This window comes from Arctopsyche grandis, chromosome 13, assembly GCF_051622035.1.
Source record: "Arctopsyche grandis isolate Sample6627 chromosome 13, ASM5162203v2, whole genome shotgun sequence".
Classification (NCBI taxonomy): Eukaryota; Metazoa; Arthropoda; class Insecta; order Trichoptera; family Hydropsychidae; genus Arctopsyche; species Arctopsyche grandis.
The window spans coordinates 3718271-3819605 of NC_135367.1; the positions used below are offsets into that span (position 1 = coordinate 3718271).

General features: G+C 38.6%; 12 protein-coding genes and 2 long non-coding RNA genes across 16 annotated transcripts in view; 2 read left to right on the forward strand and 12 right to left on the reverse strand.

Moving 5' to 3' along the window:
* The window catches only part of LOC143921450 (uncharacterized), a 4059-nt gene extending 1298 nt beyond the window's left edge, over window positions 1-2761 (reverse strand). The window contains exons 1-2 of the mRNA XM_077444766.1: window positions 2562-2761; window positions 1-1354 (exon numbers count right to left, since the gene is read on the reverse strand). The exon at window positions 1-1354 is cut by the window's left edge and continues 1298 nt beyond it. Coding sequence (XP_077300892.1) covers window positions 1-1354; window positions 2562-2684 — 1477 coding nt within the window. The 5' untranslated portion in view covers window positions 2685-2761. The remainder of the gene's footprint in view (window positions 1355-2561) is intronic.
* Window positions 2762-4625: 1864 nt separating this feature from the next.
* On the reverse strand, window positions 4626-9517 carry LOC143921080 (uncharacterized). Of its 2 annotated transcripts, none has more exons than XM_077444204.1 (2): window positions 9270-9517; window positions 4626-7477 (listed from the first exon to the last, which is right to left on the reverse strand). In XM_077444204.1, the coding sequence occupies exons 1-2, from the start codon at window positions 9390-9392 to the stop codon at window positions 5534-5536; spliced, it is 2067 nt and encodes a 688-aa protein (XP_077300330.1). In that variant the 5' UTR covers window positions 9393-9517; the 3' UTR covers window positions 4626-5533. The 2 variants fall into 2 exon arrangements, with proteins under 2 accessions (XP_077300330.1, XP_077300331.1); XM_077444205.1 differs by lacking the exon at window positions 9270-9517 and adding an exon at window positions 9004-9062 and having other exon boundaries at window positions 4632-7477.
* A 2602-nt stretch (window positions 9518-12119) lies between these two features.
* Window positions 12120-18237, reverse strand: LOC143921512 (uncharacterized). 2 transcript variants are annotated; one of them, XM_077444839.1, is made up of 2 exons: window positions 17992-18237; window positions 12120-14719 (listed from the first exon to the last, which is right to left on the reverse strand). In XM_077444839.1, exon 2 carries the CDS (start codon window positions 14483-14485, stop codon window positions 12734-12736), a length of 1752 nt encoding a protein of 583 aa, XP_077300965.1. In that variant the 5' UTR covers window positions 14486-14719; window positions 17992-18237; the 3' UTR covers window positions 12120-12733. The 2 variants fall into 2 exon arrangements, with proteins under 2 accessions (XP_077300965.1, XP_077300964.1); XM_077444838.1 differs by having other exon boundaries at window positions 17465-18201.
* A 393-nt stretch (window positions 18238-18630) lies between these two features.
* LOC143921232 (uncharacterized) lies at window positions 18631-22070 on the forward strand. The gene is made up of 2 exons (XM_077444441.1): window positions 18631-18836; window positions 20635-22070. Exons 1-2 carry the CDS (start codon window positions 18705-18707, stop codon window positions 22036-22038), a joined length of 1536 nt encoding a protein of 511 aa, XP_077300567.1. The 5' UTR covers window positions 18631-18704; the 3' UTR covers window positions 22039-22070.
* A 5931-nt stretch (window positions 22071-28001) lies between these two features.
* LOC143921528 (uncharacterized) lies at window positions 28002-93853 on the reverse strand. Its single transcript, XM_077444858.1, has 2 exons — window positions 93300-93853; window positions 28002-32128 (listed from the first exon to the last, which is right to left on the reverse strand). Exon 2 carries the CDS (start codon window positions 28436-28438, stop codon window positions 28097-28099), a length of 342 nt encoding a protein of 113 aa, XP_077300984.1. The 5' UTR covers window positions 28439-32128; window positions 93300-93853; the 3' UTR covers window positions 28002-28096.
* On the reverse strand, window positions 35479-38180 carry LOC143921530 (uncharacterized). The gene is made up of 2 exons (XR_013261444.1): window positions 37986-38180; window positions 35479-37325 (listed from the first exon to the last, which is right to left on the reverse strand). It is a non-coding gene; the product is annotated as an uncharacterized LOC143921530 (long non-coding RNA).
* Window positions 47374-51650, reverse strand: LOC143921516 (uncharacterized). Its single transcript, XM_077444843.1, has 4 exons — window positions 51458-51650; window positions 49134-51363; window positions 48007-48462; window positions 47374-47842 (listed from the first exon to the last, which is right to left on the reverse strand). The coding sequence occupies exons 1-3, from the start codon at window positions 51605-51607 to the stop codon at window positions 48458-48460; spliced, it is 2385 nt and encodes a 794-aa protein (XP_077300969.1). The 5' UTR covers window positions 51608-51650; the 3' UTR covers window positions 47374-47842; window positions 48007-48457.
* LOC143921529 (uncharacterized) lies at window positions 52316-55419 on the reverse strand. Its single transcript, XR_013261443.1, has 2 exons — window positions 55225-55419; window positions 52316-54564 (listed from the first exon to the last, which is right to left on the reverse strand). It is a non-coding gene; the product is annotated as an uncharacterized LOC143921529 (long non-coding RNA).
* On the reverse strand, window positions 58342-63540 carry LOC143921565 (uncharacterized). The gene has a single exon (XM_077444916.1). It carries the CDS (start codon window positions 63538-63540, stop codon window positions 58342-58344), a length of 5199 nt encoding a protein of 1732 aa, XP_077301042.1.
* On the reverse strand, window positions 68697-71920 carry LOC143921520 (uncharacterized). Its single transcript, XM_077444848.1, has 2 exons — window positions 71546-71920; window positions 68697-70395 (listed from the first exon to the last, which is right to left on the reverse strand). Exons 1-2 carry the CDS (start codon window positions 71666-71668, stop codon window positions 69145-69147), a joined length of 1374 nt encoding a protein of 457 aa, XP_077300974.1. The 5' UTR covers window positions 71669-71920; the 3' UTR covers window positions 68697-69144.
* On the reverse strand, window positions 73572-78415 carry LOC143921523 (uncharacterized). Its single transcript, XM_077444852.1, has 2 exons — window positions 78194-78415; window positions 73572-75050 (listed from the first exon to the last, which is right to left on the reverse strand). Exons 1-2 carry the CDS (start codon window positions 78302-78304, stop codon window positions 73983-73985), a joined length of 1179 nt encoding a protein of 392 aa, XP_077300978.1. The 5' UTR covers window positions 78305-78415; the 3' UTR covers window positions 73572-73982.
* On the forward strand, window positions 80915-82679 carry LOC143921566 (uncharacterized). The gene is made up of 2 exons (XM_077444917.1): window positions 80915-81115; window positions 81738-82679. Exons 1-2 carry the CDS (start codon window positions 80993-80995, stop codon window positions 82677-82679), a joined length of 1065 nt encoding a protein of 354 aa, XP_077301043.1. The 5' UTR covers window positions 80915-80992.
* On the reverse strand, window positions 87151-93936 carry LOC143921522 (uncharacterized). Its single transcript, XM_077444851.1, has 3 exons — window positions 93051-93936; window positions 91627-91956; window positions 87151-89189 (listed from the first exon to the last, which is right to left on the reverse strand). The coding sequence occupies exons 2-3, from the start codon at window positions 91747-91749 to the stop codon at window positions 88083-88085; spliced, it is 1230 nt and encodes a 409-aa protein (XP_077300977.1). The 5' UTR covers window positions 91750-91956; window positions 93051-93936; the 3' UTR covers window positions 87151-88082.
* A 2206-nt stretch (window positions 93937-96142) lies between these two features.
* On the reverse strand, window positions 96143-97825 carry LOC143921567 (uncharacterized). The gene is made up of 3 exons (XM_077444919.1): window positions 97610-97825; window positions 96261-97190; window positions 96143-96166 (listed from the first exon to the last, which is right to left on the reverse strand). Exons 1-3 carry the CDS (start codon window positions 97730-97732, stop codon window positions 96143-96145), a joined length of 1077 nt encoding a protein of 358 aa, XP_077301045.1. The 5' UTR covers window positions 97733-97825.
* Window positions 97826-101335: the final 3510 nt, after the last annotated feature.

The window sequence follows — 101335 nt, forward strand, 5'->3', positions numbered from 1 at the left end:
AATTTTGAGCAAATGATTTTGAACAAATGTCACATTTAAATGGTCTCATCCCAGTATGGGTTTTAATGTGTGTAAGGAGATAATCTTTTTTAACGAATGATTTTGAACACATGTCACATGGGTATGGTTTTTCCCCAGTATGAAATCTCATATGTATTGTAAAGTTGTATTGGTGGAAAAATGATTTTGAACAGATATTACATTTGTACGGTTTATCCACAGCGTGAGTTTTTTTATGTTTTGTAAGGCTGGATTTTTGAGTAAACGATTTTAAACAAATATCACATTTATTTGATTTTATCCCAGTGTGAATTAATTTGTGTTGGACAAAGTGGCATTTTTGAGCGAATGACTTGGAACAAATGACACATTGGTACCCGGTATGATACCTCATGTGTATTGTTAAGTTAGATTTGTCAGAAAATGATTCTGAACAGATCTTACATTGGTACCCGGTATGATACTTCATATGTATTGTTAAGTTAGATTTGTCAGAAAACGATTCTGAACAGATCTTACATTGGTACCCGGTATGATACTTCATATGTATTGTTAAATTAGATTTGTCAGAAAATGATTCTAAACAGATGGCACATTTGTGTGTTTTTTTCTCAGTATGAGATCTTTCGTGATTTATAAAAGCACTTTGTCGAACAAATGACCTTAAGCAAATGTCACAGTTGTATGGTTTTAATCCAGTATGCGTTGTTTTGTGTAATACAAGGTTAGATACTTGATCAAATGATTTTAAACAAATGTTACATTTGTATGTTTTGGGTTTAGTATGATTTGTTATGCGTTTTACAGGGGCAGATTTTTCAGAGAATGATTGTGAAGAAATGTCACATGGGTAAGGTTTATTCACAGCATGGTATTTTTTATGTTTTATAAGGTTGGACTTTTGGGCAAACGATTTTAAGCAAGTGTCACACGAGTATGGTTTTTCCACAGCATGAGTTATTTTATGTGTTATAAGGTTGTAGTTTAAAGCAAACGATTTTAAACAAATGTCACATTTGTATGGTTTTGATCCGGTATGAATATTATTGTGTCTAATAAGACTCTTTCTTTGAGCGAAAGTTTTGAAACAAATATCACATTTATACAACTTTTCCTTCGTCTGATCTTTAGCAGGGACGTTGTTAACGTTTGGTGGCGTATTAACATCGGACTCATTTTCCCATATTAAATCTTCCAGTATAACTTCTTCTGGCTTGATATTAAGACGCTTGTTTAGCTTCAGTTTCGAAATTTCATCATTTCGAACGCAAACTTTTCGAAAACTGATGAGTAATTCCAGATTGTTGTTACAAGAACGGCATATCGTATCTGGCAATTCGTCGTCTTCCTTGATCTGCGAATGCAAAAAGGTTTATATTAGAATGAATTCGGATGGCAATAGGAAAGGTTAAACCTTTCCTATCAAATTCCAAACCGGGTTATGATAAAGACGGGAACCACATTTAAAACTTTTCTAGACATACTTTTAATATAAATGATGTACAATAAATTATTACTTTGCAAGATTTAACCGTTTGCCCGCGGCCGTCTTCTATAGAAGCTTTGGGCGACAAGTCTGTAGCGCGGTTGTCTTCCATAGAATTTCTGAACTTTGCACGGGATTTTGAGCCTTATATGCGCCTATTTCAACTGTTTTAAGGTTCAAAATTGGTTGAATATATTACTGAGAGTTGAATGTCATCTATTCAATTTGCTTAAAATGAATATATACCAGTCAAAATTAGTTTTTTGTGAAACCATACTGAAACCTCGTTTATGTGACGTCATGTCTGTTGAACAATGGCGACGATACGTCTCAATTGTATGAAGAATGATTATGTGACAATTAAGCCAAAACTACGAGATATATTATGTATTTTATTGTTTAAAATAATACTTTAAGTGTTAATTAACATATCTGGTTACTTGAGTAAATATTAAAATCTGTATTTAAGGTCGAAAACTCGATTGCCAAATTCGCGAAAAAGGTGCCGCGTACAGGGCTTGTTCGCTATAGTTAAACATTTATTTCATTTTAGTATGTATGTAAGTATGTAAGTTGTTTCTTTTATCGAAGAATTGATCGATTATATTTTATTTTTAAAAATTATGTACATATGTATGTATATTAAATTTGGAATCTTTTTGAATTGCTAGTTTGCGTGTTTTATTAAAGAAAAATATTTTTACTTTACATGGAGCATTCAAAGAAAATGATTAAGTGCCCAAAAAAGAAAAAAAAACTCGATTAATGTGACTAACCGCGTGAAAATAATGAAATAATTGGGCAAAATACTCATAGTTCCAGCGAAGCAAATGTTATTGAGTAAATCATCGAAGGAGAAAGTGCCATTGAATTGTTATTGACAAAGAAATCGAGGCTCAATACATTGAAGAAATATCGAATGTCGTCGAATTCATAAAGACTGCCAAAATTGATCTTGGTAATTATCTACATTAAATTATTTCAAATGGAACTAAAAAAGTAGTCGATACATTTGTTTGGTTCTACCTTAAACATATTGATCAGATTTATGAGTAAAATTTAAAGGGTAAACGACCTGCAGCTGACAGCAGGACGAAATGCGTTCCGCCAAATGTGGCTGAGGATTTCCATGGATGGAGACGAAAGCCTCGGCTGGACCCGAAGACAAGCAAAGTCTGCACTGCATTGGAAACTCCATTCAGTCAATTGCGCGAAAAGATGAGTGACAAAATATCAAATGTCAAATCGGCGTCCGTGAGATTTGGTCTAAAGAACACACACTTTACATGTCATGTTTCGGTGATTATTCCGCACAAAGTGATCTCGAACACTTAAAATATCGATCACGGCACATCTGGTACCCGAAAATCGAGAGCTATATATATATATATATATATATATGGGTCTACCTCACGGGACCGAAAGTGAAATGGTCGAAAAAGCAAATATCGGAAGTGAAAGATCGAAAACCGAAAGATCTTACGTCGAAAGATCAATAAAAAAGGGTGCATGGTAAACGGTACTATGTATATATAATATATATGAGTGACATGCGGTGAAATTATCTCTCTGTTTGTCATACAGCCTTGTTTAATGTGCGCGCGCAGAATACGGGAGGAAAAGCCTGTTGCTTTTGTTCCTGTTGTATCCTGCTCGCGCAAATTAAGTGAGGATGTACGACGGGGGGAGAGAGTGTTTTACCGCACGCCACTGATATATATACTAACCGTTTTTCATATGTATGCATGATAAACGAATATTTTCGACTTTTTCACGGTCATCCATGAATACGGGTGTTATGAAACTAAGTGCAAAGCCTTAAAGGATTGATATATCGTATCATTTAGAACATTTTGAGCCATACATAGTCTCCGTTCTTGGAATTATTTTTGTTGCTCAGTGTAATTAGCATTGCTTTAAGAACTGTGTAGCGGCTCGCTATATGACATGGTCGAGTTCGGTCACCTTCCTGCGAGTTGGGACCAACTCGTCCGTGTTCAGAGTCGCTACCACACTCCGTCTCTGGCTTCCATAATAAAAGCACGTGCATCAACATGCCAGTCGTCTCATTCGTTCATCCCCTATACTGCCAATTGCAACTTTGTTTCACTTGTCCACAACTTATTCGTAAGAAAAAATACCCTTTCTACGGGTGCATTAGTGTCGGGCAGGCATTAAAATTGTAACCGTGGGTTGTTCCCTTTTTCTCATGTCTTTTGGATTTTAATTTGTACTCCTTATGAATAGGACCCCACAGACGCTTTTTTTCTTTGTTACAAATCGATCAATAAAATTAGGTCTTCGTTTGTCCATTCTCTATTTTTATTTTGACATTTTTTCATGTCCTATCTGTACGGACGCCAGGGGTTCTCAATCGAGACGCCACCTGATGTCGTGAAGTTTGTATAGCTTGTGGTAAGCATCGGCGCTGGCTTTCCTCACGGTGTCTTCCTTCGTCGTCTGTGGTCTGGTCTCTGCTGATGGCTGCTCTGCTCTCTGTCTCCCTCTCTCATACCGTTTGCGTGTGTAAGCTCGATGTGTAAAGTAGGAAAAAGGGCGGGAGATTATATGTTATCAAAAACAGGTCGTAAAGCTGTATATGATAAACTGTATTTTAAGTTGAATGTACAGAGAACAAGCAGGGGGGAAGGGGGGGAGTTCGAATACAAATAGTAGCACGTGTTGTGCGGCTGAGGTTATGCACCAAGCACGCGTGTCCGAGTTGTCTGCCTTCGGGACGAAGGCAGACCAGGCTACCTTAATAGGCGTTAATTGGAGCTGGTCTCCAAGTATCGTCAAACATCACCAGTTTCCAACTGGTGATTCGGGATCGAGGAAACGAGCCGCGAGTAATGTTGGCGCGGAAATGTGTGCGCTGACCAGGGCGGCCAGCACCAAAAAACATCGGCCAGATCGTGGGTCGTAAGGCCACGAAAGCCGACCATCAGACAATTGGTCTGAACACTATCTTCCACATACTTAAGTATATGTATGTACACCACAAATAACTAACACTATTATATAACGGCTGAAGACATGATATCATATGTACTAAATCTCGCTAGTACGCCATTTTCTCAAAGAACAGTAGGTGTAAGTGATGGCAGCATATAAATATTAATAAAAAAAAAACACTTTTGGTTGGTCAAAACTTTATTAAAATTATTCCAGTAGTTATAGATTTTGAAATGATTAAGTACTTATTTGTAACAAAATTTCTGTAAAAAGATTCATATATTCGGAGTTACTTTTTATAAACTACTCTACAGCCGTTTTTAACATGGTATGAGATTTAATGTGTCTAATGAGAGAAACATTTCGATGGATGATTTAAAACAAATGCCACATTTATATGGTTTGTCCCGGAGCAGGTAAACTCAGTAGCGCTAACTCGGGAATGATAAACTGAAAGATGGTATATTCAGAAACGACCAAACTCATAATAATTAAAAATACGTATGTTACGAAAAAATCTGCTCTGAATACACGCGCTTGTCACTTCTTCGCTGATCAAAAGCATAATCGAGAGTATACTGTACTTGCTTTGAAATCTCACACATCGTACACAAAATTTATCTAACGTGTGAATAACGTACACAAATTAAGAAAGAAAATCATTATTTAAAAGTATTCATCACATTCTACATTCTTAAGGGAAGGTAAATAAAAAGTAAAAAAAAATTAAATTCATTTGAACTTATGTATTTCCATTGACGAAGACATAATAAAGTAGCTGATCGCAAAATATTAAAGAAGGTTAATTAAAATTCGGTTAAATATTATAAATAATTTGGTGGTACATCCTGCAGTTAAAATATATATTAAAAAATAAACGAACTCTATTTTAAAAATAAAATATTTATGTATGTATACTATATTTATTTGATACATTAATTTTCTTCTAATTAACTACAATGTAAAATAACTCTAAACGAAACATGTCAATAATTTTCGTTTCAAAATCATTTATGTTGCCATCATTCACTTTGCCGTATTTGAATATGCCATCGCTGAGTATGGGTTTACCGTTTCGGACTTTGTCGTCATCTAGTCTTTGTCGGCAACGCCGAGTTTACTTGTACCCGGTTTTTCCCCAGTATGAGTATGAGTTCTTTTGTGTTCCATTAGGCGGGGTTTTTGAGGAAACGATTTTAAGCAAATGTCACAATTATATGATTTCAACTGAGTATGAGTTTTTATGTGTTCAACGAGATAATCTTTTTGAGCGAATGATTTAAAACAAATTCCACATTGATAAGGTTTTTCCTCAGAATGAGTCCTTTCGTGTATCGTGAGGGTGGATTTTTGAACGAACGATTTTGAACAAATTTTACAATTATATGGTTTCAACCCAGTATGAGTTTTAATGTGTTCAACAAGATAACCTTTTAGTCCAAATGATTTCAAACAAATTCCACATTGATATGGTTTTTCCTCAGAATGCGTTCTTTTATGTTTTGTAAGGATGGCATTTTGAGAAAACGATTTCGAACAAATGTCACATTTGTATGGTTTTATTCCTGTATGATTTATAATGTGTGTTACAAGGACAGATTTTTTGGAGAATGATTTTGAACAAATATCACATGTGTATAGTTTTTCCCCAGTATGAATTTTTTTGTGTATCGTAAGTATTGACTTTTGAGAAAAAGATTTTGAATACATGTCACATATGTACGGTTTTATTCCAGTGTGATTTGTTATATGTATTAAAAAGGCAGATTTTTCAGAGAATGACTTTGAACAAAATTCACATGGGTATTGCTTTTCCACAGCATGAGTTTTTTTATGTTTTATAAGGCTGGATTTTCGAGTAAACGATTTTAAACAAATGTCGCATTTATTTGATTTTATCCCACTGTGAATTAATTTGTGTTCTACAAAATGGACTTTTCGAGCGAATGATTTTGAACAAATTTCACATTTGTACGGTTTTAATCCATTATGAATAATAATGTGTCTAATAAGACTATTTCTTTGAGCAAAAGATTTACAGCAAATATCACATTGATACAGTTTTTCCCCGGTATGAGTTGTTTTATGTATCTTAAGTTTTGATTTTTTAATAAACGATTTCGAACAAATGTCACATTTGTATGGTTTTATTCCTGTATGATTTATAATGTGTGTTACAAGGGCAGATTTTTTGGAGAATGTTTTTGAACAAATGTCACATGGGTATAGATTTACCCTAGTGTGAATTCTTTTATGCTTCGTAAGTATTGACTTTTGAGAAAAAGATTTTGAACAAATGTCACATTTGTATGGTTTTATTTTAGTATGATTTGTTATATGTATTAAAAAGGCAGATTTTTCAGAGAACGACTTTGAACAAATTTCACATGGGTATTGCTTTTCCACGGCATGAGTTTTTTTATGTTTTATAAGGGTGGATTTTCGAGTAAACGATTTTAAGCAAATGTCACATTTATTTAATTTTATCCCACTGTGAATAAATTTGTGTTCCATTAAATGGAATTTTCGAGCGAATGATTTTGAACATATCTCACAAATATATGGTTTCAATCCAGTATGAGTTTTAACGTCTTCAACGAGATAATCTTTTTGAGCGAATGATTTAAAACAAATTTCACGTTTCATGTGCCTCATAAGACTATTTCTTTGACCAAAAGATTTACAACAAATATCACATTGATACAGTTTTTCGCCGGTATGAGTTATTTCATGTATCTTAAGTTTTGATTTTTGAGTAAACGATTTTGAACAAATGTCACATTTATATAACTTTTCTTTCATCAGATCTTTAGCAGGGATGTTGTTAACGTTTGGTGGCGAATTAAAATCAGGCTCATTTTCCCATATTAAATCTTCCAATAGAACTTCTTCTGTCTTGATATTTAGATGCCTGTTTAGCTTCAGTTTCGAAATTTCATCATTTCGAAGACAAACTTTTCGAAAACTGATGAGCAATTCCAGATTGTTGTTACAAGAACGGCAAATCGTATCTGGCAATTCGTCGTCTTCCTTGATCTGCGAATGCAAAAAGGTTTATATTAGAATGAATTCGGATGGCAATAGGTTGAGGTGAGAATTTTTTTCAAATTCCAAGCCGTGTTATTTAACCTGACTGTTCAAATAAACTTAAAAATTCTAGTTTTAATAAGGACAGGAGCCATGATTAAAACTTTTCTAGAAACGCATTAAATATAAAATTCATAACAAAATATGTACAGTAAATTTCTCCATTGCAAGCTGCTTTAAAAACTTATTTCACTTCAGTATGTAAACTTAATCGGAAACAAACAGTGCTTTGCGATCTTACGTGAAACTGCACGAAATTAAAAGGTTTTTTCATGCAGTGTTTTCTTAAACCACGCGAAATAATTTTCAAGAATTGATCGATTTTATTTTATTTAAAAAAATTATGTACATACATACATATATTCAATTTGGATCCTTTTCGAATTGCTAGTTTGATTGTTCTATTAAATAAACAATATTGTTACTATATGATTAAAAGCACACCAAAAGTGATTTTACCCATGAAAATAATGAAATAATTGGGCAAATTACTAATAGCTACGACGAAGCAAATGATGTTATTGAGGAAAGCATCGAAGGAGAAATTTCATATACGTACATTTTATTTTATTTTACATATGTAGATATATATACCAGGAAGACTCCAATGCGCCTACCTGGACAATTAATTACAAACAATGCAGCATTTTATTATACATTTAATCACTATATTTCCAGAAGCTGAAGAACACGAAATAACAATTAATTAATTAATTACGGAATTAATCCATTGAGACATCCATGTATTTAGATTTATTAATATACACACAATAAATACAGAAGATTTGTGACAACAGGAAACATTTCAGAGGAACCGTTTCAACAATGATCAGATAAAATTGGCAAATTCCGATAAGAAACGATCGATTTGGAGTCACAAATACCCCCAAATCTAACCAGCAGTATGGCGATTAGATAACTTGGTGCTAAACATTCACGCTACCACTAAGCCATGTTTTAAAATATGTTACAAAAATGACTTTTAACGTATTCATCTTTTTCATGTGCCTTGACCTTCCCAAAAGTCGGCAACTAGATTTAAATATAAACTTATCTAATAACATATATGTTTACTTTAATAATTTTATTTTACATGTTTGTCATTAATTGTATATTTGTATTTTTTTGTTTGTTTAATGTTAAATTTGATTGATGTCTAAAATATAAAATAATAATAATAAATTTTGCTTAATTTCATATGCGCTTCGCGGCATATGAAAAGCTGCTTTTAAATTTCATTTAAATTTTATTTCGATATACTGTAATATAATATATAATTTGGGTTAAACCGGAGACTTTTGAGTTATGTGTGTTCGTGTAAAGAAGTATTGCCAGTGCAGAGGAATATTTATTGGTTGACAGTGCGCAATTATTTAACGTACCTTTACAATATTTAGAATTTTAAACAATCGTATTCAGTACACATTATTAAAATTTAAAAGACATTTATCGATAGAATTATTACGTCTACCAACCACTTTTTTGAGTTGCTCCGCTCCGACACTTAGGCCTATTGCTCACTGTCGACAAGTGCGCAATATGCCTAAGTAACTCAAAAAAGTGAAACTCAAGTATTATTATTATAAAAATATGGTCTGACTCCACGTTTGTGGCTTTGTTATTCTAATATTATCGATTCCTTGTATATTGTCAAATTGAGGAGATCGTTAACATACATTTGTTTGGCTTTATCTTAAGCATATTAATCAGATTCACGAGTAAAGTGTAAAGGGTGAACGACCTGCAGCTGACAGCAGGAGGAAATGCGTCGCGCCAAATGTAGACGAGGATTTCCGTGGATGGAGACGAAAGCCTCGGCTGGACCAGAAGACAAGCAAAGTCTGCACTGCATTGGAAACTCCATTGAGGCAATTGCGCGAAAGATCAGTGACAAACTATCAAATATCAAATTGGCGTTCGTTAGAATTCAGCCTCTAGTGATATTTGGTCGAAAGCACACCCATTTTCAAGCTATAGCTCAAAAAGACTAACACACAAGTCGTCATGGTTCGGTGATTATTCCGCACTCTTTACTTAGGGCTTCAGCTAGGGCTGCCAGATGGTATCCAAAAGGAGGACATGTCCTCCTTACCTCCTAGATATTACAAACATCGTATTAATACTGTTACGTACGCCGCGGATTGAGCGAATTGTACTTAGACCAACGGATATCTGTTATCGGTTAACTAAATGCATGCACTTACTTCCAAAGATTATATCTGGACTCTAAGTGCATTTAGGCTAAACAATGACCGTTATTAGTTATTTCTCAGAATCGGTACGGGAAGACCCAATTTCTTGGAAATACATATCCGAATACGTGACTATACAACAGGTAAACAGATTAGGCGTCCTGAGAGATCTACCCTTTTATAAGGCGGTACGTAGGCGATATAATTCATTCTGGACTTAGCCGTGACACTGCGTGTATCTCCTGAATCATCAATAAATGCTGTGATACGACTGTTGGTCTTTTACTTGGATCCTCCACCCACCCCTACGCAACAATACTATGGGGGATGAACGAATGAGACGTATATAAAAACCAATTGTTGCTAAATATGTATTTTTTTATTTTTTCTGCACACACATACCAGGAAGACCTTACAGACAACCCCAATGCGCCTTCTTGGCCAATTACAAATATTGCAGCATTTTTTATTAATTATACAAGTCACTGAAAAACTCGCAAATCAATGAGACATCTATGAAATTGTACACAAACTTATTTATTGCACATTAATCAAACACAAATATTGGTGACATATTGTATATAGAAAGGATTTTTAGCCAATTTTTACCGGGGACCGTTTCAACAATGAAATCAGAGAAAATTGGCAAACTCTGATAGGAAACGATCAACCTGGAGTCACAAATCCAGGTCTGACCAGCAGCATACTCTGAAAAATTCATTTTTCACTCGAGAAATGCTATGAATTCTAATCAAATATATTATTTGATTAGAATTTATAGCATTTCAAATGACATGCATGTTCCTAATTGCCAAATTTCCCCTTGTGAAGCTTCAAATGATAACCCTGTCGTAAGTGAACGGTGTTGTGTCGTTCCAATATTTTTTTTGGAACGCGTAGCCTAAAAATTCTTATTTTAAATACACACATTACATTATTCGATTTACATTACTGTTTGAATTTAAGGTGCCCATCTGCCTTGTGACCTTCTTTGCACCCTTTTATGTTTTCTCAGGTATTATTCGTGCACTTGTTTGTGGCAATAGTATATTACTAGTGGTGTGCCCGACGAAATATCTTGTTTTCGAGGGCTATAATGGAGACCCTCGGATTAGACCGAGTAGTAGCATCTCTGACATTTCTCAGAATCGTAGCGCCTTAGGGAATTGTTACTAATCAGCGGGAGACTGTAATCTCCGTTTTTTACCGATGCTTTCCAACTGCGATTTCCGTGGCAGGAGTAGGTAACTGAGCTTTTTTATACAATAACATTTTTAAAAAATGAAAAAAAAATTCCATCAATACACCCCGGACGAATATGGGAGCTGGTCTCCAAGTATCGTCAAACGTCAACAGTCTCTAACTGGTGATTCGGGATCGAGGAAACGAGCCGCGAGTTATGTCTACGCGGCGACGGTTGGCGCGGAAATGTGTGCGCCGACCAGGGCGGCCAGCACCAAAAAACATCGGCCAGATCTATTTTAAGTTGAATGTACAGAGAACAAGCAGGGGGGAAGGGGGGGAGTTCGAATACAAATAGTAGCACGTGTTGTGCGGCTGAGGTTATGCACCAAGCACGCGTCTCTGAGTTGTCTGCCTTCGGGACGAAGGCAGACCAGGCTACCTCAATAGGCGTTAATTGGAGCTGGTCTCCAAGTATCGTCAAACATCACCAGTTTCCAACTGGTGATTCGGGATCGAGGAAACGAGCCGCGAGTAATGTTGGCGCGGAAATGTGTGCGCTGACCAGGGCGGCCAGCACCAAAAAACATCGGCCAGATCATGGGTCGTAAGGTCACGAAAGCCGACCATCAGACAATTGGTCTGAACATTATCTTCCACGTACCAAAGTATATGTATGTACACCACAAATAACTAACACTATTATATAACGGCTGAAGGTATGATATTGTTGCGTAGGGGGTGGGTGGAGGATCCAAGTAAAAGGCCAACAGTCGTTTCACAGCATTTATTGATGATTAAGGAGATACACGCACTGACAGTGCTCAGTCCAGAATGACCTGATATCGCCTACGTACCGCCTTATAAGGGGTAGATCTCTCAGGACGTCTAATCTGTTTACCTACTGTATAGTCACGTATTCCCACGGTATGAGAAGTGCAATCATTGTTTAGCTTTCTTGCACTTAGCTTGTCGCTAATTCTTAAAACCACTTATACCAGTCGCACGGTATGCATTTAGTTAATCCGTTAACAGATATCCGTTACAGATAATCCTTGAACGGTCACACAGTCTCTGGGATTGTATTCGCTTAATCCGCGGCGTACGTAACAATATCATATGTACTAAATCTCGCTAGTACGCCATTTTCTCAAAGAACAGTAGGTGTAAGTGATGGCAGCATATAAATAATAATAATAAAAAAAAACTTTTGGTTGGTCAAAACAACTTTATTAAAATTATTCCAGTAGTTGTAGATTTTGAAATGATACATTAAGTACTTATTTGTAACATAATTTCTGTAAAAAAAATCAGATATGCGGAGTTACTTTTTATATACTACGGCCCTGTTTTTAACATGGCATGAGATTTAATGTGTCTAATGAGAGAAACATTTCGATGGATGATTTAAAACAAATGCCACATTTATATGGAATAAAGCACACAAATTAAAAAAGAAAATCTTTATTTAAAGGTATTCATCACATTTTACATTCTTAAGGGTAGGTCATTAAAAAGTGAAAAAAAATCTGATCGCAAAATATTAAATGAGGTTAATTAAAAATCGGTTAAATATTATAGATAATCGTCATGGTAGATCCTGCAGTTAAAACATATTTAAAAAAATAAACGAATTATATTTTAAAATTAAAAAACATATGTAAAAAATATTTTCTTCTAACTAACTACAATGTTCTTAAAAAACCATATTTCCATTATTAAATCTAAAATAACTCTAAACGAAACATGTCAATTATTTTTGGTTCAAAATCATTTATGTTGCCATCTTTCACTTTGCCGTATTTGAATATGCCATCGCTGAGTATGCCATTTATGGGTTTACCGTCTCGGACTTTGTCGTCATCGAGTATGCATCACCGAGTTTACTCGTACCCGGTTTTTCCCCAGTATGAGTTCTTTTGTGTTCCATTAGACGGGGTTTCTGAGCAAACGATTTTAAGCAAACGTCACAATTAAATGGTTTTTCCCCAGTATGAGTTCGTTTGTGTACCATTAGGTGGGGTTTTTGAGCAAACGATTTTAAACAAATGTCACAATTAAATGGTTTTTCCCCAGTATGAGTTCGTTTGTGTACTATAAGGCGGGGTTTTTGAGCAAACGATTTAAAGCAAATGTCACAATTATATGGTTTTTCCCCAGTATGAGTTCTTTTATGTATCGTGAGGGTGGATTTTTGAACAAACGATTTTAAACAAATGTTACAATTATATGGTTTCAACCCAGTATGAGTTTTAATGTGTTCAACGAGATAACCTTTTAAACCAAATGATTTCAAACAAATTCCACATTGATACGGTTTTTCCCCAGTATGTGCTCTTTTGTGTACCATGAGGCGGGAATTTTGAGCAAATGATTTTGAACAAATGTCACATTTATATGGTTTTTCCTCAGAATGAGTTGTTTTATGTTTTGTAAGGTTGGAATTTTGAGAAAACGATTTTGAACAAATATCACATTTGTATGGTTTTATTCCAGTATGATTTGTTATATGTATTACAAGAGCAGATTTTTCAGAGAATGATTTTGAACAAATGTCACATTTGTATGGTTTTATTCCAGTATGATTTGTCATGTGTGTTGCAAGGGCAGATTTTCTAGAGAATGATTTTGAACAAATCTCACATGGGTATGGTTTTTCCCCAGTATGAATTCTTTTATGTATAGTAAGTTTTGATTTTTGAGAAAAAGATTTTGAACAAATGTCACATTTGTATGGTTTTATTCCAGTATGATTTGATATATGTATTAAAAAGGCAGATTTTTCAGAGAACGATTTTGAACAAAATTCACATGGGTATTGCTTTTCCACAGCATGAGTTTTTTTATGTTTTATAAGGCTGGATTTTTGAGTAAACGATTTTAAACAAATGTCACATTTATTTGATTTTATCCCACTGTGAATTAATTTGTGTTCTACAAAATAGACTTTTCGAGCGAATGATTTTGAACATATATCACAATTATATGGTTTCAACCCACTATGAGTTTTAACGTGTTCAACGAGATAATCTTTTTGAGCGAATGATTTGAAACAAATTTCACATTGATATGGTTTTTCCCCAGTATGAGTAATTTTATGATCCGTGAGGTGGGAATTTCGAGCAAATGATTTAAAACAAATTTCACATTTGTATGGTTTTAATCCAGTATGGATATTAATGTGTCTAATAAGACTATTTCTTTGAGAAAAAGATTTACAGCAAATATCACATTGGTACAGTTTTTCCCCGGTATGAGTTGTTTTATGTATCTTAAGTTTTGATTTTTGAGTAAACGATTTTGAACAAATGTCACATTTGTATGGTTTTATTCCAGTATGGTTTGTAATGTGTATTGTCAGGGCAGACTTTTCAGAGAACGATTTTGAACAAATGTCACATGGGTATGGTTTAGCATGAGTTTTTTTATGTTTTATGAGGCTGGATTTTTGAGTAAAAGATTTTAAGCAAATGTCACATTTGAATTGTTTTAATCCAGTATGAATATTAACGTGTCTCAAAAAATTATTTCTTTGAGCGAAAGTTTTGAAACAAACATCACATTTATACAACTTTTTTTTCATCTGATCATTAGCAGGGATTTTCTTAACGTTTGGTGGCGTATTAACATTAGACTCATTTTCCCATATTAAATCTTCCAGTATAACTTCTTCTGGCTTGATATTTAGACGCTTATTTAGCTTCAGTTTCGAAATTTCATCATTTCGAAGACAAACTTTTCGAAAACTGATGAGCAATTCCAGATTGTTGTTACAAGGACGACATATCGTATCTGGCAATTTGTCGTCTTTCTTGATCTGTAAATGCGAAAGGTTTATATTAGAATTGATTCGGATGGCAATAGGTTAAGGTGAGCATTTTTTTCAAATTCAAAACCGTGTTATTTAACCTGACTGTTCAAATAAACTAAAAAATTCTGGTTATAATAAGGACAGGAGCCACAATTAAAACTTTTCTAGAAACACATTAAATACAAAATTTACAACGAAATATGTATAGTAAATTATTCCATTGCAAGCTGCTTTAAAAATTTATTTCACTTCAGTATGTCAACTTAATCGGAAACAAAGTGTTTTGCGATCTTTCGTGAAACTGCACGAAATTAAAAAGTGATGCAGTTTTTTATTTAACCCCGCGAAATAATTATCAAGAATTGATCGATTTTATTTTATTTAAAAAAATTATGTACATACATATATTCAATTTGGATCCTTTTCAAATTGCTAGTTTGATTGTTTTATTAAATAAACAATATTGTTTCTATATGATTAAAAACACACCGAAAGTGATTTTACCCGTGAAAATAATGAAATAATTGGGCAAATTACTAATAGCTACGACGAAGCAAATGATATTATTGAGGAAAGCATCGAAGGAAAAAATTCAAATACATATATTTTATTTTATTTTACATATGTAGATATATATGTATACCAGGAAGACCCCAATGCGCCTTCCTGGACAATTAATTACAAACAATGCAGCATTTTATTATACATTTAATCACTATATTTCCAGAAGCTGAAGAACACGAAATAACAATTAATTAATTAATTACGAAATTAATCCATTGAGACATCTATGGATTTAGATTTTGTACATAATTTTTACAAATTATACACACAATAAATACAGAAGATTTGTGACAACAGGAAAGATGTTTTTTTGCCAATTTTGAGTAACCATTTCAACAATGATCAGATAAAATTAGCAAACTCTGATAAGAAACGATCGATTTGAGGTCACAAATACCCCCAAATCTAACCAGCAGCATGGAGGACCGAACCAACTGATCACTTAAATAAATAATTTTAAACGTATTCTTCTTTTTCATGTGCCTTGACCACCCAGAAAGTCGGCAACTATATTTCCTAGAAATTTGGAAATCTCTATAAACTTGTTGAATTATTTGATATTTTTATAATTTTATTTTACATGTAGTCATTAGTTGTTTACTTGTATTTTTTGTATGTTAAATTTTAGATTTGACAATTTTAATTAAATTAAAAAAAAATAATGATAAATTGTGTTTAATTTTTTATGCCCTTCAAGGCATATGAAAAACTGCTTTTAAAATTCATTTAAATTTTATTTCGATATAATGTATATAATATCATTTGGGTTAAACCGGAGACTTTTGAGTAATGTGTGTTAGTGTAAAGAAGTATTGCCAGTGCAGAAGAAAACGTCTTGGTAGACAGTGTGTAATTATTTTACGTACCTTTACATTATTAAAATTTAAAAGACATTTATCGATAGAACTATTACGTCTACCAATCACTTTTTTGAGTTGGACCGGACCCTGCAACATGTCGGTCTCTCGGGTAATAAAGCCCGACGATGGTTGATGTCAGTTGACGCCGTTGGGTCTGGTCGCATGGATTTAATGACCTGAACGATCGACATGACGGACCCATCAAAAAAACTCCATACAAAAAAAACATCAACAACCGCACGAGCAATCTACGACATGCCTCTATTGTATGAATGATCAAACTATGAGATAATTTCTCAATGAATTGCTCAATACGAGGTAATTGAACTAAAATTAGATTCAGGTATCATTTATTGCACGTAATAAGTTTGTTAAATCTATCGAGTACAATAAACATTAATTTGAAATAACAACAACATAATAATGGAATTTGCCGGAGATCGAGGAAGGAGAGACGAAATACAATTAGTTGGAGAAAATTAAAAAAAAATGTGGTCTACAAATTATGTGGATAATGTAAATAACAGTGTCCTTGTGTATTTAACAATAGACAGCGGTTTCTTTCGACATGTGCAACACTTGCATAGAGCTGCTGAAATAAATCTTCTGAACAATGATTTCTTAACGGGTCCTGTACTGTATCGTCTTTACACATTGTATCATATTGAAATCTCTAATATATATTATTTTAAATGAACAGGATGTGCCTGTGTCGTGTAAAATTAATATTTGAAATAATAGAGATGTTAAACACCCTAATAAATTACAATAGATAATACTGAACGGTAAGTAAGACTTTTTCGACTTGCTTACGACGACAATAAAGCATGAGTATGTATATTATTTTAAATGGACAGGGTGTGTGGCAGTGTCGTGTAAAATTAACAATTGAAATAATAGAGATGTTGAAAATCCTAATAAATTACAATAGATGCGTATTGTACGTATTACGGTATTGTACGTCTGTATTGTATTATAGTCTCTATAGTGAAAAAACTAGTAGCACTTGCGGCCGTCCCCGAGTTGAAAGGAAGACCGCACCCTCAGATTTTTCAACAACAAAACTCGCCAACAAAGTTGTTCGCGAGTCGAGCGGTGCGACCCGGCCCTAAGTGTCGGAGCGGAGCAACTCAAAAAAGTGAAACTCAAGTATTATTATTATAAAAATATAAAAATATGGTCCGACTCCACATTTGTGGCTTTATTATTCTAATATTATCGATTCCGTGTATATTGTCAAATTGAGGAAATCGCTAACATACATTTGTTTGGCTTTATCTTAAGCATATTAATCAGATTCACGAGTAAAGTGTAAAGGGTGAACGACCTGCAGCTGACAGCAGGACGAAATGCGTTCCGCCAAATGTGGCTGAGGATTTCCATGGATGGAGACGAAAGCCTCGGCTGGACCAGAAGACAAGCAGAGTCTGCACTGCATTGGAAACTCCATTGAGGCAATTGCGATGAGTGACAAACTATGTATGTAATGTCAAATTGGCGTTGGTTGCAATTCACCCTCTAGTGATATTTGGTCTAAATAACAGCCATTTTACAGCTACAGCTATATCTCAAAACGGTAAAGGGACTACTAGTCAAATGTGAGCCTGTCACAGGACAACTGGTCGCTCTAGATCGGTCACTCGTGTTCATCCGTCACGCTAAAACTGACGAGTAATTTGTGACCAGTAATCACCGAACCTTCGTAAATATGTTCGCGACGCGCTCTCTGAAATATCGACGACATCCTCCCAAAGCAATCCGATGGGTACTGCGGGAATTATGGAGGGGCGTGTGGCTTGCCAAAGATTGGAATACGCTGTATTTGCTAGCTCCATCAAATACCGTGGTGGATACCTCTAGTGTAACGCTGAGATTAAAGATGAAGACGATGGCAACGTCCCATTGGCTCCGAAGCTGAGAAACGAAAACGACCTTCTTTTTTACATATAATTACTATTGTAACAAGTGAACATAAATAAAGGATCCTCTTAATGCTAGTACACAATCAGTGTTTTCATAGACCTCCCCGCGGTACATTTACCACCGCGGTGAATTAAGATTTGTGATTTGACATACGAACTGTCAAAATGAAATGAACGCAAAAGCGATTGCCAACCTTGTCGGCGTGGCTAGAGGCTAGAGGCTAGAGGCTAGAGAGCGTCAGATGAGCTGACTCTGATGAGATGCCCGCGAACTCTTCGCGAAGACCACAAACAACGGCCACGAGGGCCTTTGGCTCGAGCATATGTCTAGTCGATAATAATAAAAATTTCGTAAATAAAAAGTATTTGAGAATATTTTTGTTTGTGTGACCAATTTTAAATTTTTGGGTGTGACCAGTTTTAGCGTGACGGATGATCACGAGTGACCGATCCAGAGCGACCAGTTGTCCCGTGACAGGTTCACATTTGACTAGTAATCACCGAACCATTTTGTAATAATAAAAACCATATTGAGCTATAGCTGTTAACTCTGTTCTTTAGACTTAATCTCAGGAAGAGAAGAACTGGAGCAGTTGTCAGTTTGACATTTGGCAGTTAGACATCGGTTTCACGTGGTTTTGCGTAATGGACTTAATGGAGTTTCCAATGCAGTGCAGACTTTGCTTGAGCTCTGATTCAGCCGAGTCTTTCGTCTCCATCTATGAAAACCCTCATCCACATTTGGCGCAACTTATTTCGACCTGCTGTCGGCTGCAGGTCATTTACCGTTTACATTTTCCCCCTGAATCTGATCACGTGTTTAATATACATTTATACAAGCGTATGATATCGCTTTCATGATTTTTTACCGTAACTGTAATGAAGAATTTCTAACATGCCATAAAACGAGTTATGGGAATCCGTACTCTGTGACTTAATATAAATATTGTATTTCGTCAACAATCTTGATAATTATTTCGAACTTTCAAATGACGTTTACGCAAATTTGTAATTGGCTATATGCAGATAAATGTTATATTAATAGAAGTGGCTTTAGGCGTCATATTGTTGTCAAGTGACGATTGTCCACAGACAATCCTAAATAATTTTAGCATCAGTCGTATTTAACGCTTGGTGCTCGACGTATTTTATTTATTTATATATATTTTAGCTATCAAGCTAATTTAAAAATACATCTTAATTATTATACTGTAACGTTACATAGAGAGACGCCCCGTAGACCGGTGACGTCATGGTGACGCCGACCAATGGTGGAGTCGGGCGTTGCGGCCAATGGCTGCACCCGACTCCTTGACCAATGACTATACATGGTTACGTGTCATAACGTGTATGCGCTGAGCGCTGAATATTTATAAGTATGGTGCGCTCTCGAACGGTGGCATTCGGATCCTGACCTCCACCGGACGAGCAGCAATAAAGACTTGGAACCTGCCTGCGTGTTTTCTTGTACCTCGACCTGACTCCACTTACCTCTGAATACTCTTCAATACTTAACTCTAAAATTTATAATTAACTTATATGTACTGTCCCTCACAGAGGTGTCTCTTCGCACCTCGCAGGAATGCATCCATGTTTTTAGCAGACCTGACGCACTCAGGGAGGGCATTATACATGAGCACACCCCTATGAAAAACACCCCCAGCCGTCTTATTCTTTCTTACTCTACTTACAACTAGTTTGTCCTTATTTCTAGTATAAAAACTATGTTTATCTCTATTCCTTATTATATAATCATCAAAATATATGAGTACAATACATAAGTAATAACTTATGATCTAACTTATAAACAAAAGACAATGTACTAATATTTAGACTAATTCTAATACTCATCCATCCTAATTCATCTAACATACTTCCAATACTCTTAAATCTACTCACATTCAAAATAGCTCTCATAGCTTTATTCTGTATTTTTTGCATTTTTTCTAAATCTTGGCCACTAAACAAATTAAGCACAGTGGCACAATAAACCACATGTGGCAAGACAATTGAATTAAACACTAAAATTTTACTTTTTTTACTTAAAATATTTCTTAATCTAAATAATACACCAACTTTTCTAGCCATTTTTTTATTATATAGTCAGCGTGCATTTTAAAATTTAGTATTTTATATTTTCAACTTTTTCAATTAACTTACCATCAATTCTAATTTCATTCAATATATTTTTATTTTTACCATTCAACCACATCATTTTTGTTTTATTCACATTCAACTTTAATTTATTTTCACACAACACTGTATGTCCGATAAAAACTTCTCTGTTTGTTTATATTACTCGCAAGATGAGCAACCATTGGTAAAAATTACACAATGCATTCAAAAACACACAATAAACAACATGGGATACATTTTTATCAGTAAATTGATCCAATTGTATTCTGTGCGTTGTAGCATATTTATAGAGACGTACCGCGTTATATTGAAAATAATTATTTATTCGTAAGGGCCCTTCTATTATTATTACATTTCTCTGGCTATATGTATGTACGGTTGTATGTGTGTACCTGTTTCCATCTGAACTCATTCTCATTTAAACCTTTCTCATTTGCAGTTCAACAAAGGTGACGGATTGCCGGATACGATATGTCGTTCTTGTGACAACAATCTGGAATTGTTCATCAGTTTTCGAAAAGTTTGTGTTCAAAGTGAGAAAATTTCGAAACTGAAACTAAGCGAGCGTGTAGTTATCAAACCGGAAGAAGTTCTACTGGAAGATTTAATATGGGAAAATGAGTCTGATGTTAATACGCCACCAAACGTTAACAACATCCCTGTTAAAGATCGGATGAAGGAAAAGTTATATAAATGTGATATTTGTTTCAAAACTTTCACTCTAAAAGGCAGTCTTATACGACACATTAATAGTCACACTGGATTAAAATCATTCCAATGTGAAATTTGTTTGAAATCGTTTACTCAAAAATCAACACTTACGTTACACAATAGAACTCATACTGGGGAAAAACCATTCCAATGTGATATTTGTTTAAAATCTTTCTCAGTTAAATCTTATCTCACTACGCACACATTAAGTCATTCTGGAATAAAACCACACGAATGTGAAATTTGTTCAAAATCGTTTGCAAAAAAATCTAACCTTGCAAAGCACATATTAACTCATACAGATGAACAACTGTACGAATCTAAAATTTGTTTAAAATCGTTTAGTCAGTCATCCAGTCTTACGAAACACAAAAGAACTCATATTGGGGAAAAACCATTCCAATGTGATGTCTGTTTGAAATCTTTCTCAGAGAAATCTTATCTCACTCAGCACACAATGACTCATACTGGAATAAAACCACACGAATGTGAAATTTGTTCAAAATCGTTTGCAAAAAAATCTAACCTTGCAAAGCACATATTAACTCATACGGGTGAAAAGCCGTACGAATGTAAAATTTGTTTAAAATTGTTTAGTCAGTCATCCAGTCTTACGAAACACAAAAGAACTCATACTGGGGAAAAACCATTCCAATGTGATGTCTGTTTGAAATCTTTCTCAGAGAAATCTTATCTCACTCAGCACACAATGACTCATACTGGAATAAAACCACACGAATGTGAAATTTGTTTAAAATCGTTTAATCAAAAATGTAACCTTGCAAAGCACATATTAACTCATACGGGTGAAAAACCGTACGAATGTAAAATTTGTTTAAAATCGTTTAGTCAGTCATCCAGTCTTACGTTACACAAAAGAACTCATACTGGGGAAAAACCATTCCAATGTGATATTTGTTTAAAATCTTTCTCAGTTAAATATCATCTCACTCAGCACATAATAACTCATATTGGAATAAAATCACACGAATGTGAAATTTGTTCAAAATCGTTTATTCAAAAATATAATCTTGCAAAGCACATATTAACTCATACGGGTGAAAAAACCGTACGAATGAAAAATTTGTTTAAAATCGTTTACTCAAAATTCAAAACTTACGTTACACAATAGAACTCATACTTCAATAAAACCATTCGAATCTTATGTTTGTTTGAAATCTTTCACACGTAAATCTCATCTCACTAAGCACCCAATTTTTTTTTTTTTTTTTGGTGCCATCTTATCGATTTCCGATAAATCATCACCAGCGATATCGTTGCTCTTCAGATCATGTACGGGCACTACGGAATCATCACTCCGTCCCCAAAATTGTGAATTGGGCTTCTGAATCTCTCACATTCAGAACACCAATTCGTGAGGCTTTTTTCGCTTTAAACGCCTCTGCTGGTGAGTTGTGTCTAATAGCTGCAACGCTTCTATGTTAGGGTGACGATGCAGTCTCAACTCGTGCCTCCCGGCGCATTCTCGGATGACTTCTTTTACTTTTTTGATTTTAAGGTCCTTGTGGATCTCTTCATTTGTGACGAAGCGATATGCATCGGTGATAATCCTCAAAAACTGGTTTTGACATCTTTGCATTTTTTCGATATTGGATGGCTTACTGCATCCCCACAGTTGTATGCCATATGTCCATATTGGCTTCACGATTGCCTGGTATATCAGTTTTTTGCATTGTAGGTCTAATTTGGAGTGTCTTCCTATTAGCCAATGCATTTCTCTTTGTTTAATTCGAATCTGTTCTATTTTTTTTTAATGTGATGCCTCCACGTAAGCCTTGAGTCAAGATGCAGTCCTAAATATTTAGCTGACAAAGCTTGTGGAACTTGGATTCCGTTTATGAAAGCCTGAGTGCTGACACTATTTCGTCGCAGTGCAAATGTGACCTGCATTGATTTTAGCTCGTTGAGTTTCATTTTCCAGTCCTTGGTCCATTTGCTGATCTTGTCCAGTGCACGCTGCAGGCGTTCAAATGCTTCCTCCTGTGACTCGCTCGATGACATAATGACTGTGTCATCTGCAAATGTTCCAATGAATGTCTCTTCGCTTGTCGGGATGTCAGCAGTGTATATCAGGTACAGTATAGGCCCTATTACGCTTCCCTGTGGTACTCCTGCAGAGGCTGTGAAAAAGTTAGAGAATGCCTCCTCATGAGCAACTCTGAATTTGCGTCCGGATAAGTATGATTCCAGTAATTTGACATAATTTCCAGGTAATGACTTGCTGATTTTGTGGATAAGTCCTTCGTGCCATACCCTGTCGAAGGCCTGTGAGACATCAAGAAATACAGCCGGACAATACTTTTTTTCCTCTAGCGATTGCTCTATTTTTGAAATAACACGGTGCACTTGATCGATGTTAGAATGTTTCGACCTAAATCCAAATTGGAAGTCGGGAACATCGATTAAGGGCTTGAGTCTTTTTAATAATAGTTTTTCGAATAGCTTAGAGATCGCAGGCAACAAGGATATTGGTCTGTATGATGTTACTTGTTCGGGTGACTTTTCTGGTTTCTTCAACATTATGATTTGAGTAGTTTTGAAGCACTCTGGCACATGCTTGAGCCGGAAACATGCATTGTATAAGTATGTTAGCATGATAATAGCCTTTTTCGAAAGTTCCTTGAATAGTCCCGGTGAGATTTCGTCAATTCCAGGTGCCTTTTTAGGATTTATGTTGTCATCTATTTCTTTAGCTACTTCCATAGGGGTGACAGTTTTGATTAGTTGCTGTGGTTGATACATTGGTGTATAATCAGCATCAGATTGAATATTGTGTGGTTGGAATACTGTCTCTAAGTGTTGTGCAAACAGCTCAGCTTTTTCTTTGTTGCTTCTTATCCACTCTCCTTGCGCATTTTTCAGAGGTGGTATTTGTAGAATTGGTCGTTTGAATTTCCTAGTTGCTTTCCATAGTGAATGATTTTTATCAGCTGCAGGGCCCAAACCTTCCAAATATTTTTCAAAACAATTTTGTTTGTGCTCTTTAATAAGTCGGTTAACTTTGTTACTTATGTGGCTAAATTCTCTTTTGTCTGCAATATTTCGGGTTCTATGCCATATACGTCTTGTTCTACGTCTTTCTTTAATCAATTGTCTAATTTCCATGGGGTAATTAATGATTTGGTCTGGTTTTTCTTTTGGTACAGGTGTAGCTTCTTTCGCAGCCTCTCGTACAGAGTCAATAAAATTTTGAGTGTGTAGTTCGAGATCTTCTATAGTTTTAAGTTTCACTATTAAATTTATTGATTGGTCTAGTTTTTTTCTGAACATATCCCAGTTAGTGCGTTTATTTGTCAGGTTCTGTCTCCTTATTCTTTTAATTACCAGTGTGCTCAGTGTCATCAGCACTGGTGTGTGATCAGAAGTAAGGTCCTCTATTCCTTCGACCTCAATGTGGTTTGGGGCTATTCCTTTGGATATAAAAAAGTCAATTAAATCTGGTACCTTTTTACTGTCGGTCGGCCAGAAGGTTGGTTTTTGTGAGGAATGATACTCGCACGAAGAGCTCTGAATCGCGTATAGAAGGTTGTTTCCTTTACCAGGAGTTATAAGTCGTGATCCCCAAGCTGTATGTTTAACGTTGTAGTCTCCTCCAATAATAAATCTTGGCCCAAGGGAATTAAAGATGTTTATAAATTGGTATTTTGTGATAGTATGCTTTGGAGGACAATATGCTGCAGCAATATTTAAGTCAGCATTGCCATATTTAATTGTGATGATAGTAGCTTGCATGAATGGTTCTCTGATATCTTTTTGTTCGAAGTGCTGGATATTTTTTTTGATTAAAATAGCAGTACCACCGCGAGCTCGTTCACTAGGATGTGTTGTCCAATAAGCTGAGTATCCATTTATCTTTATGTAACTTCTTTGTGAAAAGTGTGTTTCTGATATTAGTGCTAGATCGATGTTGTTTGTCTTTAAAAACACTTCAAGTTCATGGACTCTCTGATTGAGTCCGTTTGCATTCCATGTTAATATGCGTAGGGAATTATCTGTCATTTTTATTATGTTTACTTGGTGATTTCCAATGATTTTCAATTTTTTCCACTCTGGTTATGAGCCAGTTGAATTGTTGTTTTATTTCAGTTTGAAAGTCACATAGCAACTGCATCATGCCACCGATGGTAGGTTCAGTTGATTTATTTTTCTTCCCGATATCTTGTTTGCTTTTGTCTGCTTGGGACTTAGCTGCTTCACTATATGTTTTGTCCGCAGTTGTTTGTTTATCAACAACTTCAATTTTATTTTGTTGTACGCGTTGCGTTACTGTTACCTTTTTGGGTTGTGATGATTTTATCTTTTTTTTATAGACCTCACACCCCCTGTAGCTAGCTGGATGTCCTTGCTGGCCACACAGGGCACAAGTTGGGGGAACATTTTTCTGCTTGTTGCATTTTGTTGTGTGATGGTCTGCGGCACATTTGACGCATTTAGGTTGTCGATTGCAAAAATTTTTTGTATGCCCAAGTTGTTGACAGTTTGTACACTGAGGGATGTCTTTTACTTTCATTGGTGGTTCAATTGTTACTCTGCAATGTAGAAGTTCTTTAATACCATATACTTCTTTGCAGTTTTCTTTTGGCACCAGGTCTACAAAAAATAGTGGGAAATCTTTTATTTTTCTTTCACCATCGGTTGTAAATTTCTTTATAATATTTGCCACATTGGCCACTTCATATCCTTTATCTTTGAAAGAATCTTTTATTTCATTAACGTCTGTTGATGGCGGTAAACCTCTAACAACCACTCTATAGCACCTTTCATTCTTGAGTTGATAGGTGTGATACTCTAGATTGTGAAGGGGGTTTTCGTTGTCTTTACATTCACGTTGTTTTAAATCATTTAGTGTTTTTTTGATTTTGCGATAATCTTCTTCGGTTTGTGTAGTGATTTTGATACTATTATTTGAAATTAATTTAAATTGACATTGAATGGGTGGTGTTTCTGTTGTTGATAATAGATGAGCTCTAAACTTATTGAAGTCAATAACATTGCTCACATAAATAGGCGGTGGAAGTGGTTGTTTGTTAGGTTTATTGGTTTGCTGTTTTTGTGTTTCTTTCAGGTTATTTTGCGGGGAAGATAATACTTTATCTATTTTTCTTTTTTTACTTCTTTTCTCTGCATTTTGGCTAAGTTCATTTTCAAGTTCTTCTTCATCCGTGTGGTAGTCTTTATTCATATTGTCAAGACTTTTGCTCCTATTTAGAATAGATGTAGAAGGCCTGGATTTTTTTTCCATTATTTCAATTCTTTTCTTTAAATCGGTTATAGTTATCTCATATTGTTTGCATCTGATTTCATATTGTTGGCATAGATGTGTAAGTTGATCATACGGATCGTACTGCTGCGCCAGTGGCACTGGATTATCTGTGTTCATTTTTCAGAATGGGTGCAAAACTGCGCCGCGCCGGTAACAGCGCGGCAGCAGTTTGATTTTGTTGTTGTATATTCACTTATTATATTATATTATTGCAACTTTAAATTTTATTATAATAATTATTATATATTTATAAAATTTATAAATGTTATATCGAATGCGATAAGGCGATAACGCACATCGACCGATTGCAACCGTGTACGGCGACGAAAAAAACACCCAAAAGCACCCAATAACTCATACAAAACGAAATGAATGTGAAGTTTGTTTAAAATTGTTTGTTCGAAAATCCAGCCTACTAAAACATAAAAAAAACCCATGTGACATTTTTTCCAAATCATTTTCGGCAAATTCTGCCCAAATACACTTAACAAATCATACTGAATTAAAACTATAAATGTGAAATTGGTTTACAATGTTCTACCCAAAAATCCCGCTTTACTTTATACCACAGAACTCACACCGGGGAAGAACCATTGATTTCAAGTTTCTCTTGTGGCAACCCCAAAGGCTGGCCGTAAACGGAGGTGTTTTCGCCCCGAGGGCGGTCAGCGCGTCACGGGAAGCCATCTCTTCCCTTCGGACCTCGAAACCGACAACACCTCTCTCGTCTCCCACACTCGCTGTACCTGAACCAATAAACATTGTTTCCCGAAGCCGAACACCGCGTTTCAATCAATCGCCTGCTCTCCATAACTGGTGACCCCTACAAAACAAGAACACGCATCTGTCAAAACACGCAGCTGTCAAAACACGCAGCTGTCAAAAACGTACGGTACAAGCATGGCGCCCATCATCACAGGCCTTCTCGACGAGGCCCCCGCCGCCACCCCCGCCTCTACCCCCGCGGCAGAAGCCTATTCAGGAGCAGAGATAGAAGTGGCGAGGATAGCCGTGCGCGTTCCGCCCTTCTGGGACGAAGCGCCCGAGCTGTGGTTCGCACGACTCGAAACACAGTTTCCGTGCGCGCTCATCAAGTCGGACGAGGCGAAATTCGCCACGGTCGTGGGACTCCTCGACAACAAGTTCCTCCCGCTCATCCGAGACATCCTTTTGGAGCAGGCCAAGGGAAACCGTTATGAAACTACCAAAAGAAGATTGGTAGAGGCGTTCTCGGACAGCCACGACAATCGCATCAACAGACTGATGGCGAATCTTCAGATCAGCGACAGCCGACCATCAGACTTGTGGTTCCATATGAAGGCGACCGCGGGCAACACGTGCTCGACAGATTTCTTGAGAGTCATGTGGACGCGAAGACTTCCAGTTCCCGTGCAGTCGGCGCTCGCAACGATGACGACGACCAACATAAAAGAGCTGACGGCGGTCGCAGACCGCGTTTTCGAGACACAGCGGCCGGTCGACGTTTTCCAGCTAAGCGCTGCCCCCTCAGCCTCCGCCCTCGCCCCGGCCCCCGCTACCGCCCCCGCCCCCGCCCCCGCTCCCGCGGAATACCCCAGCACCGCACCGTGCCCGCACGTGGACGCCTTTTCACGCACCCACGCACCTCCAGCACCACACCGTTCCAGCGTAGAAGCTAGGTTGCGGAACTGCGAAGACTGGATAGCCTCGGCGGACCAGAGCATGCAGGAGATTAAACAAATGCTGCGCGCGCAAGAGCGAAGAGGACCGAAGAATTCAAACCGCGGCCCCCATAACAAGACAACGTTCGACACGTGTCGATTCCATCAGAGGTACGGTAACCGCTCGCACAGATGCGAACCACCGTGCAGTTTCAAGAAAGCGGGAAACGAGTAAGCCCGTCGGTCAACTCAACAACCGGCGGGCCTCACAACTCTCGTCTCTTCGTTCGAGACCAGAGAACCGGGATGAGCTTTCTCATCGACACAGGTGCCGACGTCTCCGTTCTCCCCGCCCCCCCAGAGAACCGCAATCGACCCGCGCAATTGGAACTTCGTGCCGCCAATGGATCGCGAATCGCCACATACGGAACACAAGAGATGGTGGTGAACATCGGTCTCCGACGCCAATATCCATGGTCGTTCATAGTGGCGGCAGTTCCACGAGCGATAATCGGAGCTGACTTCCTCGCCAAGTACGGCATCATCGTCGACTTGAAAAGGCGCCGACTGACCGATGCACAGACAACGCAGTCACGCCAAGTCGGCATCGAAACGGGTCATTCACTAGGGTTGCGGGTCGTATCTCGCCCCACAGAGTATGAGGAGCTGTTGGCTCAGTTCGACGATATCACTCGCCCCGAAAAGTCGACCACCACCAAGAAGCATTCCGTGACACACCACATCGAAACCCGAGGGCCACCAACAGTTGCCAAACCCAGAAGGCTAGCTCCGGACAAACTAAAGATTGCCAAAGCAGAGTTCGCCCAGATGCAGAGAGACGGGACATGCCGGCCATCCAGCAGCAGTTGGGCCAGCCCACTCCATCTGGTGCAGAAAAAAACTGGCGAGTGGCGCCCATGCGGAGACTTCAGGCAGTTGAACGCATGCACGGTACCAGACAGGTACCCAATCCCAAACATGGCGGACTTTAATCATAATCTGATGAACACCTGTTTGTACTCGGTTATAGACCTGGTGAAGGCGTTCCACCAGATTCCAGTGGAGCCACGAGACGTCATAAAAACTGCGATAACCACACCATTTGGCCTATTCGAATTCCCGTGCATGACGTTTGGCCTAAGGAACGCAGCGCAAACATTTCAACGATTCATGGACGAAGTTCTCAGAGGGCTGGATTTCTGTTTTATTTACATCGACGACATACTCGTGGCATCACAGAATCCAGCCCAGCACAAAGACCACTTGAGGCAAGTCTTCGGAAGACTCCAGGCTTATGGAGTAAGAATTAATGCCAACAAATGCGAGCTGGGCAAACCAGAGGTGAAATTCCTGGGCCATCAGATTACGAAGAATGGAATTAAACCATCTCCGGAGAAGGTAGAAGCCATCAGAAGCTACCCCAAACCTCGGACAGTCCAGGACCTCAGGAGGTTCTTAGCCATGGTCAACTTTTATAGGAAGTTCATTCCCCACGCGACGGAGAACCAAAGGCTGATGAACGACCTCCTGAAAAATTCGAAGAAAAACGACAAAACCCCGGTAGCTTGGACTTCCCTCACTGATGAAGCATTCCAAAAAACCAAGACCCAGCTGGCAGACGCTACATTGCTGGTACACCCGGACCCGGAAGCGCCACTCTCAATCGCAGTCGATGCTTCAGATAGCACTGTCGGAGCAGTACTCCAACAACGCCAAGACGGCGTCTGGAAACCACTCGCCTTTTACTCAAAAAAGTTGACAGACGCCCAAACCAAATACAGCACGTACGACAGGGAGCTAACAGCCATATTCCAGGGCATCAAACATTTTAAAGTAATGCTCGAAGGCCGCAAGTTTGTGGTATTTACTGACCATAAGCCACTGCAGTTTATTTTCAAAAAGAAAGCCGACCAAGGTACCATGCGTCAAATTCGGCAGGCTTACTTCATCAGCCAGTTCACCACGGATATACAGCACGTGGCTGGAGAAGAGAACGTAGTGGCAGATGCCTTGTCTCGCCTGGAGGCGATCGCCTGTCCCAATAGCATCAATTACGAAGAACTGGCAAAAGCTCAGCTCGACGACGCCAACCTAGAGAAGCTGAGGAAGAACACCGCAAGCGGCTTACAGTGGCGCAGGATACCTGAACCGGAGAGCAATATGGAGATCTGGTGCGATATATCAACGGGCAGACCTCGCCCTTACATCCCAGAACGCTTCAGGCGTCAAGTATTCGACGGAATACACGGATTGGCCCATCCAGGAACCCGCGCATCAGTCGACATGGTACGGAGAAGGTTTTTATGGCCCAGTATTTCAAAAGACGTTAGGCATTGGGCAAAAACGTGCATTACATGCCAACGCACTAAAGTCAGCCGTCACACTCGGGCAGGGATCACCGAGTACGACCTGCCGAGCGACCGTTTCGCATTTGTCCATATGGACATAGTGGGGCCACTCCCGCTGTCGCAAGGGTTCTCATATTGCCTAACCGTAATAGACCGTTTCACCCGTTGGCCGGAAGCAATACCAATCGCCGACATACGGGCAGAGACAGTCGGCAAAGCCTTCTACGGAGGCTGGATCGCCAGATTCGGAGTCCCCCAGGAAGTCAAAACCGATCAAGGGCGCCAATTCGAATCGGAGTTATTCGCCGAGCTGACGAAAATCCTAGGCACCCGGCGACAAAGAACCACACCGTATAGACCTCAAGCCAACGGGATGATTGAGAGATGGCACCGTTCATTGAAATCCGCTATCATGGCTCAGGCAACCGACAATTGGGTCGATGCGCTCCCGACAACACTACTGGGACTCCGAGCCGCACTGAAGGAAGACGTTAAGGCCTCGGCAGCAGAGATGGTGTACGGGACACCCCTGGTGTTACCGGGAGAGATGTTCTCCACAAATAGGGCAATAACCGAACACCAATTCGTGAATAGAATCCGCCGGCAAATGGAAGAACTTCGACCGTCCCCGGTAAAAAGGCACGGGACAGAAAGGACCTTCGTACCGCAAAAGCTGCAGTCGTGCACGCACATATTCCTGCGCCACGACGCAGCACGAACAGGTTTCCAGCCCCCGTACCAAGGACCTTTTGAAGTTGTAAAAAGAAACGGCAACATTTGGACTATCAGGAAGAAGGGAAAGGAAGTGAACGTGGCAATGGACCGAGTTAAGCCAGCATACTTAGAACTGGCGCTATCACCTGGACCACCCCCGACCTCGTCGGAGCAATCACCATCACCTCCAGAGCAATCTCTACCACCGTCAGTACCAATGCCTACATCATCGACGACCCGCACTGGAAGAACCACGCAAATTCCTGCTCGATTTAGGGACTAGTAATTAAGCACTCGCATATGTATTAGTATCTACCCCAATTATGATGACATGTTAGCTTCTCATGAAATGCCCATAGCCACACGGAAGTTTCAGGAATGCATTTCTACCTAGAATAATCAGTTATTCAAATATTGTTATAGTTTAATGCTTTAATTGCAATAGCCTTAGATGATTGTGTTCTTGTCTATCTATGTATTCCGATTTTTTTTCCTTACCATATGTAATGGGTATATTATTTTTGTGTGCCTAGCGTGGAGTCGCTGCTATTAGATCTCATTCCGTGTGTACATTAGACTGTCAGTCTTTATAACTAATAGTGTTATGAATTGTACGATCCTCCACATACGCTGTAGCTCCGGGAAGCGAAATTCCAAAACTTTTATTCCTTACTGTTCTATGTTTACCTTTCCGTGGAAAGTACGGGTATTCGATTTACTTATGTTGTACTGATGTGTATTTTAGTTTACTTATGTTGTACTGATGTGTATTCGATTTACTTATGTTGTACTGATGTGTATTTTAGTTTACTTATGTGTGTACATTCGTGGTCCACATGCATTTTTTTTTTTAAATACTTGTATGATACCAAGAGAAAGGACACGAGAGAGGTCGGAAGTAACTGTAATATTATTTTGCTTCTGTAACTGTAAGACATTATTTCGTCTGTAACGCTGGGGTACCAGCTAAGTGGTATCGCCAAGGCTAAGGGGGGAGTATTGTGGCAACCCCAAAGGCTGGCCGTAAACGGAGGTGTTTTCGCCCCGAGGGCGGTCAGCGCGTCACGGGAAGCCATCTCTTCCCTTCGGACCTCGAAACCGACAACACCTCTCTCGTCTCCCACACTCGCTGTACCTGAACCAATAAACATTGTTTCCCGAAGCCGAACACCGCGTTTCAATCAATCGCCTGCTCTCCATACTCTCATTAGACACATACATACATACATATATAATCTTATTCCATATTAAACACAATGCAAATCCTTATATATGAACTTATTTACAGAAATTATGTTACAGATACTTGATTTATCATTTCAAAATCAAGAGACTTTGTATAATTGTACTGGAAATTATTTGAATAAAGTTCATTACCTTCCAAAAAAGTGATTTTTACTTTATCTATGTATGTAGTAACAGGGTCTAATGTTAAATTACAGAAAACACAAATATCAGAAGGCAAAGATCGAAAATCGAAAGATCAAAAAAAAGGGTGCATGGTAAACGGTACATACTCACTTAATTTGCGCGAGCAGGGTACAACTACCCTGTCAAATGTGAACCATTCACAGGACAACCGGTCGCTCTAGATCGGTCACTCGTGATCATCCGTCACGCTAAAACTGGTCACACCTGAAATCGGTCACGAGAAAACTGGTCACACCTAAAATCGGTCACGAGAAAACTGGTCACACCCAAAAATTAAAAATTGGTCACACTCAAAAATATTCGCAAATACTTTTTATTTACGAATTTTTTATTATTATCGACGAGACATATGTTCATATATTAGACATATGTGGCCGTTGGTTGTGGTCTTCGCGAGGAATTCGCGGGCATCTCATTAGAGTCAGTTCATCTGACGCTCTCTAGTCTCTAGAGAAGGTTGGCAATCGCTTTTGCGTTCATTTCACTTTGACAGTTCGAATGTCAAACCATAGTTTAATAATCTTAATTCGCCGCGGCGGTAAATGTAGCGCGGGAAGGTCTATGAAAACACCGATTGTGTTAGTAAGAGGATCCTTTATTTATGTTCACTTGTTACAATAGTAATTATATGTACAAAGAAGCTCGTTTTCGTTTCTCAGCTTCGGAGCGATGAATTCTTTCTTCTGGAAGCATATCTAAGTTTCCCATCCGATTTGACGTAATTACTACTAGTCGCCACCGGTGTCACACGATGTCGATAGCTCACACACACACTAACAGACATTTGTCTACGTTTTTACATTTGACATTTGACGTGTGTGCATTCATACCTACCGCGACATATATAATCCATTCATGAGTCAGTCAGTCAGTCAGTCACTTTTCTTCGAAGCCGCTGATATAGCTGAACGCATATCTAACATCTACTGCCCCTCCTCTATCATGTCCAACTTTTCTAAAGAATACAAACATAACCCCGTGGGTTCCACATCAGATGACGGCTTATCCATAAAGCTTTTTGCCGGGATGGATTTCATTGTATGCTGGTCTAACAAATTCAAGGTGGATCGTTTCCAAGTGACTTCAATGCTATTTTCATAGTATAGTGGATGTGGTGGAGGCAGTTCAACAGCATGCTGCATTTTTATATGAATGAGGTGGAAAAATGACTAGTATGATCAAGGTAATGAATATTATGACAATAAACATTTTATAAAGCTACATATGTACATAATAAATTTAAAATTCTTTTCTTACAGAAAATATACATTCAATGTATTGTTACGGGGTCGAGAAGGAGATGGTGTACAAATATTATAGTCACAGTTTTTTTTATAAGATCTTCTTTAATAGTAGTAAGTATACACGAGATTAATAACAAGTTTTTATTACACGTTACTAGTTAGTAGTTACTAGTTAAGTCGTCTAATCGCGAGTCACTAGTTAGACGGTTCAATTGTAAATCAGTGATTAGTAAGAGACGGATCGATCGCAAGTGACGGTTCAATCGCAAGTGACCTTCCATATGTTTAACATCAGTATATATTTAATAGACGTAACAATTTGGACCAATCATAGTTCGTGATAAAATAGGGGGGAACTCGAGTTAAGTAAAACAATATCTTAAGACTTTAATACTTTGACCCTTGAGTGTATCGAGAAATGGTTTTCACACAATTAGTTACGCAGCTTTAAAAGGGTCTTTGAGGGAATACGATTCGAGTCGAGTCGTGTGAAAAATGCTGGTAAACTAATTAAAGACAATATTTTTAGTGTTTGCAAATGTATCCCTTGAGGGTAGATTTCTCGCAATTCGTCGTGCGGATTAAGAAGGGTTTTGATATTTGAGGGAAACATAATTTGTCACGCTGGTGGCGTGAGAATAAGAAATAAAGTTATTTAAAAACGATATTTTTAGTGTTAACATATGTGTTTTGAATGTGTCGAGAAATGGTTGGTTGAGCACAGAATTCGTCACGCAGATAGCATTGAGTCGTGAGAAAAATGCAACTAAAACAATAAAGATTTTGGAAGTCTCATAAATAACATTAAAGGAAAATATCAATTAAGCGTACGGTCAAAGAATCAAGATAACAAGCGGGAATAAAGAGTAATATAAGTACATACATAGGTTGTAAGATATTCACAACATAACAGTATAGGGAGAATAGGAGGCGCCAAAATTAAATTTATAGAAAATCCCTTTACTGTAATAATCACGACTCCGCTAATGAAGAGAGACCAAACCATAATAACATTATATTTACTGACTCAACGTCATCCTGTGATTTGCAACAACACACCATAACTTTTGTTCTGACAGAAAGTATAGCCAGCGCTGTTCCATTAGCAGTTATCACCACTTAAGTCTAACAACTTTTGAGAATTTTTCAGCATTTGCTCTTTTGAAAGATTTCTGGGGAACATAAATCCAAAATATATAGTGACTGCCGATTCTCATGCCGAACGCTTAGCTCTCACTAATGTTGTTAAGGATTTGGAGATGGATCTATGATTGGAGTTTTAATAGTGGATAGACAGATATTATATAGATTATTTAAAAATATAATTATTTCCAACTCATCCCATCTCATGAAGCTGAAATAAACTTTATTATATTTAATAGTTCAGAGGTATGCAGAAAATACTTAGACTGGTTTAAACTTTTGTTTTCCATAAAAATATTGTTTATTTATAGTTCCAAACTGACTAAAATATCACGATTATATTATAACCTTGTTTTCACATTGTTCTACCAGAACTTAAAATTGATACATATTTTTTTTTGTATATATGTATGTATCTTCATATTTTTTAAATTAGGTATATATGTTTTTACCTTTTCTAAATAATTAATGTTTTACATATATTGTTTGTTTATAATGTTTTACCTTTATTACTTATTTATATTGTTAAAAGCAATTTTTCTTAAGATGTGTAATTCTCTGTTTTTCTCATAATTACATATATGACTTAAATATTAATCAGCTAATCACTCACCATATAAAGTTTATCTCTTTTAATTCAAATAATTTAATAGTTCTAATCATTGTCTTTTACCTATTCTCTTCCGAAAAGTCCATTATCGATATTGTGTCTTAAAACTCATGAAAAGAATTCACTGAAGAACGGAGACATCTGATTTTTTTTTATTTGGTGATTCTTCAATGATTCAATGTTGAAATCACTTATTTTGTCTTTTACCTATTCTCTTCCGAAAAGTCCATTATCGATATTGTGTCTTAAAACTCATGAAAAGAATTCACCGAAGAACGGAGACATCTGATTTTTTTTTATTTTGTGATTCTTCAATGATTCAATGTTGAAATCACTTATTTCATGTGTCTTTTTTGTGTTTTACATTAATGAATATATATTTTTTGTTACGATTGTTTTAAATGTTATTAAAATTATATTTTAATGCTTTTATATGAATAAATGCTATTCTGTTGCTTGAGTGGCCCGTATTTAAACCCAATTACCTGACTCTTATTTCAATTTAAAACCGAAAAATCAAGGTGGACGAGAAATGCTCAAGCATCAAAAAAAAAAAAAAAATAGCCAATGTTTGGGAATTCCGAGTCATATTATATTTACACGATCAATCATAAATTGGGATTTATTTCAGTGAATTAAGATTTCGAAACATACTTAAGTAATTATAACTCTATAAAATTGCATTATGATACAGTTATTTTCTTTCTTAAATATAACATGTAAATTAAAAAGCAGAAATAGTAGATTGTAAGCAGAATATACTACGATGACAATTCATATGTGTGTAGCGGCTGGCGAGCTTTTCTGAAATAAAATTTTCGTGTGGAGCGAATAGCTTGTTACAGGGACGAGGAAGAGATGATAAAAATTATAACCATTATTCTCAAATGCTTATATTATATTTTCCAAATAGCAGTTTTGTGTAAACAAGATTTAGGTAGACAAGTTTTGAAAGGAGTATCTATACAATCAGAATGATATTTGACAGTTTAGATTTGAATAGGATGTGTGATTGTAGAGTGTTGAAACAATAAAGGTTTTATTTGTTTATTACAGCTACCATAAGTTTATCAGTATATTTGTAATTTCATCTGGTAGCTTATTATAAGTAACAACACTTCCATACATACACGTTTTTCCTACTCTTATTTAATTTTAAATTCTGTGATTTATTGCTACCTCTAATGCTATATTTATGTAAATGTAACCCTCTGTGGTGACCGCCGGGGTTCTGGCAGTACCAATGCGATCAGTCACACGGTCAGTCACCGTTTTGCGGGAAGCATTCTCTTCGTCAGAATAAACAACACCGTCACTGTTGCACTCGCCTTCCCCCATACCTCTAACATTTTAAAAAAAATAAATTTAAAAGAAATACCTAGGTAACATTTTCTTATCTAACTTATAAATAAAAACCGACATATATAGCATCAAATTTATAAAATACTTTAACATGGATCTTATACTAATATACCTATTTATGTGCATCTAAGATAGGCTCATCTTCGTGGCTCTATTCTGTAATTTTTGTAGCCTATCTTAGCCTAGCCTACAGAAAAGATCCACAACACATAAAATGTGGTCGGACAATTGCATTATATATGATAACTGCCTCCACCACATCCACTATACTATGAAAATAGCATTGAAATCACTTGGAAACGATCCACCTTGAATTTGTTAGACCAGCATACAATGAAATCCATCCCGGCAAAAAGCTTTATGGATAAGCCGTCATCTGATGTGGAACCCACGGGGTTATGTTTGTATTCTTTAGAAAAGTTGGACATGATAGAGGAGGGGCAGTAGATGTTAGATATGCGTTCAGCTATATCAGCGGCTTCGAAGAAAAGTGACTGACTGACTGACTGACTCATGAATGGATTATATATGTCGCGGTAGGTATGAATGCACACACGTCATGACACGACACACACATGAGTAATTCCAGATTGTTGTTACAAGGACGACATATCGTATTTGGCAATTTGTTGTCTTTCTTGACCTGCAAATACGAAAGGTTTATAATAAAATTAATTCAGATGGCAATAGGTTAAGGTGAGAATTTTTTTCAAATTCCAAACCGGGTAATTTAACCTAACTGTTCAAATAAACCGAAAAATCCTGGTTAAAATAAGGACTGAAGCCACAATTAAAACTTTTCTAGAAACACATTAAATATAAAATCCACAACGGAATATCTACAGTAAATTATTCCATTGCAAACTGCTTTAAATATTTATTTGACTTCAGTATGTAAACGTAATCGGGAAAAAAACAAGAGTGCTAAGCGATCTTGCGTGAATATTTAAATCTCGAGATTGTGTAATTGATAGTTAGACTTATTATACCTACTTGTAAACCAGCTGTTTATTAAACGCATTCTATAGAAACTGCACGGAATTAAAAAGTGGTGCCGTTTTTTCTTTAATCAAGTTTAATAAATTTCAAGAATTAATCGATTTTATTTTATTTAAAAAAATTATGTACATACATACATACATATATTCAATTTGGATTCTTTTCGAATTGCTAGTTTGATTTGCTATTCTAATATTATGGATTCCGTTTATTGTGAAATTGACGAGATCGTTAACATACATTTGTTTGGCTTTATCTTTAACATATTGATCAGATTCACGAGGTAAATGTGAGGGTAAACGACCTGCAGCTGACGGCAGGACGAAATGCTTTCGGCCAAATGTGGCTGAGGATTTCCATGGATGGAGACGAAAGCCTCGGCTGGACCAGAAGACAAGCAGAGTCTGCACTGCATTGGGAATTGACGTTCGTCACAATTCATCCTCTAGTGAGATTGGTCTAAAGAACACCCATTTGACAGCTATAGCTGAAAAGGACTAGCACAAGTCGTCATTAGTCACCGGAGCCTGAGGGGGCCGTGTATTGTTCAATGGTTGTAAATGCATTGTTAAAGGTTTGCCGAACAATGGATAGCACTGGGACTATCCTACCTCTAGTCGTCATGGTTCGGTGATTATTCCGCACACTTCACTAAAACCCCGATCACGGAATATCTGGCACCCGAAAATTCCATACATCGAGAGCTACCCATACGAAATATCAAACTAACGAGAGCTGGAGTGCCAGATATTCAATATCAATATATATATTACTAGCTGTATTACCCGGCTTCGCTCGGTATTTGTAATATAATTTTTTTAAATATATATATATATATACAGTGGCGGACTGGGACTGAAATCAGTGCATGCCAGTAGTCAAAGGGGGGCCCCCCAGGGTTAAAAAAATTTGTCCCCCCCCCCCCCCATATAACAAAATTTTCTTCTTTCCACCACGTCAGGGACGTCATTTCAGCTTTTTCTTGGGGGGGGCAGGCAAAGATTGGTCAAATTGAATTTTTTTTCAAAAAATCTTTTTTATATCGGAATAAAAATGGAAAATATTCTTTGAATACACCTAATTGAGTTATAAAATATGAAAAAAATAAGCTTATTTTTGAAAAAGTAATTATAAAAAAATATTATGTAAAGAGAAAAAAGCGCCGCAGGCGAAAATTTTTTTCCACAAATCTTCACATGGTCAACATTAATCGACCATCAAACTGAGTCATCAAAAAACTATCAATTAACTTAATTTCTACCAACTGTCTTTTCACTTTATCTATGTACATGTGCGTAATAACAATAGATAAAGTTTTGTTTTGTTTCTCTTCAAAGCACATAGCAGCGATTATTTTATTAGTTACCCAAAAGTAACATACATAAGAAATAAACGTAGCATTCATAGATCCGTAGTATCTCATTAATCATTAAATTCATAATATTTTCTAAATTCACACTATTCCTTAGTTTAGAGGGGCGAGTGCCCCCCTATGGCCACCCCAAATTACGTCCCTGAAAAAAAATGCATAATATTTTCAATGAATGTTAACCGAAAATCGGGATTTTGGGGAGGGGGCCCCTATCCTATATTTCTATTTACATGGATGTGTCTAAATTAGGAATAGATTTTATATTCGGAAACTGTTTAAAATTGTGTATTTAAATCTTACTATATCATCGAAGTATAATCAAATGTTATTTTGAAAGTATGAAGTAAATTTAAATCGCTGGTTGATGATGAATCGTCCTATCAAAATTGTTTTATGCAATTATGTTTATATTTTTCACGAAAATTTGTTTATTCCCATTTTTATTTCAGTAGTTAGTTGTTACATAGGTATTGGTATATACATAATATTGAGGTTGGAAATGGGCCCGGCAAAAGGGCCCACGCAAATGTTGAAACTTACATTTCGAGCCTAATAAAAAAAGTTAACCGATCCTTGGGCTGTTAAAGCAGGTATTAGTTGTTTGTGTATATCGTAAGAAATTTGTTTTGTTGAAATACCCAAACTTTAGGTCCCAAAGTTGCAATATCCTATAAATAGTTAAAAAGTTATTTAATTTTACTGAGGGCCCATATTTTCTAACAGATAGTGGGGCCCACATGCCATCGGGCATGTTCGCTTGTATGGCCAGTCCGCCACTGTATATATATATATATATATATATATATATATATATATATATATATATATATATATATATATATATATATATATATATATATTTATTCTTCTTCTTCTAATGCCGAATCCGTATTCGGACGTAGGCGACTACCATGGGCAGACATCGTTTATGGCCCGTGCGAATTCTTTCCTATCATGGGCAAGCCGAAATAACTTTTCGAGACCGAGTTCCATCCACGACCTGATGTTCCGGAGCCAAGAGAGCTTCTTTCTCCCAAGCCACCGTTTGCCTTATATTTTCCCTTCTATGATTGTTTGTAGAAGGCGATATTTGGGGCGGCGAATAATGTGGCCAAAGTATTCCATCTTACGGCGCTTCACCGTGTCAAGAAGCTCTCTCTTTTTATGAAGAAGCTGGAGGACTGTTTCGTTTCTTACTTGCTCCTTCCACGAGATCTTTAGCATCCTCCGGTAACACCACATTTCAAAGGACTCTATCCTGTTCATGGATGCCACTAACACCGACCAAACATAGAAGTGCAGGACTCTTAAGCGCAATTTTATAGACAACCTTCGACAACACAAAACATTTTTCATGCTGCCGAAGGCATTTCTTGCTATTTTGATCCTTCTTTTTATCTCCATTTCGGAACTGACGTCCGTATTGATCCGTATTGACTAGGTATTTGTATTGTTCGACCTGTTCAATCATTTGTCCGCGCACACTCAGGTTTAATGGATCCGTCTTTTCTTTACATATGACCATTTATTTTGTCTTGTTGATATTAATAGACAGACCCCATTTTTGACATGAATAATCAATTGTGATCAATAACGATTGCAGGTCTTCGGCACTCTCAGTCAATATTGCCGTATCATCAGCGAAACGGATATTATTTATAATTTCGCCGCCTATTTTTATTCCTATTTGACTATCGACTGCCTGGTTGAACACCATTTCCGAATACAGATTGAAGAGCATGGGCGACAATACACATCCCTGCCGTACCCCTCGACTTATTTCTACTTTTCGGTTTCCAAGTCTTCAACCCTCACGACAGCAGATTGGTTCCAATATAGGTTCTTCAAAAGGGCGATATCCTTTGCATCTATCCTAGTTTGGTTTAGTGCATGGATTAATTTGTCATGTTCCACTCTATCAAATGCCTTTTCAAGGTCGATGAAACAGACGTATATCCTCTTTTTGAAATCCCTACACTTTTGTAGGAGTACGTTCATGCAGAACAACGCTTCTCCTGTTTACGCCTTATTCTGTCTTGGATGATTTTGAGAAGTATTTTAAGGATGTGGCTCATTAAACCATGTTTTAGGTGATATCACGAGAAAAATTTTAATTATATGTAAGTTTTTTTTATTTTATACATTTTTTATTAAAAATATATATTTGTAAAAACATTTTTAAATATCGTTTTATGTGAAGAGTATTCAAAGGTAAGTGGAGTCAGGTCGAGGTACAAGAAAACACGCAGGCAGGTTCCAGGTCTTTATTGCTGCTCGTCCGGTGGAGGTCAGGTTCCGAATGCCACCGTTCGAGAGCGCACCATACTTATAAATATTCAGCGCTCAGCGCATGCACGTTATGACCCGTATAGTCATTGGTCAAGGAGTCGGGTGTAGCCATTGGCCGCAACGCCCGACTCCACCATTGGTCGGCGTCACCATGACGTCACCGGTCTACGGGGCGTCTCTCTATGTAACGTTACATAACCCCCTTCTTAAGAGAGATCGTCCCGATCGACCCATTAATTTACACTTAAACAATTACAAAATAGTTACATACAATTACAGTCAATATTCGACGGCCTTATACCTTGCGAGTCTATCCAGGTGCACCACCATTTGGTTTGAGCCGTCGAATTCCCTGCGTATCCTATAAACTACGTCACTAAGTTTGGTCACTATGGTGTACGGTCCTTCCCACAGCGATTGCAGCTTTGGTGAAAGCCCTGGAGTCTTGGCAGGGTTGTACAGCCATACTCGGTCACCTGTTTCGTACGCCGGTTCGGTTCTGCGGACGTCGTATCGCGTCTTCATACGGCTATTCTGCATCCGGAGGTGGGCTCTGGCGAACCGATGTACCTTGGCCATGCCTTCGGTCAACTTCGTGGTATATCGGTGTGGATCCTGAGGTTCGCTGTCTGGTGGAGGGCCCCCATATAGTAGGTCCGCCGGCATGCGCAGTTCTCGTCCGTACATCATGGCTGCTGGTGATGCTCCTGTCGCATCGTGTTGGGCCGCTCTATATGCCATGAGGAAGTGCGGAACCAGCGTGTCCCAGTCGTCCTGCTCGTCGTTGACGAACTTCGTCAAGTGCGCCCGCATGGTTCGATTGAGTCGCTCGACCATTCCATCGGACTGAGGTCGGTATGGTGTTGTTCTCGTTTTGTGTACGCCCAGCCGGTCCAGTGCCTGACGGAACAACTTCGACTCGAAGTTTCGTCCCTGGTCAGAGTGCAGCTCGTTCGGGACGCCTAGCCGCGTGAACACTTGTTCTACCAGGGCGTCTGCTACGGTCTCTGCCTCCTGGTTCGGTAGTGGAATCGCTTCCGGCCACTTCGTGAAGTAGTCCATGGCCACCAGTATGTATCGGTTTCCTCGTTCGGTGGCCGGGAGTGGACCCAGAATGTCGACTGCCATTCGTTGTAGTGGCGTCCCCGAAAGGTACGGTTGAAGTGCCCCGCGATTCCTTCGGTGTGGTCCGTTGTGGGCCCCGCACTGTGCGCATCGTTCGCACCACTGGGTGACGTCGATTCGACACGTCGGCCAGTAATATTTTTGGCGCACGTTTCGGTACGTTTTATTGATACCGAAGTGGCCCCCCGTGGGCGCATTGTGCATCTCCCACATGATTTCGGGTATCTTCTCAGTCGGCACCACCAGCTGCTTTGTGTGACGTGTTCCCGCGGTGTTCTCCCATCTCCGGTACAGCTTACCGCCTTCCACCTCCAATGCGTCCCATTGGGTCCACAGTATTTTAAGTTCCTGCTCCTCAGCAGATACTGTTTCCCACGGTGGTCTCGTTCCGGCGTTCTTCCACTCGACGATTTTGTCGATCGTCGAGTTTGTCATCTCGTTGGGCAAGATCCCTACGAGGGCTACTCGTGCTTCCGGTTCTGCGGGTTCTACTGGTTCCGTTCGGGCCGAGTCGTTTTCTTGATCGGTTGTCTCTGCGCGTGAGCATTTGGGACACTCTTCCGTACACGGCCTTCGCGATAGTGCGTCCGCGTTCCCGTGCTTTATCCCCGGTCGATGAATGATGGTCACGTTGTACTGGCCCAGAATTTCCAGCCACCTCGCCAACTGGCCCTCCGGTCTTTTGAAGTTCTTCAGCCACGTTAACGCTGAGTGGTCGGTTCGTAACGTGAACTTCGAGCCCGATAGGTAGTGGTGGAAGTGTTGAATGGTTTTAATTGCCGCCAATAGTTCTTTTCGGGTCACGCAATAGTTTTGTTCGGGTTTGTTCATTGTCCGGCTGAAATACCCGATCACTTTCTCCACCCCCCCTTGAACTTGAGACAAAACTGCACCGATGCTATGTTGACTGGCGTCGGTGTCCAACACATATCGCTCTCCCGGCTGGGGATACGACATAATTGGCGTGGTAGTCAGCGCTTCTTTCAACTTTTCGAACGCTTGTTCGCACGTCGGTGTCCACTTGAACTCGCGCCCTTTTTCCGTTAGCTGATGGAGTGGTTTCGCGATCTCGGCGAAATTGCGCACAAATTTTCGGTAGTACGTGGCCAGTCCCAGGAAGCTGCGCATTTGGGTTTGTGTTTTCAGAGTCGTCCAGTCCCGCACGGTTTGGACTTTCTTCGGATCTGTCGAAATTCCTTCGGCTGACACTCGGTGTCCCAGAAATTCGACCTCGCGGCAGCACAATCGACACTTGTCTGCATTCAATTTAAGGCCGGCTGCCTGTATCCGTTCGAACACATTGTTTAAATGCACCAAGTGTTCGTCGTAAGTTTTGCTGTGCACGATAATGTCGTCTAGATACACGAGGACATTGCTTATGTCACCGACCACTTTTGTCATTAACCGTACGAACGTCGCTGGCGCGTTACACAACCCGAATGGCATCACTTTGAACTGAAACAGACCGAACTCTGTTACGAACGCTGTCTTCTCGCGGTCTTCCGGGGCGACCGGTACCTGCCAGAATCCGCTCTGCAGATCCAGTGTGCTGAAGTAGCTCGCTCCGTTCAACTGGTCGAAAGTGTCGTCGATCCTCGGGATGGGGTGTGAATCTATTTTGGTGACGGTGTTCAGTTTCCGGTAGTCCACGCACATCCTTAGCGACCCGTCCTTTTTGGCGACCGGAACTACCGGTGACGCCCACGGCCCGTGCCCCGGTTCTATCGCGCCCTGCTTCAGTAAGTCGTCGATCATAGAGCGTACTTCCTCTTTCCGTGCTAGCGGTATCCTTCTCGGCGGCTGTTTCATCGGCTTCGTGTCTCCCACGTTGATGGTGTGGACCGCCTTGGTGGTCCTTCCTTGGTCCTTCTCGTCGCGGGCGAACGCTTTCTGATTTTCCCGAATCATGGTCTCGAGGCGCTGTTTCTCTTCTGGCAGAATATCGGCCCTCTCGAGTAACGCCGTGATCTTCGGGTGGGGTACTTCCCCGCGGATGCTCTTGACAGCAGGTGCGTTTTTCTTCCCTTTCTCGCGTTGCACGCCCCTGATGATACACTTCTCCTCTCCGCCCAACTCGAACGTAGCTCGGACATGTCTCAGTGCGTCCAGTCCCAACAATATGGGATCCTGGATATCCGCCACCGCTACGTTCCACGGAAACTTTTCGCCCTGCAGATTAAGGGTCACCCGTATCCATCGGTGGATCTTGATGGTTTGGCCCGCCGCTTGCCGTGCTCTGCTGTAATGGCCCTTCACGACGGTGTAATCTTTAGGAGAGATCTTCGCGAACAGTTCCGGGTTGATCACCGTGATGCACGCCCCGGTGTCCCCCACCATTCGACACGGCACGCCTCCGATCTCTCCTTTCACGACAAACGAGCCGGCCGTGCCGCTGGCGTCCAGTTTGTTCACTCCGGGTGTTTTGCGTGCACCGGTGATCGGTCTGACCCGTAACAGGCCGATCACTGCTCGTTTCCCGAAGCCGCCTCCTCCTCGTCGTCTTCATCCTCGTCGTTCGTTGGCTCCAGCTTCCGGACCCTCTTCTTGCGGCACAACCGGCTAATGTGTCCCGTTTGTCCGCAGTTCCAACACGTTGGAGTAGTAGTGGCTGGTCGCGCTGTCTGGTCCGATGACACCCATCGTGGGGGTCGCACGGCCGGTCGAGATGGTCTGAACGCTCCCGCGTCGGGACGTACTGTTCTCGACGTTGGTTGTGCCGACCGTTGTTCCTTCGCTTCGAAGATGACGGCTTATCGTGTTGCGTCGGCTCTGGTTATCACGTCCGCTGTAGTCGGGGTGATCCGGAGCGCGCCAAGTTTGGCCCGTAGACTGGGGTACGTGAAGGAGTTCGCCGCTATGCACACGGTCATGCGTTCGACTGCTTCGGCGTTCGTGTGGACGCCCTCCAGCATGTCTTCGCAGAGGGCTCGTATCGCGTCTACGTGGTCCGCGGCTGGTTCTTCCGCACTCCATCTTCTCTGTTCCGCTGCCGCATGGCATGCAATCGGTGTGCCCTGTCGTCTGAAACGTTGTGCCAGCTCTTCCGTCAATTCGTCGTAGCTCAGCGTCGATGGCAGCTGACTGGCGAAAATGGCGGCCGCACCTCGGAGTTGGCAGCACAGTCGGTCCTCCAGGTTCGTCGTCTCCTTGTTCAGCCGTGCAGCAAGCTCGAAGTGGTTGAGGAAGTCCTTCCACCGTTCAGTACCGTCGAACGTGGTGTAGTCGTACCGGTGGGAATGTTGCCGCACCCCGTACGTGTCTCGCTGTGTGGTCCGCCTGTCCTCGTAACATACCTCTGATCTCCTCGGTGGTTCTGGATGTACGTCGGCTTTCGGCTGCGTTGGTGTCGCAGACTTCTCCCAGGACTGCAAAAACGTGGCGAAGGTGTTTTGCAGGGACTGGACCTGCTCTTGGCAGCTCGCCATTCCCTGGCTTAGCTCCTTGTAGCTCGGCTCCGGTGTCCTTGGCACCCGGCTCCTCGACACCCGGCTCCTCGACACCCGGCTCCTCTGCTCCTCCCGTCTCCGTCCTCCGTTGCTCAGCTCCCCAGGGCTTTGTTCTCGATTCGGCTCCATTTCTTCCGGCAGCGATGAAGACCCCGAATCCGCACCTTTGTGGCTCCTTGTCTCAACCATGTAGATCCCACTTCTGACACCAGTGAAGAGTATTCAAAGGTAAGTGGAGTCAGGTCGAGGTACAAGAAAACACGCAGGCAGGTTCCAGGTCTTTATTGCTGCTCGTCCGGTGGAGGTCAGGTTCCGAATGCCACCGTTCGAGAGCGCACCATACTTATAAATATTCAGCGCTCAGCGCATGCACGTTATGACCCGTATAGTCATTGGTCAAGGAGTCGGGTGTAGCCATTGGCCGCAACGCCCGACTCCACCATTGGTCGGCGTCACCATGACGTCACCGGTCTACGGGGCGTCTCTCTATGTAACGTTACATATGATTTGATAATTATATGTAACGTTACATAAGCCAGCAGCATAGCTCGGACGTTAAGCTTCTGCTTACCGTCAAGAAGGTGCCGGGTTCTATCCCTGAATGAAAATGAATTTTTCAGAGTATGCTGTTGGTCAGACCTGGATTTGTGACTCCAGGTTGATCGTTTCCTATCAGAGTTTGCCAATTTTCTCTGATTTCATTGTTGAAACGGTTCCCGGAAAAAAAAAATTGGCTAAAAATCCTTCCTACCTACTATGTCACCACTATTTGAAATTTGATGGATGTACAATAAAATTTATGTACAATTCATAGATGTCTCGTTAATTTGCGAGTTTTTTCAGTGTCTCGCAATTCAACGACTTATAATAAAAAAAAAATGCTGCATTTGTATTTGTAATTGGCCAGGAAGGCGCATTGGGATTTACCTGTAAGGCCTTCCTGGTATATATGTAAAATAAAAAAAAATAAAAAAAAAAATACGAACAAAAAATTTTCCGAAGATCACCTGCAACAATTTTTTTTTACGTAAATAATGAATAAATGGTTCGGTGATTACTAGTCAAATGTGAACCGGTCACAGGACAACCGGACGCTCTAGATCGGTCACACGTGATCACCCATCAGACTAAAACTGGTCACACCCAAAAATTAAAAATTGGTCGAATTTTTGACCAATTGAAGAGATTGAAATAGCAATGGGCGGGGCATGTGGCTAGAAGAATGGACGAAAGGTGGACAAAAGTACTAGAATGGTAAAAGGAAGACCACATGGAAGATGGGTGGACGAAATTAGGAAGATGTGTGGGGTGAGATGGATGAGAGCTGTGCAAAATAGAGACAAGTGGGAGTATGTAGGAGAGGCCTTCGTCCAGCAGTGGATGGCGAATGGCTTAGGATGATAATGAAGTATGTTTAGCAAAATTATCTTAATTTCATCCAATAAATAAAACGCAAGCCAAACAATAGATTTGTGTATTTAATTTTCAATTACCTTTTCTCTTAAAATTATTTAAATAAACTGCAATGAGAAAAATGTCGTGAGGGGGGGGGGGGGCACCAGAAACACCATGGCACGCATGCAGCCACAATGTAAAAATTTTAGCAGTATTTATATAATAACAATTTTTTTTATATTTATTCCAGTATGCAATTTTTTATGTTTATCGAGGTTAGATTTTTGAGAAAATGATTTTAGACAAATTTGACACTTGTATGGCTTTTCCCCCGTGTGACATCTCAAATGTGACACAAGTGTACTTCTGTGAATAAATGATTTTAAACAAATGTCACATTTGTGTGGTTTAATCCCAGAATGCATTTTTTTATGTTCCTCGAGGTGAGATTTTTCAGAAAATGATTTTAAACAAATTTCACACTGGTAAGGCTTTTCCCCCGTGTGAGATCTCAAATGTGACACAAGTGTACTTCTGTGAATAAATGATTTTAAACAAATGTCACATTTGTGTGGTTTAATCCCAGAATGCATTTTTTTATGTGTCTCGAGGATAGATTTTTGAGTAAATGATTTTAGACAAACTTCACACTTGTATGGCTTTTCTCCCATGTGAGATCTCAAATGTGATACAAGTACAGTTTTTCGAATAAATGATTTTAAACAAATGTCACATTTGTGTGGTTTTTCCACAGCATGCAATTTTTTATGTGTCTCGAGGATAGATTTTTGAGTAAATGATTTTAGACAAACTTCACACTTGTATGGCTTTTCTCCCGTGTGAGATCTCAAATGTGATACAAGTACAGTTTTTCGAATAAATGATTTTAAACAAATGTTACATTTGTGTGGTTTAATCCCAGAATGCATTTTTTTATGTTCCTCGAGGTGAGATTTTTCAGAAAATGATTTTAAACAAATTTCACACTGGTAAGGCTTTTCCCCCGTGTGAGATCTCAAATGTGACACAAGTTTATTTTTATAAACATATGATTTTAAACAAATGTCACATTTGTGTGGTTTTTCCACAGCATGCAATTTTTTATGTGTCTCGAGGATAGATTTTTGAGTAAATGATTTTAGACAAACTTCACACTTGTATGGCTTTTCTCCCGTGTGAGATCTCAAATGTGATACAAGTACAGTTTTTCGAATAAATGATTTTAAACAAATGTCACATTTGTGTGGTTTTTCCACAGCATGCAATTTTTTATGTGTCTCGAGGATAGATTTTTGAGTAAATGATTTTAGACAAACTTCACACTTGTATGGCTTTTCTCCCGTGTGAGATCTCAAATGTGATACAAGTACAGTTTTTCGAATAAATGATTTTAAACAAATGTCACATTTGTGTGGTTTAATCCCAGAATGCATTTTTTTATGTTCCTCGAGGTGAGATTTTTCAGAAAATGATTTTAAACAAATTTCACACTGGTAAGGCTTTTCCCCCGTGTGAGATCTCAAATGTGACACAAGTTTATTTTTATAAACATATGATTTTAAACAAATGTCACATTTGTGTGGTTTTTCCACAGCATGCAATTTTTTATGTGTCTCGAGGATAGATTTTTGAGTAAATGATTTTAGACAAACTTCACACTTGTATGGCTTTTCTCCCGTGTGAGATCTCAAATGTGATACAAGTACAGTTTTTCGAATAAATGATTTTAAACAAATGTCACATTTGTGTGGTTTTTCCACAGCATGCAATTTTTTATGTGTCTCGAGGATAGATTTTTGAGTAAATGATTTTAGACAAACTTCACACTTGTATGGCTTTTCTCCCGTGTGAGATCTCAAATGTGATACAAGTACAGTTTTTCGAATAAATGATTTTAAACAAATGTCACATTTGTGTGGTTTAATCCCAGAATGCATTTTTTTATGTTCCTCGAGGTGAGATTTTTCAGAAAATGATTTTAAACAAATTTCACACTGGTAAGGCTTTTCCCCCGTGTGAGATCTCAAATGTGACACAAGTTTATTTTTATAAACATATGATTTTAAACAAATGTCACATTTGTGTGGTTTTTCCACAGCATGCAATTTTTTATGTGTCTCGAGGATAGATTTTTGAGTAAATGATTTTAGACAAACTTCACACTTGTATGGCTTTTCTCCCGTGTGAGATCTCAAATGTGATACAAGTACAGTTTTTCGAATAAATGATTTTAAACAAATGTCACATTTGTGTGGTTTTTCCACAGCATGCAATTTTTTATGTGTCTCGAGGATAGATTTTTGAGTAAATGATTTTAGACAAACTTCACACTTGTATGGCTTTTCTCCCGTGTGAGATCTCAAATGTGATACAAGTACAGTTTTTCGAATAAATGATTTTAAACAAATGTCACATTTGTGTGGTTTAATCCCAGAATGCATTTTTTTATGTTCCTCGAGGTGAGATTTTTCAGAAAATGATTTTAAACAAATTTCACACTGGTAAGGCTTTTCCCCCGTGTGAGATCTCAAATGTGACACAAGTTTATTTTTATAAACATATGATTTTAAACAAATGTCACATTTGTGTGGTTTTTCCACAGCATGCAATTTTTTATGTGTCTCGAGGATAGATTTTTGAGTAAATGATTTTAGACAAACTTCACACTTGTATGGCTTTTCTCCCGTGTGAGATCTCAAATGTGATACAAGTACAGTTTTTCGAATAAATGATTTTAAACAAATGTTACATTTGTGTGGTTTAATCCCAGAATGCATTTTTTTATGTTCCTCGAGGTGAGATTTTTTAGAAAATGATTTTAAACAAATTTCACACTGGTAAGGCTTTTCCCCCGTGTGAGATCTCAAATGTGACACAAGTTCATTTATATAAACATATGATTTTAAACAAATGTCACATTTGTGTGGTTTTACCACAGCATGCAATTTTTTATGTGTCTCTAGGATAGATTTTTGAGTAAATGATTTTAGACAAATTTCACACTTGTATGGCTTTTCTCCCGTGTGAGATCTCAAATGTGACACAAGTACAGTTTTTCGAATAAATGATTTTAAACAAATGTCACATTTGTGTGGTTTAATCCCAGAATGCATTTTTTTATGTTCCTCGAGGTGAGATTTTTCAGAAAATGATTTTAAACAAATTTCGCACTGGTAAGGCTTTTCCCCCGTGTGAGATCTCAAATGTGACACAAGTTTATTTTTATAAACATATGATTTTAAACAAATGTCACATTTGTGTGGTTTTACCACAGCATGCAATTTTTTATGTGTCTCGAGGATAGATTTTTGAGTAAATGATTTTAGACAAATTTCACACTTGTATGGCTTTTCCCCCGTGTGAGATCTCAAATGTGACACAAGTACAGTTTTTCGAATAAATGATTTTAAACAAATGTCACATTTGTGTGGTTTAATCCCAGAATGCATTTTTTTATGTTCCTCGAGGTGACATTTTTTAGAAAATGATTTTAAACAAATTTCACACTGGTAAGGCTTTTCCCCCGTGTGAGATCTCAAATGTGACACAAGTACAGTTTTTCGAATAAATGATTTTAAGCAAATGTCACATTTGTGTGGTTTAATCCCAGAATGCATTTTTTTATGTTCCTCGAGGTGACATTTTTTAGAAAATGATTTTAAACAAATTTCACACTGGTAAGGCTTTTCCCCCGTGTGAGATCTCAAATGTCTGACAAGTGTATATTTATGAATAAATGATTTTAAACAAATATTACATTTGAACAGCTTCTCTCCAGTGTGTGATCTTTTTTGTAACACGAGTTCGGATTTATTGGGAAATGGCTTTAAACAAATTTCACTATTCTTTCGGTGGATTGTTGGTAGTGAAGGCTCATCGTCCCATATTACATCTTCCAATAAAACTTCTTCAGTCTTGATCTTCAAGCAATCGTCTAGCCTCAGTTGAGACGTTTCGTAGCTTCGAAAACAAGCGTTTCGAAAGGCGATCAACAATTCCAGATTGGTTTTACACGAAAGACACACCGCGTCTGGCAACCCATCGCCTCTTTTAACCTGCAGATGAAATGAAAAAAAATAAGTAGGATTGAGCGGTGAGAAGAGTTTGGTCCACAATAGTTGTAACCTGTAACCTGTAACCAGCACCGACCTGAATTTGACAGCAGGTCCGAATGCGTTGCTCCAGACGCTCTGGATGAGGATCTGGTCTCTGGAATATGGAGACGGAAGACTCGGCCGGAGCTGGTCCAAGACAAAGCCTGCACTCCATTGTCTCTGCACTCCTCGTCATCGTCTCCATCGTGACAGCGACCAGACGACTCGACTTCGCCTCGCTATTTTTTTGGTCTAAATTTGGCACTAGTTATACCAGAGAAATTTTAGGCAACAAATTATTTGGTTGTTTTATAATTCCAAAAGTGGTCTGTAAAACGGTTCGGTGATTACTAGTCAAATGTGAACCAGTCACAGGACAACCGGTCGCTCTAGATCGGTCACACGTGATCACCCGTCACACTAAAACTGGTCACACCCTAAAATCGGTTAACCAGTTTTCTCGTGACCGATTTTAGGGTGTGACCAGTTTAAGTGTGACCGATCTAGAGCGACCGGTTGTCCTGTGACTGGTTCACATATGACTAGCATATACTGCATATACGGAAACGCATATACTGCATATGAGTAACAATTCTCGTATTACTTATGGAAATATGCATGACTAGTAGTCGTTTACCCTGTAAAAAATGAAAATTTTTTCTGTAATTAATTATAAACTTGATCAGTAATTTATTCTAAATGATCAGTAGAATATAATAAACGATCAGTAATGTATTCATTTTTGTTCAGTAAATAATTATTTAATTATTTAATAATAAAATATCAAGTATCAAGTATAGATATGTATATACTCGATACTTTATAATATATACTTGATAATTGTAATATATACTTGATACTTTATATTGTAATATTTGTATAGAAAAGAAATAAAATAAAAACACAAGCTAATAGCTTTTTCATTTCTTTATTGAAATAATGCAGTAAAACAAACAAAAAAACAATTTCGTTATTGCAATTGAAGATTTACACAATAAAACATAAGCGAAGCGAATTTGAAAGTCGAGTTAAACTGCTGAGCACATAGCGAGTGACGTGCGCGTCCTGGTGCGTACGCACCAAGCCAACGAACGGCCCACAGGCCAACTTTTAAAACCAGTAGCGTACAAAATATCTAAATAAAAACTAAATTAAATATCAAAATTAAGCTAAAGAGCGAGATTGAGCTGAAATTAGATCATCGTTGATGTTTTGAATTACGACGATACGCATTTACAACTAGAGAAATATTATAATTTCTCTGCTTACGAGCGAAAAAAAATCTTGTTATTATTTCTTAAAAGGGATCTCAATCATCAATTTCTTCTAGTATCTTTGCAGTAGTAAAATTGCATTCTCTGGAAAAAAATATGTGTCATTATCCCAAAGGGTCATATACGACTCCGTCGACTTTGATTTTTTTTCCCGGAATATGAGATATGTAAACGCGATTTCTCTTATTCATATTATACAATAAGTCCTACTTTATTAGAAACATAAAGATAAATAAAAAATATGTAAAAATAAAAACTTACGTATGTTTTCTCTTCGACATATCTGCAACTCGAAAAGCGTTCGATGTTGTTCCCTCAAAACTCCTAAAAGGAACTGATTTATTTTCGTGTGACTTTCTTAAAATTCATCACCAACATCCAACCAAGCGTAACGAAAGGTTTTACGACCGGTCTGAGTGATCCCTTTATTTTAAGACGCAAAAATGTAAAATGCCGTGAACGACCGCTTTGGCATATATCGTGTAAGTTCATAACCGACCGTTTGGGTTTAAATGGGTTAATGAATAAATCCATATGTGGCGGCTCGCTTAAACGACATGGTCGAGTTTGGTTGCCTTCCTGCGAGTGGGGACCAACCCGGCTGGGTTCGGAGAGCCGCTACTCACTCTGTCTTCAGCTGTCATATAATAAACACGTGCATTAACATGCCAGTCGTCTCATTCGTTCATCCTCCATACATATAAATAAGTCTATATGCTATGGATTTAGACTTGTACATAAATTTTTCCATATTGTAAATCAAATTTAGATATTTGTGACATAGCGGGTAGGGTGGTTTTTGCTGGAGGAACCGTTTTAACAATTAAATCAGATTGGTAAACTCGGATAGGAAACGATCGACTTGCAGTCACAAATATCCAACAGTATTGAAATTAGAACGGGATCGAACCCGGTAACATCTCGGTGCTAAAAAATAAACGCAAACAGCGAACCATACTGCTGGCTATAGATATAGATATTTCAGAACTCTGTTTTTGTTGTAAAACATAATATTGTATGAAAATCATCCCTCTCACAAATACTCTGTAAAAGGAAGTCAATTTAATGGAAAGTGTTTAACTTTTGAACAAATCATTGAATGGCATTTCCTTGTATTTTTTTTTGTTTTATGTTGAAATTACTAATTAAATCGATTAAGTTTTCATAATTACTAGCTCTGAAATCTGATACACAAACGTGTGAATAAAGGAGACAAATTAAGAAAGAAAATCATTTAAAACTATTCATCACATTCAACGTTCTGAAAGGAAAGTTATTAAAAAGTGAAAAAAAAATCAATTAATTTTAACATATGTATTTCCATTGACAAAGACATTATGAAGAAGCTGGTCGCAGAATATTACATAAGCTTAATGATAAAATCGGTTAAATATTAAAGATAATCTTCGTGGTACATCTTACAACTATATTTTAAAATTAAAAGATTCATGTATGATGTATATTATATTTATCTGATATATAAATGTTCTTCTAATTAACTATAATGTTCTTAAAAACCCATATTTCCACTATTAAATTTATAACAACTGTAAACGAAACATGTCGATAATTTTCTTTTCAAAATCATTGTCAGTTGTGATTTGTGAGTACACGATTCTGAACAAATATCACATCTATATAAATTTTCCTTCATCTGATCATTGACACGGGTGTTGTTAACGTTTGGTGGCGAATTAACATCATACTCATTTTCCCATATTAAATCTTCCAATAGAACTTATTCTGGCTTGATATTTAGACGCTTGTTTAGCTTCAGTTTCGAAATTTCATCATTTCGAAGACAAATTTTTCGAAAACTATTAAGCGATTCCAGTTTGTCGTTACAAGGACGACATATCGGATCTGGCAATTTTTCGTCTTTCTTGACCTGCAAATACGAAAGGTTTATATTAAAATTAATTCAGATGGCAATAGGTTAAGGTGAGAATTTTTTTCAAATTCCAAACCGGGTAATTTAACCTAACTGTTCAAATAAACCGAAAAATCCTGGTTAAAATAAGGACTGAAGCCACAATTAAAACTTTTCTAGAAACACATTAAATATAAAATCCACAACGGAATATCTACAGTAAATTATTCCATTGCAAACTGCTTTAAATATTTATTTGACTTCAGTATGTAAACGTAATCGGGAAAAAAACAAGAGTGCTAAGCGATCTTGCGTGAATATTTAAATCTCGAGATTGTGTAATTGATAGTTAGACTTATTATACCTACTTGTAAACCAGCTGTTTATTAAACGCATTCTATAGAAACTGCACGGAATTAAAAAGTGGTGCCGTTTTTTCTTTAATCAAGTTTAATAAATTTCAAGAATTAATCGATTTTATTTTATTTAAAAAAATTATGTACATACATACATACATATATTCAATTTGGATTCTTTTCGAATTGCTAGTTTGATTTGCTATTCTAATATTATGGATTCCGTTTATTGTGAAATTGACGAGATCGTTAACATACATTTGTTTGGCTTTATCTTTAACATATTGATCAGATTCACGAGGTAAATGTGAGGGTAAACGACCTGCAGCTGACGGCAGGACGAAATGCTTTCGGCCAAATGTGGCTGAGGATTTCCATGGATGGAGACGAAAGCCTCGGCTGGACCAGAAGACAAGCAGAGTCTGCACTGCATTGGGAATTGACGTTCGTCACAATTCATCCTCTAGTGAGATTGGTCTAAAGAACACCCATTTGACAGCTATAGCTGAAAAGGACTAGCACAAGTCGTCATTAGTCACCGGAGCCTGAGGGGGCCGTGTATTGTTCAATGGTTGTAAATGCATTGTTAAAGGTTTGCCGAACAATGGATAGCACTGGGACTATCCTACCTCTAGTCGTCATGGTTCGGTGATTATTCCGCACACTTCACTAAAACCCCGATCACGGAATATCTGGCACCCGAAAATTCCATCCATCGAAATATCATACTAACAAGAGTTCGAGTGCCAGATATACAATATCCGCGATTTTCGTGGCAACGTTTGTCGTGTGCGCGATCGCAATGTAGTATTGGCCAGAGTAGGAAATTTCAACTTTTTTTTGGGGGGAGCTAAATTTAGCTATTTAAATATTTCTTTTATATTTAGGCTTTTCCTCCCGTATTAATGTGCGCGCGCAGAATACGGGAGGAAAAGCCTGTTCCTCTTGTATCCCGCTCGCGCAAATTAAGTGAGTATGTACCGTTTACCATGCACCCTTTTTTTTGATCTTTCGACTTAAGATCTTTCGATTTTCGATCTTTGCCTTCCGATATTTGTGTTTTCTGTAATTTAACATTCTGGCTCGTCACGTAGACCCATTTTACAGCTATATCTCAATACGGCTAAGGCTAGAGATGGGCAAAAGTGGGAATTTAAAACGAACGGAAAAAAACCAGTGAAAAAACCGGGAGCTTTAGGAAAATTGAATATTTTTTTCATAAAACTGTATTTTTTTTAATTATGATTGACCAAAATAATACAACACATAAGGCCACATTAATTTAAGCATAAGAGTTTTTATAAAATTATTTGGATGTCAAATATAACATTTATTCAAAATTTCTTCATACAATACAAAATCCTCTTTAACATAGAACATTTTATTTATTTATACTTCAATAGATAACAGTTTGATGCATATATTGCTTTAATGGATACCGATATTATTGACTTATGTAGATGTAGTTACAACAGATCAGCCCACTACTTTAGATCTTCATGCATTGCAACTACTGTGCATTTACGAATATAATCATATTTTGACAATATTACTGATTCTGAATGTCCTCAACTTGATAGAGCATTTGTTAAAAGTGATGTCTCAACTACTTGATTTTTTTTCTTTATTTTCTTGATATAAAGCTCACGCAGATATATGATTTGTCATTTTTGTAGCATTTGGAAAGTTATATTTCGTTTCACAATATATCTACATACAGCTGCAAACTTCTTACTTGTTTCGGATTCTTTTAAAGTGATTCCAAATTGTTGATTTTGGTCGTACCATTTTTTAATGGGATGAAAATATGAATAAATAATCTTTTTCTAATCTATAATTTGGAAAGAGACTTTGTATGTATCCTTGGTCGTCGTCGTCGTCGTCCGTAGATCGGTGACGTCATCGAACACGTGATTCGTTTTTTTTTTTTTTCGATCCATGGGCGCCGATTTGTTTTTTTCGATTCAATGGATTCACCCCCGCGGGGGCGCAAGTAGCTTCATGGGGCCCCGCCAGGGGCGCCACAAGGGGCGCAGCCCCGTGGGGCCCCGAAGGGGGCCCGGAGGGCGCAGCCTCATGGGGCGCAGCCCCATGGGGCTCAAAAGGGGGCGCAGCTTTATGGGGCACAGCCTTATCGGCCGCAGCCTTATGGGGCGCAACCTTATGGGGCGCAGCCTTATGGGGCGCTGTCTTATGGGGCGCAGCCTTAGGGGCGCAGCCTTATGGGGCGCCGCCTTATGGGGCGCCGCCTTATGGGGCGCCGCCTTATGGAGCTTAGCCACATGGGGCCCCGAAGGGGGCGCAAGGGGGCGCAGCCTCATGGGGCGCAGCTGTACAGACTCCAGGGATGTTCAACTCGAGAGCACCCCGGAAGTCGGTTTCTTAGAAGCTCGTGGTAAGCGTGGGCGGGACTGGTCTCCTCCAAGGGATCTACAGGTCGTCGTCTGCGGTCTGGTCTCTGCTGCTGTCGGCTTGGCTCGATGTATATCTCTCTCTCTCTCGTACAGTGTGCGTAAGTGAGGGTGATACGGGACAAAGGCGGGAAAGTGAATAGTAATGAAAACAGGTTATAATTCTGTTTGTATGGTGACTGTATTTTATATATATATGTATATACAGAGATCAAGCAGGGGGGACAGAAAAGGGGGGGGGGGGAGTCCGACTTGAAATTAGCGCGCACGTGTTCAAGAGGTTATGGTAACCTCACTCAACCACGTGGCTACGTGATCTGACTTCGACGAAGAGAGACCAGGAATTCCTCACTTCTCACCGGACGTATACTGAAGCTGTACTTCCAGTATCGTCTGCCGATCAAGGCTGAGCTGATCGGGACTCGGTGGTGGGAACCAACTCGGTAGCGAACAGAGATGTTCACTCGACCGACGCGGAAAACGAATAGAAGGCGGGGACGCGCGCTCGGCGCCGAACTCCCTCCAAAACGGCTCCTTTGGTCGTAACGCCACGAAAGCTGACCATGAAGACTTGGTCGGAACATACTCCCCCCGTTGGAAGTCAGAGGATCGAATTCCAAAACAAACAAGAATTAATGGTGCACAAGCGACTAATGAAATACACAAAAACCAAGCAAATAAGCAAAAAAATAACAACAAAATAAAAAACAACACAACAAAATAACCCAGTCAGCAAACAAAATAACATTAGTCCACCGTCAGTTTCCCATCCTACATAAGCAGCTGACTAAGCCGGCAAGAAACAAACAAAAAATAGACAAACAAACAACCAAAACACCAACAAATAACCAACACCAATGCTAGGTAACAATATTGTTCAACCGTTATATGTCCCAATCTATCCTGATAGCTCCATTACAAAGCACCAATCAAACCAACAAGAGAAGCATAAAAGAAAAGCAACTCAAAAACTTAAGTTAAAACACATAAACTGAATCCACAACACAGATACAAATAACGCGCCAACTTTAATGTGGGACGTTATGAACGCTCGCCACTCCGTTGCACAAATTAACCGAATGTTGCTCAACAGGCAGTCGAGCAACTCGCCGAGCTGCTCTTTTGATAACTCCCTTTACTGTGCGAATGGTGATGACTCGCACCACTCCGTCGTGGCCAGGATGAACGGCTAGGATCCGTCCCATGGGCCATTCCAAGGGAGGTGCGTTTTCTTCGGCGACTATCACCATATCCCCCGGCTGCAAGTTGGGTGACTCCCTGGAGCCACTCTTGTGGCGCTGCTGCAGTAGCGTGACGTACTCTCGGGCCCATCTCTTCCAGAAATGCTGCAACATCTGCTGCAGGTGCTTGTAAGTTGATACCCTCGCTAAGGGTTGATCGACCAGATCTTCCTGAGGTAGCGCAATCAGTGGCCCACCAACTAGGAAATGACCAGGAGTGAGGGGAATTAGGTCGGAAGGGTCAGATGACAACGGGGTCAAAGGTCGCGAGTTCAATACGGCTTCTATTTGTGTTATTAGAGTATTCAAAGACTCGTACGTTACGGTTGTACTACCCATGACGCGTTTTAAGTGGCGCTTCATTGACTTTACGGCGGCCTCCCACAGCCCACCAAAGTGCGGAGCCCGTGGTGGAATGAAGCGCCAGTTCATTCCCTTTTCAGAACAAAATGAATGTAGCGATTGCTTATGAGCGGTTGATGCTAGCAGTTTAGTGAGCATTCTATCGGTTCCTATAAAGTTAGTGGCGTTATCGGACCAGATCTCAGCCACGAGCCCCCTCCGAGATATGAATCTCTTCAGTGCGTCGATAAATGCCCTGGACGTTAAACTCTGCACTACCTCTAAATGAACAGCCTTGGTAGCAAGGCAAACGAATATGCAGATGTAGGCTTTCAGGAAAGACCGATTTCGGGACGCTTTCTCCTTGATGAGGATCGGGCCGGCGTAATCTACGCCACAATTAAGGAACGGACGTGCCGGGGCAGTGCGTAATGCTGGCAAATCTCCCATTATGGGTTGTTGAAGTCTCGGTATGACCCGGGAGCACCGTACGCACCTTCGAATTTCGCGACTAACGGTGTTTCTCCCCCCGATTAGCCAATACCTTTCTCGAAGGTGGGCGGACACCAATTGTGTGCCTGCATGGAGTAATTGTTCATGAGCGGCTCTAACTAGCAACTCCGTAATATGGGCTTTAGCTGGAACAATCAGAGGGTGCTTGCGCTCAAACTGCCAATGAGTGTGGCTCAATCGCCCTCCCACCCGTAGGGCACCTTCTGGATCCAAAAAAGGTCTTAAGGCCTTCAGGCGATTGTTAGGAATTGGCAACGCTGATTCGAGTAGGGCAATTTCCCTTTTGTAAAATCGCGACTGAACGTGCTTGATGATTTTAGTTTCCGCGGCGATTAGTTCGGTACGCGATAGTGGACCACTAATGGACCCCCTTCTTCTCAACGCCGCGATAAATCGTAGGCAATAGGCAGTAATTCTGGTCAACGTGTGCCACGAAGAGTATCGGGATAATAACTCCCAGTCACTAGTACTAGCGACTAGGGCTACACGCGTCCCTTTAGCCTCTATTTGAGGCTCTTCAATGGGAACCTGGCTCTTTGGCCATGTGTTCCTGTCCTGGAGGATCCATTTGGGTCCATTCCACCACAATGACATGGTTTGTAATTCAGAGGGCATGAATCCTCGAGACAAAGAATCAGCGGGATTGTCCTGGGAACTTATATGGTTCCAGGAATGCTTTCCACTCATTGACTGGATTTTGGCTACCCTATGGGACACAAAGGTCGTCCAACGTGAAGATTCACCCTTGAGCCAAGCTAACACGATGGTAGAATCAGTCCATAAAATCACCTCGTCAATCGGAACGGCGATTGCGACTCTAACTCGCTCTACCAATGTGTGAAGTAAATGGGCGCCGCACAGTTCCAATCTGGGAATAGTCAAAGTCTTTAAGGGGGCGACTCGAGATTTTGCGCAAAACAATCTACAGACGCGATGTCCCAATCGGTCGGTGGACAGCGCATAAATGCATGCGCCGTATGCCTTTTGCGATGCATCGCAAAACCCGAGTAGCGTAATGCTCACCGGGTTAGGTAATAAAACATGTCTGGGAATCATTATGTCCCTCAATTTGGGCAATTGTGATATAAAAATCTCCCATTGGGACGCTAATCTCTCGGGAATAGCCTCGTCCCAATTGAGGCCCCCGCGGAATAGTTCTTGCATTAACTGTTTTGCAAGAACGATGGTAGGGCCCAATAAGCCCAGTGGGTCAAACAACCGCGCTATTTGGGCTAGTATATTCCGTTTCGTGAATTGCGCATTTGTATTCAGATTGATGGGGAAAGCGAACGTGTCACATTTGGTGTGCCAGTTCAATCCGAGAGTGGATGTCTCGTCCTTGCTGATCACATGGCAGTGATCGGTGCCCTGATCGGAAGCGGGTATTATGGAGATGGGTTCAGTGGTGTTGGAAGCCCATTTTCGAAGAGGGAGACCAGCCCGAGCCAGAATATAGTTAATTTGCTCGGCCAGTTTTGTGAGTTCCTGGACGCTACTGGCACCCGAGAGCAAGTCATCGACGTAAAAGTCTCTGCTTAACACTGTGGAAGCTTCGGGAAATTCCGCCCTATGTTCATCGGCTAAGGCCCTCAAACAACGGGTTGCCAAGAATGAAGCACAGGCAGTGCCGTACGTCACAGTGTTTAGCTGATACGTTCGCGCTCCTTTACCCAAACCCCAGATAATGCGTTGAAATGGTTGGTCATCTGGATGTACCCTGATTTGTCGGTACATCTTTTCGATGTCCGCAGTCACTGCAACTGAGTGCTGCCGAAAACGTAATAAAATGTCGAATATGTCGTCCTGAACTCGTGGACCGACATGGAGAACGTCATTTAGAGATGTTCCCGAAGATGACTTTGCCGACCCGTCAAACACTACGCGTAGCTTTGTAGTGAGGCTGCTTTCTTTGGAGACGGCGTGGTGAGGGAGATAGAAATTTGGGACGGATTCTGAATTGCACTCCGACATATGCCCCAGATCGATAAATTCCTGCAGAAATGCCTCGTAACGATTGCGAAATTGTTCGTTACGAGCAAATCTGCCCTTAAGCGCACGGAATCTTTTTTCCGCCGCAGTGCGTGAATCGCCTAATAAGTGACTGTCTGCCTTGAATGGCAGTCTGACCATAAACCGACCCGAAGAATCGCGAGTAGTCCCATGTATGAATGACTGCTCGGCGGGATGACCCTCATCTAACCCTACCTTGGAGGTGTTCGGTTCTTCTAGTTCCCAGAATGCTCTGATGGAGCGCATGAGTGAGAGATTGCAACTACGTGCATTGTTCGATGATGCGGGAGCGGCAATCGAACCACCTAAAATCCAACCGTACGCGGTGTTTAGCATGGTTATGCTTCCTTGTCTGTCACCGCGTGAAGGAATGGAAATGGTGCGCCTTCCGTTGCGCAATATGGCATGATAGATGTCGCTACCCATCACCATATCAACCGTACCGGGAGAGTCAAATGACGGATCAGCAAGGGGAAGATGGAGCGGCAAATGGCTCCGTATCTCAGACACATTGCGCGATGGCAGTTGATGCGTGATGTCGGACATGATTGCGCAATCAATGTCCATGCCGGCGCTTAGGTTGGGGAGACGCGGTAGTATGCGCACTACCGCGCCATAGGAGATGGACGTCCTATTTAAACCTACTCCCAGCAGGTTGACGTCCATCTTTTTTGACTTCAAGGCGAGTCGCCTTCTTAAGTCCTCGGACATTATGTTGACCTCGGAGCCATTATCAAGTAACGCCCGCACTTTATGCAACTGCCCATCACGGCCGCGTGCTTGTACTTCTACGGTACATAACAAAACGGTGCGGGAATGTGAAGGCGTCGCGTGTCTCACCGAATGTAAAACCGCCGCCGGTTCTACGGGTTTGACGTACTTCGAATTCTGGGGGCTCTGGGAAGTTTTGACCTTGTTTGAATGTGGAGCCTGGTATGCCGTTGCGTCATGCAAAAGCGTGTGGTGGGCCTGACCGCAACGCACGCATCTTTGTTTGGTTCGGCACGCTCGAACCATGTGCCCCGGTCTCAGACAGTTCAGGCATACCCTATGTTTTATAGCGGCCGCCCTACGTTCATCACCGCTCATACTGCGGAAAGATGTGCATACTGGCAGCGAGTGACTTCCGTTGCAGTGGATGCAGGAGGGGCTTTCCCCTCCCACATGTAAAGCGGCCGCCCTTTGGCCAGTAGCGGTTCTTGGTCGAAGATTTGACTCGCCTTTTAAGACGTAGTCGGCATTTGCCATCGACTGGCAATGGAGCGTCAAAAATTCGATGAGTTTGTGGTAAGTGCAATCCTCATATTTTGGCGCTTGAAGCTCCCATTGTCGAACCGTGTATCGATCGAGCTTCCTCGTGATGCACATGACCAAAATGTCGTCCCACGTTTCGACCGGGACGCCTAAGTTGGCCAGTGCACGGACATGCATGTTCGCATCGTCTATGCAACGATGCAAACTTGCGTAACTATTAGACGCAACTTGTTCCGCGTCTAATATTGCTCTAATATGGGACTGAACAACAATTTTTTTATTGTTGTAGCGCTGCTCCAGAATGGACCAAGCGCGGGAAAAGGAATCATCAGCTAACTCTAAGCCACTGACTACACGATTGGGTTCTCCCTTTAGGACTGCCAACAAGTATTGGAAACGGGCGATTTGAGATGTTTCGCCGGCCATCGCGACCAAGAAGCGTTGCGAAAAAAGGGGCCAATTTTGGATGTTGCCCTCAAACGTGGGCAACTCCAACCGGGGCAATTTGATTGCTATATTTGATTGCGGTATGGGTGATTGCGGCACAGGTGTAATGGCGGATGCAGCGACATCTACCGGCGGAATGCCCAATTGCGGCTCCCGCACTCTGAGCATCTCCATACATCGCTCGAGGGCGATAAAATAGTCCGTTTCAAATTTGTCGATGACGGACTCAGAGGCCCGAGCCTCCGCTTCGTCCAGCTCGTCAAGCTGAGCTTGGACCGATTCGAACTCGGACAACAACGGTTTAATTAACTCAAGTCTGATTTTGAGCATGGAAATGCTCAGATCTCCCTCCAATTTGTTTGCATTTTTTGTTAAGCGTGAGCGAATACCTTTACGCGTTTTCCGATGCTCATCAGCCATCTTGTACGCGGTGAAAAGGGTAAACAAAGGACAATGGACACGGAAAACACAAAATGGACGCTGGCGACCAAAAATCACAGCAACAACAGAAAAATGCTAATTACGACCAACCTGGCTTAGACGACGTTGACAGACCAGCTCTGGAAGAAATCCGGCTCTTTCGAAGGACCAAATGTACAGACTCCAGGGATGTTCAACTCGAGAGCACCCCGGAAGTCGGTTTCTTAGAAGCTCGTGGTAAGCGTGGGCGGGACTGGTCTCCTCCAAGGGATCTACAGGTCGTCGTCTGCGGTCTGGTCTCTGCTGCTGTCGGCTCGGCTCGATGTATATCTCTCTCTCTCTCGTACAGTGTGCGTAAGTGAGGGTGATACGGGACAAAGGCGGGAAAGTGAATAGTAATGAAAACAGGTTATAATTCTGTTTGTATGGTGACTGTATTTTATATATATATGTATATACAGAGATCAAGCAGGGTGGAAAGAAAAGGGGGGGGGGGGAGTCCGACTTGAAATTAGCGCGCACGTGTTCAAGAGGTTATGATAACCTCACTCAACCACGTGGCTACGTGATCTGACTTCGACGAAGAGAGACCAGGAATTCCTCACTTCTCACCGGACGTATACTGAAGCTGTACTTCCAGTATCGTCTGCCGATCAAGGCTGAGCTGATCGGGACTCGGTGGTGGGAACCAACTCGGTAGCGAACAGAGATGTTCACTCGACCGACGCGGAAAACGAATAGAAGGCGGGGACGCGCGCTCGGCGCCGAACTCCCTCCAAAACGGCTCCTTTGGTCGTAACGCCACGAAAGCTGACCATGAAGACTTGGTCGGAACAGCAGCCTTAGGGGCGCAGCCTTATGGGGCGCCGCCTTATGGGGCGCCGCCTTATGGGGCGCTGCCTTATGGGGCGCCGCCTTATGGAGCTTAGCCACATAAGGCCCCGAAGGGGGCGCAGGGGGCGCAGCCTCATGGGGCGTAGCCTTATGGGGCGCTGTCTTATGGGGCGCAGTCTTATGGGGCGCCGCCTTATGGAGCTTAGCCGCATGCGGCCCCGAAGGGGGCGCAGCCTCATGGTGCCCCGAAGGGGGTGCAGCCTCATTGGGCCCCAAAGGGGGCGCAGCCTCATGGGGCGCAGCCCCATGAGGCCCCGAAGGGGGCGCAGGGGGGCGCAGCCTCATGGGGCGCCGCCTTATGGGGCGCTGCCTTATGGGGCGCCGCCTTATGGGGCGCAGCCTTATGGGGCGCTGTCTTATGGGGCGCAGCCTTATGGGGCGCCGCCATATGGGGCGCCGCCTTATGGGGCGCTGCCTTATGGGGCGCCGCCTTATGGGGCGCCGCCTTATGGGGCGCCGCCTTATGGGGCGCCGCCTTATGGAGCTTAGCCGCATGGGGCCCCGAAGGGGGCGCAGCCTCATGGGGCGAAGCCCCATGGGGCGCAGCCTTATGAGGCGAAGCCCTAAACGGCAACTGATCATGGGGGCGAAGCCCTTGACGGCATTTAATCATGGGGGCGCGGAGGGGCGAAGCCCTAATAGGCATTAACTAAGGGGGGCGAAGCCCTAGGCGGCATTTAATCATGAGGGTGCGGAGGGGCGAAGCCCCAAAAGGCATTAATTATGGGGGGCGAAGCCCTAAACGGCATTTAATAATGGGGGCGCGGAGGGGCGAAGCCCTAAAAGGCATTAACTAAGGGGGGCGAAGCCCTAAACGGCATTTAATAATGGGGGCGCGGAGGGGCGAAGCCCTAAAAGGCAACTGATAATGGGGGCGAAGCCCTAGACGGCAATTAACCATGGGGACGTGGAGGGGCGAAGCCCTTATCGGCAACTGATCATGGGGGCGAAGCCCTAGACGGCATTTAATCATGAGGGTGCGGAGGGGCGAAGCCCCAAAAGGCATTAGTTAAGGGCGGCGAAGCCCTAAACGGCAGTTAATCATGGGGGCGCGGAGGGGCGAAGCCCTAAAAGGCAACTGATCATGGGGGCGAAGCCCTAGACGGCATTTAACCATGGGGACGTGGAGGGGCGAAGCCCTTATCGGCAATTGATCATGGGGGCGAAGCCCTAGACGGCAATTAACCATGGGGACGTGGAGGGGCGAAGCCCTAAAAGGCAACTGATCATGGGGGCGAAGCCCTAGACGGCATTTAACCATGGGGACGTGGAGGGGCGAAGCCCTTATCGGCAACTGATCATGGGGGCGAAGCCCTAGACGGCATTTAATCATGAGGGTGCGGAGGGGCGAAGCCCCAAAAGGCATTAGTTAAGGGGGGCGAAGCCCTAAACGGCAGTTAATCATGGGGGCGCGGAGGGGCGAAGCCCTAAAAGGCATTAACTAAGGGGGGCGAAGCCCTAGACGGCTTTGAATCATGGGGGCGCGGAGGGGCGAAGCCCTAAAAGGCAACTGATCATGGGGGCGAAGCCCTAAACGGCAATTGCTCATGGGGCGTGGAGGGGCGAAGCCTTAGAAGGCAAAGGCTCAGGGGGGTGCCGAGGGCGAAGCCCTAGAAGGCAAAAAAAAAAATTTGATTTTTTTTTTGATCTTTTAAAATTTTTTTTTTGATTTTTTTTTTTGATTTTTTTTTTATTTTTTTTTAAATTTTTTTTTAAATTTTTTTTTTAAAATTTTAAAATTTAAATTAGCTTAGTCATGTTTAAGCGGTTTATATTATAAACACTGAGCGAAGCCGGGTAATACAGCTAGTCTAATCTATAATTTGGAAAGAGACTTTGTATGTATCCTTGGTCGTCGTCGTCCGTAGATCGGTGACGTCATCGAACACGTAATTCGATTTTTTTTTTTCGATCCATGGGCGCCGATTTGTTTTTTTCGTTTCAATGGATTCACCCCCGCGGGGGCGCAAGGCGAGTAGCTTCATGGGGCCCCGCCAGGGGCGCCACAAGGGGCGCAGCCCCGTGGGGTCCCGAAGGGGGCCCGGAGGGCGCAGCCTTATGGGGCGCAGCCCCATGGGGCTCAAAAGGGGGCGCAGCTTTATCGGCCGCAGCCTTATGGGGCGCAACCTGATGGGGCGCAGTCTTATGGGGCGCAGCCTTATGGGGCGCTGTCTTATGGGGCGCAGCCTTAGGGGCGCAGCCTTATGGGGCGCCGCCTTATGGGGCACCGCCTTATGGGGCGCCGCCTTATGGGGCGCCGCCTTATGGGGCGCCGCCTTATGGGGCGCCGCCTTATGGAGCTTAGCCACATGGGGCCCCGAAGGGGGCGCAGCCTCATGGGGCGCAGCCCCATGGGGCCCCAAAGGGGGCGCAGCCCCATGGGGCCCCGAAGGGGGCGCAGTCTTATGGGGCGCCGCCTTATGGAGCTTAGCCGCATGGGGCCCCAAAGGGGGCGCAGCCTCATGGGGCGTAGCCCCATGGGGCCCCGAAGGGGGCGCAGCCTCATGGTGCGCAGCCCCATGGGGCCCCGAAGGGGGCGCTGTCTTATGGGGCGCAGCCTCATGGGGCGCCGCCTTATGGGGCGCTGCCTCATGGGGCTCTGCCTTATGGGGCGCTGCCTTATGGGGCTCTGCCTTATGGGGCGCCGCCTTATGGGGCGCTGTCTTATGGGGCGCAGCCTTATGGGGCGCCGCCTTATGGGGCGCCGCCTTATGGAGCTTAGCCGCATGGGGCCTCATGGGGCGCAGCCCCATGGGTCCCCAAAAGGGGCGTAGCCCCATGGGGCCCCGAAGGGGGCGCAGCCTCATTGGGCCCCAAAGGGGGCGCAGCCTCATGGGGCGTAGCCTTTTGGGGCGCAGTCTTATGGGGCGCAGCCTTATGGGGCGCCGCCTTATGGAGCTTAGCCACATGGGGCCCCGAAGGGGGCGCAAGGGGACGCAGCCTCATGGGGCGCAGGGGGGCGCAGCCTCATGGGGCGAAGCCCCATGGGGCGCAGCCTTATGAGGCGAAGCCCTAAACGGCAACTGATCATGGGGGCGAAGCCCTTGACGGCATTTAATCATGGGGGCGCGGAGGGGCGAAGCCCTAATAGGCATTAACTAAGGGGGGCAAAGCCCTAGACGGCAATAAATCATGGGGGCGCGGAGGGGCGAAGCCCTAAAAGGCAACTGATCATGGGGGCGAAGCCTTAGACGGCATTTAATCATGGGGGCGCGGAGGGGCGAAGCCCTAAACGGCATTTAATAATGGGGGCGCGGAGGGGCGAAGCCCTAAAAGGCATTAGCTAAGGGGGGCGAAGCCCTAAACGGCATTCAATAATGGGGGCGCGGAGGGGCGAAGCCCTAAAAGGCAACTGATCATGGGGGCGAAGCCTTAGACGGCATTTAATCATGGGGGCGCGGAGGGGCGAAGCCCTAAAAGGCATAAACTAAGGGGGGCGAAGCCCTTGACGGCATTTAATCATGGGGGCGCGGAGGGGCGAAGCCCTAAAAGGCATTAACTTAGGGGGGCGAAGCCCTAGACGGCTTTTAATCATGGGGGCGCGGAGGGGCGAAGCCCTAAAAGGCAACTGATCATGGGGGCGAAGCCCTAAACGGCAATTGCTCATAGGGCGTGGAGGGGCGAAGCCCTAGAAGGCAAAGGCTCAGGGGGGCGCCGAGGGCGAAGCCCTAGAAGGCAAAAAAAAAATTTGAATTTTTTTTTTGATTTTTTTAAATTTTTTTTTTGATTTTTTTTTTTTTTTTTTTATTTCTTTTTTTATTTTATTTTTTAATTTTTAAATTTTTTTTTTTTTTAATTAAATTAGCTTAGTCGTGTTTAAGCGGTTTATATTATAAACACTGAGCGAAGCCGGGTAATACAGCTAGTAGAATTATATTTTTGAACGAATGAAATCAAATGGGGTTTGGTGCAAACGATCGACAAGCGCCAGACAGACTGAACCACATATTATCTGGATGGATTTGGCAAAGGAATTGACTCAATGTGAGTATCTAAAATGTGTCGATTTTAAAATCTGATTGATATACATTTTTTACAATTTACCCAAAATTTCTGTGGACCAATTTTCCCAGGGAAAAAACCCGAATTATTCCCGGGAATTAACCGGTTTTTTTCCCCGCCGGAACATCTTTCCCGGCTGTCGAAATAAATTGTTGTGCATTACCAACACAGTCCTTTCATTCGCGGCACCCCCATAGGGCATTTCAAATATCTTACATTCTTAAAAATAACATTGATCGGAAATACAAAAATTCACATTTATGGGTGGTCATCAATTTTATTCAAATTATTTCCATTACAGTTATTGATTTTGAAATGATACATCAAGTATTTATTTGTAACGAAATTTCAGTAAAAAAACATACATTTGGAATTTCGTTTTTTTTAAGAAAACTACAGCCCTGGTTTTAGCATGGTATGAGATCTAATACTTCTAATGAGCAGATAAACTCAGAGACCTAAACTTGGTATTGGTAAACTAAACGATGGTATATTCAGAAATGGTCATACTCATAAACGATACAGTCAATGACGGTGTACTCAGATACGCTAATAAAAATGATTTTGAAAAATTGCTGACAATACGATTGCTAATACGGGAGATTTTTCACTTTTTTGTGTTTGCTGCTCATTAGAATAACTGCAATGACAAAACAAATCGGGTAAATATAATTTCTTTATTAAATATGCCATCACTGAGTGTGCCGTTTATAATATTGCCATCGTGGATTTTGGCGTCTTCGAGTTTCCATCACCGAGTTTACGGTTGCCTGGTTTATCCACAGTATGCTTTTTTTGGTGTATCGTGAGGGTGAATTTATAAGCAAACGATTTTAAACAAATGTCACAATTATATGGTTTTTCCCCAGTATGAATTCTTGTGTGTCTCGTGAGGCGGAATTTTTGAGCAAACGATTTAAAGCAAATGTCACATTTGAATGATTTTAATCCATTATGACTAGCTCTTGTGTGAATTCTCGCATGTCTCGTAAGTTTTGAATTTCGAGAGAACGATTTCGAACAAATGTCACATTTGTATGGTTTTTCTCCAGTATGAATTCTTGTATGTCTCATAAGGTTTGAATTTTGTAAAAATGATTTTAAACAAATGTCACATTTATATGGTTTTTCCTCAGAATGAATTGTTTTATGTTTTGTAAGGTTGGAATTTTGAGAAAACGATTTTGAACAGATGTCACATTTGAATGGTTTTATTCCGGTATGATCTGCTATGTGTGTTATAAGGGCATATTTTGAAGTGTATGATTTTGAACAAATGTCACATGGGTATGGTTTTTCCCCAGTATGAATTCTTGTATGTTTCGTAAGTTGTGATATTTGGAAAAATGATTTTGAACAAATGTCACATTTGTATGGTTTAACTCTAGTATGATTTTTTATGTGTGCTGCAAGGGTATATTTCGAAGAGAATGATTTTGAACAAATGTCACATTTGAATGATTTTAATCGATTATGACTTGCTATATGTTTTACGAGGGTATATTTTAAAGAGAATGATTTTGAACAAATGTCACATGGGTATGGTTTTTCCCCAGTATGAATTCTTGTATGTATCTTAAATTTTGATTCATGTAAAAACGATTTAGAACAAATGTCACATTTGTATGGTTTTAATCCATTATGAACATTAATGTGTGCTATAAAACTATTTCTTTGGGCGAAAGTTTTGAAACAAATATCACATTTATATAACTTTTCCTTCATCTCATCCCTAACAGGGGTGTTGTTAACGTTTGGTGGCGTATTAACATCAGATTCATTTTCCCATATTAAATCTTCCAATAGAACTTCTTCTGTTTTGATATTTAGATGCCTGTTTAGCTTCAGTTTCGAAATTTCATCATTTCGAAGACAAACTTTTCGAAAACTATTAAGCAATTCCAGATTGTTGTTACAAGGACGACATATCGTATTTGGCAATTTGTCGTTTTTCGTGATCTGCAAATACGAAAGGTTTATATTAAAATTGATTCAGATGGCAATAGGTTAAGATGAGTATTTTTCGACAAAGAAAAAAAATCAAAAAAGTACAAAATAATGATAATTTTGATTAAAAAAGCACACCGAAGCTGATTTAACGCGTGAAAATAATGAAATAATTGGATAAAATTGGCCTGGATGACACAGATGTCAGATTGCTACGAAATATTTATTGGAATCAGACTGAAAGCATCAAGAAAGCAATCGAAGAGGTCTAGGACTGATGCCGATATCTTCAAATATACGAGGTGGTTGCCAACGTCCGGATGCGGAAAGGGCATTAAGAAGAAGAATTTCTTTCAGAATTTAAAAAATAAATGAATGCTTTTTTTATTTGTTTTTCAATTTATGATAAATTCAATATTTGGTTAATTATCTTGGAATCATTTGACATGTGTCGCTTTATGTAGTTTGTATATATTATTTGTAATTGATATGTATGTATTTTTGCAACTAAATATTTAGTTTTATGTACTTTTTTTCACTTATTTTTGTTTTGTAAAAATGAATTTGTGCGCTTTCTTTTTTATTTTTACATCGTGATCAAATTATATTCTTGATTATTTTCTCTATTCTTGTTACTATGGTAGTATGGTATTTAATATGTATGTATTTTCATGATATATATTAAATATTTTAATAATAAATAAATTGTTTATTAATAAACTTTTATAAATTTTTATTATATGTATATGATTAAAAATAATATTAATAAATTAAATAAATAAAGATGATAAATAATATGATTCCTATTAAAATTATTCAGAGCAAGTACTTAGGTGTCGAAGCGGAGCAACTCCAAAAAGTGGTTGCTGATTTTTTTGTAATATAAATTAAAAATTAAGTAGCGAGCCAAAATCTTGGGGAGAAGAAAAAATTCATTGGTCTAATATTGTTGATTTTTCTGGGTTGGGGGGGTCCCGGATTGATTTGGAAGAAATTTGGCAAATCGAGGTTCGACACATTGAAGAAATATCTAATGTTGTCGAATCTATTCAGGCCTTGGTAATCATCTGTATCAAAGTACTTCAGATGGAACTAAAAAGATAATCGATACACCTTAAACACATTGATCAGATTCACGAGTAAAGTGTAAAGGGTGAACGACCTGTAGCTGACAGCAGGACGAAATGCGTTCCGCCAAATGTGGCTGAGGATTTCCATGGATGGAGACGAAAGCCTCGGCTGGACTAGAAGACAAGCAAAGTCTGCACTGCATTGGAAACTCCATTGAGGCAATTGCGCGAAAAGATCAGTGACAAACTATCTATGTAATATCAAATTGGCGTTCGTTGCAATTCACCTCTAGTGAGATTTGGTCAAAAGAACACACATTTTACAGCTATATTTCAATACGACTAAGGCCAGCTACACGATTCGTTGATTACATCCCAAATGTGAATCGCTACAAGGATGACTGCTGCTATAAAAATCGTTCACGCGGTCTCCTGTCACACAGGAAAATCGTCGTACAGAAGACTGCGCAAATATTGCTCTTTGCTATTGTTTTCTGTACGTCAATTTTGCTGTGCGAGCGATTTTCGTAGCGGCGGTTATTCTTGTAACGATTCACATTTGGGATGTAACCCGTTTACCAGTTACACACGGGCAATATCGTAGTTTCCGTTTGTATTAGTGACGTAGGAGGTGGACCAACCAGTTCAATTTCAATTCGCCAAGTAATCTAATGGGAAATCCTACGCGAAACACGGTAAACGGACTACTAGTCAAATGTGAACCGGTCACAGGATAACCGGTCGCTTTAGATCGGTCACACGTGATCACCCGTCACACTAAAACTGGTGACGAGAAAACTGGTCACACCCTAAAATCGGTCACGAGAAAACTGGTAACAACCAAAAATAAAAAAATTGGTCGTATGATAACTGGTCACACAAAAAAAATATTCGCAAATACTTTTTATTTACGAAATTTTTATTACTATCGACTATGTTAGAGCCAAAAGCCTTCGTGGTCGTGGCCGTTGGTTGTGGTCTTCAGGAGCTCGCGGGCATCTCATCAGTTTTACCGATTTTAGGGTGTGACCAGTTTTAGGGTGTGACTAGTTTTCTCGTGACCAGTATTAGTGTGACCGATCTAGAGCGACCGGTTCACATTTGACTAGTAATCACCGAACCGTGAAACATATTATACTGTTACGTAGGGGTGGGGGGAGGATCCAAGTAAAAGGCCAACAGTCTTTTTACAGCATTTATTGATGATTCAGGAGATATACGTACTGACAGTGCTCAGTCCAGAATGACATGATATCGCCTACTTACCGCCTTATAAAGGGTAGATGTCTCAGGACGCCTAATCTGTTTACCTGTTGTATAGTCACGTATTCGGATATGTATTTCCACGACATTGGGTCTCCCCTTACCGATTCTGAGAAATAACTAATAACGGCCATTGTTTAGCCTAAATGCACTTAGAGTCCAGATATAATCTTTGGAAGTAAGTGCATGCACCTAGTTAATCCGATAACAGATATCCGTTGGTTTAAGTGCAATTCGCTCAATCCGCGGCGTACATAACAATACTTTAAGTTTCCGTAAAAATAATAAAAAAACAGTATAACATTTTTTTTTAGTAGGAAACTTATGTACATCCATAAGAAATGTGACTCTTTCATAAATTACACATAACCATAGGCATAGCAATGGTTTTAGCGCCGTTGGCAAATATCAAATTAGACGTCCCTTTATTTGTTTGCTGTAATAAATAAAAAAAAATATATGTTTATGAGAATAAAATTATAAGAACTAAAAAATAAAACTTTATTATTATATATTGTTATATTAGTGTGTTATTTTCATAATGCAAATATGTATATACATAGTATTTGTATGAAGAAAGGAAACAGGCGGCCAGACAAATTTTTTCAAATAAATACAATTAATTTATCAGTGTTTGAGTTTTGAGGACTAAGACAACGCCAAGAATTAAAAAGTGTTTCGAAAAGTGATGAATAAAAATGTTCAATGAACGCTTTGAATTAATGCTGAAAGTCCATGAAATATTTTTTCTTATTCAAGCCAATTATGCAGGAATCATTTCACAACATTTGTGAGTGATTTTGTTGATTTAGGGAAGAAACACCCCCCATAAGGAAATAAAAAAAATCACTTTTTTGGGTGGTCATCAACTTTATTCAAATTATTTCCAGTACAGTTATTGATTTTGAAATGATACATCATGTGCTTATTTGTAACGTAATTTCAGTAAAAAATTAATACATTTAGAGTTTCGTTTTTTAAGAACTCTACAGCCCTGGTTTTAACATGGTATGAGATCTAATGTGTCTAATATGAGAAACTTTACATTGATATGATTTTTCCCAGAGCAGGTAAACTCAGAGACGTAAACCCAGGATTGGTAAACTAAACGATGGTATATTCAGAAACGGTCAAACTCATAAACGATACAGTCAATGACGGTGTGCTCAGATACGCTAATAAAAATGATTTTGAAAAATTGCTCACAATACGATTGCTAATACGGGAGTATTTCTTTATTAAATAGGCCATCACTGAGTGTGCCGTTTATAATATTGCCATCGTGGATTTTGGCGTCTTCGAGTTTCCATCACCGAGTTTACGGTTGCCTGGTTTATCCACAGTATGCTTTTTTTGGTGTGTCGTGAGGGTGAATTTATAAGCAAACGATTTTAAACAAATTTCACAATTATATGGTTTTTCCCCAGTATGAATTCTAGTGTGCCTCGTGAGGCGGAATTTATGAGCAAACGATTGTAAACAAATGTCACATTGATATGGTTCTTCCATAGTATGAGTTGTTTTATGCTTCGTAAGGAAGTAATTTTGAGAAAATGATTTCGAACAAATGTCACATTTATAAGGTTTTTCCTTAGCATGAGTTGTTTTATGTTTCGTAAGGGAGTAACTTTGAGAAAATGATTTTGAACAAATGTCACATTGGTATGGTTTTTCCCCAGTATGAATTCTTATATGCTTCGTAAGTTCTGCTTTAAGAGAAAACGATTTTGAACAAATTTTACATTTGTATGGTTTTTCCCCAGTATGAATTTTTGTATGTTTCGTAAGACCTGATTTATGAGAATAATATTTTGAACAAATTTTACATTTGTATGGTTTTTCCCCAGTATGAATTGTTGCATGTTCCGTAAGATCTGTTTTTCGAGTAAACGATTTTGAACAAATGTCACATTTGTATGGTTTTTCCCCAATATGAATTCTTGTATGCATCGTAAGATCTGATTTTTGAGAAAACGATTTTGAACAAATGCCACATTTGTGTGGTTTTAATCCAGTGTGAACATTAATGTGTGTAATAAAACTACTTGTGAGAGTGAAAGTTTTAAAACAAATATCACATTTATATAATTTTTCAATCATGTCATCCTTAACAGGGATGTTGTAAACGTTTGGTGGCGTATTAACATCTGACTCATTTTCCCATATTAAATCTTCCAGTAGAACTTCTTCTGGTTTAATATCTACAAGCTGGTTTGTCTTCAGTTTTGAAATTTCGTCACTTCGATGGCAAACTTTTCGAAAATTAACGAGCAATTCCAGATTGTTGTTACAAGGACGACATATGGTATCTGGCAATTCGTCGTCTTTCTTGATCTGCAAATGCGAAAGTTTTAGATTATAATGAATTCGAATGGCTAGATATTTAAATAACAGTTAACTACGAAAAATATTATAACAAAGGACACATATTTGTTCAATCAATTTGTTGCATTAAAAATATATATTAAAAGGACAATTACAATCTCCACATTGGAATGGAAAAATAGCAGCAGAAATATGGTTGGTTATATTTTCGCAAATAAAAATGGAATTTCCCGAACAATATAAAGATTGACAGAAGAATAATGTGGATAATATTCTCGTTGACGGATATTCAATGTACTAATGCAATGGTTCTTAACCTTTACGAATTCACGATGCACTTTTGATCATGAGAAAAAATTGCAGTGCACCAGAATTAAACAATCAAAAAAAAAAAAATGTAAATGCCTACATAATTTTTATTACAAATTAAACAAATTACATTAACGTCTTGAACTCTGAAAGCCACTATAGTGGCTTTCGGATATTCGGCTGCCAGCTCGGAAAGCCAGTATAGTGGCTTTGTTAAGCGGCTACTTTGGAGCTTTATTTTTAATATTCATCGGCAAATTTTTGAAGGTTTTATTTTACAATAGTGTACTTAAAGGATACGAGATGCTAGAAAATGTATAAATAGGATAATTACAGTAAAGGGTTAGCGTCTATATTGTTTCTAAGAATATTTGCATTCTTTACCTGCTTCTACATTTGAGTGCGCCGTTTTATTTGGGCAGTCGGTATCGATACATTGTGCTCTAAGAAGCTATTTTCGGTGGGGTGACCATAATTTTACATAATGATAAAAACGCGAAATATATTTTGCACCATGAATCAATTTAATAAAAGTTCTACGGAATATACATATGATGTGATAACGACGTGCTCGGTAATATTAGTGCATATGGTGAAATAATAAATACAAGTGTTGGCAACATTGAAATTTCAGTTTTCACTTTTTGTTTTTTTTATACCTATCTCTGTACATCCTGTCTGTTGATTTTTCAATTAATAAAATAAAATAAAAATAAAAATAAAATAAACTGTGAGTTAAAATCACATTTTCTATTCGTTACCTACTAGAAAACTTCCAAAACCTAGAAGACTTCCAAAATGATTATAATAGTGATGATAACTATTTTGTATTTGATAATGTAAAAAAAGCGCTATGTTGATACCGTTGAGCGATAGTGAAGATGATATCAGAGATACAAACAGAGATAATTGGTCGATTTTAAGTAATCATATTTTCAACCAAAAAATAATTATTTTTCGGTTGAAAATATGTTTTTTAGGAGTGTCTTCAAAAGAGATCGTTTTCTACAAATATTTCGGATATTACAACTCAAAAATAATAATGTAGAACACAATGGCTTTTTGAATCATTTAGATGCTAAATGCAGACAATTAATTATACCGTGCAGAAACATAGTGGTCGATGAGTCCGTCGTGAACTTCAAAGTCACTATGTATCTGTTAAATCTAATCTTTTCGTCTTTGCCCGCCTTCTGGGATGATCCAGCTTTTTTTTTCGATATGTCCTACAAGTAGGTAACGAATAGAAAATATGATTTTAACTAACAGTTTAAAAACTAACCAATAGACACTTTATGAGGGTGGGTACGCATTAGAATACAATGAGTAAACAGACAATAGCTTTGCATCCTTGGACCCAAACTGCCTAACGAACTATAGGGTAGGTATGAAAACATTTCTATAGGCATATTTTAAAAGTTTCTAGTAATAAAACTCATTTATTATACAAAACTGCTGTCATAAATAATACAAGAAATGTAAAACTCATCATTTAGTTCGATTTGGTAATTATGATGGTTTGAAATAATTGAATTTAGTGACTATATTCGAAAAATGCTATCCCAATTCAACATCATGTTATTACGGTCACAATTGGAGACGAACAGATAGTCCCAAAATAACTGAGCATAAAATTTAGTTTTTAACTTAAAAAAAAATTGCGTATTTTTTGTTAAAAGGAATTCACCAATTTGATCTTCGACATAATTTAATAATATGAATAAATAAAATTAAAAAAAAAAAAAAATTTTCCATCCTAGAGTAGACTAGTGGTGAAGAGAAATTCCAATAAGAGTGCAAAGTGTTAAAGAAAATATATATACATATGGAAAAACTGTAACTAAAAATACCCTTAACAAAATGGAATTTATTTGATATAAAATTAATTAATATGATACCTGAGCTTGTCGGATTTTGCAGATCTCAGAATACTAGGTCGAAAATTTGATAAAGCTACCCTCAATTCTTCCCCTAAATTCGTCAGTCTTTCTTGTTTTTTATTAGTTTTTATATTAGTAGTTATAATTGAGAAACCGAGTGCACACAAATATGATGTTGAAAACTGCAACAAAATTGTCAGTGCCCTCATGTAGAGAACTGGACATTCCACTTGGTCAGAAATCCAAAATTCCTCTAAAAAAACTGCGTGTTTGAAAAGATCTTGATTTGATGAAATTCACAATTTTCTCCAGTACAGGTGATGCTGGTAAATTTTTCGAAACTAGAGATTCCCTATGTAAAAAATATAGTGAAAAACGTCTTATCCGGTATGGTAAGTTCTTTGCAACATATATATATTGATTCACTGTTTTGTTTTCATTTATGAAACGAACGAATACTAGGTGCTACTTTAGTATGCGGTCTACCTTCATATATACTTTAGTATGCGATCTACCTTCACGTTTTTACTTTAATATGCGGTCTCACTGTCTCGGTTCTCGCGTGTGACACTGAGACTGAATAATACCGACCCTAACAACCTAATCTTAAATGAATAGGGCCAACTTTAACTTAACCTAACCTATCCTGACCCTTAACCGTTTGCCCGCAGCCGTCTTCTATGGAAGCTTTGGGCGACAAGTCTATAGCCCGGCTGTCTTCCATAGAATTTTGCACGGGATTTTGAGCCTTATATGCGCCTATTTCAAGTGTTTTAAGGTTCAAAATTGGTTGAATATATTACTGAGTTGAATGCCATCTATTGAATTTGCTTAAAATGAATGTATACCAGTCAAAAATTATTTTTTTTTGGAACCATACTGAAACCTCGATTAATAACAAAAATTCTATTGATAACTGGCTTACCTCGATAAATCACGAGGTAAATGTAAAGGGTAAAAGACCTGTATCTGACAGCAGGACGAAATGCGTTCCGCCAAATATGGCTGAGGATTTCCATGGATGGAGACGAAAGCCTCGGCGGGACCAGAAGACAGGCAAAGTCTGCACTGCATTGGAAACTCTGTGAGTGAATGCACGAAAATGCAATATTGGCAACTGTTCGCAGATCTATCAAACGTCAAATTGCCGTCCACTGCAATTTATTCCCTCGTGAGATTTAGTCCAAAGAACGCATATTTTACAGCTATAGCTCAATACGGCTAAAGCCAAACTGATCAGTTTATATGTTAAAATATTGTTACGTACGCCGCGGATTGAGCGAATTGTACTTAGACCAACGGATATCTGTTATCGGTTAACTAAATGCATGCACTTACTTCCAAAGATTATATCTGGACTCTAAGTGCATTTAGGCTAAACAATGACCATTATTAGTTATTTCTCAGAATCGGTACGGGAAGACCCAATGTCTTGGAAATACATATCCGAATACGTGACTATACAACAGGTAAACAGATTAGGCGTCCTGAGAGATCTACCCTTTATAAGGCGGTACGTAGGCGATATAATTCATTCTGGACTGAGCACTGTCAGTACGTATATCTCCTGAATCATCAATAAATGCTGTGAAACGACTGTTGGCCTTTTACTTGGATCCTCCACCCACCCCTACGTAACAGTATAATATGTTTCACGGTTCGGTGATTACTAGTCAAATGTGAACCGGTCGCTCTAGATCGGTCACACTAAAACTGGTCACGAGAAAACTATTCACACCCTAAAACTGGTCACGAGAAAACTGGTCACACCCTAAAATCGGTAAAACTCTGATGAGATGCCCGCGAGCTCCTGAAGACCACAACCAACGGCCACGACCACGAAGGCTTTTGGCTCTAACATAGTCGATAGTAATAAAAATTTCGTAAATAAAAAGTATTTGCGAATATTTTTTTTTGTGTGACCAGTTATCATACGACCAAATTTTTTATTTTTGGTTGTGACCAGTTTGTGCCCATACACTGCGTGTATCTCCTAAATTATCAATAAATGCTGTGAAACGACTGTTGGCCTTTTACTTGGATCCTCCACCCACCCCTACGCAACAATATATATCTTTCTTCTATATATATATATATATATATATATATATATATATATATATATATATATATATATATATATATATATATATATATATATATATATATATATATATATATATAAATATATATATATATAAAATTAATGTTTGTGTGTGTGTCTCGAATAGGCTCCTAAACCACTGAACCGATTACGATGTAACATTCAGGATTTGTTGTATGCATGTAAAACGGGAATGGTTGTGATTGCAACCATTGCTGTATAATACACTAGATGGGCACTGACGTGTGATTTTGGTCGGGGATCTTTTCTTCACTAACTGAGGGGTGCGGGGGGTTTAACTAGCGGGGAAGTTGGGAAAAAAAGCTTTTTTTCCCTACGACGCAACGGTACCTATGTACCTACCTGAGAGAAACTGTGCATGCGCCAAAAGGGAGACCAGTATAAAGGTATGTTCATACCTAGTCAGCACGTACCGACTTCAGCAGGTATCCGGCCGTATGAAAAGTATTCTTTGGTACATTTTGTATGGGTATATTCATACCAACCGTCACGTTTACGCCACGGCAGGCTTACAGCAGTACCCGACATTTCCTGTTCATACCTTACAGCAACATCCGTCAACGTATCGTATCCGTTTTTTTGGCCATCGTGGAAACATACACGCAAATTACGTGCCATAAGTCAGCCGCTTTGCTGTTTTGGACCAATTATCGATAGTGACAGTTGAGAGCTGTTCAATCCTTCGACATGGTTTTGGTTCAAATATTTAAAAAAAAATTTTAATTTTTTACGAAAATATTTAAAAAAAATTTGTCCATCATCCACAAGCTCCTTATACAGTGTCCAAAACTCTCCTTCGGTTTTTCTATTTTTTAACATGGGATGCACATCAAAACGCCTCCGTGCTTTTTTATTGCCTTCTTGAGCTTCTTCTTCCAACAACAACGCGATTATACATAATTTTTCGTTCGATAAACGCCGAAACATTTTTGCTGACTTGTATTCTGACGCGTAGCTACGAATGCACGTGTATGCATTCATATTGTAAATACTCGACAATACGACGTAAGCAATATTGCGCCGTATCGTCACGGCCTGTAATGTATAAGTAAGCCGATTTTGCCTTGCACTCGGCCAAAGTGCTGTGAACGTGACGTGACCACGACGTGTAGGTAGATATGAATAGAAATGTAATAAAATGACATTTGAAACGGATTCGTGCAGTGCTGTTAAGTATGAACAGTCCTTAAACGGTTCACTCGTGATCATTAGTCACCGGAGCCTGAGGGGGCCGTGTATTGTTCAAAGGTTGTAAATGCATTGTTTAAGGTTTGCCGAACAATGGATAGCACTGTGACTATCCTACCTCTAGTGATCATCCGTCACACTAAAACTGGTCACACCCTAAAATTAGTCATGAAAAAACTGGTCACACCCAAAAATTCAACCAATTTTTGGGTGTGACCAGATTTTTCGTGACCAATTTTCGGGTGTGACCAGTTTTAGTGTGACGGGTGACCGATCTAGATTTACCAGTTTTCCTGTGACCGGTTCACATTTGACTAGTAATCACCGAACCATAAAATGTGTGTTCTTTGGACCAAATCTCATGAAAAGATGAATTGCAGCGGATTCCAATTTGACGTTTGATAAACAAACAGTCGCTTGCAGATCCATCTTTTCGCGCAATTGCTATAATGGAGTTTCCTATGCAGTGCAGACTTTGTTTGTCTTCTGGTCCAGCCGAGGCTTTCGTCTCCATCCATGGAAATCCTCGTCTACATTTGGCGCGACGCATTTCGTCCTGCTGTCAGCTGCAGGTCGTTTACATTTACCTCGTGAATCTGATCAATATGTTTGATCAACAGTTTCTCCTCTATGCTTTCCTCGATATAGGGTTGCCAGATTTCTTCCAAATCAAACCGGGACCCCTCAACCCGAAAATATCAACAATATTAGAGCAATTAATTTTTTCTTCTCCCTGAGATTTTGGCTCGATACTAAATTTTTAATATATATTGCATAAAAATATAAATTCAACAAATTTTAACATTTATTGTTTATTTCATTAGATTTGGCCTTCTGCTAACTTACTTATTTTTAAATACGTAATCATACATTTGGCAACAATTGAAATCATAGTTTTACATCTATGTATTATTCACGTTCCCATTATGCCCTGGAGAAAATAATTTGCGATATAAATCTTTATACTGTCTGGAAAATTCCATTTTTATTTGCGAAAATATAACTACCCATTTTTCTGCAACTATTTTTCCTTTCCAATTTGGAAATTGTAATTGTTTTTTTAATATATATTTTTAATGCAACAAATTGATTGTACAAATAGGTGTCATTTGTTATAATATTTTTCGTATTTAATTGTTTGTTCAATATCTAGCCATTCGAATTCATTACAATCTAAAACTTCCGCATTTGCAGATCAAGAAAGACGACAAATTGCCGGATACCATATGTCGTCCTTGTAACAACAATCTGGAATTGCTCATTAATTTTCGAAAAGTTTGCCATCGAAGTGACGAAATTTCAAAACTGAAGACAAACCAGCTTGTAGATATTAAACCAGAAGAAGTTCTATTGGAAGATTTAATATGGGAAAATGAGTCTGATGTTAATACACCACAAAACGTCAACAACATCTCTGTTACAGATGAGATGAAAGAAAAGATATATAAATGTGATATTTGCTATGCAACTTTCGCCCAAAGATATAGTATTGTTAGACACGTTAATGTTCACACTGGATTAAAACCATTCAAATGTAACTTTTGTTCAAAATCGTTTTTTCGAAAAACACAACTTACGATACATACAAGAATTCATACTGGGGAAAAACCATACCCATGTGACATTTGTTCAAAAGCATTCTCTAAAAAATCTGCCCTAGTATTACACATAACAAATCATACTGGAATTAAACCATACAAATGCGACATTTGTTCAAAATCGTTTCCTCAAAAATCAATACTTAAAAAACATACAAGAACTCACACTAAGGAAAAACCATATAATTGTGATATTTGTTCAAAATCATTCTCTTCAAAATATACCCTTGTAGCACACATAACAAATCATAGTGGAATTAAACCATACAAATGTAACATTTGTTCAAAATCGTTTGCTCAAAAATCAATACTTAAAATACATACAAGAATTCATACAAGAATTCATACTAAGAAAAAACCACATAATTGTGATATTTGTTCAAAATCATTCTCTTCAAAATATACCCTTGTAGCACACATAGCAAATCATAGTGGAATTAAACCATACAAATGTAATATTTGTTCAAAATCGTTTACTCAAAAATCAGTACTTAAAATACATACAAGAATTCATACTAGGGAAAAACTATGCAAATGAGACACTTGTTTTGAATCGTTTTCTTAAAATCAACACTTGCGAATCATATAACAACTCATTGGCTACGTCCACACTACCGATATCTACACCCGATATTCTCGAATTTTCCATATCCAGTTCCCATATTGCAACCTGTGGTTGCTATTTAGGAACTGGTTATGGAAAAATTCGCAAATATCGGGTGTAGATATCGGTAGTGTGGACGCAGCCATTGATTGTATCGATCTCGAGTATACTGTCATTTACGTGGTTTTACCCGGCTTCGTTCAGTATTTTTAATATAAACCTCGTAAACATGGCAAATCTAATAGTAAAAATTTTGTTAAATTTACTTGAAAACTTTTATTTTATTTAAATTTATTTGAATATATTCATTTGTTTTTTTATTAAATTTAACATCATGGATTCTACCACCCAAACCTTACATTAAACTTAACATACAAAGTCTCTTTCGAAATTACATATTAGATGAGTTTGACCGTTTCTGAATATACCATCGTTTAGCTTACCATAGCTTACCCGAAGGTGTCACGACAAATCGCTTACGGATCATACACTTACGACATTACAATTACAGATAAATCGCTCACAGGACAAATCACTCACGCGATATTACGCTCACTGAAGTATTAAAATAACTTACAAAAACGTTATTTTTTTACACAAGAATCATCCCAAAACTCAATTAAACGTATCGTGACGAATTAAACACACCATCCTATCACCGATAAATAAATAAAACATATACAAACCAGTTCAATCTCAATTTATTCACAAAGTACAGAGTTTATTATAATATGTAAAATAATCAACGAGACTTAATATTATTTCCTACTGTCTTTTTACAAGGTATGCTATTATAGGCTTTGACTCACTATCTTCGAGAAGAATTATTGCCATTTCCAAATATTTCTTTGGGGTATTAAAGGGAAGAATTGACAACCCTTCGATTTTATTGGAATTTAAATTTTCGGCGCCTGAATGTGGTAGAGTTTGCGTCATCGTTTACTTTTCCAAACTATTCCTGCGAAAACATCTGCTTTCAATAACTCGTCTCTTGTAAAGGCTACCCGGTTCCTTAATGTGATAGATGAACATTTGGATCTGTTCTATTGTCATGTTGATGAACTTGTAAGTTTATTGAGTTTCAACACGAGTCTTTTTGAATGAGATGAATGATTGGTAAATTTTATTGTTCTTTTCGTGTAAGATTAATTTGACACTTTGGGGCAACCCATCAGGTCACATTGGTCATATTATTGTTATTGTTATTATAAAATAATAAATAAACAAATATTATGTTTTTGTAGTTAATATACACATATGTTCAATTCATCATCCAAGACTTTCCATACACTGATGTTTCCAATTAACGATTCCAGCAATATGAAATAAGACTGCATAAAGCAGAACCATTCAGACCATACCTAAATAAAATAATCATTTTGGTTTCACTAATACTAATTTTGATTTTATTTACACATTATTTACTTTACAAGAGCAATATAAAAAAAAATAAACGTTTTTGAATTATTGAAAAACGAAATAAGCCCTTAATAATTCTGTTGATACCTACACGGATTAATTTATTTTTATCGGAAGAAGTTCTTGGATTACCAAATCAAAAATGAGACAAAGCAAAATTGTAAAATTTTTTTACTATTCTAATACACTATCAAATTATATATGTATTTTCAAAAATTTGGAACGAATGATCGAACTTCATTCAAAAACTTTTCTTTTTTCTATAAGTGGCATTTTTATTGCATAAGGAAAATAAGACGAGTACCTAATAAGGAGTAAATAAAATGGTCACGTTATAACTACCTGCTATGTATGTATGTATGAAATTTACAAATTTGAAATTGAATAATGTACGATATTATCTACCGAAATTATCGATTTCGAAAGAGATCTTTATAACGAATATCAAATATTGAAAATGAAAAAAATAGTGTTTTAGCTAAGATGTAAATTTGTAAACTAGAAATTTCCCAAAAGTACACTATTTGAAAAATTCGTCCTCATCTTTTACCATTTAATAAAACTATCATATAGATTTTTAATGTGACGAAAATGTCTATATTTATTATAAATGTCTAATTTTTGATATACCTAAACGCAACATAACATTATGGACTCGTTATTAAATAATTATTTAAAAAGCACAATTTTCAACAATAACCATAGAACAGATGTTAGTGTGGTTACCTTTAAAATTGCTTTAAAAAGCTAATTTTTCAAGAATTGCCTCTGTGAATCGTAAACGTACATACATCGTTTTAATTTAATTATGGGAAAAGCCGAAAAAAATTATTTGAACTCCGCGAACGACTTATTTTATATTTGTGAACGGAACGTCTATGAACAAAATATCGGTGTACGAAATGGCTGTAAACGAAATATCTGTGAATGACAGGTCTGTGTAAAAAGGGTCGTGCACGAACTATCGTGAACGAGTTGTCGGGATTGAACCGTCCATGATCAAAGCGTCAGTGAGATATCGGTGAATGGAGGGCCGGTGAGAGATGGCGGTATACGAAATACCATGATCGAAGCGTCAGTGAACGAAGGGTCGGTGAGAGAGATGGCCGTATACGAAATGGCTGGAGCGATTCGTCGGTGAACGGAACTTCTGCGAACGAGTTGTGTCACCGTCAGTTCCAGTGCCGCTTTTAGGGGGAGGCTGGGTCGGGTGACGCCCGGGGGCGCCGCTCTACGCGCCAAAGGCGCTTTAAAATTTAAAATTAGAGCGCCAAATGCCCTACAAAATTTTAGAGTAGAGCGCCAAAGGCGCCTCTACTTTCTTAACTCAAAAATTTGTACTCGACAAATTCTATTCATTATATGAAGGCGCATTCTTTTTTGTATTATAATTAATGTTTTCCTGTAGCAGCCACAATACAGTAACATATCGTGACGACTTTAAAGAAATAATAACAAGATTTTTTTTCGCTCGTAAGCAGAGAAATTATAATATTTTTCTGGTTTTAAATGCGTATTGTCGTAATTCAAAACATCAACGATGATCTAATTTTAGCTCAATCTTGCTCTTTAGCTTAATTTTGATATTTAATTTCAATTTTTATTTCAATATTTTGTACGCTACTGGTTTTATCCTGCTGTTTAAAAAAGTTGGCCCAAAATCGTCGTTGGTTTAGTCCATACGCAGCATCATATGCGCAAGCGTTGGCCATATGGCGCGTATTTTTGACCAATAAATCATATAAATTGGGTAAAACGTCAGTATCTTTATTATCCATGAGTATTTTAGAATTTTTTTCCGTGTTTGATTCATTAGGATATCTTTGTGGAATACAATCAATTTCAACTAGATACTATTACTATTTAACAAATGGTTGAAAAAACAAGAATTTTGGGGTTGAGGTGTACCCCATATCGATATGGGAGGGTTAAAGGCAACCAAAAAACACAGATGTTTTGATGTGCATCGTACTGTAACGTAGAGATTAGGTGAGTGGCGCTCGTAGACCGATGGTTTACTAGCGCAGATCACCTGATCTCTCGTTCCCGCCAAAATGGCCTCTACGAATGAATGAGCCGTATGCAACGGCCAATGGGATCGCCTGCCTCATCGACCAATAGTTGTTGAGCCCAAACGGGTGTAGATATGGGGCGCTCTCGGCCTGGAAACCATTCCGACCTGGAGCGCTGACGAGAGCAGACGAATAAACGACTTCTACTAAACTCCTGCGTCTTTCTCTTCGATTCTGGAAGCCCCCTCTTCACGTCCACGCAACAGTACCAACAAATATCCTCAACTCCGAATCTATTCTAGAAACGAAAAACACAATCTTAACCCTCTCATACTGTTATGGGGCATATCTCAACTTCAATAACTAGTTTTTTCATCCATTTGTTAAATAGTAATAGAATCTGCTACACTATTTTGCTCTATTACATATGCTAAAATCTTCAAAAATTATTTTTAATTCATTTACATATATGTACATATTGGTAAAAAATATCAGAGGCATCATCAATTACTATTGTGAAGGCAATTTTTTTTTTATTAAATTTTCTTTTCTCTGGTAAATTGACCAAATAAATGTCGGTTGACCATACCTGACCTGATATTATATTCGATTGCGGAGCGTTTATTCAAACAATACAATGTTTCATGTTTGCAGAAAAATTTTAGTACTTTGATTTTTTAGTTGAAAACACCTGCCTCAATATCGAATTTGAGTTATATATATATATATATATATATATATATATATATATATATATATATATATATATATATATATATATATATATATATATATATATATATATATATATATATATATATATATATATATATATATATATATATATATATATATATATATATATATATATATATATATATATGTATATGTGGTATAAATCCTAGCAGATGACGCTGTTCAGGTCCACGGTTGGGATGTGGCGGTTGAGGTGAAGACCAAACACGTGCGTTTTTCAGTCATGTTGTTTATTATAACGATACAGTCTATTAAAACTTTCCGAACATATATTTTATTGTATTCTATTTACATAATACTGTTGATACAATAATTAATAATAAAACGTAGTTTTCGATGATGAATTGAACTATATTAACTACAAAAACATAATATAATATACAGTCTCGATGATTATTTTAAATAGAAAAGAATTTATGATTAACACCAATTAAAAAAATAATTGTAACAGAACGAAAATCCTAATTAATACGAAGAACTTAAAAATTCTTATAATAAACTCTATACTTTGTGAATAAATTGAGATTAAACTGGTTTGTATATATGTACATATTTTATTTATTTATCTGTGATAGGAGAGTGTGTTTAATTCTTCACGATAGGTTTAATTGAGTTTTGGAATAATTCTTATGTAAAAAAATAATGTTTTTGTAAGTTATTTTAATAATTCCGTGAAAGTAATGTCGCGGGAGTGATTTATCTGTGATTCTGATGTCCGTGAGCGACTTGTCGCATGAGGGATTTATCTGTGAGTGTAATATACGTGAGCGATTTGTCGCGTGAGAGAAATGTCATGCGCGTAATGTCGTAATCCATATGCGATTTGTCGCGACACCTTCGTGAATGGTCGCACTCATTTGATATATAATTTTGAAAGAGACTTTGTGTGTAAGGTTAATTTAAATAAAATAAAAGTATTCAAATTCAATAAAAGTTTTACTATTAGATTTGCCAAGTTGAAGAGGTTTATATTACAAATACTGAGCGAAGCTGGGTAAAACCACAAGTAAACGATAAAGTCAAAGATGGTGTACTCAGAAATGCTAACAAAAATGATTTTGAAAAATTGCTCACAGATCGCTCACACGGAAGATTTTTCACTATTTTTTTGGTTGCCATTTATTAGAATGGCTGCAATAAAGAAATGTTATTAACATTTCTCTCCAGTATGAGTTTTATTGTGCGCACTTAGATGAGATTTTTGTATGATTTTCTTAGTATGAGCTGTTTTATGTTTCGTAAGGTTGCTATTTTGAGAAAACGATTTAAAGCAAATGTCACATTTGTATGGTTTTAATCCAGTATGAGTTCTTTTGTGTGTTGTGAGGCTGGTTTTTTTAATAAACGATTTTAAGCAAATGTCACATTGATATGGTTTTTCCCCAGTATGAGTTCTTTTGTGTATTGTGAGGCGGAAATTTTCAGCAAAGGATTTTAAACAAATGTCACAATTATATGGTTTTTCCTTAGTATGAATTCTTGTATGTACCGTAAGTTGTGATTTTTGAGTAAACGATTTTGAACAAATGTTACATTTGTATGGTTTAATTCCAGTATGAATTTTCATGTGTATTACAAGGGCATATTTTTCACAGAATGATTTTGAACAAATTTCACATGGGTATGGTTTTTCCTCAAGATGAATTCTTTTATGTATCGTAAGTTGTTTTTTTAGAGAACACGATTTTGAACAAATGTCACATTTGTATGTTTTTTTCCCAGTATGAGTTCTTTTGTGTAGCGTGAGACGGAAATTTTGAGCAAAGGATTTTAAACAAATGTCACAATTATATTTTTCCTCAGTATGAGTTGTTTCATGTTTCGTAAGTATTGATTTTTGAGAAAACGATTTTGAACAAATGTCGCATTTGTATGGTTTTTCCCCAGTATGAGTTCTTTTGTGTATTGTGAGGCGGAAATTTTCAGCAAAGGATTTTAAACAAATGTCACAATTGTATGGTTTTAATCCAGTATGATTATTAATGTGTCTTGTAAGATTACCTTTTAGAGTGTAAGTTTTGAAACAAATATCACATTTATATAACTTTTCTTTCATCTCATCTTTAACATCAGACTCATTTTCCCATACTAAATCTTCCAATAGAACTTCTTCTGGTTTGATATCCACACGCTTGTTTAGCTTCTGTTTCGAAATTTCATCATTTCGAAGACAAACGTTTCGAAATCTGTTGAACAAATCCAGATTCTTGTTACAAGGACGACATATGGTATCTGGCAATTTGTCGTCTTTCGTGATCTGCAAATGCGAAAGTTTTAGAATATAATGAATTCGAATGGCTAGATATTGAACAAACAGTTAAATACGAAAAATATTATAACAAATGACACCTATTTGTACAATCAATTTGTTGCATTAAAAATATATATTATAAAGACAATTACAATCTACAAATTGGAAAGGAAAAATAGGTGCAGAAAAATGGGTAGTTATATTTTCGCAAATAAAATTGAGAGTATAAAAATAAATTGAGAGTATATTTCATCGAGGGCATAATGAGAAGGTGAATAATATTCTCGTTAGTGGAGACTAATGAAATAAATATAAATATAAATTCTATAGATGTAAAACTATGATTTCAATTGTTGCCAAATGTATGATTATATACAGTGGCGGCTCGTCCATACGCACTGCGGTACTGCAGCACCCCCAAGGAAATTGAGAAAAATTTAATATTATTATGTATGTATATTATATGAAAATATCAATATTATTTAAGCGTGTATTAAGGTCGCCCGCACACCGATACATCCAATCATGATCATACATCGCGGTACTAATATCAGAAAGTGAGGTATCGTTTATGATTTTGTGCAGTACGGTTTTCGTTGGAATATGCCGAGTGGGCGAAGGAGGGGCGCGGGGAGGGAGCTTGCGCTAGAAGCTTGGTCTCGTACTGCCACTCCCGGCTGTACGAGACGTATTTTGCGTCGTATGCGCGCGCCCGACACCTCTCACTTTTCCTCATTCCTTCTGCTTTCGTCTTTCCTTCTATACCTCTTACACTTTCTACATTTCTACTCTTCCTTCTAAACCTCACTGTAACAGTTTTATTTCTTCTAATTTATTTGGCAAACTAATTCTTTTAAAAGCGATATTTGCACCTATTTTCGAAACAGAATCATGGCTCTAACTGTTAATTAAGTGTATCAAAATCAAGATAAGTTGAGGCAATATTTTCAAGACCTTAAATCTTTTTCCGAAAATGCCGATAAAACAATAACAGATTCTACCAATTTACTGAATACATTAAATGATGACAATTTTTTAGTTTGGCTAGAACTTTTTCACAAATTAATACCGCATATTTACAACCAAATTCAATCTATTAATATCGATGCATTTTGAATAAAAGAAAACTTTTATTGAAAATGCTTTTACTAATGCCATTATACAAATACGAGATTATTACAGCGAATTGTCTTCATCTCAGTCTTAAGAAGCCAAAAATATGTGCGATGTTATTATTAAGGATATAAAAGAGAAATATACTTTTTCTAATCGATTAATAGCTGTGAAATTATTTAATAAAGAAAATTTTGAAAGGTACTGAAAGAAAATGCCAATGGAAGATCTACTACTAACCGTTGAATCATATCCAATGCTAGATAAAGAAAAATTTCAAACTGAATTAGAAGTGTTTTACTCAAGGAAAGAAATGCATAGTATCAATGATTTATTAATATTTTTAAAACTTATTTTTGCAATCAATTTATGTAAAGTTCGTGTGGAAATAACAAAACTTATTCAAATTCTGCTTACAACTTCAACTACCTCAGAGCCAGAACGGTGTTTTTCATCAATAGAATAAAGACATACATATATATGTATAAGAAACACAATGGTTCAAGAAAGATTGACGGCTTTGTCTATGTTGTCAATTGAAAAAAATTGATTATGAAGAGTGAAAAATTTAACGAATAGGTGATGGACTTTTTTTCAAGGAAAAGGAAAAAAGACATAAGAATCAATTTTTCAATGAAATAAAATACATATAATGTTTAATTTTGATGTTAATAGTAAAATATAATCCAAACAAACATTTTTTTTTTATTTTTAATCAACCGCAGCACCCCCAGATATCTTATCCACGAGCCGCCACTGATTATATACTTAAAAATAAAGTAGTTTTGCAGAAAGCCAAATCTAATGAAAAATATACAAATTGGTGTTTAAAATGGTTTTTATTCCCATGTCTATATTTTCGTTTATTTTTGACTGTTCTTTTTCCAATTAATAAATAATAAATGTTAAAATTTGTTGATTTTATAATTTTATGCAATATAAATAAAAAAAATTAGTAGCGAGCCAAAATTTCAGGGAGATGAAAAAATTAATTGTTCTAATATTGTTGATTTTTTCGGGTAGGGGGTCTCGGATTGACTTGGAAGAAATCTGGCAACCCTATACTGAGGAAAGCATAGCGGAGAAATTGTCATCGAATTTTTTGCAACTGATCACGAAAATCGAAATTTTATTGACAAAGAAATCGAGGTTTAAAACATTGAAGAAATATCTAATGTTGTCGAATCTATTCACACTGACCAAATTGGTCTTGGTGATTATCTGCATCAAAGTATTTCAGATGAAACTAAAAAAGTAGCCGATACATTTGTTTGGTTCTACCTTAAACATATTGATCAGATTTATGAGTAAAATTTAAAGGGTAAACGACCTGCAGCTGACAGTAGGACGAAATGCGTTCCGCCAAATGTGGCTGAGGATTTCCATGGATGGAGACGAAAGCCTCGGCTGGACCAGAAGACAAGCAAAGTCTGCACTGCATTGTGAACTCCATTGAGGCAATTGCGCGAAAAGACGGATCTGCAAACGACTGTTTGCAGATCTATCAAACGTCAAATTAGCGTTCGCTGCAATTCATCCCTTCGTGAGATTTGGTCCAAAGAAGGCACATTTTAAGGTCTGGCTGCACTGAGGTCTTTTCATACTTAGTCGTACGAAAAGTATTCTTTGGTACATTTTGTATAGGTCTGTTCATGTTATAGCAGCGGTTTCCAAACTGGGAGGCGCGGACTATTGCCAGGGGAGGCGCCAAAACTTTTTAATAAAAAAATAATTTTCATACCATAATATCTACAAATAAATAAAACTTCATATCGTAGCTTAACAGTAAAAATTCAATGCATGCATGTTTATTTTTATTTTTCTTTCATTTTAATATACACATTTAGTTAGCAACATTTCTCGAAGAAAACCAACATGAAGAGGCACATTTGTAGTCGAACGATAATTGAGTGGCTTAAATAAATCAATGCAGGGATCACTTGTTCAAAAAGACAAAGTAAAAGCTTTAATTAAAAAGTTGAAGTTATGGAAATCAAAATTACAAAAGAATGAGTTGGATATGTTTTCACTTTCCAAAGATTTCTGGGCCACAGCCAATATTGAAGCAAGTAAAAATCTTTTTATTGACCACTTGGATGGTTTAGTGCTGCATTATTTCAAAGATCTTGATTTCTGTTGAAAGTTTTTGTAAATACAGAATCCATTCAACTATAATGAAGAAGACGAATTCGAGCTGACAACCATCGAAAAAGAAAAATTGATAGAAATATCATGCGATAGCTCACTAAAACAAAAGTTTCAAAATGAAACCATAATTAAATTTTGGATGAATCTTAGTGGAGAGTATGAATCTTTTTGTATTGCAAAGCAATGCAAGTGCTTCTACCATTTGTAACGTCTTATTTATGCGAAACGGGCTTTTCGGCACTAGCTGAAATGAAAACCAAATATCGAGCCAGGTTAATAGTCGAAATGGAGTTACGAGTGGCACTCTCCATATTGCCCCCAAGATTTGATAAACTTTGTGCCAATAAACAACAACATCCTTCGCATTAAATTTTGATGTGTTAGATGTAGTTTAATTAGTAATTTAATATAAAAATAAATATACGTGTTCCTTTTTAAAACATTTTTATTATTCTGTCTATTGTAGTGTTCAGTATTTATTTTTTAAATAAAGGTTTATTATTCAAAACGTGTCTATATTATTATATCTATTTAAAAATAAAAGGTGGGGAGGCGCGGAAAAAGGGAGGCGTAGTAGCATAAAGTTTGGAAACCGCTGTGTTATAGGACGGGAGGTTATGTTGTGACCGAAACTCGGCCTATGGAAACTCGTTGTAGGTAACAGAGGAAATTTATTTTCTTCAGTATACAAGTTTATTGACAGTACAGAAGATTCCCGGGGAAGTGGGCTAGTTGTATGCTTCAGGGGAAAAGCTTGGACTGAACTGGTCTCTGCGTCTGCTGTGCGGGTTTATATAAGCAAGTTCTAGGCGTGCCGTGTGCAGATATGTGTGTTGACCTGTTTTCGGAACACACGTTTTTATTCGTGTGTTGACCTTGTAGGAATCTCGTCACCGCAATCGAAACATCTATTCCGACGGAGGATACATTTCCCACTCTCAACCATTGACGTCATCTGGAGTCGAGAAACTTCCACCCCAACAAATCAAGCGGAACGACGCGAAGTCGAAGAACACCTGTATCCATTTAAGTGCAGCTGTACAAACAACAACTACATTGTAACCCATTGAACAAACATCCATACTCCCTGGAACAAAGGGCGATAAAAACTAAATCGAGTGGAACGACGCCACATATTCGAGAATTTTTCACCCTAACAAATCAAACGGAACGAACCGTATTCCTTGCATCCCTTGTACACGAGCCGTATACAGCGGACTACTATATAAACCCGCACAGCGGGCTCAACAGGCAGTCAACACACAGCAGCAGACCAAGCTATACCAACAACCAGTCGGCTAGAAGCAGCCGACGAGCAACAGAGGCACACTCACTCAACCTGCAACAACCAACATGGAAGAACCACTCCAGAACACAGCCGAATCCAGCCGCCCTGAGAACTTCCAGAATATACCTGCTTCATCAACATAACTTTTTATACACTTGTATACCCGAACTATATAATAAAAACAATTTATTCCAACAAAACACCACCGTGTGTTTCGTTAGGCCGGGATACGGTCAAAATCCACTACCCCCGCCTACAACCTGTTTTCAGGGCGTGTTTTATCAGTATGTTAACCTCAGATCTGGACATCGTTTGTTTTATAGCTATGGCATCGTTTGTTTTATAGCTAGGGCATCGTTTGTTTTATAACTATAGCATCAGCGCCAGGACGTCGTTCATTTAAGAATGCGGTAACTGCAGATACAATGTATTCTTACACGTGTGCCACGTGCGGACGTCTTTAGTTTTCAGGGCGCGTGTTGCAGTTGCATGATGACATTATTGTTGGGTTTCGTTCGTTTTACGATCGAGCGATGAACTCTTTCTTCTGGAATAGTCAAAGAGGACGTTGCTCTCGAGTTCTACATGTTTGTACAGGAGCGATGATGATGCCATCGTAAGACTTGTGTATTGTTGTGAAATATCTCCAATCACTGGCTTTGATTCGGAATTTGTACAAGTTGCGCTATATTCCTACAATGTTATCCATTACGTAGGCCTTACAACAGTAGCCGGCATTTTCTGTTCATACCTTAACAGCAGCATCCATTAACCGATTAACGTATCGTAGCCGTCTTTTTGGCCATCGTGGAGATGTACAAAAAATAACATGAAATTTGTATAAGATAAATGTACACACATAACATTTGGTTAGGATTTATTTTGCTGTTGTCTCCAGATGAAACCTATCCTATTAAGTAAGTAAGGTTTTAGGTGGCAACCTTACTGATAGATAGCTTTAAAATGATTTCGAATCGTTCAATCAAAATCTTTCTATAATCTTTCAAAAATCTACTAATACAATATATTTTCCTATTGGTAGATTCATGGTTTGTTTCAAGGGGTCAATTATTCTTAATTTAAATTATTTTTTATTTATATTATTTATTTTCAGTACTGTTGATACAATAATTAAAAATAAAACGAAGTCTTGGATGATGAATTGAACATTTATTAAATACAAAAACATATTATAATATACTCCCGTTGATTATTTTACATATAAAAGAATTTATAATTAACACCAATAAAAAAAATAATTGTAACTGAATGGAAATCCTAAATAATACGAAGAACTAAAATTTTTTTGTAATAAGCTCTTTAGTTCAATTGTACTTAAGTACTTTGTGAATTAATTGACATTTAAATGGTTTGTATATGTTTTATTTATTTATCTGTGATAGGGTGGTGTGTTTAATTCGTCACGATACGTTTAATTGAGTTTTGGAATAATTCTTGTGTAAAAAATATAACGTTTTTGTACGTTATTTTAATAATTCCGTGAGCGTAATGTCGCGTGAGTGATTTGTCCTGTGAGCGATTTATCTATGATTGTAAATTCCGTGAGGGATTTGTCGCGAGAGTGAAATGTAATGAGCGTAAAGTTGTAAGTGACAGCTTCGGGAATGGAAAACTAAACGATGGTATATTCAGAAACAGTCAAACTCATTTAATATGTAATTTCGAAAGAGACTTTGTATGTAAAATTTAATGTAAGGTTTGGGTGGTAGAATCCGTGACGTTAAAGTTAATAAAAAAACAAATGAATATATTAAAATAAATTTAAATAAAATAAAACTATTCAAATAAATTTAATAAAATTTTTACTATTAGATTTGCAATGTTTACGAGGTTTATATTAAAAATACTGAACGAAGCCGGGTAAAACCACGTAAATGATAAAGTAAATGACAGTGTACTCGAGATCGATACAATCAATGAATTCTTGTATGTATTTTAAGAACTGATTTTTGAGAAAACGATTTTGAACAAATGTTACATTTGTATGGTTTAATTCCATTATGATTTGCTGTGTGTGCTACAAGGGTGTATTTTGAAGAGAATGATTTTAAACAAATATCACAATTATATTGTTTTTCTTTAGTATGAATTCTTGTATGAATTTTTGTATGAATTGTTGTATGTATTTTAAGTATTGATTTTAGAGAAAATGATTTTGAACAAATGATACATTTGTATGGTTTAATTCCAGTGTGATTTGCTATGTGTGCTACAAGGGAATATTTTGAAGAGAATGATTTTGAACAAATATCACAATTATGTGGTTTTTCTTTAGTATCAATTCTTGTATGAATTCTTTTATGTATTCGAAGTACTGATTTTTGAGAAAACGATTTTGAACAAATGTTACATTTGTATGGTTTAATTCCAGTATGATTTGCTATGTGTGCTACAAGGGTATATTTTGAAGAGACTGATTTTGAACAAATATCACACTTATAAGGTTTTTCCTTAGTATGAATTCTTGCATGAATTCTTGTATGAATTCTTGTATGTTTTTTAAGTACTGATTTTTGAGAAAACGATTTTGAACAAATGTTACATTTGTATGGTTTAATTCCATTATGATTTGCTATGTGAGCTACAAGGTTATATTTTGAAGAGAATGATTTTGAACAAATATCACAATTAAATGGTTTTTCCTTAGTATGAATTCTCGTATGTTTTTTAAGTATTGATTTTTGAGAAAACGATTTTGAACAAATATTACATTTGTATGGTTTAATTCCAGTATGATTTGCTACGTGTGATACAAGGGCATATTTTGAAGAGAATGAATTTGAACAAATATCACAATTATATGGTTTTTCCTTAGTATGAATTCTTGTATGTATCGTAAGTTGTGATTTTTTAAAAAACGATTTTGAACAAATGTTACATTTGTATGGTTTAATTCCAGTGTGATTTGCTAAGTGTGGTACAAGGGTATATTTTGAAGAGAATGATTTTGAACAAATATCACAATTATATGGTTTTTCCCCAGAATGAGTTTTTTTATGTATCGTAAGTTTGAATTTTCGAGGAAACGATTTTGAACAAATGTCACATTTGTATGGTTTTATTCCAGTATGCTTAGCTATGTGTGTTACAAGGGCATATTTTTCAGAGAATGATTTTGAACAAATGTCACATTTTAATGGTTTTAATCCAGTATGAACATTAATGTGTCTAATAAAACTATTTCTGTGAGCGAAAGTTTTAAAACAAATATCACATTTATATAACTTTTCTTTCATCTCATCTTTACCATCAGACTCATCTTCCCATATTAAATCTTCCAATAGAACTTCTTCTGGTTTGATATGTACAAGCTGGTTTATCTTCAGTTTCGAAATTTCGTCACTTCGATGGCAAGCTTTCCGAAAACTGATGAGCAATTCCAGATTGTTGTTACAAGGACGACATATGGTATCTGGCAATTTGTCGTCTTTCGTGATCTGCAAATGCTTAAGTTTTAGAATATAATGAATTCGAAAAACAGTTAAATATGAAAAATATCATCACAAATGACACATATTTGTTCAATCAATTTGTTGCATTAAAAATATGTATTAAAAAGACAATTACAATCTTCAAATTATACTATATTAGGGGTTTATTGAATGATAAAGACAGATGTGTCCATCAGAAGCTCATTTAAGGAGCAGTATGTTATTGTTGTTTCACGCGAAAAAAAGTGCCGTAGAGGCTTCAAAATTCAATATAAATCAATCAGTTTATTGAACAAAAACGTGTAGTGAAAAATTTAAAACATTCTTAATATATTCGAGATTCTAATAAACGATTTCTCGAGAAACGAGAATCAAAGTTTCTTGAGAAATCTCGAGACGAGATTTCTTGATCACACAATCGCTACCTGCAGCTGACAGCAGGACGAGATGCGTCGCGCCAAATGTGGCTGATGATTTCCATGTATGGAGACGTAATCCTCAGCTGGACCAGAAGATAAGCAAAGTCTGCACTGCATAGGAAACTCCATTATAGCAATTGCGCGAAAAGATGAGTGACGAGAACGACTGTTTGCAGATTTATCAAACGTCAAATTGACATCCGCTGCAATTTATCCTTTTGTGAGATTTGGTCCAAAGAACACATATTTTAAAAGACCATTCGCATAGTAATTAGTAATTACTATTTATATTACAAGTCATTCTGAAAGCCCTCACAATCAGAATGACAACTGATTATTTTAAAAATCTTCAAGTCATTTGTAGGCGGGGACAATATGTGTTGACCGTATCCCGGCCTAACGAAACACTGTTGTGCTAGTTTTATAAAGTTTTATTGTTTGCCTATGGTTGTACAAAGGTATTATATTTGGGCAAAAGTATGGCGTTCAGCGGTCTCTGGATATGGTAGAGTGTCGCTGGCTCGGCATTCAGCTATGTTCAGAAGGTCTCTGGATGCGGCAGTGTGTTGCTGGCTCGTTGTTCGGCTAAGTTCAGAAGGTCTATGGTCTGCTGCTGTGTGTCGACGCTTGCTGCTGTGGGTCGACTGGCGTTGTTTGGGTTGTACCTCCTTTTAGTGTTTCTGGAATCACCTGACCGATGGTGGTGGTTGTTGATGCGTAAGCGAGGAATTTGCTTTTGTCGAGGGGTAGAATTTTCTGGAACGATTGGCGCCGTTCCGCTCGATGTAGTTTAATGGTGGCGGCGTGTTTCGACCGTTTTGGTTCCGCTCGACTGGTAGGGGCGTTCCGCTTGAGTTTAATATAATGGCTGCAGGTGTGCGTCGTCTGGGTTTCGTTCCGCTCGAGTGTGAGGGGTGGAACATTCTCGAAGGAACTGGCGATTGATTCCAAGAAGTGCACGTGTTGTGTGGTGGGTTCTGCGAGGAATGTGGTTTGTTGTTGTGGAATATTCTCGAATGTTTCGATGACGATGACGATGACGAGATTCCTACACATTTATCTATGATTGTCATGTCCGTGAGCGATATGTCGCGTGAGTAAAATGTTGTGCGGTTTATGTCGTTGAGTGTAAAGATCTGACCGCACTATGCGTCTGTAGGCGGGGTAGGAAGTGTTGACCGTATCCCAGCCTAACGAAACACTGTTGTGCTTGTTTTAAGTTGTTTTATTGTTTGCCTAAATATTGTACAAGTGTATTAGAATATTTGGGGAAGTTTCTCGAAGCGGCTATTGGCTGCTGACTGATGTCGTGCGGCTGCTGGATCTGTAATGTGTCGTTGCTCTGGATCCGGCTGAGTTGCAAGCGTTCTTCCATTGTAGGGTAGTGCAGTGGTAGCTGGTCAGATGCTGGATGTCGACTGCTGTCGTGGTGGTTGCTGAAGTCTGACTGGTTGTTGTCCACTCGTGGTGACTGTTGGAGCTTGACTGGTTGTCAATGTTGCATGGTCTGCTGCTGTGTGTTGACTGAAGTTGTCTGGGTTGGATCTCCTTTTATATTGTTTTTGGGGGTCCACGTGACTTGTTTCTGGCGTTTGATTCTGAGAAGTGCACGTGGTGTTTACTGGGTTTGCTTCTTGGAAGTACAAGTGTGCAAGTTGTGCGAGGAATGTGGTTCGTTGTTAGGGTGGAATATTCTCGAATATGTGGCGTCGTTCCACTCGATTTAGTTTTTATCGCCCTTTGTTCCAGTGAGTCTGGATGTTTGTTCAATGGCTTACAATGTAGTTGTTATTTGTGCACTTTAATGGAAGCAGGTGTTCTTCGACTTCGCGTCGTTCTGCTTGATTTGTTGGGGTGGAAGTTTCTCGACTCGAGATGACGTCAATGGTTGAGCGTGAGAAATGTATTCTCCGTCGTAATAGATGTTTCGATTGCGGTGACGAGATTCCTACACGTCAAACGAACGAGTCGACACTTCATAACAGTGTGCGACAATATTAGGTAAACTGCACTTGAACGACAGCGATGCGACACTACGCAGTAAATTATGTCAATCATTCGTTCGGTACCAGAGAAATGTTATATTAATAGAAGTGGCTTTAGGCGTCATATTGTTGTCAAGTGACGATTGTCCACAGACAATCCTAAATCATTTTAGCATCGGTCGTATATTTTGATGTTTGGTGCTCGACGTATGTCCGATAAAAACTTCTCTGTTTGTTTATATTACTCGCAAGATGGACAAGCATTGGTAAAAATTGCACAATGCATTCAAAAACACACAATAAACAACATGGAATACATTTTTATTATTATTATTAAGTAAATTGATCCGATTGTATTCCGAGCGTTGTAGCGTATTTATAGAGACGTACCGCGTAATATTGACAACAATTATTTATTCGTAAGGGCCCTTCTATAATTATTACATTTCTCTGTTCGGTACCTCGGAGCAAGATGAACGAAACGGACGCCATTATAGTATCTCTGATATGCGAGGAAGAAGAACAGTCGAGAAAAACCAAAAGATTATGGCTTCATGCTATTTCAAAGTCACCATATGAAGAAGGAGAATAATTGTCGCAAAGCAACCCCCACTCAACGACACTTGTGTCACGTCGCGAACGACACCTTGCATCAAAGTTGGTCGGAAAGTCAACTTTGACGCACGGTGTCGTTCTACGTCATGCGACTGTCGCACAGTGCGTTATGTCTCATACAATTTCAAACAAAGAATATTTGGTCGCGTACTGTTGTGAAGTGTCGGATCGTTCGGTTGTCGCATAGTGCGGTCAGACCTTAAGAGCCGTGAGCGATTTGTTGTGACACCTTCGGGAATGGTTAACTAAACGATGATATATTCAGAAACGGTCAAACTCATTTTCTAATATATAATTTCGAAAGAGACTTTGTATATAAAGTTTAATGTTGTGGCGGCTCGCTATACGACATGGTCGAGTTTGGTTACCTTCCTGCGAGTGGGGACCAACTCGGCTGGGTTCGGAGAGCGGCTACTCACTCTGCCTTTAGCTGTCAGAAATAAAACACGTGCATTAACATGCCAGTCGTCTCATTCGTTCATCCCCCATAATGTAAAGTTTGGGTGGTAGAATCGGTGCCGTTAAATTTAATAAAAAAACAGATGAATATATTAAAATAAAACTACTCAAATAAATTTAATAAAATTTTTATTATTAGATTTGCCATGTTTAAGCGGTTTACATATATCAGAGATCTGGAGCAACCACTTTTTTGAGTTACTCCATTCCGACACCTCAATACTTGCTCCAACTCCACTACGTGCTCTGAAAAGTTTTAATAGGAATCATCTTTATTTATTTAATTTATTAATTTTATTCTTATACATATAATAAAAAAATGTAAAATTTTATTTATAGACAATTTATTTATTATTAAAATATTTAATATACATCATGAAAATACATACATATGTAGATATACACGGTGCGTACATGGTTGTTTCAAACTACCATAGAAACAAGAATAGAGAAAATAATCAAGAATATACACAATTTGATCACGATGGAAAAATAAAAGAGAGAGCACGCACACATTCATTTGTACTGTTACGGAGACGAGTAGGAGATTATAATAATAAAAACATAATTTTGATATGCTTATATTATATTTCCCAAAGCAGTTTGTATTTACAGTAATAAGATTATATTTACGTATAATCACAAGTACTAGTAACTTATTAAACAGTTCAAT

Excerpts from the sequence above, each read along its gene's own strand:
- LOC143921528 (XM_077444858.1), bottom strand. The coding sequence starts at position 28,438 with ATGCCGACTTGGCGTGACTGCGTTGTCTGTGCATCGGTCAGTCGGCGC.
- LOC143921512 (XM_077444838.1), bottom strand. The coding sequence starts at position 17,587 with ATGGAGTTTCCAATGCAGTGCAGACTCTGCTTGTCTTCTGGTCCAGCC. Across the intron at positions 14,720-17,464 it reads CGTCCTGCTGTCAGCTGCAG|ATCAAGAAAGACGACAAATT; the intron begins GTCGTTCACCCT and ends TCGCATTTACAG.
- LOC143921566 (XM_077444917.1), top strand. The coding sequence starts at position 80,993 with ATGGAGTTTCCTATGCAGTGCAGACTTTGTTTGTCTTCTGGTCCAGCC. Across the intron at positions 81,116-81,737 it reads CGTCCTGCTGTCAGCTGCAG|ATCAAGAAAGACGACAAATT; the intron begins GTCGTTTACATT and ends CCGCATTTGCAG.
- LOC143921080 (XM_077444204.1), bottom strand. The coding sequence starts at position 9,392 with ATGGAGTTTCCAATGCAGTGCAGACTTTGCTTGTCTTCTGGTCCAGCC. Across the intron at positions 7,478-9,269 it reads CCTCCTGCTGTCAGCTGCAG|ATCAAGGAAGACGACGAATT; the intron begins GTCGTTCACCCT and ends TTGCATTCGCAG.
- LOC143921520 (XM_077444848.1), bottom strand. The coding sequence starts at position 71,668 with ATGGAGTTTCCAATGCAGTGCAGACTTTGCTTGTCTTCTAGTCCAGCC. Across the intron at positions 70,396-71,545 it reads CGTCCTGCTGTCAGCTACAG|ATCACGAAAAACGACAAATT; the intron begins GTCGTTCACCCT and ends TCGTATTTGCAG.
- LOC143921567 (XM_077444919.1), bottom strand. The coding sequence starts at position 97,732 with ATGGAGTTTCCTATGCAGTGCAGACTTTGCTTATCTTCTGGTCCAGCT. Across the intron at positions 97,191-97,609 it reads CGTCCTGCTGTCAGCTGCAG|ATCACGAAAGACGACAAATT; the intron begins GTAGCGATTGTG and ends AAGCATTTGCAG. Across the intron at positions 96,167-96,260 it reads AATCGTTTTCTCAAAAATCA|TCTCTTCAAAATATACCCTT; the intron begins GTACTTAAAAAA and ends GTTCAAAATCAG.
- LOC143921522 (XM_077444851.1), bottom strand. The coding sequence starts at position 91,749 with ATGGAGTTCACAATGCAGTGCAGACTTTGCTTGTCTTCTGGTCCAGCC. Across the intron at positions 89,190-91,626 it reads CGTCCTACTGTCAGCTGCAG|ATCACGAAAGACGACAAATT; the intron begins GTCGTTTACCCT and ends TCGCATTTGCAG.
- LOC143921232 (XM_077444441.1), top strand. The coding sequence starts at position 18,705 with ATGGACTTAATGGAGTTTCCAATGCAGTGCAGACTTTGCTTGAGCTCT. Across the intron at positions 18,837-20,634 it reads CGACCTGCTGTCGGCTGCAG|TTCAACAAAGGTGACGGATT; the intron begins GTCATTTACCGT and ends TCTCATTTGCAG.
- LOC143921516 (XM_077444843.1), bottom strand. The coding sequence starts at position 51,607 with ATGGAGACGATGACGAGGAGTGCAGAGACAATGGAGTGCAGGCTTTGT. Across the intron at positions 51,364-51,457 it reads GGACCTGCTGTCAAATTCAG|GTTAAAAGAGGCGATGGGTT; the intron begins GTCGGTGCTGGT and ends TTTCATCTGCAG.
- LOC143921523 (XM_077444852.1), bottom strand. The coding sequence starts at position 78,304 with ATGCAGTGCAGACTTTGCCTGTCTTCTGGTCCCGCCGAGGCTTTCGTC. Across the intron at positions 75,051-78,193 it reads CGTCCTGCTGTCAGATACAG|ATCAAGAAAGACGACGAATT; the intron begins GTCTTTTACCCT and ends TCGCATTTGCAG.
- LOC143921565 (XM_077444916.1), bottom strand. The coding sequence starts at position 63,540 with ATGGCTGATGAGCATCGGAAAACGCGTAAAGGTATTCGCTCACGCTTA.